The sequence below is a fragment of the Tachypleus tridentatus genome, chromosome 13 (assembly GCF_004210375.1).
Source record: "Tachypleus tridentatus isolate NWPU-2018 chromosome 13, ASM421037v1, whole genome shotgun sequence".
Classification (NCBI taxonomy): Eukaryota; Metazoa; Arthropoda; class Merostomata; order Xiphosura; family Limulidae; genus Tachypleus; species Tachypleus tridentatus.
The window spans coordinates 241,476,785-241,585,961 of record NC_134837.1 but is presented as its reverse complement, the minus strand read 5'-3'; the positions used below and the strand labels follow the sequence as shown (position 1 = coordinate 241,585,961).

The 109,177-nt window shown below is 32.8% G+C and overlaps 1 protein-coding gene across 1 annotated transcript; it reads left to right on the top strand.

The window, feature by feature from the left end:
• Nucleotides 1-8,170: 8,170 nt before the first annotated feature.
• Grp170 (hypoxia up-regulated Grp170 co-chaperone protein) lies at nucleotides 8,171-73,678 on the top strand. Its single transcript, XM_076482567.1, is given in 22 exon segments — nucleotides 8,171-8,190; nucleotides 12,983-13,061; nucleotides 20,374-20,438; nucleotides 20,745-20,776; nucleotides 21,396-21,474; nucleotides 28,360-28,591; nucleotides 31,080-31,208; nucleotides 32,540-32,717; nucleotides 35,364-35,401; nucleotides 35,404-35,549; nucleotides 38,309-38,443; nucleotides 48,071-48,286; nucleotides 49,408-49,595; nucleotides 51,084-51,228; nucleotides 52,657-52,881; nucleotides 59,043-59,087; nucleotides 60,244-60,401; nucleotides 62,030-62,240; nucleotides 63,239-63,457; nucleotides 68,475-68,709; nucleotides 69,929-70,039; nucleotides 73,022-73,678. Coding segments are annotated over 21 exon segments (2,928 nt in total). The 5' UTR covers nucleotides 8,171-8,190; nucleotides 12,983-12,994; the 3' UTR covers nucleotides 73,096-73,678.
• The last annotated feature ends 35,499 nt before the right edge of the window (nucleotides 73,679-109,177 follow it).

Genomic DNA, 109,177 nt, shown 5'->3' with positions numbered 1-109,177 from the left:
CATGTTGTGTAAGGTCATCAATAGCACTATTCGGATGGCATCTAGAGGTTACAGCCTCACATGTAATGGAATGGGAATAACCTGACACGTGAATAATGCTTGTCGTTCTGGAGAAACGCGAATTTTTTACAAACAAAATTTTATTTAAGAAACACCAGTATTCCCATTACTAGGCTTTACATAAACAACAACTCGGTAAATTATAAAATGATAGGAGGTCAAATATTGATTCAAATCTTACAAATGTTTTACAAATAGTCAGTGGCTGTTAGTTATAGTAGGACAAATTCTCTCTTTTTTAACAATGAGAATGAAACTTAGGAAACTCTTACTTAAGCAGAAACAATTCTTTAAAGTCCAGCCAATCATAAATAATCAGGACAAATTCCTTCTTGCACAGCTGCAACCAATGGCACATCAAATTTCACTCTCTTTTTCAACATTTTAAAGAACTTATTTAAAAGAAGATCCCAAATGAGGACGGCAACAACTTCACAAACAAAGCAAAAAATCATCTCAGTAGTCATTTATAGCTCACATTATGAGCGTAAAAAGGTAATAAAATAACAACAAGTATCTCTTAAATTTATAAAGTAATAAATATATATTGATTATGACTGAAATTATCATTTCATTCATTCTTAATGTCCCAAGCATCCATATAAAAAGAAAAGCCAAGACTACGTTTTTCATTATTAAGTAAAGATATGGCCCGGAATGGGCAGGTGGGTTAAGGCGTTCGACTCGTAATCTGAGGGTCGAGGGGTTCGAATCCTAGTCGCACCAAACATGCTCGTTCTTTCGGCCATGGGAGCGTTATAATGTGACAGTCAATCTCACTATTTGTTGGTAAAATAGTAGCCCAAGAGCTGGCGGTGAGTGATGATGACTAGTTGCTTTCCCTCTAATCTTACACTGCTAAATTAGGGATGGCTAGCACAGATAACTCTCGTGTAGCTTTGCGCGGAATTAAAAAAAAATTATCCGTGTGTTTTGAAGGAGGTTAAAGATTAGATATGTGAACCACTTGCTAATGCTTTTAGTGAGTCCTTGGGAAGGTAAGGTACTAAAGGATGAGAAGATGGCAAATGCTTCTGGGAAGTGATAAAAACTGTCCAATAATAATAGTCTTATATCAGTGGTGGGAATTTTTTAACATCATACAAAAGATACATTGCAAAGTCATTTAACAAATTTAATGTTTTTTTTTTCATTGTCAACAAGTTTTTAATTAGACAAAAATCTCCTAATACTTTTGAAGAGGTCATTGTTTGTATTGATAAGTGCAAAAAATGTGTATTTACTATAACTATATTTTCAGAAAACCTTTGAAAAAGCTTGTTAAAAGATTAAATTCACAAACGGGGAACTTCAAAGCTAAGTGTTGGAAATGTTAATTTTTGTTATTTATATCAATGACATAAATAAAATAATGGTCAATAAAATTATTGCATATGAATTTTATTTTACGGTCTCGGGTATTACTAGTTGTAAAGACGATGTTGTTGTCACTTTAAAAATAATATCTAGTAAGTTGGATGCAGGCAAATGATAGGTGGCTTTTAATTATAATAAATAGAGGGCAATACATGTAGAATACCACAATTTGAATTATGGGTATAATTTTGATAGGATTAGTTTGGTTTGAATTTCGAGCAAGGCTTCACGAAGGCTATCTGCGCTTGCCATCCCTGCTTTAGCAGTGTAAGACTAGAGGGAAGGCAGCTAGTCATCATCACCCACCGCCAACTCTTTGGCCACTCCTTTACCAACGAACAGTTGGATTGACCGTTATATTATAACGCTCTCACGGCTGAAAGGGCAAGCATATTTGGTGTGACGGAGATTCGAACCCACGATCGTCAGATTACAAGTCGAGTGCCTTAACCACCTGGCCATGCCGAGCCTTTTTGATGGAAATAACCTTAATAATGTCATGGAATAAAATAATCTTGTGTTTTGGTTGATCAGTCTCTTAAACCATTCAAGCTATGTGACATTGCTTGTGGCAAAACAAATAGAATTTTAGGTTATACCTGCAGAAATATGGAGTACAATTCTAACGAGGCAGCAATATTATTGTATAGGTCATTGGTTAGGCCACAGTTGGAGTATTGTGTCCAGTCTTAGGCTCCTTACCTTAGAAATTGTACTGAATTGTTGGAAAAGTTTCGAAGGATAGCGACTATGATGATACCTCAAATGGAAAGATTGCTCTATATCTGAAATTATTTTGTCTTTGAATAAAAAATAGGTAGAGCAACTATGATTGGGATATACGAGATTATTACGGGAATTGATAGTATCAATACATCATATTTTTTTTTTAATTTAATGATCAGGATGGTAGTATAAATGAACAAATATAAACTCCAGCGGAGTAGCAAAATTCTTCGACTTTACTTTTATAAAATTTGTTTTGAATATGTTGCCTTCAGATATAGTGGATACAGTAAATACGTGATTGATAAGGGGTGAATATAAGCATTATTTATTGAATGGGACAATTTCACGGTGCCATCAGGTTCCTTGTTGCCCCTTAAAGTTTATATTAATATCTTCTTAACCAGTCGCATAAAGGCTTAAAAATCATTGGTCATGATAACGTCATGCTTTCAACTATGTAAAAGAAAGAAAAAAAAGGATATTAATATCATCAAATTTACCGTTTTCAGTCAGCTGAACTATTAGCAGTAAAATAATGCGGTCATTGAATCTTAAAGATATGGTTTTCCTTCAAAACATTGGTCCTCATCTCTGTTTATTATTGTTAAAACAAACATTTGTGCTCTTTGACATATCCAAAATTCAAAAATATCTGCTTTAAGGGGATTTTTTTAATATGCTAGTTAGCCATAATACCGCTATGTATAACAGGGAAATCTTTTTCGTCTTCTTAGCTTTGCAGGAAACAAGAAGAATTTTAATAGATGAAAACGTTAAGAAGGACGACACTGGCTTTTTATAGTCTTGTTTTGTTGAAATAACCCCGAAGAAGGATGGTTATGAGCAAATTCAGACGCTTTTTACACATGTGTTTAGTCATTTGGTTAAATTCATTTTGAAAAACTAGTTACTTTTTAGATGCATTTTCTTTTTTGACAGAAAGCAAAACTTTTTCATAACCAACCAGGTAGTAGAAACATTTATTGTTTTCCGGGCGTAAAAGGTATAAAAGTTCTTTCGATTGTTGCAGTAAGAATTCGAACAGTGAAAGAAACATCCTCCCCCGTGCGTCTCTAACTTAAAACCTGATATTTATATATGTTACTTAATTACAACAGAAATATGTTATGAAGAGGGTTATGCGCTGACTGAAACTACATTAAATTTTCAATTAGTAAAGATAAAAAATAACGTTATATCGAATACATATTTTTGTACTGTAGTATGGGCTAACCAAAGGCAAAATATATTGAACAAATACTGTGTAGAAGAAATATTATGACTAGGAGAACTAAATATGCCAAACGGGCTTAATTTGTCAGAGTCGTCATATCAATGATGTATTTAAAGGGGTCTAGCTATCTAGTAGTTAAAGAAAACTAAATTTTCAGAATAAAATTATTATATTATATAAATATCCCAGGTTTTTCAATATGTTATTTTCCTACTTTTTCATCTTAGTTTTTGTAATCCAGCCTTCCATGTGTACCAAATTTTGAAGACCTTAGGCAGAACAATGTTATTTAAGTAATTTATATAAAAACTGTTTTCCCAAACCGAATTTTAGATGTACATCGATTGCACTTCTGCAGTTCCAATTGATCTTAGCTGGTTTCAATATTTCTTGTGGACAGATCACAGGAAGTCCATTATTTAGTTTTGGGCTTAAGAACAAGAATCTAACGGTATCACATACAGATTGGTAATACAATAATCATAATAATCCAGGTTTAATCTTTCAACTATCATACTATTAAGAATAATGTCAAACGTATCGGACACTGTATGATAATACCAAGAGAGAAAAGATCTTACGGATTTTTGTAAGGCCAGTAGGAGCAATGTTTGCTTTCAACACTCTATTACGTATATATGCGTGTATTTTAAACGAGTTGTTCCGAACTCAGAATAAATGCCAGAAGCATCATTTTTGAAGCGAACCTACAAGTACAAGGTCACAAAATGCTCGGAATTATACCACTGCATCAGTTGTGGATGTGATCACTTGAGGATATCCGTAACTGAAAACGTAAGCCGTAAAAGATGTCGGGAAAGTTTATCTCTAATAAAGATGACAGTGCAAATAAATAACTGAAGCGAAGAAGAAAATCTATGAACCAAACGGGTATTTTCCAGGAGATTCAAATGAAGTCACTAAAAACTTCACGATAAATATAAATAAGGATAACGACAGGAGGGCAATAAACGGTGTTGCCAACCTTCTTAAATTGATGTGTTTGACTTAGTTTGGCTGATGACTGCCAATAAAAGTTGGTAGACTTTGGTACTGTATAATACTTTGTCCATACAGCCTTCAACACTTCCAACTTTAGCAAATTGCTCGTCAAGTCACGCCCTATCAATCCCTGTAATTTAATTAAGCTTTTCTGGATTTCCGAGTTTGGCAACGACCCCACCCATTTAACAAACAACTCGAATTTTCTTTTCACTGGTAGAGTCAGAAATCGCTTGTTAGTTAAAGTTCTAGTGCAGTAACAAAGTTTGACACTGAATTCCATGTAGTTTCTATGTTATATTATTATGATATTAAGCGAAAATGGCCAATTCAGTTCGAGGGCGCAAACATAAGTTTTTCCATGGGGAAAAAGTAGAGTTAAATTGTGAAGTGAATATAAAATTCATATACAGATGTTGATTGAATAAAGAGATAACTATATATCTCACTTTACAGAGGGATAAGTGCCCCCTTGCCTCCCTGTGGATGCCCATGGCTCGATTTGTGAAATTAATTACAATAAATAAAAATTAGCTCACTTTAGGAAAGAAAAGAGGATAATAGAGTCGCGAAGACCCACCGCGTTATTAATGACATTTAGTCGTTGAGTGAGCATTGGTCTGTGCTGAAGGTCGCCCATCTCAGTTAATCGGACGTATGATAATTTTAAAATTTAAAGCTTTCTTCTAGCTGACTTGTATTTCAACACTGAACCCATTTCACATACACCTTGTTCATTTATCATTTTTTACAATTCGTACACAACGTTTTTACTTGTATAGAAGACATTATTATATCTTTTATTTTTGTTTGCTTCTTATTAAGCAAAAAGGGATGTGCCTATCTTTTAGCTTTATAAACTCTCAGATATACCACTAAACTATCAGGAACTAGTATGAATATAGAAAAAAATAATGGTAAATGGTAAAGATCATTATCATCAAATGAAAAAGATGTTCTTAAAATGGTTTCTATAGTTGTTGTTTACTATTAAACACAAAGCTACACAAAGAGCTAGCTTTGTTTTCTCAGCATGGATATCGAAACTCGATTTCTAGTAGTGTAAGTCCGCAGACATGCCGCTGTGTTACTGGGAGGGGGGAGAGATGGTCACTATACAAATGTTGAGTACTATGATTGCTGTGACTTTGAAGAAGTTACAAAAAATCAAGAATATATGACATGATTATTGTTAGAGTACTAAAACAAAAATCTATTATCTACAATTATTCATGGTTTAAAACCTCTTTATTTTCTAGATCAGTGTCAAAAGCAAATCTGAAGACAAATCTTCTGCTACTTCTTTATTAAATAACAAAATGATATTTCCGTTCATAATATATAGCCGACATCTTATTTAATATTTAGTGTTATGTCGTTTTGAGGTCTTTTCTTTGTCGCACGTTGAATCAGCGATAAGTTTACAAACTCATATTACTTAGCTTCGGTGTCCGAATACCTGCTGTAGACACAGTGTAGAGAGTCCACTAAGCAGTTTTGAAATTAATTTTGGACTTAAATAAATAAAACGAGTCTCTTTCTTCATCCATCTTTTTAGTCACAATTTTACTTTGCTCGTAGCTAAAAGTTTTCGTCTAAGGTCTCGATCTTTTCTAGTTGCTTTACATATTTCTGCCCTTTAAAAATGTTTTAAGATTTTTGTTTTTCCATGTTGTAAAGTTTTCAATTGGTTTTTGATTTCCATTAAACATAGATTCTCAGAACATTATTTCAAGATCTTGTACTTATGTTTGTATTAATTATCTGACTGCAGTCCCATGACTTGGCTTGAAAACGAACTTGTTGGTTCTTGGTTGGACACAAATTTTAACATAATTTTGAAACCTGAAACTTTAAGTAATATCCCATTTGTTGTCCAAATAGAATCACAATCTTCCTCATTCACTTATCCTTTCTATTCAGTTATGAAGTCTATAACTTCATGGCGTTTATTTGGTTTGATTGCAGGTAATCTGAATTAGCGCCAGCCAAATAATGTTTTATGATAGTTTTATTTTATTTTTTGCACGAGGTACATATTACTTCCTGAAAAGGGTATTCAATCACTTTATTTAATTTATTTTTGTCATCCATACAGAATTGTATTACATTTTGGATCCTGAACTTCATTGCATCACTGTATTATGTTTCGAGTTTTGCTTTACTATGAGAAAACATTGTTTGTTTGCTTTTTTTAATTTCGTGCAAAGCTATACGAGAGCTGTCTCCGCTAGCCGTCCTTAATTTAGTAGTGAAAAAGTAAAGGAAAGGCAGCTAGTCATCACCACCCACCGCTAAATTTTGGGCTACTCTTTTACCAACGAATAGTAGGATTGACCTTCACAATATAACACCCTCACGGCTGAAATAGCGAGCATGTTTGGTGTGACGGGGATTGGAGCCAGTGACCTTCAGATTACGAGTCGAACATCTTAACCACCTGACCATGCCGGGCCACTGTGGGAAATGAAAGATCGTCTAATGCTGTATGTAACCTCATTGTACAACAATACTGGAATTGAAAATAATTCAATTATCTCTCGTGTTGTTATCATTTCCTGGTATTTCCGATGACCGAAGAAGGTCGAAACGTTGTTTGCTCCTCTACATAAAAACATTTCTCAACCCATATCAGCCTTTTTTACGTATATATTTTTCTCTACAAGTGGGTTTTCTCGTCATCACGGAAAATTTCAATGAACCACATGTATTTTTATGTCAATTCCTGCACAAACTCTAACTGTTTTTACTACCCGTGGCTGTTTTCTTCCTGCTTCTTGTTTTGACGATAGGTGCGACAGTACAGAAATTTCTTTCTTCGATGTACTGAAAGATCGTGCATAAATGCTTTGATAATCATGAATTGGAAAATTTCACGTAGAAAAGTCCGATAACAATACTTTAAAGGAGGGGGCCAAGTAATTACATTTCAATGTATGTTTTTTTTTATAGCAAAGCCACATTGGGCTATCTGTTGAGTCTACCGAGGGGAATCGAGCCCCTGATTTTAACGTTGTAAATCCATCGGCTTACCGTTTTGCCAGCAGGGGACCACACTTCAATTAACTTGCAACAAGAGGGTAGGGTTTTTATTCCGTTTATTTAAAAAACACAGGAATTCACACCAAAAATCTAATATTAGGAGTATTATAATTTTGGCTTTTTAAATTTTACCTCTGAAATTTGCATATAGAATATATATTTGGGAATTACGGCATTTTAAATTATTGTACGTAGTCTGTATTTATTAAAGAAAACACTGTCTGGACCACAGATTTTTAAATTGAAAATTATAAACATATGTGCTTTGTATATAATATATATTTTGGGGTTATATACTCTTGCAATTAATATATTCGAAAGTGTTACATCACTTAGTTAAATATTATATGGTAAATAGAAGTACACGTGTCAGTCCCAAGCGCAAGCGATATTTGTGGACGTCCAATGGTCTTTTGCCACTTCACCGGTTACCCTGTCGTGGAAAATCAAAACTCTCTGTAACTGATAAATACATATTTGTTGATGGTTTTGAATAAAATCTGTAATCATATATTTATGTTCTAGTTCGAAACAAATAATAGAGGTAAGTTTGTGTTTACTATATATTAATCTATCATACCTTTTGTGGTTATGAAAGTCTATGTAATTTAAACGTGCTCTTTTTTATTAATTCAAACTTCAAAATCTGACTTAACGTTGTTAGTAATAGTATTAGCATTAATATTAATAATAATATTACAAATTAGTTATTAACATGTTGCTGTGAATGATGACTGGTATCGAAGGTTTGTTTGGTTTTGTCGTAGAAATGGTGTTGATAAATATGAACCCACATATAAACAAATTCAGCATTCAGGTTCGAATTATAGGTAAAATATTTCAAAGGGATAGATACTAGTTAGGCTTAGTGCAACAGAAGTTATGTTGTAGAAATGTTGATAAACTGAAAAGTTTAACAAGGTTACTCTTCTTCAGCGCTAAATTAGTGAAATGACATAAGATTTAAATAATGAATATGTGATAAATGTACAATAATTGCTTAATAAAGTACTGAAATCTTTTAAAAGGATTATCCAAACAGAAAACGTTATATGATAGAAGTAAAAATGCATCCATATGGATGTGTTTAACTTTTAAATTTAGATACGAAGTGCTATCATGATATCAGTATCACTGTCAGTGAAGTATTAGATAGTAAATATATAAGTAAGGTGTTACAATTATTTCCCTTACTTTCTAATCGTGTAACAGAAGAGCTGATTATGAAACTGGTTATTTAATACGACTATTATGTTTACTTATTTATCAGTAATTATATGAGTAGTAACTCAAATTGGCTCTTTGAACCAGCCTTGTAACTAGATATTAAAATATACTTTTTATTTCTGTAAAAGATGCTCAATCATGCCAGCTAGGTACCCATAAAATGATACATCCTGAAATGCTTATCAGCAGTGAAAACAAACAACAAAAATTTCTTATTAACTTATAACTTTATCATAGTCCTTGGTCATCTACTGCAATAGAGGGATTAATGATCTAGATAGGAGTTAGTTTTAGAAAGTTTGCTGATGAAAATGATAAGTTTCATGGGTGTCTGCTCTTGTACAGTGAAATACATCAAAGTAAAAGCAATTTAATAATAATAATAAAATTGCACATTTTAAAATGTTAAATTTGAAACAGTAAAATCTTATTATTATAATAGAGTTGGTCAAAACAAAGAATTTGCTATAAAGTAAGAATGAAAAATTTGTCCATATAAATGTTTTATTATGAAATTTACTACCAGTGATGAAGTGAGGGGTTGCCACAGTTTTCCTCTATCTTTGACAGAACAACTAGGTAATAACAGACTTGTTCTGAATAACTACCATGTTTACTAATTAATTGGAAATTGGAGTTGGTGCTCAAGATGCACTGTAAAGCAGCAGTATAACAAGCTCAGACAGCTTTTAGCTAATAATTAAAAACTTAGTTATATAAGATGTTTCATATTAGAAACATGCTTAAAATTCTATGAACCTACATTTGAATATATAAGAAATCAACATAATGCTATAATGGAACTCTTGCTTATGATACTGGAAAAATGATTTTATTATGCAATGTGCAATCCCCCCTACTTTGCAAAATTTTATCTTGATTGCATGTACATATGCAATAGGGATCATGATTTTCCCATTTTGCCAAAATTTCCTGTTATGAAAATCTTTCTTTTTCTCCACTATCAAGGTGCAAATATGATGTTAATCAGATCTGATGCACTGGCTTCATCTGTATAAATGAAATAGTACTCTCTGTTATATGTCCATGTAAATACTTTACATGGTGTAGATGGGCCTTCACCAGAAATGGTATGGAGGTTCATTGGGTCCATGAGGAAATACATACAAATTTTCAGTTTTGCATTTTGCATTTTTTATGACTGTTTTATGCATATTTTTGTTTGTTCTTTTTTAACCACTACTTTTCTCTTGTTGGTGGATCTTCAAATTTGGCATGAAGGTTTGTTGGGTTTATGAGGAGATACATGCAATTTTATGGTTTCACATTTTGAGTTTTTTAAAATTATACATAAAGGGAACAATGTTTCATGTCCTAAGATAACCTCTCATTAATCATGAATTTACATAACCTCCATCCAAGATACTAGTACCCAAGCTACTGGGAAGTAATCTGCATTTGGAGTATAGGATCCATTTTGTATGTGCACATGGTGTGAAGGTTTAGTGCTCCCTTGCAACTTCATAGAAATCTACCATTGAATACTACAAAATAAACCATGGTATTTTTAATCATGTCTTCCTGTTTATCTGTGTAAAATATATACAAATAATTAAACTTGATAGCTTAAAATCATATAAAGCAGAGAAAAAACTGAAAGGATTCAAGTCCAAATATATTGGTTTGATAACAGTTCTGTAGGTTGCAAAGAAAAAAAAAAAAGGTAAACAGCTTTTAGGAACTGTTTTGTGCATAAATAACATATGAAAAGTATCACTAAGTAAACCATTGCAATTTACCAAACATTAGTGTAAGAAATATGACTGAAAATTTATTTTTATAACAGAAAAAATAATAAAGGGAGTGAGTTTAGTATAATTCAACCAATTGTAAACCATAAATAAATTAATAATATTATTAGCACAAATTTTGCAAATGAAAAAATTTTGTTTAAGAAGTCATCTGCAAAACTGTATAATCCATACAATTTTCTTAAGCAAAACATAGGTAAGTAATAATTTTACTTTAGTTTAATGGAGAAAGTGATATTTTAATTCCATTATAACCTTTAGGTGTTGCTTTGGTCACTGAAGTTTGAAAGAACTTTGGTAACCGTAATGCCTTTTTGTTCAACTTATTTTCTTCTGTTCGAGTCCTGTTGCTGATGTAAATTTTTAATTGTATTTTGAGAAAATATTTTATGATAATTTTTTTAATCTTGTATATCTTTTTATTGTTTTATCATGCACTGTTCTTCACGTCATTTGCACACTTCTAAAGGAAGGAAGTTTCTGTCGCACTCACTTATATTATTAAATGAGCATTTTATTACTTTATTTCTAGCTTTAGAGAAGCTTTTATTCAAAAGTTGAGCCTCATAAGTTATTTAAAGTAAAACTTTGGAAGTCTCAGTTTCTTCACAGTGAGGGAGCTCTTATAGTTGAACAAAGAATGTTATTTAATCAGAGCTTTAGTATAAGTCCACACTCCTGAGATTAAGTTTGCTTTTAGCTCTTTGTCATTTTCAATCTTGGCTCAGAACCTATTTATAAATGTTATTGGTCAGTTGTAATCCAATAAATTGTTGTTGTGTAAAAAAGAAAAAAAAGACTTAACTGCTACTTACTTAATAAATACTGTTATTTTTAGTGTCTGTTTGTAACCATTTCATACATGTTCAGATAACTCGCCTGTGCGATGAGACATAAGGGATTGAGAAACTGATCTATACCCTCTTTCATACATCACTGTTCATAACTCTTTAGTTTATTTCAATCAAGATGGTAATTACAACTTAAGATATCACACCTACATTATCTTACAAGATGCATAATTACATGCCAATTCAGCATGGCCAGGTGAGTAGGGAGCTCATCTTGCAATCTAAAGGTCGGGTTTCAATTTCCTCTACCACCAAATATGCTCACCCTTTCAGCTGTTGGAGTATTATAATGTGACAGTCAGTCCTTCTATTCATTATTAAGAGTAGCCCAAGAGGTGGCAGGAAGTGGTGATGACTGGCTGCTTTCCATTTAGTCTTTCACTTTTAAATAAGGGATGGCTTGTGCAGATAGTCCTCTCTTAGCTTTGTGCTGAATTTAAAAACAAACAGTTAAATGCTATTTGTCCAATTTTCCAAAATATCTTTCTAAAATAACATTATATTATTCACAACCAATCAACTCAATTTTAAAAATGTTATTTTTACACTTTTTTGTAATTAAAAAAATAATTAAACAGTACTTGGGTAAATGATTCTTATTGTAAACATGACTTAAGATGGCAGCATTATTAGTGAAGTTCCAAGAAAAACTTTTTTACTGGTTATGATCAAATATCATAATTTAAATGAACCAGTGTTTTGTTCAAACTTCTACTGAATTGTTGTTTGCCTTGGAAGTTGTATTGGCTTGTAAAGTTAAAAGAAAAATGCACTAAAAGCTTTCATTGTTTTCAGATCACTAGCCTAAAACATCTTAAATTCTCATATAGGAAATTATATTACACTCTGAAGATAAGAAGCAGTGATTAGTTTTAAATAACTAAAAACTGCACTAAATCTGTGGTTTAAATTAGCATAATATTTTCATAACTATTTCAACTTCCCCTGAGAGTGCTGAGATCAGTATCATATTAAGGGAAGAAAAAAATTTGGGAAATTTACAAATGTACTTTCAATTTGAGCTTGTTGACATCAACTTAAAATTTATCAATTTAAAAACAGTTCTGTATAAAGTTAATTAAACGTTATTCATTGACAAATGTAAACTTTGAATAGTTTCTTCAGTGTGTGGAAGAATGACTAACTACAAGTTTATTTTATCTACTTTTTAAAATTAATGGTTTCAGTTCTGTTTAGGGTGTGATGCATTCAAACAAACACAAGCATAATGAAGCTATGTAATTTTTTGTGGTATTTTAAAACTGTTAATTCTGATTTTATTTTTTTTTAATTTTGAAAGCAACTATAATTTTAAATTATACTTCCAAACATTAAGGTATATACTTCTGAATGTCACTGTTGTGAGGTTTCATGTAACCCTAAAGTAATTTTTTTTTTTAATTAAAGAACCATAACTTTATGTAACTTTTTCTTACTTTCAGAAATAAGATACTTGAGAAAAGGTACTTTCTTTTTGTCATTTAAAATATTTGTATTGCATCATTTTGGTTTTTTCTGCTAAATGTATTATATAATGAATAATTGTAATCAGTTGTTGTTGGGTTAAAGCTATGCTGGTTATAATATTTGTATTTATAATAGTAGCTGTCATGAAATAAAGGACAAAAGTATAAGCTATGTTTTTTGTTGTGTAATTCAAATTTGCCTGCATTGATTTTGTTTTTTAGGTTCTGTTTTTCATGATGTTCTGGTTATCTAGAGCAAGCTTGGTGATTAGCTTTGTTATTCTTTTAAACAGTCAAAATGGTAAGTGTATTTTTTATTTTTTTTACATCTCACTTGCAGTGTATGTATTACATATATTTTTGTTCAGTATTCATAGTTTTCATCTGGGATTAAAATAATGAAATAAAATTACATTCACTTGAGAGAAAGCTACAAGGATGATGACAGTTCCACATTAATTGCTTTTTTTAAAATTCAATCCATGCAGTATGTTTATGTTCATTGATCATAATTAAAGGAATATAGATGTACCATGCATTTCCAGTTGGGAAAACCAACTAAAAAGATGAATCTTCCCAAGGAAAGTTAAATTTCTCAGGAATACAAGAATATGATATTTCGGTCCCTGGTTTTTGCTCAACATTCAAAATGCTGCATGTAAAGAAAAACTTGTTTAATTCAACTTGTAGATGGGATTAAGAGGTATTACAAGTAAGATGTTTCAACTTGCTTCATTAGTCAGTTACATTTTAGGAATTGTTACCCTTTAGTGGTTATTACTTACATTATGTTAGCAACTGTAAGATTAATATTCCATTTGATGATGACCATCTAATAATACTGGGTGAAGTCTTGAAGCATGAGATGACATTTTAGTTGATGTAGATAGGTACCAAATACGAAAATGTCTTGATTATTTTTTAAAACACGAGTGAAAGGAGTAAGAAAGAACTAGAGAAAAACTGCACTGTTATCTCATTCATATCACACCCAAGGGGTCAGGTGATTAAGGCATTAGACTCATAATCTGAGGGTCAGGGGTTCAAATCCCCATCACATCAAACATGCTCAGCCTTTTGGCTGTGGGGCCATTATAATGTGATAGCCAATCCCTCTATTAATTGGTAAAAGAGTAGCCTAAGAGTTGGCAGTGGGTGGTGATGACTACGTACTTCTCTCTCGTCTTGCATTTCTAAATTAGGGATGGCTAGCACATATTGCCCCCACGTAGCTTTGAGTGAAATCTTAAAAAAAACAAGAACAAAAAAAAACATACAGAGGAATAGATGGAAGTAATGAACACCAGCTCAACTTACTTGAAATTACTTGCTATGTCATGATAAAAAACAACAAAAAACAACTGAAGCTAATGTTATTTGGTTCAACAAAACCATTTTAATCTTTATATGTAAGAATGATTTGATTCTGTCCTAATAAATTAATTATATGATAAACATAATTAATAAGACATTTATAAAGTCACTTGTTGGGATAGGTTTCAAGGGCTGCATGTTCCCAATTACAAAAAAAACAAATTTGTATAAATATATGTGCTGTTGGGAGTAATTGTACTTTTGTCTTTTCTGTTGTTCTGAATTTTAATTTATTTAATACCATTCTCTTAGTCTTTAACAGTTATTGATGTGTACATGTTCAGTTTGTCTTTACTCGTCACAAGTACATGCATCTTATGTATGTTGTACTATTTGAAGAATGTGAAGCATTTATGTCAATAATTCATTCTTTTAACAAATTCCTTTTTATTTGGTCTAATACTTCATCTTCTTTTGTGTAGATAATTTATGGCACAGAGAAATAGTTTTAGTCGAACAAAGTTCTTATTTTTAATTTTGGCTAAAAAAAAACTAAGGTATTGCAGTCGTCTCTATTTATGTAGTTTGTGTATTATGGTAGAAAAGAGTTATTGCATCACTGAATTTCGTTTTGTACTTGATTCCTGTAATTTTTTATGATATTGTGTACTGTGGAAGTTTCAAAACTAGTACGAAACTGTTATGGATAGTGTGTGGTGTCATCTGAGTAATTTTTCAGTTGTTAAAACGCATATGAATTTTTATTAACAAACCAATAGTGGTGATTGTATTACAAAAGAGAACCAGCAAAAATGGGTTTAAAGATACTTCCTCTAATGTAGTAGATAAAGTGTTCACAGAACCTTTTTTTCTTGTGTTAATACAGTAAAACCTGTTTAAGGTGGAATTGCATGGGACCAAGTGAAATTTCCAGCTTAAATAAGCTTCCTGGCTTGGACATAATGAATATACATTTCCTTAATTATATATAATTTTTGAGCAGAACGTTATATTTGCTTGACTCGAGGGAAGTAAGACATGTTTGAATAAAGTTATGATAATATTTATGCTATATTTATTTGAATAAGATTAAAAGTAGATATTCAAAATATACACAAGGACACAAAACGTTAATCAAATTTATTTGAAGAAGGTGTTCGTTTTTTTTTTTAATGGGCTTTCTCGTGCGGTTAAAAGAGAACGCCAATTGTATAGCCTTCTCATGAACTTCATTTTCCCCCTTCATTTTTACATATAATTTGATAGCGTCAATATAACTTAACACTTTCGATGAAGTAGTCATTTCTATTTCCTCGCTATCTTTTCCATTTTGTTCATCTTCTGAATCTCTCACATTGTTACCATCTTGCAATTCTATTATAAATTTCAAATCAATTTCATCAGTTTCTGTTAAAACATTCTTGTCAACGTTCACAAACCTTTGTGTTTACAGAATTATCTGCATCAATCTTCTCAGAGTTTGGATTTAACTAGAATTGTCATAACAAACAACTTTAAAAACATGAGGGGATTTAGTAACTTTTTTTTCAAAAAATTAAGGTATTAAGTAACTTTTCCCAAAACCTAAAATTAGGGAAGATAGCAATATATTTTTTGTGAGAGTTATTTAAAGAGTAGAATTTTGCACTTAAAAGACAAATATGATGAAACTATTTCATCATGTATACTTTGCCTAAACAATCTATTAAAGAAAGACAAATTTCTACAAATCGTAAACTAATTTAACTGCAAAAATGATGGTAGAAAAAAAGAACAGAATATTCTTAACGAATACTTACTGTAAAAAAATGTCCAAGAATTTAGTGATATTTAAATTAATTAAATATGAAATTACTATTTAATGAAAAACATTTTTTTTGCTTTACTCAGGTTCTAATACTAATTGTTGATAGATTAAGTAGGTGAAAGATAGTTTTCTGTCCACATTATGCAGGTTCCATGATATAGAGGGCCTTTTATAAGAGAAATCTTAAGATAATGCTGCAAAATTTTGGTATTTCCAAGCTTAGATAGGTTTTACTGTTTTTGGTTGTACCCACTTAGGCCTTGATAACTATCTGACATTTCCATGAAATAAGAGTGCAGGAGGGACTGAATGTAGGCAGGAATGAGTGCATGATGCCAGATGTGGATTTGGGCTTCTTGCAGCTCCAAGAAGCTTCTCAGTTTCTTTTCTTGCCCTTTCTTTATCCATTACCAGGGCTATTGCCTGGTCAGCATAGTGTTTTAGCCTATTCCTTTGGTCATTCACTTGTAGCAATGAAATAAAATTTAAAATGTATTTTCAATACATGTAGATGGAAATTTCCCTTTATTTCACATCTGTTGCATAAAGTACAGGGATATTACTAAACTTTTTACCATGTGGCATAAAGCAGGTTCAGTTCCTCAAAGTGATCACAAATTGTTGACTTTGACTGGAAAATGAGAATTTTGATGCACTTGCCATCATAGATGGTGCCTTTCACTAAATGCAGGCATTCTACATCATGACCAGGGATGCATCCCCATATCAGCTGACCCTACAGATACTTTTAAGTTATATTCATACATGCTAAATTAAACTTTCCCTGCATAGATATTGTACAAAGTGCTTCACATCAGACTCTTACAAGTGGATTTGTAATTCATTTGAGATGTTTTTGCTCCACGTTGTTTCCACTGTTCAGCTTACATTTTCTTTATCTCATTTGAGCCTTATCTTGTGAGTGAGAAAGTTGTATTTTTATTTTTTCTTGGGGTCACATGAACATTGGTAAAAACAAACTGTACATGTGGTAACAGATGACATTTGATGTTTTGTACCTTGCTCTTTCAAAATCTGTGAATATCATTCAATGATTCTGCAGTCTTCCACATTTTAGAACACAATCATTGACTGTTGTGGAAGCTTTCTTCCTACTATTTTCCATCTGCTACTCCTCATAGCTAGGTTTTCTGTTATCTCTGCACCCTGTAGCTCACAATAGGCTTGGTTAAATGTAATTTTTCTATCACTCTGTCTTGTTGAAAGCCCCTCTTTGCTTAAAAGAAACAATTACTGCTTATTTTCCATGGAGTTAACTACCAACCCTTGGCCATGTGAGGATTAAATGCACTTTGTAATAGATAGGCTTCTAAATTAACTTTCAATTAGGACCTCAATTTGTAGCTCACAAATGGCTGATGCAATACCAAAACAGCTTGTGAAGCTGCTTATATAAATAACTAGACAGTATTGCATCATCCATGACATATATTTGAACCTACGTGCATTAGGGCCTCAAAGTAGATGTTGATTTTGAAGGAATGTGCAAGAAAACTGGGTGATAATAAATTTTTTACCACTGTATTTAAAAATATGCTTATTTATTACTCTTCTGCAGAATTATAAATGATAGATGTTTATTTTATACTGTTTATCATCAGTCTTTAGAACTGGTCTATTAAATTTAATTCATCTGGTTTGCTTTCTGGTTCTTTCTTGCACATTATCATCTGTAAAAGTAATGCACTTTTTAATCCCATTACTTTTACTTTACTTGAATAATATTAGCAGTATCTGGATGTGAATATTACTCCTGTTTATGAGATGCTTTGTTTTTAAAGGTTTACTACACAATAATTATTATATTCTTGAGTTTATGTAATGCACAAGAATACAAGAAGTCCATTAAAAAATGCTTGAGCAGAAAAAAAAAGCAAAAACAAAAAGCCAAAATTTTGCTTAAACTTGGAAGGTGGTATCAGATATACAGCAAAATAAAACAACTTGGCATTATTCATATTGCACCATTTTATTTAGGTGATATTAAACTCAATTTGTTCTGTCTGACTTCTGATTCACTTAAGAATCAAAATTGAGGACACAGAAAAAAGGCATTGTGGTTAATATCTTTTTTTATTATTAAAAATTTAATTTCTGTTGGAGTTATTTTCACTCACAATCTTAACTTTAGTGCAAGACAACTTTTGTTTAAAATTATAAGAATACCTTTCTTCATCTAATAGTTTTCATGTTTCATTTGCATAATACCTAGAACCTAAAAGAATATCAGTTTTTTTTCAAGGTAAATATTTGTATTTCATTTTCCATCTTGTCTATCATATCATTAACTCCAGCTATTATCATCAAACACACCTTTTAATTTTTTGTAGAATATCTTTGAAGACTTTTCTGTTCTTAAATTTGTAATTTCAAGTTTGTTTTCTATTTAACATAGTTTTTGTTTTTTTTTAAATTTACCTTTACCACTTTTTATCTCCAACAAGTCAATGGTGCCACTGAGGCATATTAGTGTCTCTGGAAGATGTGCAGCTCTTTGGCAAATTTTTTGTGTACCGCATAATATTGTGAGCCTTGAGAATTGATGCAAAGTGTGATGTATATTTAAAAAAATGTTTTAAATCTTTCAATTATGCATTTTAAAACATTAATACATAATTAACTAATGTAAAATAAGATGTAAATATAATTTAAACTGTATCTCTAACAATAACATATTTAGGTGAGAAGCAAGTGCTGTAGTTGATCAAGCAGCCAACAATACTACAATTAGTTACATGTACTCTGTCACAACAACAGTGTGCCAATTTCAAAATAACCATTATAATATGACTGTTAATCTCGCTGTTCGTTGAAAACAGTAGCCCAAGAGTTAATGATGGGTGCTTCTTACCATTTGCCTTCCTTCTGGTTGGCTGTTTGTAAGTAGGGAACATAAAAAAAAAAAAAAAAAAAAAAAAGAATTATTTAATGTAGCAACTTGTCTTTATTTTCATTAGGGCTCAATTAATTTATTTAGTTGACTCTTCATGAGAATTACATCATTTAGTGTTGCATAAAATAAATGATTAGTCAAAATTATTATTAAATTGGTTAATGTCACAAGAATAACTCTCAAATTGAAATTAGTGTTCATTATTGTAAATTATCAAAGTATTGCCCTTATGATTAACATCATCAATTAAACCATTCACTGCTAGAGGGAAAGGGTTAATATTTTTCAGCTTAGTCAGTGTCTCACTTATGACAATAACTAATTGAAGTTATTGTTTCATATTATTACTTTTGTTGTTACTATCCAAGCCTTGTTGGAATAAATTGATAAGTTAATGAGCCTAATGATTAATTAAGTTACAAATTATACTAATTGACCTTATCTGGTTTTTATTTTATTCAGAATTTTAGTGAATTCTATCACAATTATAAAGTAAACATACATCTGTCTTAGGCAAATATCTGTGACAAGTAAAAGTTACAAATTAAATATCAGTTAATTAATTTTTCTCTTCATGAAACATTTTAAAATATGTCTAACTTTAAGGCCACTTTCTTGTGTTTTTGCCCTAGTATATTACAGTGATCATTGTTTTAACTTGTATTTCAGTCAATCAATTCATGGTGCATGCACTTGAACTTTGTTTTTGTTGACCTATCAACTTCTTAAATCTTTCTTTTATGACTATGATAGTTTAATTGAAATTTCTTTTTCCAGCATTTGAGGTTGGATTTAGACAAAAAATGTCAGTTTTAATCTATTCTTCCATGATATCTAACAGTGCCATTGGCTGTGGTGCTTGTTAACACTGTTCTGCATGGTTCAGTTCTAAAGATTCACAAAGTAATCCTGTTTTCTTGCTCATTAAAAATGACTTTCCAACAAACATTAATGTATAATTTCCAAATTTTGTAAGCAAAGTACTAGACATACTTTAAGCATATCAAACTGTTCTGAATTGATATACTTGGATGTATCTAAAATTTAGTTTTGGACATAAAACAGTTTTTTATAAATGTTATTTGAGGAGTTTAGTTTTACTTGGTATGTATTTAAGTTTTGCAGCTTTTCCACCAGAACAAATTGAAGTAATAAAAATAATATTTGTTTTTTATGTTTCTTTATAATGTAATCAGTTCTGACTATCTTGCTAGTTTTGTTAGATGGTTAATTTGAGTAGTTAATGCCTTTAAATATAATAAGAATTATAAAAAGTGTTTTACAACAATGTAATCTTTAGTTCACTTAATGAAAAAAGAGGCTATTATATTAATAACTGAGCTGACTTTGGTAATAACATTTTTTTGAGTTTTTAAAATGAGTTATGGTTTCTTTATTACAGAATTTTGCTGTACTTCTCTTAATAGTGTGTGTTTTTGAATTTTTGTTATTTATAAATGTATTGTAGCAATACCTAATGTAGTTTGTGTAGACAAATTAAGTAATACATTATTAGAACTTCAATATTTGAGGCATGGTTGTGTGTATATGTATTAAAATGTCATCTGTTTTAAATAGCCGATGCAGTTGCAGTTATGTCAATTGACTTGGGTTCAGAATGGATGAAAGTTGCAATTGTTTCGGTAAGTAGACCTAGATTTATTTTTTATATTTCTTGTTTTTTTGGTTACTCCTGAGATATGAAAACTTATTTGTCAACTAGTACGAGTTAAATTATTGTAACAAATATTTATAGCTAACAATAGATTGTCTGTGTGTGAAGCATGTGTGACACACACACACACACACACACACACACACACACACACACACACACACACACACACACACAGAGTGAGTTTTTTGTTTTCTTTAATATTTTACCTAATTATTGATATTCACATACTTGATTATAACCATATATATAATGGTGTTTTTTTTTCTTTCAGCCTGGTGTACCTATGGAAATAGCTCTTAACAAGTAAGTAGTTTAAATTTGGTTTTGATTTTGAGGATAAATTAGAAGTTGGTTTAAGATATGAGATGGTTTTCAGATGAAATGTGATTTACCATGAAAATGCATAAATGTTACCATTTTTTAATATTAATACTTGTTTTAAACATTTACTCATTTGAGTAGATGAGCTTGTACTTTCTGGCATGTCGGTTTGTCCTGAGGTTTTTCTTAATGTTATCATGATTTTATTAAATTTTGGAAGTGTTATTTTCAACTATTTTAAAACCTAACTAAACACTTAGATGTTTCTAAAATAAGTGCAAGCATTAACAATGAAGTATGGTAACCTAAAAAATGTTTTTATTTATGGAAGAAAAACTGTAAAAATATTACTTATCAAGTCCAATTCATGAGGTACAGGCTACTATTGTATTAGAAACAGCAAAACCAGTGATAATGCATTTTATCACAAAAGGTTATTTATATTTATGTATTTGCTCAAAACCTTATTGTGTAATATGTATATTTTCATTATCTTAATTCATTGTTGTGAAATATCACTATATATACGAAAGTATTAATATAAATGTTAGGATTTTAATACTATAACTTGGTGTTTTGTTTTTTTAATACCGACTTGTAGAGAATCTCAAAGGAAGACGCCTGTGGTTGTTTCTTTCCGAGATGGAGAAAGATTATTTGGTGATCCTGCTGCAGGTGTGGTAAGTACTTGTTTTATAATACAGATTTTGTTTTTAGACACACTTTTATAAAGAGCAATAAGTTTACTGTTGAAACAGACTCTTATTTGAAAATAAATAACTTGCCAAAAATGAGAGAGACAATATTAATGATTAACGCTCTCTCAACAAAGTTGGTTGAATTGATCAACCTCGTAACCACTTTTATACTTGTTATAGTTTCCACACTATAATTTCTAATACACTTTGTGTGTCTTTTTAATAAACATTGAAAGTCTTTTTGTACACAAAATCATATTTTTTTAATGAAGTAGTTTTATGAAAGATTTGTCCATGGATACACACACATGTGTGCCAAATGTTTTCAAAATCCTAGCTTTACTGTATTTAATATGGTAATGAAATACGGAAGCATCTAAGAAAAATATGCAAATATGCATTTCACTAACATTTTAAATGAGACTGCCAAAAATAAAAATAAAAGGGGTAAAAACAAATACTTTTAATGATATTTGTTTGTCTTAGTAAATATGTGGTCAAAACACAGAGGAAAATCTGTAAAATAATAAAATTAGAGATTTTAATCAGATACCACTTTACAAAATTGTAGTTTTATCATAATATTTTTCTGACACAAACAGATATTTATACAATTATCAGGCTGTTTACTGCTAATAGAGGTCTTGCAAGTTTCCATCTTGGTTGTGAGTCATTCAAATTCTGCCTGATGTTGTCAAGGCTGTATGAATTAGCTCCATCAGGTGTTGATTTGTAAGGACTGCATGATGCTTTGACTTCACAGACTTCATTACAGAGTACAATGATTCACAGCAGTATGTTGTGCTGAAAATTGAGATGAATCACACACTTGTTTTCTTCAGTTCAGGATATTTTATTTCTAGAACTTGTTTCCAGAACTCAGTTCATCTTTAGATCCAGGTCCTCCTGTAGTTTTATCAATCCAATTTCCATAGCATATGATTCTGTAACCAGAGGTTTGAGAATTGGACAACAATCGGTGATCACATCAACCATGAACAGGTTTACAAGAAAGGCTAAGCAGGGCTTCAGTTTTTACAAGTCCTCAAACCTATCTAGGAAATTATCAAGCACTTCTTGTAATTTGTCTTTGTATTTTTCCACTTTGAGATTTTTTATTTCAGTATCAGGGAATGTATTTACTCTCCTTTTGAGATTGAAAAAGTAACTGAAGTTTCATGACAATATCTCTTTGAAGAAGCCTTATTTTGCTCTGAAAGCTGAAAATTCTTTTGAGTAAGATCAGAAACAATCTTATTCTTCCCCTGGAGTGCCAAGTTGAGAGTTTGTAGATAATTCATTATATCAGTAAGGAACATTAGATCTTGCATCCATTCATTATTTCCCAGTTGAGGATAGAATCTTTTCTTTTCTTCAAGAAAAGTAATAATAGGCTCCAACAGATCCACGAGCCTATTTAAAACATTGGTGGGTGACAGACACCTCCAAAATGCAGTAGAAAGAGACATCACTGGATTTATCTTCAAGTTCCAGTTCTTCAATAAAAAATTTTGAACTGTTGGTGGGTCTTCCCATTTAAGCGTATGAAATTTAATACCATCTTCATACTTGAAGTATCTGGCTGCCAGGTGTTTACAATGAATAATGCAATGAACAGGGAGAAACTCTGGAAAGCTGGGATAACTTTTTATAAGTACAATTAATCCTGCATTTTCCCCCACCTTTACAGGTGCTCCATCTGTTGCAACACTGAAATATCAGTGGAATATCAGCATTTGTTAAGGCTCTATAAAGTGCATTTTTAATGTCAGCACCACCAGTTGTTTTTTTCAGTACCACTAAGTCCAGCATCTCTTCTTTTACAGTTACATCGGAGGAAACATAACAAACAAATACTGCCAGTTGTGGTTTGTCGTGTAAGTCTGTAGATTCGTCAAGGCCTGAAATGAATGCAAGGGAATTCTTTAAATCATTTTGCATTTTGCCTGCAACATCAGTACTGATCTGGTAGATACATCTGTCTGTAGTGTGGCATGAAGCTGGTGTTTGTGTTATTAGTTACTGAAGTTTTGTGTTACTTGAATCTAACACTACAACAACTTCAGCTATATTCTTCTTAACAAATTCACCATCAGAATATGGACATTTCGCATGAGCAATACTCCATGATATAACAAAACTAGCTACAGTCATTGTATCAATTTCCTTATTGAACGTTGTCAACAGTGTCTGCTGGCTATTTAGTGATGATTTTACCACAGTTAACTTGTTTTTCTGTAATTCTAATTTAGGTGGATAATCAGATGAAAAGTTTTTGTAATTTGTTGCATAGTGGCATTTCAAGTTACTGGCTTTGTAATGACTGAGTAACACATTCCAGATAAGATGCAAAGGTTTACCTCCTTTAATGGTGAATGCAAAATCTTCTTCCCACTCTGGCTTAAAATTTCTGTTTTTATCTTCATACTTTTTACTTCTTACAATTTGATAATGCCATCTTCCTTCATAACATTTTCACAGACACTTCTAAAAAAAATTAAAGTGAAAAGAAACGATAAGCTTCAACGTGTGCAACGCAACCAAACTCTACAGTGCACAGTGCCACACTAACACTCCGCTAATTTTACTGTCAATAACACAGCCACACATGCCACAATCATGCGATCGCAAGCCACATCCACTAAAACTAACATTGATAGTGCCTGCTTATATAATTGCTGTTTTCTCCAGCACAATTCCTCTGTAATCCTTGCTGACCCAAAATTTCTTTAATCTCTGACTCAAATTTAGCATTAAAATTAGGATTTAAATTCTTAAATATATTTACTCACTATGAACATTACACATGTGTTTTTAATCCAGTGAACTCTCAGTTTATATTTGGTAAATAATTATAAAGCTTAAATTCATTATTTACCTTTTATATTAATTGTGATGCAAAAAGGAGCTCAGTCAACATATTTCTGTGAACCACACATTATATGTTAGAGCCACATGTGGTTCACGAGCCATGGTTTGGCCACTCCTGTTCTATATAGTAGTCTGAGTACTAGGTGATCTCTCCATTAAGATTACAAATGCTTTTCTTGACAAAAATCCTAATTTTTTTGTGTAATCTTCTAAATGAATTAAACATTTATTTTTCAGCAGTGCCTTTTATTTTATTATTTTCTATACTATAACTTTGAGTTTCATCAATTTGACTGACCTCATAACAACTTAAAAAAATATAAATTACATTATTTGTTTATTTGTTGAATGACTTAATTGTAAAATGAAGCTACATTTGTTTATCTTAAAAAGCTTTACATTTATAAACAAGTGTTATTGGCTTTTTAAACCTGTTTAACTATGAATTGCACTATTGTAAGCTGTAGATCACTTGCCAACAGCATCTTTCATTATGCTGTTGATTTATGTCGTGCACAAGCTACTTGTCAGCTGCTCATGAGCATATCTCATAAAAATTGATTGTTATTACTTATTTCATCTAGTCTAACACAAGTTTTCTATTTTTACATTTGTTACCTTTGTAATAATAAATAGAGAACACTCGTTAAAAACAAGTAAAAGATTATTCATTCGGGCCTTTTTTATATTGTTGATGAAACTTGACTCTACTTTTTTTAGGGTAATGGTACGGCACCAAATAATGCTTTGTTTAATTAAGTAATGCACCAAAGAATACAAAATAATAATGTATGAAAAGCAGACAATGTCCCATAACTATCACAATTTTTCTAGTTTTTCAAGTATGCAATAAGCCATTAAAAATTCATTTGAGTTAATTGATGTGTTTCCTGTTGAAATTGAGCTTGAACTGAAAGTAAAATTGACTATTGTCTTTACAGAAAACAAAGTATTATGATATGTCATTTGATAGATGAAAATCTTTGTTTTCTATTGGAAATAAAGAACATAGTATTGAATATTGGAGAGAACTATGGTAATTTCTAAAATAGAGGATGTGAAATACTGGCTTGGCAAGTGGAATCTGTCTATTTAATGATTCTGTAACCAAATAAAATTTAAAGGCTATGAAAATTATGCTTTGCATGAATGATGACCATATTACAATGAGTAATATGTCTTAAAATTTATACTTCTTTGAGAAGTTCTAAATAAATTACGCATCCACTCTTCTCTAGATAGCAAGACCTGGCACAGCTTAGTGGTTAAGGCACTCAACTCATAACCTGAGGGTTGTGGGTTTGAATCCCCATCATACCAAACATGCTTGCTCTTTCAGCTGTGGGGGCTTTATAATGTGATGGTCAATCCCAGTAATGTTTATTTGACTTTGTCCAAAGAGAGTAACAAAGCAAATAATCACCTGGCAAGAGCTTATGATACTTAGACTATTAAGTTACAAGAGGGCATCTTGCATACTTTCCTCCAAGAGAGTGATCAAATTAAATTTTTATTAAATCAACTTCATTTACGTTTTTTTTTAAAATCTAGTGTAATAAATATCTAATTTTTACATGCTAGTTAAGTTTGTTAAAGACATTTTACATTAAAAAAAAACCTCTTTTTTTTTTTGAACTTTAAGTGCACTGTTTAATAAGCTTATTGTTTTCTGTCATTATTCTTGTTGTCCAAAACAATACATGTTGTTTCCAAACATGATTTTTTGGACACATAGAATATATTTACTATGAGAGAATTTCCCAAATTTTAATTCATTTGGCTTTTTAATTAACCTATAAATAACTTTTACAAATTCTCTTGCTGCCTGAAACAGTGACTTTATTCTGAACAGATTAATCTCTCCTTGTGAACTGTTGTCCTTGGCAGCTAAAAATAACGGTTACCTGATTTATGTTGTTAAGAATGTTCTTTTTAGTGGTTCTTAACACTTTCACTATGCACTTCTTCTCTGCTGATGCCACAGATGTTTAGTGAGCTACATTCAAAATTTAGTTAAACTACTTTGTTATCATGGTGTATACAAAGAAATGTGGAGTAGAAATGTAGCTACTAATCCAAACATTAATAGTTTATAAGTTTAAAGTTCTTAATTTTGTTATATTTGAATTTTCCCAAGGATGAGAGTTTTGACATTTGCTCTCCAGGCATCCCATCTTCTCTAACGTATTTAGCACCCACTTCCAGAAGTACAAAATGTACTGTAAATTATTCATTATAATGTTGTCATCACTCAGACAAAGCTTAGTTTTTATAACCTTCAATCTTATTTAGGTATGGAGAAAAGTTGGACTCTTGCTGTGCAAGTCACATTCTTTCTTTTAGAAGTTGCCAATAGTTCTCTCTGACATTCAGTGCTATATTATTTATCTCCAATAGAAAGCCACTGTTTTAATGTGTTAAATTATGTTGTTTTCTGTACAGAGAATTGTCTGTTTCATTTACAATTCAAACTTTATTCCTATGAGAAATGCATTGATGAGCTTAGCCTAATTTTTATTGTTGTATTGTTAGAAAGCCAAAAAAACTGTTATAGTTATGAGACATTGTCTACTTTTCATATTTTATTATGTATTCTTTGGTGCATTATTTAATAAAATAAAAAATTAATGCAGTAGTACCATTAGTATTAAAAAAAATTATAGTTAGATATCATCAACAGCTAAATAAAAAGATACTCAGTACTTTAATTCTTGTTTTTCAACTACATTCTCTATTTATTATTATAAAAGTAACTAAAATGTAAAACTTGGAAATATTTTAGATGAAGTTTTATATTAGGTTAAAATAGAGAGTAATAATAAATTTTTGTAAGATATGTTTGCAAGTAACTTAAATAGCCTGTGTTTTATGTAATTCGTTAGGGTTCTGTGAGTTGCATGTTTGCCAAATGATTTATAGTTTGTATGGTGTTAATATAATGTAGACACTGTTCAAAGGACAATAAAACTTCAGTATATATATAAAAAAAATGTTTACTGTTATGAGTGTAAATTTAATTAGGATAAATAAATGTAATTTCATATTATAATGATAAGTTGTTCTAGAAAGAAAGAAAAGGGTAATTTAGATTTTTTCAAATTTTGTTTTTGGTGGTTATGAGGACTGTTAAATTAACCAACATTGTATAGAGTTAGTGTACAGAAAATAACATTACAATATAGTTTTACTGAAAAGAAAAGGTTAATTTATATAAGAGATTTCAGAGATTTAGCAAATAAACTTTGAGATTTTACAGATGATAAATACAATTTTAATCTTAATATGTAAGTAACTTCACTCAGAGCAGTCAATGCTTTTCCTTCACATGCTTGTGGAGAAATTTGTAGTGAAGATATTTTGTTAAAATTCACAAAGTTAATGTTTATTGAAAGAGTTTATTAGAGTTTATGGTATGTAAATTATAAAGGTTGATTTGGGGTTATGAACTTGACCAACTCCATCAAGCTTATAGTGAGAGAGTTAATGTGTCCAATAACAATGTTGAAGAGAATTCAATGCATGTCTTAAAAGACAGGATATCAGAGGATCATTTTGTGGAGGTTGAACAAATATAGTGACAACTCAGTATGGTAAGAACTTAAAAGATTGAAATTGATATCAAAAAGGCAGAATATATGTTTCTAATTGGTTGAAGATTCTGAAGCTTTTTATAAGGGAAGAGAAGTAAAATCTATAAATGAGAAGTCAAGAATACCATCATATCGTGCAACTCAATGTGCAGATTGAGATATTATTAAATACATAATTTCAAAATTAAGAAACTAAACCTCAAGCAACAAAGATTTTAGATATGTATTAGGTTTTGGTACCAATTTTACTAAGTTACATTGATAGTAAAGTAGGTCAAATTTTGACATACGTTTGTAAAAAGTTTGCAACTTGTGTGTGTGTGTGTTGGTTTTCTTGTGTCTGTAAGGTTAAATAATTTAACTTTGTGATGTCTGTGAATAAAAGAAAACAACTTTTATCTTCTAGGGTGTCAGATTTCCAGACAAAGCCTATGCTTACTTTTTAGAGTTATTGGGGAAGAAAGTGGACAACCCCATGGTTCAGTTGTTTCAAAAGCGATTTCCTTATTATACAATTGTACCAGATGAGAGGCGAGGAACAGTTGTATTGAAACATCCTGAAGGCATGTTGTTCACTCCTGAAGAACTTGTAGCTATGGTTTTTAAAAATGCACAAGAAATAGCAGAACATGCTGCAGGTATGATCAGATTTAACTAATATAATCATTTTTTACATTTGTTTAAAATCATGCAGTGTTTTTCTGCTTTTATAAAGGAAATATTTCAGATTCCACGTTGTATATTTAACTCTTAGGTTCCCAAATCACTCGTACATGAGTAATGTGGTTTTACAGTAATGTACCATGTCACTTACATATGAGTGTACAATATATTTTAAATCCATGCCATGCAAACATGATTCACAGTATTTTAAATTTGTTAGGGGCTGTCTGATACTTAAGGCTTATTATGAACCTTTTATTTTGGTTTTAAAATAATGTTTAGGCAGAAAAACACTTGCATAAAGATGTATTACAATACCAAAAGTGATTTGTTTATTTGTGTGTGTGTGTGTGTATTACCAAACAAACATTTGAACAGTAAATCCTCTTTGGAAATAATTTGTATTTTTACTTCTCAACTGGGCTATTTATTACAAAAATAAAAATTCCCTCTTGTTAGAACAAAAATGATCTGAATGACATGGTCCAGGAAGTAAATAGACTTTCACAGAGGGTCTGTGCTGCTAATTTTTGAAATTAACAAAAACTATGTTTTTACCTAATAACTCATCTTGCAAAAAATGAGTATTCAATGTAAAAATTGAAACTGGGCCAAAGTAAAACTCCGTAAGAATGACCTTGGAAGTGAAGGTGTTAACTGTTATTTCCATTTTTCATGGTCGGTTTGGTGGCCTTGCTTATGCATTATTGCTCGTCATAAGACTATGTAATTAGCTCATGTGGAAGGCTATGAGTTCAAATAAGCCTTATATATCCTAATATAGTTTTTACAGACCCTCCATTGTACAGGGACTGTTGGTTTCAAAGACCTCATTGAAGCAAGACAAGTACGTAAAGTTTGAGTGTGCTTTCAGGTGACTTTATAGATATGATGTAGAAAGCAATAGTATGATTACTGGTTTTTCTCTGTATTTCATAAAAATGCAACAGTGCACTTAAACTTTTGATGTGATAGAGCTGTTCATTATAGAAGTTTCATTCATGCTTGATTTATTTCTGTACAGTTTTCTGATTATAGATGAGAATTTGCCTTGTTTTATTTTTTTTAGTTTGTAAAGTTTTATTTCCATTGTATGAAAAATCAGTGGTAATTATAAAGTGCAATGAAACATTTTCCTTACATTATGTTGAAAAGTGTTCATTGCCAAGTGGTCTGTAGCAAATTGCATATTGCTTTTTGTAACCATTCAAGTACATACAGATCTTGCCCAACTTTGCAACAAAAACCAGTGTTTTTTGTAAACTGTTTTTCATAGAAGTTTGTTGTTATTCCTCAGCATTGTTTTTATCAGGGTACCACCTTTGTGCTTGTATGTTTTATTTCTCTGAATGGTAAGATTATGTGCATCTTATTATCAGATAATTTCCTAGTGGTTTCTGAATGACCAGTCTACTAATGTTAGCAACAGTAGTAGCAGTTCTGCATGTGGTAGGATGTTGTTTAAGTGGTATTACATTTCCAAATGAGTGTTCTGGTCTTTTCTTGTAAATTCTGTTTCCAATGTTATAGACAGGTAAGATATTTATACAGGAAAAATAGCAAAAAATCTAAACAAACCAATTTTAAAAATAACTAAGAAAATGCTGTGTTGTACTCTTCCACCCACAAATCTGCCCATGGCAGCATTCCAGTTTTGAATGAGTATGAAGTTCTTGAAATTCAACAGTTGAGAATGAAAACCTTATTGCTGGTTATTGATTTCTTAAGTTTACCAAGATGTGTTGAAGTTGTGTATATTTCAAATAAAACTTCTTTATTTATGTTCATTGTTTGAATTTTTCTCCACCCCTTCCTTGCCATCATTTTCAGAATCATTTTGTAACACCAAGTTAGATTTCTATCTTTGTAATTGTTCTGATAAAGCTATGGTTTTATGAATTTGTGATGTATTAATTTACTAATTACAAAGTAACAATATGTGCTATGCGTCATCGGATCAGAGACCTTAATTGTCATGGCTGACATTTTCCTACCTAACCTTGATTAATAGCAGTAACATTTTTAACAATAGTTATGACCCTTTTGCTAAATAGTTGACTTTATATGCAACATTATCTTCTACAACACAAAGTAAGTAAGTTGGAGAAATAACAAAGTTTAATGTGAAGTGTAGATTTTGCCCTGCATGGTGACATGACTCCCAATTGCAGGGGATATAAAGCAAAATTAACCAAATGTACCTAAAAATACTGTCAGTTGACATTTGTTAATTTGTTATGATACATCACAAAATCTTGTACCTCTAGGTCTATTTACTGACTTGTGATTTAAAGATGACAAGGCAGAAGTGTTTCTTGTAAATACAATTGTGTTGTTAATTGTACTCAAATCTGTCTGAGATGTTGTTTGTAGCAAACCATGTATGACCACTTGCATAGTTTAATTTGATTTAAAACTCCATACATGTACTTCAAAGTATTGTGCTGTTGCATATTTCTTTAGGTCAGACCATTAAAGATGCAGTTATAACAGTACCAGTGTACTTCAACCAAGCTGAGAGAAGAGCAGTACTTCATGCTGCAGATATGGCTGGCTTGAAGGTTTTGCAGTTAATTAATGACAATACAGCAGGTGGGTGATTGCTAGTTTTTCTGTGTTTACACTAGATGTAAAAGATAACAAAACAGTGACACAGGATTGATGTACACCTGAAATTCAATTTGGTGAAAGAGTATCATATGTGATAAATGTGACATAAATGGCACTCGTGAGCAGTGGTTATTGTTGAAGATTGATTTATTACAGATCAGAATTGAGAACAGTAGGAATCCACCATACTAGGAGTGTTTAAGTTTTCATTCAGTACTTTTTGGACTGGAAAGATTACATTAATAGAGATCAGAGTTACATGATGAGGGTTTTTTTTGGTCCTATTAAGATTTGATCAGTCTCCACATAGTTTACAAATTTGACAAGTTTCAGTTTGCACTTATATATTTTCAACTTGTTCTGGAGAGTTGTAGAATTTTAATGAAAACAATAATGTTCATGCATTAATTTTGTTAGATATATATTGGGGTTTCCATTTATTGATGGGACCTACTAATAAGTATGAAATTGTATAAAGTTTTAGTTCTCTTAGAGTTCTGTAAAAAGGAATTTCAAAAAGTGTTCAGTTGGAGTCATGTATTAGTCATACTGTAATCATTCCCTTTTCAAAATTTGACAAATTCTTAGTGACATCACTCATACTAAGGAATAATCAGTGGATGTGACATATGTTACAATAAATTTTACTGAAGAATCTTGTTTCTGAATTGTCATATCTTGTGTATGATTGATACAGCAAGCAACAACATAAACCTTTGTGGTATATAAAAGTAATTGTAATATAAGAGGATTGGAGGAAGAATTCAATCATTGTTAAGTTGAAAACTAAATGTTACTATGTTTTTATAAATGCCTTTATTTTATCAGGAGAGTGATAGTAAGAGTTCAGGAATCTAAAACTAATTGAAACTAGTTTATTTTTTTTATATTCATCAGGTATTGTCATAAATAAATGTAATTATGTATATTTGATGTGTATCTATGTAATTCAACTAGATTTTCAAGTGATTCTTAAGGTGTGTGATTTATAATATCAGTTCATTTGTATCAGACATTGCCATATGTGAATGTGGGTGTTCAGTATTCATCTGTGTATTCCATTGTATATAACCACTGCTTCTGCTGTGTAAGAGTTAAAGAACAAAAATTAGAGGGAAAATTTATATTACTTTCCATGTTGCAAGAAACATGTAATTACAGGTGTGTATGTAGTTCTTTTTAAGTCTTAAATCAAGAACTATTTTCAACAATACTAATTACTTGTGTAGGTCCATGTAGTGCATCATACTGTGTAATTTTGTTTTTTTCTGTTTATACAACACTTTATAGTAATAAATTTACTTTCTTTTCAGTTGCTCTGAACTTTGGTGTATTTAGAAGGAAAGATTTCAATGAATCTATGTTTAATATAATGTTCTATGATATGGGAGCAAGCAGTACAGTTGCAACAATTGTTACTTACCAAGTTATAAAGTCTAAAGAAGGAAGATTTATTGAGACAAACCCACAACTTACTGTTAGAGGAATTGGGTATGTTTTGATATTTTTAACTGAGGTTATTTTTTAGTAAATAGTAAAGAGACTGGAGACAAACTAAAAAGATTGAAACATAGCATATTGAGTTGCTGCAGTGAAATGTCTGTACAGTTCTTTTTTAGAATGCAAATATAGCAAATATTTTGCAATAATAATTTTTAATGTACTGTTGTATTAAAATACAACATATTTATAGGGCATAATTTATCGGGATTGCACTGTGAACTGTAAATTAAAGTATTCTGTTTTGCACAATGTGCTATTTTACATCAAGTGCCAATTTAGTCTAAAGCAGCGAGTTAAAGTCGGATGTATTTCAGAATTTAAACATTGTAAAAGAAAGGATAACTAAGAGATTTTTACAACTATGAGAATATGACTGAAGCTTTTTCAAGTTATTTTGTTATTATACTTGCTTCCAAATAGAAGAAGCTGGATATATGTAAACTAAATATGAAAATTTAAGAGAACCATGCAAGTAAAATCTAATTTGTCTTATAGTTCTTATGCTTACTTGGCTGGGTAGTTTATAGACTTTTTTTCAGGTATTATTGGTCTATGTTTTTAATAGAAATGAATGTTTTTAAACTTTTCACATTTGAAAATTTGAGAGACTATTATGCACCATATGTAATGTATATGATGGACTTTTGTTTTTGCTAGAAATTTTGTTCCCTGGTGGGACAGTGGTAAGTTTATGAACTTACAATGATAAAATCTAATGTTTGATTCCCGTGAGAGACATAATAGACAATCTGATGTGACTCTAGTCTATATTTATATAAAAACAGAAAAAAAAACTTGCAAACATTTGAGGTATTGATTGTATCAATTAATTTAATTAAACTTTCCATTTTTCAGTTTTGTTTTGATTTTCTCTACCCTAAGTTTCAAACCTTATATCAGTTACAGTGGTAATCATTTATTTTCTTAAGTTTGATCATTTTTGTTGCAAGAAGAACTTCTATGGTAAATTAAACATAATTTTATGTTACTTTTGTTGTTTTTTTACGATCTTGCCTCGTTGTTTGTCTCTGTTGTTGAGACTTAATGATTCAAATACTAAGCCTACAGAAAATCTCAAAGTCAAAAAAGAAACTTAAACCCTGTTAAGATGAAGTTAGTTACTGTACTTGATATCCTTTCTTTTCTAATGGTACAGCAGTAAGTTTACAGACTTGCATCACTAAAACACAGGGTTCACTTCTCTCCAGCGGAGACAACATATAGTTCAGTGTGGCTTTACTCTAGGACAAACAAACAAACAAATATGAAAATTAAAAATTGAGTTATATTTAGTCAGCCAATAATTTGAATGAGATTCTTAGCAGATTAACAATTATTCTTCATACTAGAATCCAGCTTTTATAAATTAAAAAAAAAAAAGAAATATTAAATGGATTTTGAAGAGCTTACATGTTACTTTCTTCCAAATATTTGTCACCAATTCGTAAATGTAGGAAATGTGTGAAAACTGTACTATTTGTGTTTTGCTATATTATGTTTCTATAAAAGAAACATTTAAGTGGTCAATGCTGTCATTGTTCTTACCCAAAATTGTTAAGTAATGAGTACATTTTATGATAAATCATTCTGGTGAGATTACTGTATGTTGTGGCCCTATGGACTTAAAATCTTTAGATACAATGTTGATTCCTTGCAGTGGATAGGGTGCAGATATCCCATTGTGTAGTGTTGTGCTAAAACATACTTTCAATTTTGTTTTGCATTACTAGTTATTTTTGTGTAAGTGACAACTGTTATAGAGGGTGAAAACTATTTTCTTATTGTTTGTATGTACATATAGAAGTATGTTTATTTCATGCAATTACACAAATGCTTGTAACATAGTCTTTTTTTATAGGTGAATAGACCTTCATTACAAACAGCATAGGTTTCTCAAACTGTTGCATGAACATTGTGCATCTTTAGACTTTGATACTTTGCATTAAAAAAGAAACCTTTATAAAAGATTTTGCACACTTGGATATTTGTAACTCCAACTTGTGTCACTTTGTTGTTTTCAATTTTGAACATACCAGCACAAAACTAAATACGAATAAGAGAAGACTTAAAATTTATGTGGGTATTTGGTATTTTAACACATGGTGCATGTACTTACTTGTATGTGAAATAAAATAGAATTTGATCAGAGAAGACATAAATAAAAATCATTAACCAAAGAAAAATAAAAACTGGCAAGATATTATATAAACTACAACAGGATAGTCTTTGTAAAACTTTTCCATAGTCACTCGTTTGTGGTCTGAGGAGTCCTTGTAATAATAATAATAATAATAAAAAAATTTATTAGTCAAAATCATTTACTTTTATTACTTAATAAATGAGCAATGAATATTACAGCTTGTTTCTTTTTACCACCTAAATCAATTTAACATAAACTGGCCAATTACTGAAGCTACTGAATGCAACAAACATGTTTTATTTGTTGGTGCTGACATTTACAAAATATTTGAGGTCCATGAGGACTCCAGAAGACTAGTGCAAGGTTAAGTATGTGAAAAGAAAGGGGGGGGATTTAAGAAACTTGTGTTGATGCTATAAAAGGTTTAAGGATTTTTAGGGGTGCAAATACTGTGCAAACATTATTACTCAGTGTCAACTCTTTACTTTTGACAGCTTTGATAGATCTCTTGGGGGGCTGGAAATTCAGCTTCGTCTCGAGACCACTTAGCAAAATTATTTAACGAGCAGAAAAAAACATCAAGTGATGTTTTCCAGAACAACAGAGCACTTTCTAAGTTGTTTAAAGAAGCTGGAAGAGTAAAGAAAGTTTTGAGTGCAAATCCAGATCATTATGCACAGGTGAGTTTTTGTGTGAAAGAAAAAAAAATTACAATGGTTAAAATGTTAATATAGTGGTTCAGGTATAAGCTACTTTTTTAATACATCACTTTAAATTTTGAAGTAAATTTTATAGCTTATTTCTATAAAAACAAAACATTTTGGCATTGATACCTTACCATTTTGTAACATTAAACTTGGTTGTTTAATTCTTGCATTGCTTTTAACTAATATCAACTGCATACCATACACTTATTGATTTAAAGAAAACAAACCTGTCTGTTTAAAAGTATAGGTTTATATCTTCTAATGACCAATCATCTCTTGAGAATATAATTCTTAAGGTTTTGTTTCTTAAGTGATTGATCTTCCTCCTGTATCTCTGATTTTTAAAGTAGGTCATAAACTATTTACATTAAATACAGATCAGTAACATGTTGTAAAAAAGTAATTTTTGGTTTTGTAGGAAAGTGATTAGTTAAGTTCCTATGTAGGAGAAGAGTAGAATTTGTTGGGAAGGTTAGAAGACGTGGGAATGAACCAAAGATCTGAATATCTTTGTGCACTTAGACTTTAATTTTGTTCCTGAAAATGCTTTTCATATTAAGTGATATTTGCTTAACAAGACATCACTTAAACCTTGTTAGGTTTAAAGAATATGGTTGACAATGACAAAATATTTCAATGACTGAAATCCTTACCTGTTGAATATTATTGTTCATTGTATTCACACAGTGTGAATAAATAAAAACTGAGTTTGTTAAAAATAGATTTACATTGATTAGCAAAAACATTATTTAACTTGTCCTGATGTCTGTGTCTATTTTTAGCAAGAAGTAGTAGCTACTGCAGTTTGGTAAATAAAGTACTTAAGAGAAGTGTGTGGATGTAATAAGGCTTATCTGTAGAGGCACATAAGAAAGCACTAAAATATCACTGTTTTATTTTTCTCTTCTTTCTTACTTCTATTATTTTCATGACTTTTGAAGGCCACTTCTTAGAATACAGTTTTAATGAGAATTTTCAACAAATATCATTTTTCAACTAAACCTAAATAACTTAAGTATGCCTATTTTCCACATGCACAAGAAATGTATAATATGCTCTATGTATAAATTAAATACATTAAAAATGTTCAAAAATAAAATTAGTCAATACACTTTCCATTTTAAATTAACATCTTCAAACAGCAGCACATGGAAAATGATTTCATCTGAAATTATGTTACCTACTTATTCAAATTGATCATATAATGCACTGTCAGTTTTACATTTCATAGACTGTTGAGACAGGTTAAAAAAATTAGTAAAATTTTGGAATATAAAAGATATTTTTAATGATAATACTAATGAGATATTCTTACAATTTCGGGTGACAAAATTTTTTTTTTTTTTTTTTCCCGTATGAAACTTTTATCTTAAAATTTGTTTCAGTTGGCTGTTTCTCGTGTTCATACGAGAAACGGTTACTTATTTATATTCCAATGAACACTTCCCATCATGATTAAACAAAAACATTTATATCATTTAGTGTTTCCTTTTGCCTGATTGTTTTTTACTGGTTATTTACTGTAACTTGTGTTCTGTTTTTCTCTTAATAAATATTATAATAACTGTAGAAAATATTTTTTTCTTCCATTCATTTACTTTTATTTTTAATCCATATTTTAATAATCTATACATTTTATATTCTTAGTTTTAGAAGGCAATATAAAAAAAAAAAATTATCTAGTGTAATATTTGCTGTCTAGGTGTTCTCTCTTCTCTAATTTATTTACCACCTCTTTAAGAAGTATGAAATTTTAAACATAAATCAATCATTATAATATCATCATTATTCATGAAAATCATAATTTTTATAGCCTTTAATTTTATTTGGTTACAGACCCATGAAATAGAAAATCAGAACCTTATTGTCATGCCTGTATTTTGCATCCTCTGTTTTAGAAATTGCCAATAGTTCTTTCTGACATTCAATACTGTATTATTTATAAACAATAGAAAACCAGTGTCTGCCTATCAATTGATACATTATATTAAATTGTTTGCTGTAAAGAGAACAGCCAATTTTACTTTCAGTTCAAGCTTGATTTCCATGAAAAACACATTGAACTTAAATGAAGTTTTATCAGTTTTGGTTGCATACTTAGAAAGCTAGAAAGATTGTGATAGTTAATGGAAATTGTCTGCTTTTTGCATTTTATAATTCTTTGTTCTCTAGTGCATTATTTAGCACAGTGCATTTGTGCATGTGTTTATATAGAAGTGGGATTAAGTTTTATCAACAGCAAACAAAATAAAATACTGAGGTAAATACTTTTTCTTGATTTTTCATGTGTATTCTTTACTTGTAAAAGTAACTAAAATGTAAACATTAGAAACCTATGTTAGATTAAATAAAATAAAGCATAATAATTTCTTAACAAAGTATGCTTGTGAGTGACTGCTGTTTGCTAATTGATTTAAAAATCTTAATATAGGAATACCATTTAGTCATGATTCATGGGGCAATGAAGCAATAAAATTTAAGTATAAACATCTTTAGTATACAAATATATTGGCTTACAAATGCTCCTTTGTGGAGGCAACCATAAGTGTCTCTTTATATAGGTAGTTTTCACCTTTTTCACAGTCAGTTCAAGTTTTACTTTGAGTATAAAGCTACTGTGTAACACTATTTACTTTACGGGGCAAACAGTTTTTTTTCAACTTTCAGTTGTATATTAACCAAAAGATGTTTGCCTGAAAAAGTATGTTTAACTATATATAATATATTTCCAGGTGGAAAGCCTGTTGGATGATCAAGACTTCAGAGCTTCGGTTTCAAGAGAAGATTTAGAGAGACTCTGTGATGATGTTTTTGAAAGAGTTGCAAACCCTGTTAAGATGGCTTTGGAAGCTGCTGGCATGACAATAGTATGTTGAACTATTTGTTTAGGATCTTTTTTTTTCTGTTCTAAAAAAAACGTTGTAAGCTACATTTGTAGATAATTTTGAGCATAGACATTTTTAGTTTATTTGCTGTTCTTTGATCACTTCTAATTAATTGTAGAATTTGATCACAAATATTTAAATGAATATGTATTAAACAAAGAAATTTAAGGACACCATGTGAAATTTTGACATAAGGTTCTTTTAAACTATTTTTATTTTTATGGTGAACTTTAATAAAATTTACCATTGCATAAGGTATTCTTAGCAAAGATCATAAATGGTAACAACATCATATACATTGATTTTTATGGGATGTAACATGTTCAGTGCAGCAGAAATATATCTCAGACTAGTGGACAAAAGAGAGAAACTTCTACTTTGTTTTGTAACTTCAGTGTTTTATGTAAGTGCTTGAAAGTCCCCAAAATTGTTCAGGTTTTAAAATAGCAAGTGAAAAAATCTTTGAAAAATTCCTTTTTAGAATTTCTTAAATATTCAGTAAAATCAAGTTCTTATGCGAGAAGCCATAAACAATAAGTATTTGGAAGAACTGTAGCTTGGTCTGTGTGATAGCATTAATTAATTTCCTCTAACTTCCAGTGTAATCTACAGTGATGAATGTGTTATTACAGTGAAATAAACTCCATTAATAGGCTTTTTTGTTAAATAGGATCAACCTGATATTCTTGGGACTTTTCTTACTACATTTCATGAAATTGAGGTTGAAAGCATATGCAAGAACTAGCAAGAAATTTTGATAGGTTATGCTTTTGCACTATGATGATGTATATTCCTTCAGTGAAGATCCCCTGTAACCTGCTTCCATTATAATTGCTCCCCAGTTTTATAGCTGTATGTTTGTAGACTCATGCTACTAAAAATTGGGTTATGATACCCAGATATTCCATTGGATACCTTTTGTGCTTGATTCTAAACAAACTAAACAAAACAAACCATTATTAATACATATACACCATTCTGACTGAATGACTTTTATTTTAATTGTTGAACATTTTGAATAGATATTTACTGATATGCCCCAAAAGTGTAACACCAGTTAAAATTAATTTGTAAAAGAAGAGCCTCTTGGTGTGTATTCCTGTATGTGGTGAGGGGACCTCTCAGGGGAAGGTTCTTTTCTTTCTGGTTACCTTCTCTGGGATCTAAACATCCACCCATGTGTTTGCTGTGCCTGGCGACCCGTGAAGGGGAGGAGAGGATCCTGGTGGTTGAGGGGTCCAACCCTAACACACCACTTTGGCCTTGAATTCCTGTAGATGGGTGGCCTTTGGGTGGCCCCCCTTGGGTCAGTCGGCTGGTCCACTTGAGCTAGAGTCAACCAAGTACCAGTGTTGGAAGTTCTCAATGACTGTTGTGGACATTTTGTCTGATGCTGGTGTTTGGGTGTAGTGCTCATGAAACCCTAGCATTGCTGCAATGTCCTTGCATGACATTGTAGTGCATCCCCTCATAGGGCTCCATGGTGGGTGGGGTCAATGGGTACCGAAATTTTCTTTTTTTAATGGATCCTCCTACAAAAAATTTAAATAAAATAGTGAAAAAATAGTCAATAGGTAAACCATCACGTCTTGAAGACTCCGAGCAGCAATCTTCAACATCTGTAACACACGTACCTCATTTTCTTATTACATTCTCTTTCAGAAAACCTTTAGGGCGTATGTTCCCCTTTTTATTCAGAAGGGACTAGAGGGACTTGCTGGCTTTCCAAAGAAAGTAAAGAAGCTTCAATCTGGAGACATATTGGTTGAAACATCCACATCCCAACACAGTGATCTCTTGAATTCAAAGGCAATTGGGGATGTACCTATTGAGGTTACTCCTCATGCTACCTTGAATTCATCATGAGGAGTTATTGTTGAGAGGGACTTGAAGAACATCCCCAAGTCAGAGATTCTTGCTGGTCTCTCCACTCAAGGAGTTTCTGCAGTGAGGCGTATCTCCACTCGCAAAGATGGAGTTACACTGCCAACAAATACCCTCGTTTTGACATTTACTTCATCACATACACCTGCCACCATCAAGGCAGGTTATTTAAATTGCAGGGTATGGCCATACATTCCAAACCCTCTCCTGATTTTTCCAATGTCAGAGGTTCGGCCACTCAAAGACATCATGTTGTGGTTCCCTAATGTGCTTGTTGTGGTGGCAAGGACCACGATGCCTATGAGTGTGACATGGACCAACGTTGTGTCAATTGCAATGGTTCTCACCCTTCCTACTTTCGTTCTGGCCCTAAATGGTTGAAGGAAAAAGAGGTGCAGCATTTGGAAACGACTCATAACATTAGTTATCCTGAGGCTCGGAAATTGCTGTCTGCCACTTCATCTCGGACATGTCCTGTGCACTTCGTTCCACAACTACAGTGGGAGTGCAGACAGATCTCTGTGCCTTCAAGAGAATCGTTTTCAAAACAAATGAAAAGCCTTTTGACCTCCATGGTTAAAAAGGTTGATGAATCAACTTCTACACCTATCTCTGTTCCTCCCATACATTCCAACAAACCCCAAGAACCACTACTTTGGTTTCAAATAAACATTTCTTCAGATACATCTTTTTTTTCTCCCACCCCAAGATGCAATCATTCGTACGCATCCTCAGTCACTGGAATCCCCTTCCAACAACAAAGACCTGCCCAGTTGACCCAGGGTAGGATCCATGGAGGTCGATAAACCTCCTCCGAATAAGGACAAAAGACATGGTCGTAAACAGAAGGGTTCTCCAGCCACTTCATCTACCTGTCATTAAAAATGGCTACCTTGATACAATGGAACTGTCGAAGTTTACGTTATAATCTGGATGACATCAAAACACTAATTGCTTCATACCATCCTGTATGTCTTTCCTTACAAGAAACATGTCTGAAACCTGCCGATACAGTCACCTTTTGGCAGTTTTCTCTGTGCAGATATGACAGGCTGTGTGATGGACGAGTACATGGAGGGGTGCCACTGTTGGTTAATCAGTATGTGCCCACCCTGTCTTTGTCACTCAACACACCCTTGGAGGCCGTAGCCATCTGTGTTTCCTTGGGTCATACCATCACTGTTTGTTCTTTACCTGTCACCTGGAGAGATATATAATCAATCAGACCTTGATGCTCTTGTTGAACAGTTGCTGTCATCTCCCTTTCTAATCCTGGGGGACTTTAATGGACATTATCCTCTCTGGGGAAGTGCTGTTATTCATAGGAGGGGTTGCTCTGTAGAGCATATGCTCTCTGATCACAACCTTTCTCTTTTCAATACAGGTTCTTTCACTTATTTTCATGCACCTAGTCTGTCCTTTAATGCTATTGATCTCTCGGTTTGCTCTCCTTCATTATTCTTCCATCTTTCATGGAAGGTTGACAGTAATCCACCAGGCAGTGATCATTTTCCTGTACTTTTGAGAGAGACTGGCCATGATTGGTACTACCCTACCTGCGTGCCCAGGTGGAAGCTGGATCAGGCAGACTGGTCTACTTTCACTGTTCTCGCAGAACTTAATCCTGCTATCATTAGTCAGCCATCACTAGACAACTGTGTGGCTGCGGTAACTGACTGTATTATACAAGCAGCTGCTCAGTGTATTCCTAAAACTTCAACACATTTTCCACGATATCCTCGTCTGTGGTGGAATCCTGCCTGCCACATTGCACAGAAGGCTCAAAAACGGGCCTGGGATACTTTCCGTAGATATCCCACACTTTCAAACCGCATCGCTTTTCAGGTGGGTAAGATGTCAAAGCCAGAAGGAATCTTGGATTAAGTTCACAATTAGCATATTTTCTACCACCAGTTACAAAGTCTTATGGGACAGGGTTGGAAAGGTCAGTGGGCACTACAATTCTGTTCCCCTCTCAATCTTACCTCTCTGATGGCCAAGAAGTAGCTGATGTCTGGAGCATCGCTGATACTCTAGGTGAAAGCTTTTGCCAGGTATCTGGCACTTCTGCTTATTCCTCCACCTTCTTGGCCATCAAGACTCAGGCAGAACATTCACCTCTTGTCTTTTCAAACTGACTCTTTTTTTACTGTAATCGTCCCTTTACATTGGTGGAATTGAAAATGGCTCTTCATTTGTCTGGCAGTACATCTGTTGGACCTGATGATGAACACTATGACATGCTACACTATCTCTCTCCTGCTTCTATTGATATTCTTCTAATTGTTTTTAACCAGGTTTGGCAGGAGAATGTTTTTCCTAATGCCTGGTGCCAGGCAATTATCTTGCCTTTCTCTAAGCCTGGGAAAGATCTCAAGATTCCTTCAAACTACCATCCAGTTGGTTTGGCGAGCTGTCTCTGTAAGTCCTTAGAGAGTCTTGTTTGGTTCCTCTAATCGAAAAACCTCTTCTCGACCACCCAGTGTGGGTTCCAATGACAGCACTCCACCACGGACCACCTAATTCGACTTGAAACATCAATCAGAGAAGCCTTTCTCAAATGACAACATCTTGTATCAATATTCTTTGACATTGAGAAGGCTTATGACACAATATGGAGGTATGGCATTTTGCGAGACCTCCATATATATATATATGGGTTACATGGCCATTTACCCATGCTTATTAAAATGTTTTTAATGGAGAGGAGATTCAAAGTTTTTGTGGGTTCGACACTTTTCCGTCCTTTTCTACAGGAAGTAGGGGTCCCTCAGGGCTGTGTTTTGAGTGTCACACTTTTCAGTATAAAGATTAATGCCATCACTGAACAACTCCCTCTCACTGTTGCAAACTGGCTCTATGTTGACAACTTTCACATCTCGTGTCAGTTGTCGAACATGAGATATATTGAGCAGCAATTACAAACTGTCCTCAATCGTGTACTGAAGTGGACCATGGCGAATGGCTTTAATTTCTCTCTCTCTAAAACTGTTTGCATGTTCTTGGGGCTTATTTTTGACTGTAAGCTGACCTTTATACCACACTTAAAGCAGCTACGGGTCAAATGTACAAGAGCACTGAACATCCTCCGTGTCCTCTCTACCACCACTTGGGGAGCAGATTGATGTTCTATGTTAAAGATATATCGTGCTCTTATTCAATCAAAACTTGACTATGGTTCAATGGTTTATGGCTCTGCTAGACCCTCGGCCTTACAGATGCTGGACCCCATTCATAATCAAAGACTTCGACTCTGCACTGGGGCTTTCTGCACTTCCCCAGTTCAGAGCTTATACATAGAATCTCATGAATTTTCTCTGCACCTTTGCGGTTTGCAACTGTCTTTACTATATTCTTTGAAACTTCGTTCCTTACCAAAGCATCCCACCTGGGGATGTGTTTTCCTTCCTCGGTGGGCCATACTTTTTCAGAACAAATGATCTGCCATTGCTCCGTTTGGCCTTTGCATTCAGGCACAATGGGATGAATTGGGTCTGTCCTTGGATAACATTGCAGAATCCACTGGTCAGCCCATCCCACCATGGCTTATTACAGTCCCCAAATGTGACCTTTCTTTAAGTCATCTGAGAAAGGCAGATACTTCCGATTGGAAATACGGTCTTTTATTTACTGAACATCTTTCGAATAATCATTCCATTCCAATTTATACGGATGGTTCCAAATCAGGTAACTCTGTGGGCTCTGCCATGGTTTGATGCAGTTCTGTGGTTGTGCGCAGAATCCCCTCTACAGCTTCTGTGTTCACTGCTGAACTGTACACCATCTCTCTTGCCCCGGGTCATATTGAAGCTAAGCTGTACTCCAACTGCTCTATTTATACTGACTCACTTAGTTCTCTACTGGCCCTGGAATTGCTACACGTTGGCTCACACCCTGTTCTCGCTGATATTCAAAACCGACTGGCCCATTTCTCATTAATATCTACTTCTATCCAGTTTTTCTGGATACCAGGCCACATTGGTATTTGCGGGAACGAGCTTACAGACACGGCAGCTAAATCTATCTGCTCTGGTACTATCACCACTGTGCCTATTGCATACATGGACTATGGTCCAGTATTCAAGACTCGGCTCCGTGCCAGCTGGCAGTCAACTTGGAGTGAGCAATGTGACAACAAGTTTTTCCAAATAAAACCCTATATTGGACTTTGGCCATCTAGCTTCTGTAAGATTTGGAAGGAGGAAGTTGTTCTTACAGTTGTCACAGTTTTTAACTCATTGTTTTCTTTTATCTGGAACTGATGCACCAGTGTGTAGTTTGTGTAACACTCAAATCACTGTAAGCCACATTTTACTTTCTTGCCATTGTTACGACTCTCAACGACTGCATTATTTTAAACATGTTCTGGCCCAAAGTTTGTCCATAATATGAGACGGTGTTATTGGTGATGGTGACACTGTCCACCTTGATAAAGCTTTTAGTTTTTTAGTGGCCATTAATCTTTTTAATGTCATTTATGTGTTTGATATTTATTCATTACACCATTTAATTGTGGTTCCCTTTTAAGAGTCTCAATCTCTCTAGTTTGATTTGAAATTGGAAAATGGCCATGACATTAAATAACTCGACACCAGGACTGGAAAGGCAAACTTCAGGTGACTAAAGCTGCTGTTTGAGCTATCCGTTTGAACTACCTGTTAGTCGTCCTGGCGAGTTATTAATACAATTTTGCTGCATGACTTTTAACATTTTTATTATTTTACTTTTTTATACTGGCTATAATGACACATAACCTCGAACCAGGACTGGAAAGGCTAACTTCAGGTGACTGACGGTGGTTCTTGTTCTAACCTGCTAGTCTTCCTGGTGGGTTATGATCATTACCATTATGCTACAGAAAGTCCTTTACAACTTCTATTACTGTAGTTTCTCTCTTAACATTGTAGACTGGATGTCAACATTGATTTTATGCCATTTATGTTTTTTAATTGCTGTTTTGTTTTTACCTTAATTTCCTTTTATGAATTTTAATACATTTACTTTACTTTTACCTTTTTACTGGACGTTTGGCACAGATAGCCTAGCTGCTTTGTGCCATAAAACACTAAATCAATCAATCAATCATTGTAAAAGAAGAGTACCATGACTTGTTGAAAACAGCAGTTTAAAACTAGAGTTTTGTATTGACAGCATTGAGAAATCTCTGCCTTGAAAAACTAAGGAAAATTTCTAAGCATATCCCATGTAAACAATTTATTGCCATTTGATTTGTTATTTTTAGCAGTTTGAAAATGCAAATTACAAATAATAATTTATGTGGAAAATATGTCATCTGAATATGATGATTATTAAGTTAATATTTAGTTGTGTTACACTTGCTTAACTGGCCTAAAAGTGTTAAACTGGTCTAAAGTTCACCCATTTGGCTTTTTTAAATATCTTTTATTGCCTCAAACCCTCTTGATGACATTAAAAAAAGTTTTTATTTGTTTGACATTATTTAGTTTTGTTTGTCAAAATAAAATAATTCTTGAGCTATTTCATTTAAATGCTTAAATACACAATTATTATGAATGTTAGCAATATTAAATATATAATTTTCCTTGCATATGAAACTGTGTAAATGGCACGAACGCACACCACACACACCTTTCATTTCAAATTATAGTTAGCTAAATCATTTCTTGTCATATTTATAATTATTTAACCGTTTACCTATTACATTTAGTGCATGCTAAATGGCAGTGAAAATGCTGTTTGTGCTGTTTTGTAATGAATAGATTCTGAATTATGTATTATAAGCACTAGAGAAAAGTAGTCTTATTCTTTACTGTAGTTTTTATAGAAATAAAATATGTATACATCCTGATATGTAACATTTATTTATCAAGTATTATTTTATGCTGAAACATAGATTGTAAAATAACTTTATTTTTTTTAATCTAACTTTTAGATGGTTATGCTTTTTTATATATTAATAAAACAAGTTATATCTGAACTTTTTTTATTAGATAACAAAAAAAATATGTAAAACCATGTTTTTAGAATTCACTAATTGAGATCTATTCAGATGTGATATCAAATCTTAATTTTAACACTGGCTTTTGTAAACACCCAAACTTTTTATGATCTTAGATGCATTTTTTTGTAAATTTTGTGCACCTGCTGTAGTTTCTTAGATCTTCTTCCAATTAGCCTACAAAATGATCAAACAAGTTTATGATTGATTTGATAAAAAATTTTTGGGTTTGTTTAAACTTTGTATTTTCCATTAATTAATATATCAACATAATATTGCTTGAAAGTAAAGGATGTCTTATTGTCTTTTATGAATTATCATTATTTGATGCATCTAATGTGTCGCCTAAACTGTTTTGTTTTACTCTTTCAATTTTAATCAGAAGTTTTCAATTTAATGTTGAAACATCGATATGAACTCTTTCATGTTTTTATGACAACAAAACATTTATAAGTATGACTTTTAAATACGTTTCAGTATGATACTTATGAATTAAAAAGTACGTGCTCTTGTAGTTGACTTCAAATTGCATACTTGTCATAAACTGCATGTTAGTTTTGAGAAGACAGTTGTCAAAATTAAACGAATTAGAAAGGAAAACTGAAACTTGCATAGAACCTGTGTAGATAATTTAGCTGAGTTCAGCAGAGTTTGCTAAATGACCATTAGCTGTATGAAGGTATTTTGTATGTTTAGCAAAGTATAATTTGGCAACTTTCTTATTACGATATTTGAAAATGTGGCTTGACTTGTAAATTAAGCTTGGGGACTTGGTAGGCCTCTGTATAAAATTTATATAGAGTAGGCATTTTATTAAGTAAACATGTTATCTTCAGCTTAATACTGGGTACATTATATTAATATTTACATATGTGAGAATAAATTTGACTTTAAGTAAAAATTGTGTCTTTTAAATTCTACTGGTATTTATTTAGCAATTTGAACAAGTTAAGTTTCCTAACTATTCTTACAATATAAAAATAATAATAATAATCTACAAATTTAAAATAGGGTTCACAAAAATGTTTTGACAGTCAAAATGAAAAATATAACACTTGTTAGTCATTAATAATATGCAAAAAAGCTATTTTGTTTTGTTAGTATTTTTGGTGGATTAACTGCTTTATTTTTTTAAATCATTAAATAAACTGGCTTTGTATGAGCTGCCTTTTGACACTACTCAGACGCATACTTTTTCTGCTGTTGTTATTATTATTATTATTATCAATTATTAAAAGGCAGGTTGTATTAGGCCAAGGTTATTTAAAGCCACATGTTCTACCCTTCTAAAATGGTCTCACAATGTATCATATCAACATCCTCATCATTCTTCAGTACTTTGATACCTGCATGGAAGCTGGTAACCCCACAAACCTTGATCTTCAATGGCATATTTTAAGAAATATCCTGTGAGATTTCACATGCTCATTATGTTCCAACCTTGGTCTGTTTCTTTAATATTCAAGGATTTTACTGAATTTCAAATGAATATGAAAATAAAATTAATCTCCCCCAGTAGTTATATTAGATAGATTGTTGATCAGATGATGCAAAAGATTGTTTTCTTTGTATTCGCAGACATTGGTCAGGCTATGTTAAATTATTTCATAGTGTGTAGGCAGAAAGCAGTTGAATTATGCCATTCATTATTATACAGCTACAAAAACTAGTTAGGTTGTTTTAAACTATTTTCTGTATTTTACCAGATTAGGCTGTTCAGAAGATTTGTTTTTATATATTTACAGGACGAAATTGATCAAGTTGTATTAAAGGGAGCTGGAACCAGAGTACCCAAAGTACAACAGAAGCTGCTAGAAGTTGTTGGAAAATCTGAATTGGGGAAAAGTATTAACACTGATGAAGCTGCTGCTTTAGGTGCAGCTTATCAAGCTGCTCATCTTAGTAAAGGGTTTAAAGTGAAACCATTTAACATTAAGGATGCAAACATATATCCCATTCAAGTAAGATCTTTTTCCACATATAACATATTTACTTACATATTTAATAATAGGAAATTTGCAACTTCACATTGGAGAAAATTGTGGTACTCGGTTACCTAATAGTTGCTAGAAGCACTAAAATGTATTGCCTATATTTGGAATAACTAGGATGTTCATTTAAAAAAAAAAAAGTATTTAATTCCTGTATTACTTTGTTTGGGATATTTTTGCTTTGACACCCACCCTTGTATTGATTAACAAATGTATGTAAGCTGTCATTTCTTTCTTCTTTGCTTATCAGTTTTTAGAAGAAAATACCTATTTGATAAAATGAAGTAAAAAGAACCCCAAATGAGACAAGATAAAAACTTTTACTTTGTGCTGTATGGACTTTTATTAGGCCAGTTGTAGGAAGTTTTACTAACTGAAAGAAAATCTATAACTTTTATAAAATTAGATTGTCAGTGATAATATTTTTGTGTTACCATTAGAACTTGGCAATTAAATTAATTGATTTAATCACTGTGTGTAAAATTAGTTACATTTGAAATTAGTGTTTCCCTTCATTACCATTTTTGATTGATTATTCCAATAATCCAGTTCTCACCTGTAAAAACTTGATTAAATGGATGCTTTTGGTTAATCAGCTTGAAAATTAATCAATTATCAGATTCCACTAATCATCCAGTTGTAATTGTTAGTCACTGAAAATCTATCTGAAGGTGTTGACAAAATCATAGTACCTTAAAAATGTTATTGGCGAAGTTAAATGTAAAAATATATTTTTGTGTAGTTGCTTTTCTGAAGTAAGATTTGTAGTCATAGTACTGCTATATATTTGCAGTAGTTGTAATAGCTGTACTTGTATAGTTGTGATAGCATTTGTGTAGATGTAGAATATATAAAAAAATGTTAATATGTAGTAATCTTGCACATTTGAAAAATTACAATTTTATTGAACTGGTGTGAAATTTGTTGACTTTAGGTATAGGTTTTTATTACTTAGTTGAGATATGAAATGTATAATGCTAAGATATTCTCAGTTTCTAATTCTTGTTTAGATGTAATTGTGTAGAAGTGTATATTTTGCTGGAACTTTAGATACATAGGCTTAAATTTTTTTCTAATTTTGTTCTCCACAGGTAGAGTTTCAAAGAGAGTTTGAGCGAGACGATGGTTCATTGGGCGTAAAGATTGTTAGTCGTATTTTGTTTAGCCGTAACAACCCTTTTCCTCAGAAAAAGCTTATGACTTTCAGTCGTCACGTAAAAGATTTTGAGATTTCTGTTAAATATGCAGAACTAAATTTCCTTCCTGGACAAGAGCTTGGGTATGTGGTGATATTGTAAACATTTTCAACATACCGATCAACTATTTGTATTATAGCTATTCAATGTATACAGTTAATGTAGGAGGAAGTTTTCTTTTTGGAAATATGATATTGAGAATAAAAGTTTTGAACAAACAATCCAATCTAGAAATTTTAAGCCAAGCCATTGTTAACTTGAAATAAATAAGTATTTAGCAATAAAATTATTTGTAGTAAAAACAAATGAGGTATTAGTCAATGAACATGCTATGTGTTGAGCTGTCTTGTTCTTTGTAAAACCCAAAAAATATATCAATAAAGGTAATCATATCTTTATGAAATGTTTTCTACTATTAGCGTAATATGTAAGTAGGAATGAAACACAAATGTTTTGATACTTTTGTAAAAAAAACATGTTTTTAAGAAAATAGGTAAATATTGGTAATTTCTTTAACTCAAAGTTTTGCTTTGCTCTGCACAAAACTTTTGTTTAAAATAAACTTTCATGTGTCCAATTGGTTGCAGTAGAGGATATTGCGTTATTCTACAGATCGTATGTTCTACAAACTGTATCAAGAGATATTAAAGTAAATGTGTTAAGATATATACAAGAGCAGGAAATATTAAGAATCATCCAAAAATGTTCTCTAATGTACTATGGAAACATAAAACTATCTTCTGTATGTGGCAAAAAGCATGTTATTTATGTGAATTTATGATTATATATGGTATGATATATTTGGAGTTGTTGCTGATGTACCATGGTGTATTTAGGTAGGGGCTAGAAGGGGCTCAGCATCATGGCCCATGATCTTAATAGGGGCCCACTGATAATTTTATTCTGTGTAAAATTATGTGGGATGTAGGGCTCATGTATATTAGCCCCTGGACCCACACAACCTTAAATCTGCCACTGATCATATAGTACCTATGTTATTACACCTGCTATCCCAGTTTTGGACTGTTTGGTGCAGTGGTTGTGTTGAAGTGTATTATGATGATCATTGTTTGTTTACATGTGTCATAATGATTTTTACTTGTGCATCAAACACTAATAAAGTTTTTATTTTTTGTTTTTAAATGAAAAGTGTGAGCAGTTTTTATCTAAAATGTTTCAAAATTGGAGATTCTACAAGTTGTTACAAATAAGTGCAATAAGTAATGATTAAACTTAACATAAGAACTGATTGATATACACAAGTTAACTATTTACTAATTGACCTTGTGGAAATGATTTTATTAATATTATAAATGTTATTGCATCTTAATTCACCAAAACATTATGAACTGTTTTATTACTATTTTTGTAAAAGTGTTGAAGGAATCTTAATATTGGCAAAACTATAGATTAGGGTCTGATAAAAATTCCAAGTCACCATAAAGTTTTGAAACATTAAAAATTGGTTTATTTATCTTTATATGTGTATTCTTATATATGCACACACAAGGAACTTTTTTATGCAACTGTAAAGGAAAATATTTTAAAAGTATATATTTTATTTATTGTAGGAGCTTGGGTGATACAAATCTGTCTCGGGTGAGCTTGAGTGGTGTATCGAATGCTCTTAACAAACACAGAGAAGATGGCTCTGAATACAAAGGAATAAAAGCTCACTTTAGGATGGATGAGAGTGGATTGCTACATTTAGATCAGGCATGGTCATTTTGAAATGTTGTTACATCATATGAAGTTTGATAATCAAAGCATTGGAAGGATACTTTTTAATTTTTAAGCAAAATCCACAAAACCCTGAATCTTTTGGAAATCATTTTCATAATACTTTATACCCTTAAAGTACTACTTTTAATACAAATATTTTTAATATAAAGAATAATGTAGTTAATTAGAAGTTGAATGAAAATATTGTGCAAGATTTTTGAACTTTTTATTTAGAAAATCTGTATGTTTGTGACCAGGAAAGCCTCTTTAGACATTAAAAATAAGATTATGCAATATCAGTCTTTTATGTCTGTTGTCTTATCAATTTTTTTTCCTTTCTTTTCTGTAATGATATGATGATCTTTATAAATGAAGGTAGTAAATCATATGCTGAGCAGGCAGTATTTTGTACTACAATTTGATAATTAGTTTATTAGTGTTTTCTAAGAATTAGATAGTAAAATCAATAAATACCCGAAAGTAGTTTGTGATTTTGAGAATTTTTAAAAATATAATTACATCTAAAATACATGTAGTTTTTTAGGTATTTAAAATGTAGTTTGGCAGTTGTATTCTCTGTCATATAGAATACAATAGTTTCTGAACTGTATTTTAATAATGCATGTTTACTGAAAATAGATAAAAATGTCTGTTAAAAGGTTAAAAGGCCTTTAATGATCAAATGGTCAGACTTCTGCATTGTTGATAAATTATGATAGAAAATGCAATTTTTCAAGAAAAGAAACTGAAATTGAACATACAGATGGATTCAAATGTGATATTTGAAAAGTGCATAAGATTGTAAAATTTCTAAATCTCTAAGTTTAAGAAGGAAGGAGTAAAAAAATTAATTAGTTACAAGGGTTAAGGAAATATAGTTATGTTACTGTTAATGATATAGGGAAGGCTGCTGAAAGTATTGAGTATAGCACTTTTGATTTTATTAATCTCTTGATTACATATTTGTAAATTTGTATGTGATTGGCTGAAGGTACGTCTTAAACGTTATTTCAGTCCAAAATGGCTTGACATACTTAAGTGGCTAGCTTGACTTGTAATCTGAGGGTTGCAGGTTCAAATCTCCATCACACCACACATGCTTGTCCTTTCTGCCATGAGGGCATTATAATGTGACAGTCAGTTATACTTTTTGTTGGTAAGGGAATAGCTCAAGAATTGGAGGTAGGCAGTGATGATTATTTGACTTTTGTAACTCTAGTCTTGCACTGCTAAATTATAAGTGACTAGCATAGGTAGCCTTTGTGTAACTGTGGATGAAATTTAAAAAAAAAAAAAGGACCAATCAAAACAACATATTGTAAACATAGTATTATACAACTTGTGAGAAGGTAGAAATTTGTGAATATGTGGTAAAATGGTTGTTTTATTTTAAGTTGAGTCACTTTTTTTCTTTTTTAATAGGCAGAAGCTGTGTTTGAAAAGAAGGTTTTGGAAACTGAGGAAAACAAAGAACAGGAGTTTGAATCAACTCTCTCAAGATTGGGAAGTACAATTGGAAAGCTATTTTCTGGGTCTAGTGGAAGGGACGAACCACCTGAAGAAAAAGATCAGCAGGAATCACCTAAGAATGAATCAGAAGAGAAGCCAAAGTCAGAACAACCAGATCAGCAAGAGAAAACAGAGAAGGTAAAAACATTCAACTTAATGTTGTGGTAATTTTGTTGACAAGATTTAATTTAAGATTCTTTGCTTGTTTGTAAATTTGAAACTAAATGTAATATTTTTTGTTGCAATTCAAAATGTGAAATATTAAGTAATTTTAAAGCTTAGTAATTTAAAATGTAAATGTTATTCATTCTCATCTATTAGAGCTTAATATGATTGCCAGAACCTTTACAGAATTTTTAATGAACCTGTGTCTAATTATCTTGAATTAGTAGAATTATTGAGATGTAAATGTATTTTAACACTTGCCAGTGAAGCTCCTCCCACCTTCTTAATGGTATGAAGAAATTTGTCTATATCACATGTTCTTATTTAATAGTTATGTTTATGGCCACTACAAAGTTCAGTTTTATGGTTTACATGTTTTTTTTTTTGTAGTTATTTCAGTGGTGATTGTCTTTAGTTCAGCTTTGAGCAACTATTGGGATTTCTCTAACTTATTTATATTAAAAAGCCAGTTAAGTTATAGCACTTTTCAACTTTCTGTTTTAGTACTAATACAATTTTTGTATCATAAAATGTATATCTGGAAGCTACTTGAGTTATTATTTGAAGAAGCAGAGCAACTCGGCAAAAATTATGAGCATATTACAATTGGTGGATTCTTCAGGGAACTCATTTTATACCTTTCCATTGTATTAGTTTGGGTTGCTTTATTTAACTATCTGTTTTACTTACCTTTTTCAGTGCTTTTATTCAAAATAGGCCTTTTTTAATTTTTATTTTATTGTTTGGTCTTAGAAGCTTTTGATAGAAGAATAGTAAATGTAAGTTTTATGATTGAAATAGTTTTAACCTCAGCATTGATTTCTTTGTATCGTATAGTGAGTTCTTAGGCTTTTTTTTATATGAGTTATGATTTTTTGTTTTTTTTGTAGGTCTTAGACTAAATAGTTTTGTGTATTTTTATATTTTGATTTATGATGTCATGTATATACTCTTTCTGTGTACACTGGGGTTGCAGCTAAGGGGTGCATCAATTGTTCTGACACCAGTATAAAGGAAAGTTACCTTATTGACAACCAGCTGTGGTAGTTGTAACTGATAATGTACATCAACATTTTTGTATGTGGTTGCACATGATATTGTGATGCTTGCTGCTCTTTTTTTTTTTTTTTTCACATGATAACGTAAGTGACAATTGATACGTAACTCTCACCATGGCCATAAACTATATTTTGAAAGGGCCATCAGTTTTAATGCTCTCAAACATTCCAGGTTCTAGTTTTCATAATATTATACTTATTAAAATAATACAGTATTGTACAGTAAAACATGTCTCGGATGGAATTGCACAGGACTGAGTAAAATTTATGGCTTAGACAGCGAACATGCATTTCCTTGATTATCTGTAGCTTTTGAGTGGAATGTTGTGCTTGCTTGACTCAAGGGAAGTAAGACATTTGTGAATAAAGTTATTATACTGTGTATATTATATTTATTAGAATAAGAACAAAAATAGACATTCAAAATACAAGTACACAATACCTTAATCAAATTTATTTGAAGAAGGTGTTCGTTTTTTTTAATGGGCTTTCTCATATGGTTAAGAGAATGCCAATTCTACAACCTTTTCATGAAGTTCATTTTCCCCCTTCATTTTTACATACAATTTGATAGCGTTAATATAACTTAACACTTGCTATGAAGTGGGAATTTCAGATTCCTCACTATCTTTTCCATTTTGTTTATCTTCTGAATCTCTCACATTGTTACCATCCTGCAATTCTACTACAGATTTTAAATCATTTTCATTAGTTTCTGTTAAAACATTCTTGTCAACGTTCACAAAACTTTCTGCATTCGCAGAATCATCTACATATATCTTCTCAATAAGGAGTTTGGATTTCACTAGAATTGCCATAACAAACAACTTCTCCACAATCCTACCATTAATCAAGAATAAATCCATAGTTTTGAAAGTACTTTATTATGCATTTATTTTTTATGTATTTGACTTGACTTAAAAATGCAATTACATCTAACATGTCAGTTTTCTTAGTCATTTCAGATGCTCTTACAGTCGTTCATGTTTGCAATAATATGCTGAAGCATCAGTTTTCTGTATAATTCCATTATCTAGTGGTTGTAAAACTAATGTTGTACATGTAGGTAGAAAGACTAAATGAACATTTAAAAGTTGCATTATCTAGGAAAAGTAGAATATTTGTTTTCTTTTTCCATTCTTTTGTTTAATTTGTTCAAAAATTCCTCAAATATAGCACTTATCATCCATGCTTTATTATTTGCTTTCCATTCCACAGGAAGTTGATTCTTCCTTAAATTTTTGAAACTGCACAGATTTTCACTTTTACCTATTATCTATGGTTTCTCTAATTTTCCTTCAGCAAGTATGGCCAAATGTACAGTCTCTTCGAAAGAACGATTGACCACTGGAGTAATGATGGCAGGAAAATGAACAGAATATATTTAACCAATACTTACTGTAACAAAATGTCTGGTAACTTATTAATATTTAAATAAGTTATTAATTAAATAAGAAATTAATATTTAATCAAAAACATTTTTTCCCATCTTGCTGAGGTTTTAATTCTACTTGTTGATAGATGAGGTAGGTGAAAGATAGTTTTCTCTCTGCATTTCACAGGTTCTGCCATATAGAGGGCCTTTTTTATTAGAAAAATCTTAAGATAATGCTGCAAAATTTTGGTGTTTCTGGCTTGTACAGGTTTCTGCCCTATGCAGTTTCCAGCTTGGACAGGTTTTACTGTATTTGTATTAGTTTCATAAAATTATGAGCATTTATTTAATAATTAACAGCAACTCTTTTAATGATAATATTATTTGCATGTACACCAAATTTTAATTTTTTTGTTTTGTGAAACATTTCAAAGTGAAACTGACTTGAATGATACTACACTTCTAGTTTAATATCTTTCTCTATCAAACATTGCCCAGAAGACTGTGGCTGATGTGTGCATGGGGCCTGGGGTTACATCATTATCTTGGAATTACTTCCCTTGTATTTATGCTGTTTTTAGAAGCTGAAAGATATTTTTCATTTTGTGAAGTGGCAGATTTTTTAGGCTAAATTTTCTAAAATAAGATGAATAGGTTTAACTTTTTTGTATTGATGGTAATTATGTTTACATGTATAAAGTTTCTGCTATAAACTTACAAAAGTTACATTACAGTTCAGAAGTTTACGTATATGCATGAATATGTTTTGGCTCACTAAATGTTTCTAGAAACCTTAATGGAAGTTAATATTTATTACTTTTCTTCACTACTGCACCAAGTAAATATTTATTGTAAATACAACCAGAAAAAATTTACCTATAGGTTGAATTTTAATTTGTTTTACAAATTTTTAAAGTACCCTATGTGCACTAATATTAGTTCCAGCATTGGTCAATATGATAGGGTTAGGTTGGCTGTTGGTATTGATATAAAAGATTTAAATATGGTGCACTCATCTAATTGAACTCTTTATATTATACTATGTTTTCTCCCTTTTGAGAATGATATATAAGATTAAGCCCAATAGTCCAAACTACTGGGAGATACATATTTTATTAGATAATAGGATGTTGAAAATGTTTACCACCAACCAGCTTAGAATTTTTTGAGATAATTTGATAAAGCTTCTATAATAAGTTAGATCTGAATAGATTAATAAAATAAAAACCTAACTGTAATTAGTATTTTTTTGTGTAATTTTAATTTGTCTTTAAAAATAGAAATTCTGCTCTGTATACTCAGATAATGATAGAGTAACATCACAATTATCTGATCTGATTGACAAATAATTTATTGTTTTTTTAACAATTAAAAAATGAAATTGCACTTAATACTTTTGTTCCATATATCATAACCTCCAAAAGCAAAGTGCAAATGACTGAAATCATGATGTGTAGTTTTTTTGTTCTTTTCCTGGTGAGTTTTTGGTATATTTTTGGATGTAGTTATAATACTTTGAGCTTGATTCTTCATGGTATACAGAGTGCAATGTGTATTTGTCTAAAATCATCAATAACCATTTTTTTAAGGTTCTTGAAATAGTTTTGAGATGTTTTTAATAATATTAAACCTTTTGTTTAATTTGTATGTTTGACTACCATTAAGAGAGTCTACTTTGTATACTTAGTAAAACAAATTATATATTTTACTGTTTTTTTTTCATAAATGCAAGCAATAATAATATTTCTATTTATCTTTGTTTTTACTGGCAGTATCTTTTAATTTTCACTCCTGAGTATCACCTGTACTTAATTATTTTACCAGTTTTAATTTATCTACTGCCTTTCTGAGAGTGCAGTTTGTTGTGTAGTAAGAGATTTAATGACTTATGTTTTGAAAAAAAATAATTCGACTTTGGAAAACAATGTACATATCTTTTGGCCTTTTTCAGGTATCAGTTCTGCATAAGTAGCTAATGAATTGATAAAATATAAGTTAGATACTCAAATGGAATTTATGAAGAGATAACAGTACAGTAATAGTAGATGAGTGAGCACTATTAAAATCAGAGGTTAATACTGATCAACCATCTCATCCATTTCAGTAGATCAACTTTTAAGAATGGCTAGGCATGGCCATGTGGTTAGAGAGCTTAAAATCTTAGAATTGTGGGTTGGAATCCCCACACAACCGAACATGCTTGCCCTTTCAGCATTGGGGATCATTATAATATAATGATCAATCTAACTATTAATTGTTAAAAGAGTAGCCCATGCACTGCAGTGGGTAGAGTTGAGTAATTGCTTTTCCTCTTTGTCTGTCATTGCTGAATTATGGACTAACACACAATTCAACCCAAGTCAACTTTGAAGAACAAGCTTGTACATTGTCTTTAAAATTTCTGTCATAACCTATGCCCACCTCATACTTGGCTTCAGATGTGTAAGTGTAGATTTTAAAAGCATTAAATGTATATTTGTAATTTTATTAATCACTGCCATTATTAATTTAGATGTATTTTTTTTTTTACCCATTCACGAAAAAAAGTTTTGATATTACTACATACTGATCATTCCTTTTAATGCCATTTCAATTCATAACTTGTATTTCATCACTTCATTTTTTGTTGAGTTAGCACCTGAAGAAGGCTTTATACATGCTTGTAAAAATAAATAAAGAAATGAAAATCTGTTGTACATTTTGAAAAGTTGAGATCGTTGTTGAAATATGAAATGACCAATTTAAGTTATTGAGGTAAAATATTATGGTGTTCTGCATTTTATATTTGTAAATTATTAAAAAAAAAAGAAGAAAAAAAGAGATTCTGTATTTGCTATTCTGTTTTATTTTTAATGCATAAAAGCTTGTACTTGGATTCTTATTTGTTCTTCAGCTCTTAAGTTCTGTAATCCTCAGTTCTGCTCTTGAGGATCAACAGTTTTTACACTTTCAAAACATGTTATGTGTTAGCTATAAAGTAAAGCATCTTGTATTTTCATGCCTGCATTTAGATTCCTTCTCCAGAATTTCATTATAATATTTTATTAATACCTTGAATGAGTTTTGTTTTGTCATGCTGCAATAGCTAATAAAGGCTCTATGCATCTTGCACTGTGGATTAAAACAAATTCATAATATTTGTAGTTTCTAAATAATTACAAAGTAAGAGAAAAAAAAATTGGCTTATAGAAGTGTCTTTTATGTTGTTATTTTTGGCATTTAAGGAGAAATTGAAATAAAAATGTATTTTTTTTTCTTCAATGTTCTGTAAATATATTTTAATCATGCAGCCTTGTGTATGGTAATGGTGATATGAAGCTTAATAAGAATGGGTTAATAGTTTAAAACTATAGAATATCTTAAATTGGTCTTTAGACAGAAGTTAAGCATATGTATATGAAGTGTATTTGTATTGTAAAAATAAAATTTTGAAAAACAAATTAAAAATATCTATTGGTAGTGTTAATTCTTTGTAATACTTTTACTATTGGAACATGTGTTCAAAGCACTGTTGTTGGTGTTAAGATTTTTCATAATAGTTTTATTATTGGAATATATGTTTTTGTTTTTGTCAAGATGTAATTTGTCTTAAATATTCCAAAATTTCATAGGTATGTCTAGTTGTGTAGATATTTATTGTAAATAATTAATTCTAATATATATCAAAACCTCTAACATTATTTTTTGAACTTGTAATACAGCAAGATAAGGAAGAGTCAGCAAAAGTGGACAAGCAGTCAAAAGAGGTAATGTTAACGTTATTTGTTGTTATCTAAACGTACGTTGAACTAGTGACATTTTATGTAACGATATAATCAACAGATTATTTTTAAAGCATTTGTCAACATATTTACTAAAATTCTATTATGTAATATTATTGGCATTGTAGAACCTGAAGTGTGTGTAATGAGAATGGTAATGAATATTTGCTTGCCCATCATATATATATATATTAAAAAAAAAAAAAAAAAAAAAAAAAAAAAAAAAGTGTGATCTATTTTAGGGCTACAGGTAATAACATTTCATAAAGTTCTAATACATAACTAGCATCAGACAAATGTAGGTGTAAAAAACTTGTTTCGTGCAAGGTATTTTTCTTTTGCTTATTTTCAGAAGTAACAAAATCCTTGGAAATAACTTAATTGGAAGAAAATTTGACAAATACTGTTACTTTCAGAATATGTTTATGTACACACCAGAGATTAAATAACATAACTTTAAACTGACTAAACATTTTCTTGTACTTGTATGCTGTTCATGAAATATAAAAGAAGGTGCTAAATGCTAAGTTTTTTTGTCAATTGTGAATCAAGACTTTAAAAAGAGTTTGTTAGTTTTGGCTCTTTGTTAACTGAAAACAGTTTCCTTAATTTCTTCTTCAATAACTGTTTAAGCCTAGTGGTTAGTATGAAATTTCATAAATTAAAGTAATTAATATTAGGCTAGAAGTGTTTTTTTCTGAAACGGTAACACATACATGATTTCACAGAAATAGCACTTTTTTTTGGAGTATTGTAAGTTAAGTCAAACTGCCTCAAACAAGACTGATAAAATTAAGAAGAGCTTATTAGTTTCACTGTTTTCCTTGGATTGGATGGTTTGAGCTGTGACGTGCTGCTTGATATGCCATGTACTTTGAACTGTTGCATATGTAGCTACTCATGTTGACTTATTTTAGGTCAACAGTTCTAAATATATACATTAGGAGTCTGGCTATTTAACCAGTGTCTCATAAAATGCATTACAGATTGAAAATACATGTGCCATTCCATAAAAGTTTTTGTCATTTAAACCAAATAAGAAAAATGCAAAATAAGAAATGCTACTATGATGAATGCAACTTCCCTGAATTTTGCTGTATTATTATGAAATCTTGAGTATCTGTTTATTATTTTGGCTTAGAACAAAACTGAAGAGTCCAAAGCTACAGAGAACAAAACAACTGAGGAACAGAAGACAGTGCCCAAGGTTAATGTTGTGAAAGAACACATCACTATCCAGGAGCTTAAATTAGATCTTAGTAATCTGTCAGAAGATGAATCGAGAGCCAGTAGAGACAAGTTAGTATGATCCTTTTGTTAGTAATTTAGTCTTTTGAAGCTGGAATGACAGATACTGATCAAAGTATAAGATTTGTGGTTTATGATTACGTTTTCATATTTTTGTTTTTGTAAGGTGTATTTTTTAAAGTGTACATGCTTAGTTCTTTTCAGTTTTATGGACATTCTAGGAAAATGGTACATTTTCATTCATAATATTTAATGTATGCCACCATATTTAAAACTTGGTATGTTTTATTGTTGCGTAATATGCCCATGTTGTTGTAACCCACTTTTCTTAGATACTTGTTCAACAGTGCTGGGTGATTGCAACTTGCTGATCAATTAGTTATTGGACTTATTTGATTACATTAAACTAATTAATTATTGTCATGAGTTTGTTAAATAATAATAATAGAAAAAATTATAATGCTAAATATCAGGTTTAGATTGCTATGGTGAGCAGAGCACAGGTACTCCATTATGTTGCTTTGTGTTTAAATACAAATGTAATGATAATATTTCAGTTATTCTGGAATAATAAGAAACCTGAATTTCAATAAATTATTTTTTAATTTTTGACACTAATCAATTAAACTGAACAAACTTTAATTAATTAAAAATAATATAGAATCTTAATTGCAGTTATTTGATAATTGGAGTAATTGGACGTGATTATTTTGAGAAGTTGATTAATTCTTGAGATTTAATTGTGGTTTTTAATTGCTTGATGAAATTGAAAACTCTTCATTGGAAACACAGTCACAGTTTGTTATTTTTGTGACCTTAGTCAACTTAATCATGATTTTGATTATTGATTAGGTAGGAAGGTTGAAATTCCAACAGTCAGAAACACTAGGGGGAGTAATTGACACTGATAGGCAACAAGTTAATTTCAAGTTATACTACAGACTACATTTAGGTTAATGATATTTTTCATCCTCTTTGAATCTCACAAATATCAATTTCTCATAAAACATTTTTTATATCAGGAAGACACACTATAGTTGTAATTAAATTACCTAGGTAAAATAAACATGACCAGGGAAACCATTGGCATGTAACTTAAGAACAGGTTATAATTCTATGGTAGGGAAACTGTTACAATTGGATTATTTAATGTAACCAGGTAGAGCCATCTGATATACTAAATCAAGAATAACAAACAATCCATATAAGGAGAAAAGGAACTTGAAGATAATGAAGTTTGTCTTGAAGAAATATTTAAATTTTGGAGCGTAAGGTCAAAATTTGAAGACTTAATTTTCGTGTGTGTGTGTGTGTGTGTGTGTGTGTATATATGCCATTTTATCCAAAGTAAAAGAAATTATACTGAAATTTTATTGCTGTTTTTAAGTCGTTTGAGATGGGAAGTTAAGGTTAAAGTTAGTTTATTTTTTGATATATTGAAGATGAAAAGTGAAAGTCTTTTTAAAATGCCACCTATTCAACCAAATTTCACTAGTGCATAGTAGTTTTATAGAAAGTATTACTATTATAGATAAGTATACTTATTCTGATAGTTCTTGTATTATCACCTCAGATTAAAGTTAAATTAACTGTTGAGGTTTTATGTTTTATAGAGGTTCAAAATCAAGAAATAAAATAAAATCATGTAAGAGAACACTTGCCATTTTTTATTTGTGTAGGTTGCTTGAACTAGATGAAAAAGATCGTGACAAACTTCAACGAGATCAGGCTAAAAACAACCTAGAATCTTTCATTCATGAAACAAAACATAAACTTTATATGGAAGAGTATGAAAAGGCATCAACAGAAGAAGAAAGGAATGGTTATTTTGTAAAATTAAATGAAGCATCTGAATGGTTTGAATATGAATCTGATAATGCTGAAACAAAGGTTTGTCTAATTTTTTCAAAGTTTGTTTGTGATAATACATTAAAAAATGAACTGAGTAGTAAATATCACTTTTTCTTTAATAATGACCTTGTATGAGTTTTTCATTTGTTATTTTAAATGTAAGAAGGAAATTAACAAGTGAAATCACAACTTGTATGCTAATTAAATGTACATAATAGATGGAAAATTTTTAAATTCTATAAGGTTGAATGTTTGCAAATCGCCCTTCAGTGGCACAGTAGTATGTCTGCTTACTCGTACCACTAGAAATTGGGTTTTGATATCTGTGGTGGGCAGAGCACAGATAGCCCATTGTATAGCTTTGTACTTAATTTCAAGCAAACAAACTTCTCAGAGTTGTCTCCTGTTTACAGTCTGATTTTTAAAATTGAATTTGATAAAATGCTACAAATCTGCTCCTCCCCCTTCCAAAAAAAGGCAAAATAATTTTCATGTACCCAAGCTACTTTAGACTGAAGAGCTTACTCATTCGCTCATAAAAGTGAGTGTGTGTGTGTTTATATATAAGATATAAAATGTTACACTAACTTGTAATCAATCAATCAAACTCTAAAAAATTATGAGGCCTGTTATAAGTAGAGGAATTTAACAATTAATTAGAATGAACATTTACATTTAGAAAATACATTAAATATTGATGAAACTTTGTAGAATGGACAGCAACTGCGTGCTGTGGAGAGAGACATAAGTGTAGAGGGCAATGTTTCGAAAGTCTTCTGTCTTTTGTCCTCAAGAGTTGAAGACAATAGGTGGAAGACTTTCAAAATGTTCTCTACACTTGTCTTCACAACAGGCAGTTGCTGTCCATTCTGCAAAGTTTCATCATGAATACTCTGCCTAAACAATCTATCAAAGGATATGTTAAATATTGCTTAGAACTGAGTATAAGTGTGTCATATAATGCCATATAATAATACATTTGTAGAATTTCTGTTTTTCTGTAATATGTGATCCATAGAAATTTTTTTATTGCTTAGTTATTTAAAGACAAATTGTCAGAGCTGAAAGACACAGTGAAAGAGCTATTTGACAGAGTAAGAGAACACAAGGAACGCCCAGAGGCACTTAACTCTCTGAAAGAAATGTTAAACATTAGCAGAGTATTTTATGAAGGAGCCAAGAACTTGAGTGAAGAAGACCAAATGTTTACAGAAGTCGAACTTAGTACCCTTGAAACCTTAATAAAGGAAACTGAAGTAAGTATTTAACATTTGTTTTTATAACACTCTTGTTATACAAGTAGAAAATAATTACTAATAACAGTGCTTCTGTTACTCAAAGGTTACACAAAATCTTCTTTAATGGTTTGAATTTCTGCTGATACTTCCCCTCCTGTCTTAAATACACTAAACAATCTGTAACTGACTGGCTTCTTGTACTTTTGAATTCTATTTCTTGACTAGGGTTATTCTTTAAGCTATATGGAATCTGTAGTAGGTAGTTGTTATCTTTTACCTGCTTTTTTCTTTTCTTTTCTTGGGCCTCCTACTTACAACGTGTATATGGCAGTCTAGGTATTTCTTTACTGTACAGTACCCTTGTTATCCTTTACCCAGGTGTTTGGGGTTAAAAAATCATTTGCTGGTTTCTTGTTGAGTGAACACTAGAGAAGGAGAGATAAACTGTTCTTGTATTCTATAAATTGTAGTGCAGTTAATCTAATAACTGTCTAATTATAAAATTTTATCCACTAAAGATTTGATTTTGGAAACTAAATAAACTTGTCCATTTATAATGAATCATTCTGTCATTTAAATCTCTTTTTCTAAGATAGATAGTAAATAGTCTAAGTAATACTGACTTTTGTAATTGTTATTGTTACATATTCAATGAATTATAGTAGTTATAGTAGTAGTAATAATAATGAAAACAGTAGAGAGTTGCATGACACTTGGGAAAAATAAAAAACAAAACAAAACAAACAAAATACATACAAAGACAGGTAACATGCTGCACTCTTCATTTCTTAAACATCCATTTGAAAATCTCAAGTTATATGTGAACAATAAATAGTGCACTCTTTAATTATAGTCATTTTCTCTAGAACCAGTAAATAAGCTGAACATACTCAGCCCAGTATGGTCAAGTAATAACAGTCTGGAAGATTGAAACCTTGTGCATTACAACTCCATGCTCAGATGGAACACAGAGCCTTCAGAAGTTTTTTTTTTTTTTGTCACCATACATACATACATACATACTTCTGATAATGTAGAAAGTACTGTTAAAATGCATTTTTTCACTGCACAAAAAGTATTTTTGCCATACCTGGCTTTAAAAATAAGCAATTGATTGCTTTTGACCCAGAAGAATTTCAGTTAAACACATTGAAACTTGTAATTATTCTGAACTGTTTGTGACAATGTTTCACTAATTTTCTATGATCATTAGGATAGTTTGATATATAGTAGATATTTAATGGTCAGAAATGGAACTTCAGCCATTCCAAATATAAGTGTTAGATGGAACCAGATTTCTCTTCAAAACCTAAATAATATTTAAAAGACAAAAGCAGTATTGAGAGTTTTTTTTTTTTCTCCAAACTCCTGACAAAAGTTTGATAACAAAATGTTAAAAGTATAATTTCAAGATATCTTTGTTTCCTCTGCACCATAAATCTTTGTTTATTGTGTCTGTTGCTGATATGTTAAATTATTAACATTACAAAATTTCATCTACATAGATCTGAATGATAAAGCTGTAGTACAAAATAGCAAGATATGATTTGGCTTTTGTGAACCAATACTACTAGCCATTTTTTATTGGATTACTCTTGACGAAGGTGTTTAAAAGTGATCTCTTAAAATTTACTGCAATAAAAACAGAAAAAAATTAAGTAAAAACCTTGTAAAAAATCTAGTAAAGAAAAAAATCTGTAATTAAAGCTAAGTTATGAAAAATAAGACTAAAACTTGACTGATGTTTCAGGTATAGTGTTATTTTTTATTATAAATAACAATAAAAAACAAACAAACAAACTTGTCAAATCTTGCCCAAACATGCAGTATTTCAAAATGTTCTTATGCAATACATTAGTATTTTATCTTAACAGTTTTATTAATTTATCAAATACATTACTTTTTATCCTGGAATTTGGCAAATTGAGTGCATTGTTTGTGTGTATAAATAAACGTACTTTTAACTGTTAAAATTTGTAGTAAAACAATAGCTAGCATTTTTAACCTTTTAGTTTCTAATATTATGTAAGGGATTTTTAGTATGTTATACCTTGAACAAATTTTATAAACAACCTTTTATTTCCTAGAGCTGTATTTATAATGACTAATATTTTATTTAAAAAAAACACCTGTGCTTTCCTAATTTATCATTTGTTACAACTTCTATCCACCAAGTGTAGATTTTTTAAACTTGTAAAATTACAAACATTGTGAATGACTTAATGTTCAGAGTACTTAATTATTTCTGTACACAAAATATCAATATATGTGATAGCAATTTAGAGGATTTTGTAGCTACAGTCAAAGGTAGTTTCCATAACAATGTTAAGCACTTCTAGTTTTCAAGTGATAAACCTAGTGAAATTGTTATATGTGCTTAGCTGTATTATAAATAAAGCCAATGGAAGATATTTGGAAACTACTTTTTTTTTTTTTTTCTACCTTATCGTTTTGTATATTCATCTAGTGGAGTTTCAGTGAATTTTTTCATGTATTCTTGTTCTTATTTTCTGTATTTATAAGTTTCTGCTCATCTCCCTAAAATTTTAATGGAGGGCTTCATATACTTTATTTTATTGGTTTGTTTATTAGTTTCAGGGCTTAAACTTCAGTACTGTGCAAAAGTGTTAGGACAAGAGAATATTTTGTTATTTAAGCTCCATAAAATGGAAAGATTTTACCATGCCATTACAGAATGTAAATTTTAACACTGGTAATGCTTCATTGATCCTTTTTGACAACTAAATGAGCCAGGGTAAGAATACTTATCATTTTTTAGAAATCTCGTATATTTGCACCAAGGGCATGCCATAAGGGTTTTGCTTGAATGAACATACTGATCAAGTTTAAGGTCTGAAATAACTGTCATTGTATTGCATGCAGCATCATAAGTGTATTGTAAGAAACTAGCATTCTACAAATAAACCTTGATTAAAAACAATGGTTAACACTATATATTAAGAGTTGTTATGCCACAGCCCAAAAAAACGGAGAGAATTGTCAGTTTATATAGTATAGAGTTTGCATACAAGCTTTACATGAAGCTGGTTATATCACCCCTGAAAAGTAGCTGCAGACTTTAAATGGTCATCAAACAGTTATTTACATCCTAAATTTCAAAACAATATTGATTTTAAGTATTCTTTGTTTATATGGCCTTCACAACAGAATGAAGAATTCCACTAGTCTTGAACATGAGATAAACAACCATGTACCAAATGACAGAAAAGTGTCCAGATATACAGTATGAAGAAGACTGAATGTAATGTTTATTTGCATAGCAATTAAAAAAACAAACAATTTTTAGTTGAATCTCCAAGTATTGTCAAGAGACTGAAATTTGTTAAAAAATGCAAAATCTGAACTGTTGATGATTCAAAAAGGGTGTTATGGATGGATGAATTCAAGCTTGAAATATTTGGTTTGAAGTATAGATTGTATGCCTGACAGAAGAAAAGTGAAAAATATCTCGAGTAATAGCACCTGCCATGAAGTGTAGAGGATGCAGTGTGGTCGTTTTGAGATTTTTTTTTTCTACTGAGGCAACAGGAGGTGTTTTCAAAATAGATGAAATAATGGAGCAGCACAAGTACCATCAGATCTGTTATGGTATACCCATTAGTTTGTATACAATTGGTAAAGGAGTTCCACTGGCAAGATGATAATGATCCAAAATACTCTGCTAACCCATGCAGAAATTACTTAGCTAAGAAGAAAGAAGTTGCTGGAGGCATTCAGATGATGCAATGGTCCCCCACAGAGTACCGATCTCAACCCAGTTGAACAGACCTAGGATTTGATAGATCAAAAACATTACAAATCAAAGGTTACTTCCAAAGAAAATTTATGGGAGTGCATTAGAGACATTTGGAGTAAAATCCCAAAGGACACTTATTTAAATATGTTGCAACAGTGCCTAAAACACTGCCTGGAGTTATTAAAGCAAAATGGGTGGGGGACAGAAAATTTTAACTGTTTGCTAAACTCAAGCACTTCCACAGAGTTTCTGTTGTATTAAATATGAAGATTAATAAATTTTGATGTTTCACCTGTGATGTATCTTTCATTCTTTTTTGAAAGTAGTCTGAAAACTCATTTTTAGGTCTGTTTTAAAACTTTTGCTCAGTACTGTAAATTTCAATAATCTGAAACTATGAATAGATTTGGAACACTTTCCTTAGCTGGTATGTTCTGAAGCTACTTGCAGTTGTTCCAAAGTCATTGTCATGTAATTATTATGCAATATTTGCGTGAAGTAAATGCAAATAAATTTGTGTAGTCTGGTGTGAAATATCCTGTGCAGTTAGTATGGTTAGTATGATACTGTATCAATAAAAACCTGTCTAGATAATAGGGAGGAAACTTGTTTTAAATTAAGCTTTTTTTTTCAATGTTCCAAAGAGAAACATTAAACAGCTGTTGTAATTTAAAACAAAATATCACAAAAGGATGAAATTGCATGGATCCTTTTTATTTCAGACAAGTTCAACTACATTGTTTGGCATGAGTCACAATATCAGGCAGAACAAAAGGACTCTCTAATTGGCTGGGAAACTGGGAATTTAAAATCTAGCTAAGATCACTGTAATCCTATGATTAGTGTGGTGTCAGTGCATAACAATGCAATATTGTGTCTATTCATATTATTATATTGTGCAAATGAAATATTGCACAACAAATGTAAACAGTCTTGACATGCATGCACACACCAACCAACCAACAAACCAAATTAAAAGATGGAGTGAAAGTACAAATACATATTTCAGTTAAAGTATACTTATATGTTAGAGTATAATTAGTAACTTTTAAATAGTTCCAGTTATTGGTCATTTTCCGATATTGTTTACTAATGTATGGATGTTTGACGATATAACCAACTTGTATTTTAAAATGTATTTCGTATTAAATATGCTTGAGTGAACAGTTATTTTTAGTTAATTACTATCCTGATTAGTGTAATAATGGAGAAAAATTCAATTTCCTGTTGGCCTAATTTAACTTGGTATATTTAACCAAAACATGTATACTTTGATAGGAGTGGAAGAAGAACAGTGAAAAAGAACAAGCAACACTACCATTATATGAGAGACCTAAATTAACTGCAAGAGCCATAGCAGAAAAACTTGCATCTCTTGATCGGGAAGTAAAGTACTTACTTAATAAAGCTCGCATTGCTACACCAAAGAAAAAGAAAGAGACAGAGAAGGCAGATTCCAAAGAGAGTACTGAGAAACAACAAGAAGAGAAGGAAACTCAGGCAGAAACACCAGGTAATCTGACTCTACTTTGTTTAATTGTCAAAATTATGGTTTTTCATATTTGATCAAATTAAATTAATTATCTTTTTTTCTGATTTATTATGATATTCTTGAACTGTTTTCATGGTAGGTGCAAAGTCATTTCTCTACTATATTTCATGAGACCTCTTGGCAAACCTGGAAAGTTAAAAAAAACAACAATGACAACAACCAAGTCAGTTGATTTAAAAAATATTTTTTTTTTTTTTTGTAGAAATAATGTATGCAACAGTTTTTCTTGTATTTAAGATTTCTTGAAAGAAAAGGAATATGAAATTTGTATGCTTCAACATTTGTATACTGGTAATTAATCATTTAATTGTGAAAAAGATTATATATAAAAAACCTTGGATATACGATTTGCTTATCTTTTCATCCATTTTGTTCCTGAATAATTGAATCTGTTTAGTAGCATTTATCTTGAGCTTTTCTTTAAACATTTTACTCCAGAAACTTGTCATCTTGTATTATTTAGAGTAACCTATGTACTGCAGTTTATAACGAATTTATTAAATTAAAGTTTTGACTTGTATCCTAACAGAAACATCACTGTTCTAAAATAAGGTCATTGTTTTGATGAAGAGTATTTTTGAAACATTTTTGGTATATCTGTGAAATAAGCATTTGGGGTTTATGAATGGACTCAAATATTAGGTCTTTTTTAATTTGTAGGTCAAAATTTTCCAAATTTCTTTTACGCTGTATAATTGTAAATATTTATACTTTGTAACAAATTGTTGAACATCAGTGACATTATCAGAGGTGTTGAAACTGTAAGACATATAAAGTTTTATGATCACAAGACAACCTGGGGCTGTCAGAGTGTGCAAAATTGTTGTCAAAGTAGTGTTATAATTCATCCTCTATACCATTATTTTCATTTCCAGTTGGATAGATTTGAGCATGAAAAAGCCTGTGGATTTACATTTATTCTGATGAAAATTTATTCTAGTTTAGATTTATTGATTATCTAGGCTGTACTTCTGTCAACAGTAACATATAATGATTGATTTGTACAGACAAATTGATATTTAATATTTAGTCACTAAAAGCATTGAGAGTCGAATAGTGAATGTAAGTGAAAATACTGTATTGCTTCTCACAACGAAAAGTTTTTTTTTTTTTTTAAATACTTACTGTAATTATAATGATTTGGTATTCATATGTAATAATTGTTTGTTCTTGTGCACAGATTCAGCAAAAGAGGAGAAAGAAGATGAAACGCAAGAAAATGAAGATAAATTAACTTCCTCAGATTTTGAAGAGAAATTACAATTGGATTATGGCACTGACAGGGTAAAAGGTTGGTAGATTTTAATGTTTTGAGTGGATCTCGAGGATAATTTTCAGCATGTTTAACCAGTAGGGGGTTAATCACATCTTACATGAATTTGTGCACTTGCATCACCATGCAGGTGTAAACCATGCTACCAAGATGACATCTCTAGCATTTATGTACCTGGTTTACAGTGAATTCATGACCATTTCAGCAGTGCAGTGGTGCAGTTAGTACACCTATCAGTTGTTAATATTGTAAAATGTTAACAGAGTAACAAAAAAAAGTACTCATAAGATTTCAGCCATACCTCAGGATCATAAACTGCTTTCATAAGAAAAATGGCTGAAGAAACTGAACCACACACTAAGCTCCTTGATGTAGCCTCAAGAGACTTCTATGTCTTTGACCTGCTTATTAATGATTGTAGCAGTATTAGAATACTTAGGCATGTAAGCTGATTTTTGTAAGCCTGTTTGCTCTAGACTCTTCATCTCCTAAAAACTATGCTACTAACATTGTGCATACAGCATTCTACTGCTTTTGCTCATGTGCAGCATGACCACTGTCTAACTAGTATAGTTGGGTAACATTGACTGTTTGGCTGAAATGTACCAGGACTAAGTTTTAATACCGAAAGGACAATCTTTTACTATTGACTTGCATGTAACTCATTATCCTTCAACGAGTATTTTTTGTGTTCTACTGCCTGCTTTGGCTGGCATACATCTAGTATCGGAGACTCCTAAAAGTCTTCAACAAGCTTTAAAATTCCATAAAATTCTTTTTTTTTTTCCAGTTTTTTTTCTCTCCATTGTCATCTTTATTACTAAACTCTTTTATTCTGTTACGGTGTGGTGGTGTTTGAGCACTCTTGAGTATGACCAGTAATTTCTTCCATCATCAAAGGATGTTCATGACAGACCTTAAAACATTGGATTTCTCTCTGGGATGCTGGTTAGGCCTCTTTGGCAAAAAGTTTGGAGTCTGGGTTTTTGCACTCAGCTCATGTAGGAGATTTAAAGTATCACTGATTTTTATTTGATCATTTTATTTGCATCAGCCACGTTGTGCTTGTGTGTTCAGGTATGAATGTTGTATACATAATTTTGGAATAATGACAAAAGTTCTACATTATCATTTATGTATTAAGCTATTTCTGTTTATTTATTTGATATTTGTTTCATTAATTTCATATTTTGTATCTTATGCATTATATATCTGCTATAAGTATTCTGAATTATTTAGGTTTACCTGTGGTTGGGCTTTTTTACATGTGTGCATTTCTGGGCATTACTTTTCATAATTAGCTGCAGACAGTGATGAATATGTAGTTTGGTTCAGGATATTATAGGTTCAAGCACCTGAATTAAGCCCTCTAATAATTTCCAAGTTAATTAAATAGTTTTATAAACATTGAACGTAATTTTAATAAGTTTTTAGTATTATCATCACAAGTTGGAGGTAAGTAAATGTCACACAAAAAGAAATATGTCATCAGTTGTTAGTTAAAATGTTTTTTGCTAGGGGGAGTTGGAATATTAGGGTCTCCTGATAATTTATGCATATTAACTTTAAGTTTTTTTATGCTTTCATAAAATGGTAATTAGTCTTTTCTGTTACATGGTAAAATGCACTTGTGTAGGATTTTAACTTCTAAATAATCAAATTATATTTTAGTTGCTTTTTTTAATGAGGTTAACATGTACTTTAGAATTAGAAAAATATTTGAGGTAGTGTACAAGTAACTCTGAGACATCGCTGTTAGGTAAACAATTATTTATTTTATATTTAGCTCTAGTTTAGTACCTCAAGGCTAATTCGAGCTTTCAGAGTAAATCGAGTTCATTATGGATTATTTTTAATAATTTTAAGTCCAAAGTGTGAAACAAAATGTGCACATTACAATATGGTTGTTAAAAGGAAAAGCATTGATTAAAAGTACAGATGTATAAGTTTGTCTTAAAAGTGTGAAACATAGTGTATATCTTACAGTACAGTAGTTAAAAAGGAAATATTTAATAACAAATACATGTACTTATAGCTTGGCAGTGGTAAAACAGGGTATTTGTTAAGTACAGTTGTTAAAAAGGGAGGGTTAGACTGTATGTTAGACTATAGGGTTAGTCATATTTATTCCAGTTTAATGCTTGATAAGATGCAAAATTCATATTTGCTTAGAAAATTAAATGTAAGTTTGTTCTAAGGAATTTTTATTAGGTGAATAGATAAATAACTGAAAATAAAGTGTGTGTGTGTGTGTTTTTATATAGAATCTCATATTTAAATACAAGTCTTTCTACTTATTTTTTCCTTTATATTTTCTTTGATATTATGTTAATTTTTTTGCTAGTAGGCATTTTGTATTTTCTGTAAACAAGAAATATTGGAAGATTTGATGAAAAATCAAAGTTTTACATTTAGTAGATGTTTCTGTTTTATTGAGGAATGGCTGGCTTTTCAAACAAAACACTATTCACTTTAAGTACAGCAGCATTCAAAATATTACTGTCAGTAATAGCAGTAAATAAATTTGACACACACAAAAACACAGACAGACTGGGGGAGAGAGAGAGAGAGAGAGAGACAAATCATTGTGAGCACAGGGGTAAGGCATTGTTACTCTGTTGGCTCGTGTTTGGGAAAGTCAATGAAACGAGACATTTAACAATAATCATGTACATCTCAAATATGGGTGTAAATGCATTGAGGAAAAGGCAGAATCCTGTTTTTAGATTTTATTTATTAATAAGTACTGAATACAAATTTGTTATAAACTATAAACAACAGAGTTAAGAATTCTGTCTATAGTCAGTGCTTGTTTGTATATTGAGAAGCCCACTAAACAAATCCTTGTAAATGTTCCTTTAATCAGCCTTGGTTTATGAGTTGTCAGTACTCTTAGTTTCTGTAAATTTGTAATGTGTGTTAGGTAGAAGTAACTTGATTACATTTTAAACATTATTAGAATCTGTTGTGCATTTTGTTGTTTTTGTCTTTTTCCTCTAGAAGATCCTAGTGATGGTGACTCGGAAAGTCAAATACCTGTCGCTGATGACCAGACCCCACGTCCTGAGCTTTGAGTTAGGTTATTTAATAGAAAAAATTGTCGTAATTTAACATAATCCATTCTAGTGCATTTCATGTTCAAAGCTTACCATATGAATATAATAAAAAAAACAAACAAACAACAAAACAAAACCAAAAACAATTGCAAAGTCCCAGTGTGTTTGTGGAAATAAGTTGTGAGAATCTGTAAGCAGTTTATGACATCTGGTTTCATGTGTATATTTGGGATTAGACAAAAGCATGCAGTGTAGGTTGATTTTAAGCATGCCTTTCATTGATATATATGACAACAGTAAACCCTTACATTCCTTATAGTATTATGTATGAAAAATTTTAATTTTTCTGTTTAAAAATAAGGCATCAGTTGTTAATAAAGGAGTTATTAGTTATAAACCATAGAATATCAAACCACACTCCTTTTTTTTTCAATAATAACTGCAGATAGTTTCGTATATATTTTTGTGCTAAAAGACTTGCATAATGATCAATATATCATTATTTATGTTTCTAATGTATTTCAGTATATTTATTGGTAACAGATGCTAAAGAACTGTTTTAGAACATAAAACTTGGTCAATAAAAATTTCATATTGAACACTTAGGATATCAAATTCATATTTTTTTTTTTTTTTTTTTCCTAGATATGTTTCCAAAGTTCATTTGATCCCAAATAATTGTTTACTTGTAGGGTCAAATTAGTATCTTTTGAGGAGATGTTTCAAATAATCTGTTAACATACCACCAAAAATATTTTCAAATGTAATTGTTTTAAAAACAAATGGATTTCTGCACTAGCTGATAAACATTAAAATCTTAACTTCTAACTTCAGGTGAAAAAAAAAAAAAGTGTGAACCTTGTAAGTTTTGAAGTACAATATTTGGTAATTCGTGATGGTGAGAAACCTGCTTGAAGTGAAAATGTATTCTCAAGACAGCTGGTATGGATATTAAATCTTTTAAAATAAAGTACAGAACAATGTTTCAAAATGTTGTTGTGTACTTTATTTTAAAGTTTTAATACCCATACCAGCCATCTTGAGAATACAACATTTGGAAATTTAATGTGTGTAGTAAACTTAATTTATGAGAGAATGTATTGAATGAAAGCAGTTTGTACACATACATAATGGAAGGAACACTCAGATTTATAAAGTAAGTTTTTGCCAGGCAGTTTGGACTTGATAACACCCTTTTTTTATTTTCTTTCTTTGAACCAGTTCCAAAGAATTTAAATTATTTTATTGAGCTAACTACTTTATGTAACATCATTTTCTAGTTCAGTCAGTGACACATTAAGTTGAACAGTGAAATTCGTCATATTAAAACATGCTGTGTTGTGAGGAAAAATATTTTCTGATGCTAAGAACTATAAACACATTTTACATTTGAATTGTTTGCATGAAAACATCTGCAAGACGTCACCTTTGAATCAGTTGCACTATCTATCGTTTTTTTCATTTTATCATCGTGTAAGGTCAAATAAAAGATGTTGTCCAAGAAGTGTGTGTTTTGAATACACAAGTTACATAAAGCAAACAAATATTCAGTTTGAAAATTTATTTAATAATTATAATTATTAATTATAACCAATAACATTCATCAGACTTAACACTGCTCTAATTAATGTTAAGAAATCAGAATATTTTTGGATTTAACTTGAAGAATAAACTAAATTTTTTAGGGTGTTTCATTAAAAATATAAAGTGAATTTTCCAGAACCGTTAAAGTTCTGAAATATTGAAGTTGAAAATAAGATGCACAGTTTTTTAGAGAAACTTCATTAAATTTGAACGTCTCTGCCTTGGTTATGTAAAGACTTTGCAGTTTTGCTTGTGAAAGTTATTTTATCTCTCGTGTGTCCATCTTATTAGACTATCCTTCCAACATTTTTAACATGTTAATTAAATTTATGGAGACACATATTGAACTTTACTTGTAAACTGTTTTACTGTAGTACCATAAATATCTTTAGATATTTCGTATGAGTTACGATATTCCTCAGTAAAAACAAAAATTACATGGTGTTAAGTGACAACTGCAGTAACCAGAAGAACTATCTATAACATTGTGGGTAGTGTATTAGTTACTGATGCTTGAAGAGTGGAGACCAAATTTTCACTTTAGGAAATGGTGTTGTTGGAGGTGTTTTTGAAGATGTGAAAAAAAACGCAAAAAACAACAAAAGTGTGTAACTAGGTAAAACAATGTATACTGCAAACACCATCACGATTAAAATAGAAATAATATTGTTTATTTTTCCATCTTGTTTTTGTATTAGTTAATTCAACAGTAGATGAAGTGAGGTGTTACTTGGTGAAAATGAATTTTCTGATGACTGAGATAAAACTGATGTAAATCGCATGCAGGCAAAGAGAGAGAGAGATTCCTTTTGCCATTCAAACACAGTACTGCAAAATAATCACTGTATTCTAATAGGAAAGCTGAGCTAGCAACATGTGACGCTTAGTCATAAATTAGTGGAGGATGACCGATACCATAAGAACATAGAGGTAATTCAAGGTTGTTGCTTTCTTGTGAAGTATTGCATTTTCAAGGTAAAAGTATACAGCAGTCAAGACTCAACAGTTATTGACAACAATGTCTGAAAATATTACACAAACTATGTGGTGTTATAGAAAGGCTATCAGATATAACTATGGTCATCACACTCAGTATATGTAATTTAGATGAATTATTTTCAACTATAGCTTAGTCTTGGCCATATGCTGTGAATGTGTTTTTTGTTGATTAAACGTGCAGTGTTAATATTGGATAAATATTCATTAGAATAATTAGATACATTAACTTACTGATTACATTGACACACATGTACATTCTTTTAAGTATTACAGAAAAGTGATTATTATAATGTACACCTGAAGTATGAGCGGGAAGTGTGTATATTATCAAACTGTTTAGTACACAACTCGCCTATCGATCTCTTTGTAACTACTTGAATGTAATTTCAGTTCCACCACTCTCAAATGTTAATATACTGAGCCAAGGTAGTACAACTGTTAGTAATTACCAGGCATGGCAAATGTACGATATTCTATAACGGCTGAAAGCTATTGTAATGAATAACAGTTCGGATCGATTAAGTGTTATGAAAGTACGAATCATCCAGTTAGCAGCTCAACCAAGAGGTTACGTTACTCATTTCAACTTTGAACCGATTGCTACCTCCTCAGGAATGTTTTAGTTCTGAGAATTCACGATTTTTACGTGTATTCAATTTTGGCAAGTAAAATAAACACGTAATTAGCAAACAAAACCAAGATTTTTTTACTTTTCTTGTGCTATTTGTTTTCGTCGATAATGTTTGAGTTTGAACTAACATTGTCTCTCGAAACAATAGTTTTATTGTATACTTGTCATTAACCGATATTTTTGAAAACAATTTGTGTTGTACTATGTGCAAAGAAATTAAACATCAAGTGTTTACGATAAAAGTGTATATATATAAATAAAAGATTAACCAGTGCCGATTTATCCCAGTAGCAAAAATAGCATATGCTATGGGTTCCGAACTTTCAAAGATTCGCGCTAAATGCTCTCAAGCTATCAACATGAGTTGGTCATTCTCAAATTCTATGTTGATAAAAACGGATTGTTCATTTCGTTATGCACTTTACGCGAAAGACGAAAGTCCATACATCGTTTCTCAATAAACAAAATATAGCTCGAACGCTTTATAAGTGGATTTTGAAGGCTTTAAAATTTATAGGCTGAGAGTGCAGTAATTGCGTACTTGTATTCGTGGCGGAAACTAGTTCGCCACAGAAAATTTACAGCAAAGTTGCTGGCAACACGTGAAGATTGGTAGGGCATTATAGTTTGTTTGTTTTGGAATTTCGCGCAAAGCTACACGAGGGCTATCTGCGCTAGCCGTCCCTAATTTAGCAGTGTAAGACTAGAGGGAAGGCAGCTAGTCATCACCTCCCACTGCCAACTCTTTGGCTACTCTTTTACCAACGAATAACGGGATTGACCGTCACGTTGTAACCCACTCACGGCTGAAAGGGAGAGCATGTTTGGTGTGACTGGGATTCGACTCCACGACCCTCAGATTACGAGTCGAACGCCTTAACCCACTTGACCATGCCGAGTCAGGATATTATACTAAGATAATATACATATAGATACCACACTCGCATGCAAAAAATGGTCCCAACAGAAGGTAAAAATATGTCGTTTTTCTAATTTGCTACAATAACGCTGAGCAGAAAAGCCTACGCAACCAAAGTTAGAGAAGGTTATATTTTATTTTAAAGTTTTTAGTATGAAAGCGAAAAAAGTTAAATAATCGTGAAACACAAAGTTCGTATAAGCCCGCTCATTTCTAAGCTGTTTTGGATACAACTGAATTTTATTTCATCGTAATAATTGGTTGGACATGAAACTACGACAAGCACATAATCGATAAGCACTTTTTTCTGTGTACCTCATCGCATTGCTGATCCGCGAAAAATGAACTAACCTTTTACTTGAAGTTTTAATTTTATTTTAACGCGTATTACAATGATTTTACATAGCTCAGTCATATAAGGGTCATATTTTTATGATTTATGTATGCATATTTTGTTATGGCCTGAGAAAATGCAAGTTACCTGCTTTGAGTTGAGACCGCCAAATTTGTTTTGTACTTGGTCTAAATACCTTTTGCTAGATCTACAGCAAAATCCTGTATCGTCTTCAATTGGGGTTAATATTTTAACACGGTAGTTAATGGGAGCGTGGTATCTTTGTGTATATAATGTTAGGACATGTACGACACATGAATTACGTTGCTTAAGACGCACAGCAGTGGTTCTGAGGTAAGTGTACGCCCATTTTCTGTTTTCTTGAGTGTTTTTGTCTGGCCAGAAAGTTCATCAAAGGGTGAATGGTATATTTGGATCCATTCATCAGTTATAGTCGTTTACATCCGAAGAGATTGTAAAAAAGAGGTAATCAAATCTTATTAGGAAGATCTAGTGCAGTTTACTAAACTGTTGAAAACTGATTTTGCTTCTCATATTGGCACCAAACAAGACCTTGTAGAATTAGTTTTACCGTTTGATAATTGACAATCCTTTGGAGTCTTATTTTCCAAATGTAGAAACTGCCTTGTATTTGCTATTCACGGTGACCAACTGCATTGGAGAACGCTCACTTTCAAAACTGAAAAGGATTAAAAATGCACTACGGAGCACCATGGGTCAAAACAGATTGAAGAATCTCACTCTAAAGAGCATTAAACATGAACTTCTGTGTGAAAGCGACATTTCCAGTATCATCATCAAATTTGCTCATGCTGAATCAAGAATATGTAACTTTTAACTTCTAGTGTTGTTACTTTTGATGTTTGAAACTGATACCTACATGTAAGTAATACTATTATTAAAATGTCAGATATATTTGTCGTATTATCTGGCTGTATAGCAAATGAAAAAATACAATTACTTTACTATGTAAGCTAAAAATGTATGTATTTCAATATTTGTTTTTTTTTTTTTTTAATTTAGAGCCCCTTTATAACATGCTACAGGGTCCGCACTAGCTTAATCCAGCGTTGAGTTTAACACTTCGTTGCCGAACTTGTGCGTTGCAATATCACTAGGATGTAATGTTTTTGTAAGGAAATGATTTGTTTGTTATTTAAAACAAACAAACAAAAACTTGTTCTTTTCCTAATTTCTTTTGTAGTAATACACATTTGAATGTCAATATAACCATGACTTAGAGAGATGCACTGTCATACTTTGTGTGTGCGTGAGTGTATGTATTTAAAACCAAAAACTTCTTACAGTAACGTGTAAAGCCTGCTAAGTTCCACGACCAAATGAGAGCCATATTGGTCCAACTTTAGGCATCTTCGTAACATTTTTATATTAGTGATGTGGTACAAGAATAACATTGATATCTTCCCATAAGCCACAGTATGGCCAAGTGGTTACGGCACTGGAGTCATAATCCAAGGATCGCAGGTTCGAATCTCGGTCACATCAAACATGCTTGCCCTTTCAGCTGTGGGGGCATTATAATGTGACGGTGGATCCCACTATTTGTTGGTAAAAGAGTAGCCCAAGTAGATGGTAATGACTAGCTGCCTTCTCTCTAGTCTAAAACTGCTAAGTTAAGGACGGCTAGCGCAGATAGCCTTTGTGTAGCTTTGCGCGAACTTCAAGACAAACCAAACCAATCTTCCCGTAACAGCCATTCACTAGTAGCAACCAATATAATCGTATGTGTGAAGCCTTCATAATGTTTAGAAAAAGAAGACTACAGAGAACGTAGACGGTGAGAAGCACGATAATATATTTGAAAAGTGACCAACACAAGGTTGTTCACAGATATTGGGTTGGAAAATTGTGCTTTACAAACTTAGTGTTTATGTTTGTCTAATCATAAAAGTATCCAAGTATATCTGCTGCCTAGTGTTAGTATTTTGTAATAATATTGAGTTTTATGTAGTTTTGAGCTTCAATGGAAAAGAATACAACAATATACTTTTTGACAAATTGTATTATTTTCTGAAAAAAAAACTAAAACTTTAGGACTTATGCAAAACCCTGATTATACCTTGGTAACTAAGGAAACGTCAACTAGAAACTGATGTCCAGAAACATAAGTTACATCACAATTATTACGTATACCAGTTCAATAACACTGGGAACACTCATTTTGTTGCATTTAAAAAAGACCTTTCTATAGTCAATTTGAGTGTGTTGATTTCAAATCTGAAGTCAGTTTTTGTCTGCAATCTACAGATTTTATGCAATTTGACATTTTCATTTATTTTTTAATTTTTCGTTATTATAGGAAATTATAGGAATAGCTTATCAATTTGTTTGTGTATTTTATTCAGGTAGGAATTTGCGTTTGTACACTTCATCTGGACAATCTCGTTTAATGTTCCAGCAGTAGTCAGCCATCATACTTTTGTCCCAGCGCCCTTGGTAGCGTTCTTCCATGACCTTTAGGTCTTGGTGGAATCGTTCTCCTTGTTCGTCACTCACAGCCCCCAGGTTGTCAGGGAACTAACTTATCAAGGTGGCTGTTCAAAAAATGAAGCTTGATGCTCATGTTGCACCCGAGATCACGAAAAGCGAGGAGCATTCTGTTCACAAGTTCACTGTAGTTCTCCGCCTTATTGTTTCCAAGGAAGTTCTGAACGACTGCCACAAAGGATAACCATGCTGCCTTTTCTAAAGCGGTCATCTTAGCAACAAACTGATCATCACGAATTAGGGTTCGAATCTGTGGGCCATCAAACACGCCTGCTTTGATCTTCTCAAATGATAACCCTGGTAAAGCTGTGATGATGTGTTGGAAACATTCACCTTCGGTTTTCAGTGCCTTGACAAATTGCTTCATCAAACCTAATTTGATGTGAAGAGGAGGAAAGATGATCTTATCTCTGCTTACAATTGGGTCTTGTATGATATTTGGCATGCCTGCTTCAAGGGTGTCACGAATAGGCCAGTCCTTCTGGACCCAATGTCTGTCTCGTGCTCGGCTGTCCCACATATAGAGGAAACATGGAAACTTGGTGAAACCTTTCTGTTGTCCAAGAAGAAAGTTGACCATCTTTAAGTCTACAGAAATGATCCAATTGTGCTCATGATATTTTAATAAATCCATGACCATTCTCATATCATCATAGTCTTCCCGCAAATGCACTGAGTGACCGACAGGTACTGCTCCATAAACATTCCCATTATGTAAAAGAACACACTTTAGACTGCGTTTTGAACTGTCTAAAAAGAGTCTCCATTCAGCAGGACTATAGTAAGGTACACCCAGTTCTTTGAGAAGCCCTTGGATGTCATGGCAGTAAACAAACTGTCTGTCTTCTGAAAAGAAGGTCACTAAAAGCTGGTCACGCTTTCTGAAATATGATACTTTAACAGAGTGATCAACAAGATTTCTGCCTTGTAATCTTGATGCCAAAAGCTCTGCTGCTTTCTTTGAAAGACCTGTAGCCCGCACTAAATCATTCAGTTCAGCCTGGGGAAGAGGCTTGGGGACGGGGAAAGGTTCAGTGTCTGAAGAACAGTTCTCCGATTGTGTACACTTTTCTGACAATTCACTGTCGCAACTGTCTTGTTCGCTTGTATCATGCCCAATGTCTTTATCGTCCAATGAAGGCAAGCCTTTGAAAACTGGAACAGGAACTTCTTCAGAGTGCGGAGCAGGCCGAATAGCTGAGGGAATGTTCGGATACGTAATCTTATGTCGGTTTTTCTTCCCAACACCCGTTGTGTTTACCATGCAGAAATAACAGTCAGTTACATGGTTGGCGGGTTCGCGCCAAATCATTGGAACACCAAAAGGCAAACCATTGCGTTTTCCTTTGGTCCAGTCTCGAAGCATTTCCTCACAATTGTGGCACACAACATGAGGAGCCCATTGCTTGTCTTGATCACCAAGATGAACTTCAAAATATGCCTTGTAAGCACGCTTGACGAACGAGGATATGTTACGTCTCTGACGATTGAGTGTGTAGCATCCACATATGTAGCAGAAGGCATCAGGCTTGTTTCTGCAATGATATCTATTTTTGGAAGCCATGTTTGATCTGAAACAAAAGAAGAATGATCAAAATATTAGAAGCTATCTATATATATGGACGTGAAAATGCTTATACATGGTTTACGCAAGTTCACATTTGTACAATTACATTAACCTCAAATTGCATACAAACTAGAGCTTGTAGAGAAAAACTAATTTCAGATTTGAAATCAGCGCCTAAAACTCCTTCAGAATCAGTTAAAATATCCAATGCAACTCAAAGTTACTGAAAAAGTGTTCCCCAGTGTAATCATCACTAAAACTTTACAACTCAAGTTAGCTTTTGTAATTAACATCTAAAAGATAGCCCACTTCTGTGAAATAACGAGCTACCCAAATGTTATCGTTATAATTTCTGAAACTCGTTAGTTACTAACAAAGAAATGCATAATGTTGAAACTTGTTTTTATTGAAAAAATAAGAACACTTTTTAGTTCTTTATTTAAGAAAATGAAGAAAAACCAATTCTCGAAATATGCTAATTAATTTTACCAAATGATCGTTGGAGGTAATTTAGGAAGTTTCAGGACTTTATACTTTCTAATTTTATCAGTCATAATCATAGTTAATTTAACACCACTGGGCTTTAATTTTTATGAACGGATAAATACATTTCTATATTTCTTATACGATGGTAAGATATACAATGTGATAACTTATTCGAGTAAAAGCAGTTGGAGTAAACTACGTGTATCACTTTGAAACGTACGAGGACCGCGTATTTACATGTTAACATCTATATACGTGGGACTGAAGTCAGAACGGATCGCTATGACTGTTATCATATATTTAAAATAAATGTTCAAAGTTCATTACTAATACTGTGATATGGGTAGCCTTGAAATGGCTATATCAAGTGATTATACATCTAAATTACGTTCAAGAAAAACAACGTTGTAGTTGACAATTTGTTTTAAATATTCAGATAACACAATTGATGAATATTAACACCTAATTTTCTATTATAAATTATGTACTAGTTAACAGTACAGTCGTTGACAGTGTGTTTTTTTTACTGAGTGTGTGAAAGATTTCTTTAAATCTGTTTTATCCACTTATATTGTCTTAAAAGCAATATAAGACTATTCTTCTGGTGTGAGCTAGTACGAAGATCAAGCTAGATATTGAAAACTATGTTGACATATGACCTGAAACAGTCTCATTCACGTGGAATATTTTTATAACTTTATACACAAACCTTCAACGCTTAGAACCTTGACCTACATACTAGTCAATACAGATCGACGATAGACGGATCGTTAAAAAAAGAAAAACACCACGAACAGACAGTTGAGCTTGCATGCTTAAATCACTTTATTAACAACTTTTAACTCTGTAAAATTTTGGCTTCAATGGTCTGCTTAAGCTCATTTTGTGCACTGCATAAAATATTTTCGAAAGAAAATTTTTAACTCGCTTTACCCTGACCTTTATATAGATTTGTCTTGTCACTTCTAGTAAGAACAAACTAAAATTGTTCTGAAATGTACGTTATAAACTGTGCATTATCATTTATTTCCTGTTGAACATATCGTATAAGCGAGATAAATAAAAACCAAGAAACATTTTAAAAGGAAAAGAATGACGAAGTATTTGTTTTTTTGTTTGTTTTTGAATTTCGCTCAACCCTACTCGAGGGTTATCTGCGTTAGCTGTCCCTAATTTAGCAGTGCAAAACTAGAGGGAAGGCAGCTAATCATCATCACCCGCCGCCAACTCTTGGGCTACTCTTTTACCAAGGAATAGTGGGATTGATTGACACATTGTAACGCCCCCACGGCTGAAAGGGGCGAGCATGTTTGGTGCGACCGGGAGTCGAACGCCTTAACATGCTTGGCCAGGCCGGGCCCATAACGAACTAAAAGTGATTTCAAGTTACTTGTCATATAATCCCTCTATGTCGAATAAAGTAAATCTTTTTCAGAACTTTTATGCCCAACTTTGGTATAAAACAATCCGATCTTAAAATATCCAAGACAATTTGAAGTGTACATGAAAAGTGATTAAGGATAAATAACATTGATTTTTGGCGTCAATGTGTCGAGAAGATTACAAGCGAGCTGTTATTTTCAAATTAGTCATATTTAATGCTCAAGAAATTGATGTCGCATTTCCTTTTGTTCGATGTTGCGTTATAATAAAATATTCAAAAAATTCATCGATGTTCGACGTCGACAAATAACCAAAGTAAGTTTGTCAACCTATCGTATTTTTAAATAACAGATTTTTATCTATTCTCTTGTTGATTTACAGTAATTAGAAGAGTGTGTAAATAATATCGAGTTGGTTTGAATATAACAACAGACACAGTATTAGTCAGAGTATTGTTTATATAAGCCATTTGTTAGAATAACTATTTTTATTATATGAACGTCATTTCTAGTTGATGAAGCATAATTATAATTAATGCTGTTCATAAGTTATTAGTCAGAAGAATAGATCTGGATTCAGCAAAGCGCTTCGTCGACAATGGATATGGAGAATATAAGTCCGGTTGGAATACTATAATTTTCCTTTCTTTTTTTTGAAAGCCTATAAAGGGCGAGATAAAAAATGTAGTAGTGAGAAATATAATAGGCGTTATACTAATGTTTTATGTCAACTGTAATTATAACGAAACCTCACCAGAAGGTTGACCATCAAAAGGTTGTCAACGTTTTTGGAACCGTTAACTCATTGTTTCGAAAAAAAGATGTGTTACAAAAAGTGCTTCAGTGGACTCAACAGATAGCCTGATGTGGCTTTGCTATAAGAAAAAACACACACACAAACAAAGGGCTACGTGGAAATATCGCAAAGATAACGGAATTAGTCTGTTGCAAAAATGAAGATGTGTTTTCACGTAGATTTAAAGTAGGATATTACAAAAATATAAATATCGAACTTTATGATGTAAAAAATCATTTATAAAAAAAATGGCTTGTTTTTTGCTATGCACAAAGCTATACAATGGGCTATTTGTGCTTTGCCACTCGAGGGCAACGATTGTTTGGTTTTGAATTTCGCGCAAAGCTACTCGAGGGCTATCTGCGCTAGCCGTCCCTAATTTAGCAGTGCAAGACTAGAGGGAAGGCAGCTAGTCATCACCACCCACCCCCAACTCTTGGGCTACTCTTTTACCAATGAATAGTGGGATTGACCGTCACATTATAACGCCCTCACGACTAAAAGGGCGAGCATGTTTGGTGCGACAGGGATTCGAACACGCGACCCTCGGATTACGAGTCAAACGCCTTAACACACTTGGCCACGCCGGGCCCGAGGGCAACGAAAAATGTAAGTTGAATGAGTTATTGCTTTTTCCCATAGCGCTGCTTTTTAGACACTCTTAAACACTTAAGAACATTAAAGTTGCATTGGTTAGCAAAAACCACCCTATTAGTATCAATGTTTGTAACTAATGAGTCAAAAACTCGCATAATTCATAACAAAAAAAGAGAAAAAGTGTGTAATAAACAGTCAAACTTTTTACCCACTGATGTAGTAGTAAAATTGTTTGTTCGGGAACATCAACGGTACTCTAATCAATTTCCGGCCCTTGAAATATATATGCGAATGTGGGCCACATTTCAAACATTTCATTTGTTTATGAATAACAGCAACATACAAATGAAGTTCATATAATAAACTAGCAAAATTTATATTATCTATAAATTAGGTGTATTTTATGTGGTAATTCTACATCGTAACATATATTATTTTTGCATATTTTATTTTCAAGTTATCATTTTGAAAGACAAACTTTATTTTCAAATACAGCATTTTAAATATGCAAATTTAATACTATAATATCTACAATTTAAGTTTAATTTACAAACACGTGTACTTATTTTAATTAAATACATACAAAGTGCAGGAGTGTCGTTCGGTTCCACTGCACCTCTGATTTTTATCGCACTAAATGTCTCGAGATCCAATTTCATTAAGACAAAGAACTTTTGACTGACGTTAAAATTACATTATAAATATCATGTATCGATTAGAAAAGGTGAAGCGACCTAGAAACAGACTGATGACAATATTAAGAAGAACTTGCAGTCTATGGATCTCATAGTGTAAAATCGTATTTGCATTTAAAAAAAAAAAGTAACATCAGTGGTTCATTTTTGCGACTAAAACATTTTTAACATTTTTCGAATATTCTCGCCAGCATTAAATAGTTTTGCATAGATACTAGAATGTATATTTGAAGGAAAAATGATATTTTATCAACAATAATTTGAAGAAACAAGAAATAATTCTGAACTAGGCAGATCTCGCCCACTAATTACCTCATCCACTTTCATTCGTGTCTCACCTCACAGTGCTAAAATAAATGTACAGTTTAGTCAAATTTGTATTTCTTTCACGTTATTAATATTGTTTGACCATCATCCTATTGTTATCATTATTTTGAGCTTGTTGTTTCAGGAGTACAGATTTCAACAGTTTCTTTAGATTAACTGTTCAGTGTGAGAGTATATCATACATCCAGTAATTCAATTATCGGATACTTGTCGCATTATTATTTTTTATTATTGTTATCTTCGGCACTCTTTTTCTTTTCTCTGCAATCGATATTCAGTTTTGGTGATAAATTATGCGTCATCAAATGGAATATCAGCAAATTCATTAAAAATACTCGTGGATCTAAAGTGACGTTAGTAACCAACATTTTACCCAAGACTTAACAAAAGAGACACCAGGGTAAAACATGAATAGTCCTGAGTCGTATCCATGCCAGGAAAGCGAGATACGACCATACGCTACCCAAATGGGGATTAAATACACACCCTCGTATGTTTGTGGTCGTCTACCTTAAATATTTGACGACATAATCAATTCATGCCCTGAACCTAGCTTTTCCTGGAAGGCCCGGCATGACCAGGTGGGTTAAGGCGTTCTACACGTAATCTTAGGGTCGCGGGTTCGAATCCCCATCACACCAAACATACTCGCCCTTTCAGCCGTGAGGGCTTTATAATGTGACAGTCAATCGAACTATTCGTTGGTAAAAAGAGTAGCCCAAGAGTGGGCTGTGGGTGGTGATGACTATCTGCCTTCCCTTTGTCTTACACTGCTAAATTAGGGACGGCTACCGCAGATAGCCTTCGTGTAATTTTGCGCGAAATCAAAACAAACCAGACTTTTCGGAAGGTATCGGTGAATTCCATGCGGCAACACTCGATGCCATCAAATAAACTTTAGACCTTGATGTTCAACTCTAATTTTCTTATCTAACGCCCACACAAAGAAGAAAATATCAGGAAATAAAGTGTAATAAATATTGTCTACGACCTAAATCTATGACTTAGCTTGTATATATTGGCGTGACTTAACTCTGAAATGGATTATTGGAGCTTCATTATGACTAAATGGTAAGTTTGAGGGTTTGTATCGCTAAAAATCTAGTTATGATACCTGTAGTGGGAAGAATAAAAGATAGCTTATTGCGTAATTTTGTGCTTGCTTAGAAACAAATGATAATCGGATAAAAACTGGTGTTTTCGGTGTATATTTACAGTAATACAATGTAATAAATTTTTTACAGAGAAAAGAAAAAAAAAACTGTTCAGGGAGAGACGTATATTCTCATAAAGTTATAATTTATAAATATCGAACCGTTATAATAAATCCAATCGATAAAGCTCACAAGCTAAAACTTACACGAGTGTCAAGATGCATTTAGAAATTAACGGCTGTTCTGATGACAAAGATGATCGAAGAAACTAAAATCAAAGTTGCCCCTTTCGGTTAAATACGTATAAATCCATCGATATAACTTGTTTTTGTACCTTTTGTCCGCTTTGATGTAATCGTAGAATGCAGATCTGTAGTTTTTTTAAATAGAAGTGCACGTATACGAAAGACTGGGGAAATATATTGGTATAGTTATTTTTTGGAGAGTTATAATGTCTTGAAAATTCCGTAGCAAAATTATTGTTAGAAATAACTAGATCACAATCGCTATGGAAAACACAGTCTTCGGTGTTAGTAATACGGTTTAATTGCTGTTTCTGAAAGTAGTAAGAATAGGTTATGGGAATCGGGAGTGTTTGGGAGCCTAAACACAACGGTGTATGGGCGCTATATTTCTATTTATTATGTAATTATTAACTGAAAGCCTAAAACATTCAAACTGTAAACTATTTACAACGAAAGCTTATAAAATGTGTCACGAGTTCTATATTGTAGAGGAGTGAAACGTTGTTCGCTCCTCTACATATTGCCTTCTCTATCCACACCTGCCGTTTTTAACAAATAAATTTTGTATTTGTTATGTTAAATTATAGGAGCAACTGTGTCTTTGCACATTATTTTGAATTCAAACTTTTTTTGTCGATTAAGTCTTCTCCTACTAAAACGCTGATTTGAGCCTGTTAAAAAAATAGTGAAGATGTCTTATTACAAAAAGACATAGCATGGCCAAGTGGTTAAGGCGTTCGACTTGTAATCTGAGGGTCTCAGGTTTGAATTCCTGTCTTACCTCATGCTTTGCACTGCCAAATTAGGGACAGCTACGGCAAGTAACCTTGCGCGAAATTCAAAAAACAAACCTATTAAGAAATAGAATAAAAATAAACAAAACAACGAACAAGGGATTTCACTTAAGCATTGGCGCTTAGGCTGATAGGCTTAAGAATGTGAATCAAATAGTTGATAATATTAAATCTTCACAGTGAAATTGTTTTGGTTTTTTTTAATTTCGCGCAAAGTTACGCGAGGGATATCCGCGCCAACTGTTCATAGTTTAACAGTCTAAGACTAGAAGGAAGGCAACTAGTCATCGCCACCCACAGCCAATTCTTGGACTACTCTTCTACCAACGAATAGTGGGATGGACCGTCACATTATGACGTCCCCACGGCTGAAATGGCTAGCATGTTTTGTTGTGACTGGGACTCAAATCCGCGAACATCAGCTTACGAGTGGAGCGCTCTGACCACTTGGCCATGCCGGGCTCGACAGTGAAATACGACCAGTTAAAAGAATCTTAATATATTCTCTAGTTTGTGGTAAGTTATGATGCTTTTAAGGATTATTATGTTATTGGAACGAAGTAAGCGTACGCAGGAATGTTTGTTATGTTCTTGGGTAGTTTGTGTTGTGTGTTTTGTTCTTATAGCAAAGCCAAATCGGGCTATCTGCTGACCCCACTGAGGTGAATCGAACCTCCGTAGACGTACCGCTCTATTAGCGGATGGCACGTGGGTAGCAGACGAAATCTGTGAAAACACTAGTTTATGTGATTTCTATATTTGTGTTGTAAACAAAGAGATAAGTTTTATGTAAGATTTATATTCAACTGACATATATATCTATGGTTTGAAATTGGGTTTGTCAAAGAACCTTTTGAGCTATTTAGATGAAATCGAGTAGTGTTACACATTATATAGCAATCATAAGAACGGTTGCATTGCTTCCTAATGATTATTTCGAAACGTTGTTCATGTATTAACAGCTTATAACCAAAACTGCGCTACTTGATATGCGTGTAAAGCTCACTGTTACTGTGTTTATTTTACGTAGATCAATACAAGGGACATTTCAAAATTAGGGCCCATCTGACTGCATTATTATGTCATTTTAATGTCAACACGGTTAGTGAAATCTATGCAAAAGTGTTACTTATTATGTACATTTGTTGATTTTCAAAGAGTATTTTAAAAGAAATGCTGGCTAATCATATAGAATGTGCGTGAGATTAAATGGTTTTATTAGCCAACTGTTTTTGTTAGACTTTTTTATTGCACAGTGGATTCTTTATTCTTAACATTTTATATTTCTCAATGTTCTTTAGAACTATCAACCCTTCCAAACAAGTTATTTCGCTTTTAACAGTGATTTAATCTGTTTTTTTTTTTTAATTTCGCGAAAAGCCACACTAGGGCTATCTACACTAGCCGTCCCTAATTTAGCAATGTAAGACTAGAGGGAGGCAGCTAATCATCACCACCCACCGCCAACCCTTGAGCTACTCTTTTACCAACGAATAGCGGGATTGATCGTCACATTATAACGCCCCACAGCTGAAAGGACAAGCATATTTGGTGTGACGTGGATTCGAACCCACGACCCTCAGATTATGAGTCGAGTGCCTTAACCACATGGCCATGCTGGGCCGTAAATTGTGTAAAGAAATAACATTGAATAAAGGTAAGCTATTTTGTCTGTCTATGATACTCTTTGGCATGGCCAGGTGATTAGGACGCTCGACTCGTAATCTGAGAGTGGCGGGTTTGATTCTCGATCCCGCCAAACAGGCTTATCTTTTAGCCATGGGGACGTTATAATGTGATGATCCATCCCACTATTCGTTGACGAAAGAGTAGCCCAAGAAGTGGTGGTGGGTGGTGATGACTAGCTGACTTCCCTCTAGTCATACACTGCTAAATTAGGAACGGTTAATACAGATAGTGCTTTGTAGCTTTGCACGAAATTCACAAAATCAAACCTTTCTATTATAACATTTACTGGTTTTTTTATGAGTATTGGATAAACTTAACGATATTTATCAACTAACAAACTTAAAATAAAACAGAAGGTTTTTGCAGTTGTGTAGGTTTAATTTTCTGTCCTCTTTATCATTTTTGATGAAAGATATTGAGTTTTAGATATATGCCAGAATACTAACTTCATTTGTTTAATGGAATATCATTCATCTTCGAGCCTCTTACATTTTGAAATATATACTAGATGAAATTTTGACTTGCTCTACGTATCTTAATTTCCATTCTTCTAGGTCATTCATTGTTTTGTTTGTTTTAGAATTTCGCACAAAGCTACTCGAGGGCTATCTGTGCTAGCCGTCCCTAATTTAGCAGTGTAAGACTAAAGGGAAGGCAGCTAGTCATCACCACCCACCGCCAACTCTTTGGCTACTCTTTTACCAACGAATAGCGGGATTGACCGTCACATTATAACGCCCCCACGGCTGAAAGGGCAAGCATGTTTGGCGCGACGGGGATGCGAACCCGCGACCCTCAGATTACGAGTCGCACGCCTTAACACGCTTGGCCACGCCGGGCCCAGGCCATTCATCCATTTCTAAGGACATTGTCTGATGTAAAAGAGATACCATTAATTGAACACGTCACAATAATGCTGATACTGAATGTCCCAGCGACAAGATAACAACAAAGTTTAACTAATTGTAACTTGAGTGTTACGCTACTCAAATACTGTCAGGTTACTCCATTGGAAGAGGAAATATTGAGTCAAAATATCATATCAAAGTGAATCTTTATCAAGACATCTTTCTTCTTGTGATTACTGTACAAACAAGCTAATCATTGATGTTAAGTTAGATATGAAAAGTTAGTTGAGCCATTTCTGTTCCCAAATTACTCTCCAGCTGCAATGAATTTTTGCCTTGGTAGCAAGTTTTAAATCCATTGATGAAATATGCATAGGATTGATCTTATCAGTGGATGAAAATTTGGTTGTGAAGTCAAATAATTTCTTTCATTTGAATACCATCGAGATTAAGAATTTAGAAAAACAACTGGAATAACGCAGCAATAGAAAGAAATGGAATATTCGTTTATGTACAATAAAGATAACTGTGTAAGACAGATAATAAACAATTTCATAAACATATATCTGTCGCTAAGAAGTGGAAAGAAGTCAAGATGAATAATCAGTATCCTGTACGATTGACTTTGACAAAAATCTATTTTTATTCCACACCTGATGTACCTCAAACAGAAATACTGAAACGTGGTCTCTGCTATCAAGGATATGCGTGCATGTTTAAGATGTAACTGTGATCAAAGTGTAATTCACATTGACAACAAAAATACATGTAAATAGGTTCAGGTATGATATGTAAAAACATTTTACTTGGTCCATTCACAAAGTGTAGTTTTATTCTGCTACTCATAATACGATATATTTAATGAGCGATAGGAAACTTGAAACTCGTCAGCATAAAGGTTGTTCGCCACTATTGGAAAAAACATAATATTGAGGCACTTCAAACATCTGCAAAAAGAATTGGGATTATCGTAAACCCATCCAGATTAAGAATGATCTTTCTCTTAAAAACGTTTATGAATAAAATGAGCAAATGATCACGAAACACATGGTACTGGAGGTTCCAAAAAACATGAGAACTCTCTGAGCTGTTATAAACCTTTTCAGTCAAGAATTAGAAAAACAAAATGATTATTCTTGAGAAAATTTTCCGTGATTGAGATTTAAATTACAATAAAGTGCCCTATGATATACTGTTTACTGCAAAATACACACTGGGTGTTGTACAGATGTCTTTTAAGTTTGAGGTGGCTCATAAAGCCACGAGTGAGGTGAATGTCTGAAATACGGAAACAAGAAACGTAAATAATAAATTGTGGTATTGAACAAATAATCTTCTACTTTTGGCTAATGTACCGTAACAGCAAAATATATTTGAAGTGCTATTCTTATAAACACACGAACTGAAATCTGTCAGATAATGAAAAATAACGCTTAAAAACTACAAAAACAGAAATCTACAGTTTAGCGGGATTTGTGTTTGGAGAATTATGAACTATTGGTTGTCGTATATTAGCCTGATCTGTGTTTTACAAGCGAAACTGTAAACTTTCAGTAGCTTTTCAAATACACTTTTGATGTCATAATTCAGCTTAGCTGGTGAGTTCTTATATAAAAGAAATGCCCTCATAGCCAGTGACTTATGACATTTAAAAGCTCTGAAATATCATAATTTGCACACACATTTCATTTGAAATTCGTTGGGCAAGTTATAGAAATTATTTAAGTAAAAAGTTTGAATTCTTTTGTGGTTTTTGTCACGATCATTACGGTTAATAGTTCTTACTACTTCACAAGATTTGGCTAACTCTGTCATTTTAAACACCTATTTCCCAAAGTTGGCCTTCTGTAAAGATCCGATGTTTCTTCTATTAGAGATTTTAAGACGACTGACTTAGTCAGTATTAAAGATCCTTGATAAAACTATGAAGTAAAGTGTTAGATAAAAAAACGGAAAAAAACACAACAACAAACACAGGCATACACAAAAAATAGAACTATATGACCTTTTTGCTGGTTGAAACATTTCTTCTACACTATTCACCAAAATTTTTTTCAGATAATTGTTTTGATATTCTAAAAATAAACTAAATATAGGGGTAAAAAGGTAACTATGTTAGAGGGTTTGGAGTGCCTTTAGCTACCTTAATTTGCGTATTTTTGTAGCAGATGCTATATAGTATATAAATTATTGCACAATGTATATTATTTTCACTTGGATTATATATACATATGCTGAAAAATAACAATAAAAATGAATTTATTTAAGAAGTTTGAGGGAATATACGCTTCGGCAATTATATAAACCACTATATATTTCTGGCACTATACGAGGGCTGTTCAAAAAATACGCGGACTGCTTGAATTGCGCGGCTCCAGTTGGTTCCAGGGGAATCCGCTTGGTGTCGCTAGGTTTGCACAACTCAGCTGATCGCGACGCCATTTCCCGATTGCAGATATCTTCATTTGTGTATTAGCTACGCGGTTTTAAGTGAAGTGCGATTTTTTCGTTTGGCGGATTTCAGAATGAATGACCTGAAGGAGCAACGACTTGCTGTGAAATTTAGTGTTAAACTTGGAAAATCTGCGACTGAAACTTTTGCTATGATTAACACGGCTTACGGTGATGTTGCTATGAAGCGTACGGCATGTTTCAAGTGCCATGAACGTTTTAAGGATGGTCGAAAGTCCATTGAAGATGATGAGCGTCCTGGACGTCCTTCCACGTCAACTGACGACCCACACGTCGACAAAATCAACACCTTGGTGCGGGCAAATCGACGTCTAACTGTCAGGGGAGCTTGCTGAAGAGTGTGGGATATCAGTTGGATCTTGTTACGAGATTTTGATCGAAAAATTGAAGATGCACCGCGTTGCTGCGAAATTCAGCCCTCAGAGCTCGTGAGTTTTTAGCCAAACACTCGATCACTGTTCTTCCCCACCCCCCCTACTCACCTGACCTTACTCCTTGCGATTTTTTCATGTTCCCCAAACTCAAAAGACCCTTGAAAGGAAGAAGATTTGAGACGATTCCCGAGATTAAGGCAAATGCGACGAAGGAGCTGGAGGACATTACAAAAGAAGCGTACCAGGACTGTTTCAACAAGTGGAAACACCGTTGGGATAAGTGTGTGCGTTGGTGAGGAGAGTACTTTGAAGGGGTTCCAAACCTATAACTTCTAAATAAAGTACATTTTGTTTTATGACATCAGTCCGCGTATTTTTTGAACAGACCTCGTATAACAACATAAACTCATGTTTTCGTTAATGAAAAGGAAAGGGCTATTATATAGATTTTATATGTGCGTGCAGTCAGGCACGTTAATTAGGAAACGTATATTTTGGTTCTGGATGACCGTCAGAACATTTGCAGCCAAAATGTTGGTTTTAAAGCCGGTTGCAAAAAAATCTTTCAGTGAGTTAAAAATTATTTTCCCTTTTTATTTTATAATGAAAATTATAATTTTCATTATCCAGTAGCCAATACCACATCTTTTGAATGAACATTTGTTTTCCAAAAAAAATTTCACATGTATTGTTGACATATTAGAAAAATTTACCCTGAGAAATTTTTATGCATAAATATAAAATTGGGACGTTTACATGCATGTAACATTCGTGGCTTTTTCCTGATTTCATAATGCATTTAGTAGATATACATACACAAATTTTGAGTACTCACATACATACGTATGTAGAAACACTTAAAAAAACGATGTTACAGCATACGATATTACAACATAGTTTCAGAACACTTTACTGATTTTTAAGTGCTAAACTGTTCCTGTTATTAATTTCAGGCGCAAATCTTTTAAAACAGAGACAAGTTATATTTGAATTTCAGGGTACAGGGTAGCTCTTTTAATTAATACTTTTGATAATGCTAATTATTAGTATTTTGACTGTGTTTTTTGTACTATCGTCACTTTATAATTTTTCCGTTGGTTGGAAATGAAAAAAATTTGTCACAATTAAGGCCCTAGAAGATACATATTTGACTCAAAATATATTATTCTAAAGATTAATTTTCACTTTTATAAACAAATCAAGGCTATTATGAACAAAATACATTTTATTACGTTTGATATAAAATCAAGATATCAAGTTTATTATTAATTAATTTTAAATTTTCTTGATTTTGTATGTAAGAAAACAGATTTCGAGTCATGGTTGCACCTTATTTATATGACCTTAAGTACAACACTTTTTCTTCACTTTTCTGTGTAATCGGGTTATCCGTACTGTGTCCACCACGGTATCTGTTTGTTTTGTTTTTTTGAATTTCGTACAAAGCTACTCGAGGGCTATCTGTGCTAGCCGTCCCTAATTTAGCAGTGTAAGACTAGAGAGAAGGCAGCTAGTCATCACCACCCACCGCCAACTCTTGGGCTACTCTTTTACCAACGAATAGTGGGATTGACCGTCACATTATAACGTCCCCACGGCTGAAAGGGCGAGCATGTTTGGCGCGACCGGGATCCACGGTATCTAAAGCTGCTGTGAAGCGTTATAAGCTTTCAGGTTTTCCGCTGAATCGCCCGGCATGGCCAGGTGGTTAAGGCACTGGACACGTAATCCGAGAGTCACGAATTCGAATCTCCGTCACACTGGACATGCTCACTCTTTCAGCCGTGGGGCGTTATAATGTAACGGTCAATCCCACTATTCGTTGGTGAAAGAGTAGCCCAAGAGTTGGCGGGGGTGGTGATGACTAGCTGTCTTCCCTCTAGTCTCACACTGCTAAATTAGGGACGGCTAGCGCAGATAGCTCTCGTGTAGCTTTGCGCGTAATACAAAACAAACCAATTCCCGCTGAGTCACTTGGGAATTCACTTTTTCAAAAATGAAAACAGTACAAAATAATTACTAACCACTGGCATAATAAGGAATATTAATTCAATTTTTTTTTGGTGAGGGTTGGTGAACAGCCTGATCTCCTAAGTAAAAACTAAAATGAATAAGAGATCAAATTAATGATAACACTATGTAACACAAATTTTGTTCCTGGATAGTATGTGTTACTTCTTAATTGCTTATGTTGTAAATGTACAGAAAATAGACATTATTCCCTTCAAACTTTGCCTTTCTGACCTGGATAATGAAATTTAGAAAATAGCCTGTTTTCTATGTAAAATCGGGCAAATTTGCACATTTTCATTTGCATCAGGTTTCAATAAAACAACATATGGATCAAGATTTACATGCATTTATACAAAAGTTGTACAAAAATGTTTAAGAAGTGAGTAGTTTTTTGAGATTTGCGATTGTAATGTAAATCACTTTCACGTATCAGCCTCCAAATATAGTCTCCCATCATGTTTTCGTTATACGATCCTTCGTAGTGGCATTCAAAATCCAGTATATCTTGGTGGAAGCGTTCGCCTTGCTCCTTTGACTATGCTCCCATGTTCTTGAATATATCAAGATGAGCTTCAAAGGTATGGACTTTCATGGACATCCTGCAGCCCATTTTGTCGTAAATTCTTCACCATAGCGTCATCCAATTCCACATAATTTTCGGCCTTGTGATTGCTCAAGAAGCCCTGAACCACTGCGACAAAGCTGCCCAAAGACTTTTTTCCTTCCTATTGAGCTTCTTGGAAAATTCTGTGCACTCCAGGATCTTCTTTATTTGTAGTCCAACGAAGACACCAGCTTTGACCTTTGCCTCAGACAGCTTAGGGATGAAATCTCGAAGGCTGCAGACTCCTTATCAAGAGCTGCGACAAATTGTTTCATAAGACCCAATTTTATGTGCAATAATGGGAACAACACCTTCTGGAGGTCCACTAGTGGCTCACACTTGACATTGTGCCTCCCCACAGAGAACTTGGTCCGTTGTGGCCAGTGCTTCCTGTTGTAGTGCTCTGCGTTGTCTCAAAGGCAAATATGACACGGAAACTTAGTAAATCCTCCTTGGAGACCCATCAGAAATGCCACCATTTTGAAATTTCCGATAATCTCCCAGCCATACTCATTATACATCAAGGCTTCCAGCAAGGTCTTGACGCTGTTGTATTCCTCTTTGAGGTGCACCGAATGAGCCAGGGAAGAGACAGATACTTATTCCCGTTATGAAGAAGCACAGTCCTGAGGTTTCTGGATGAGCTATCAATGAAGAGACGCCACTCGTAATGGTTACAGGCAATTTCAATTGCCTCGCACAGATTGGATACATTGTGGCAGAAGCAGCGCCTATCTTGACGAGTGAAGAAGCTTGAAAAATGTCGGTGACGCTTCCTCTGACTTGCGACTTGCACCCTTTCATCTATCAAATCCCACTCCTTGAGCCTAGATGTCAAACGTCGGCATTCGAATTTGTTAGACCAAGATATCTAATCAAGTCATTGAGGTCTCTTTGGTTGGGGTAGGATGGGTTTCTCTCACCAGCTACACCTCTGAAATTGTAATCTGGATCTACATTGTCTACCTATTATTCTGATTTGCTGCTCTCTTTTGAGGATAGCCGCTGTTTGCTAGCGGAGTGGGTACAGGGAGCTCAGGACAGTGTGACACTGGGGCGTTGGATGATGGAAGGTCCGGATACATGATAGCAGATGCATTCTTGCCAGCCCGACGTTTGGAAGGGTCCACCATGCAGAAGTAGCAATTGCTTGAGTGGTCAGTGGGTTTACGCCAATTTCTTGGAATAGCGAACTTCATGGCTCACTTTTCCCTTCCGTATCATCTTGCAAAAGAGCAAAATAAAACTGTTATTATGAAGAATAAATTTATTTCATCCACAACTAATGTGTAAGAGGTTCATGCAAAATATTTTATATGCGATATTTTCCTATACTATCGGAAATAAAAATAAATAAATTGAAAAATATTTAAATCTTAAAAGGTCTAAAATTTGTATAATATAAAATCTTACTATTCAAGCATGCAAAAATTGCCCGTCTTACCTTCTAGAGTTTTTTTTGTAGTACTCGCAGGTAAAATCAGGTGTCCAGGGTTTGTCTTGATCCCCGCCAAGCATGCCGAAATATGCCTTGTAGGTTTCATACATTTTAGCAGATGCTGTCACAGAGTACTTTTTCGCTCTTGTCTTGATAAATTGGCCACATACATAGCAGAATGAGTCTGGAGAATGCTTGCAGCTTCTTGATGCATCTGATAAAATCAGATAGGTCTATGTGTTCACTTAGGCAGCTAGAAGTGAGTGGTGAGCAACTGTATATATATACATAAATACGAAAAGTTCTAAAAAATTATAAAATGTTCTTGAAAACTATCATAAGTTTTACAACATTCTAGAAAATTCTTGTAAGTTCTACAACATTCGAAAAAGTTCGAGAAAATTCTCTGTTAGTTACTCAACACTGAATCCACCTGGAATGTTCTGGAAAATGGGTATTTTTGAAAATGTCATTACCTAGGTCACAAAAGCAAAGTTTGAAGAGAAAAATAGGTCTTTTCCATTTACTTCAGGCATAATTTCGAAATAACTCTTTCTGCCCAAAAACAAGAAAAAGTAATCATTTTGTTACGTAGTGTAATAGATACAAGGATTGACGAGTTAGCATGTTGTGTAAACTTGTACTTACCTTGAAGGAAAACAATGTCACAGAAATAACTGGAGAATAAAATTCACTTTTACTTCATGCTAAAGAGGCTGAGATATATTGAGATGATTTTGGAGAATCACTATGCCATTACAGTATATGTTGTCACGTCTGATGATCTCTATCTGACGATCGTGCATATTGTTAATAGTCATGTAATAGAAGGCTTCGTCCAAAGGACACGATGTCTCAAACACACTACACTTCCCTGTTTGCCTTCCACAATACATCTGATGTACGAAGTCGATTATTTCCGAGCACCCATTTCAACGGTACGATCGCAAAGAGGCAGAAGACTTCATATCGTATATTTTCATATAGAATAGAATAAATATCCGTTTCATTTTACATCTGCTTGAGGTATGCAACAGCTGATCAGATATGTCATGGAACAACTTGTGTACACATGGCTGTGGTGCTTTCACACACACAGAGTGGGATCATTTATAATTATGTTGTGTACTGTTGCTTAGGTTACGTAGACAGTTTTTGGCACTGAACATTGTGTTTCTACATTCTAAGATGTTACAAAAAACTGCACAGATGAGGAACGACTTCTTGCAGGTCTCTTTCTAGATGATCTTGTTGTCCCAAATTGATCAATATTCTTTTTTTTTTTTTGTTTTTCAATACCGTTAAGCTCCAGAGGTAACCCCTTCGTCCCCATACTTATGACCTAAGCGTATAATTTTTTTTCAGAATAATTGCCTGTAGCATCATACTACTTGTAATGCGTCCAAATGTAGTTGTTATACATTCTGCAGCTTTGTATTGGCTATTGGTGTCACGTGATTTTCTGACTTGATTATTTAATTTCGTTTTATCATAACAGTATGTATTATCTTATGCATCTTAGATTGTACTATACTGCTTATAGAGGTAAGAAGAATATAGTCTTTTAAGCATATTATGCAATTTTTTGACGTATGCCATGCCCATTTCAATGTAAATATTATATTCTAGCAATTAGTAGCAAAGAATTTGCTTTGAAAGTTTTGGCGAGTTGTCTGAATTATGATGTAATATATCATTATAAATAAAACCAATTAAAAACGATAGTTGGCTAACGCTGTGGTCATGGTCGTTGAAATGTTTAGCCACAGGTTTGAGTGTACCACAATTATTAATGTTACAGATCTATTCACGTTCTCATTAAGACAGCATTTGACTTGTTTTTTTACTTATATGGTTTAACATATACGCATGTGGTCCATACTAAACTTCTAATGTTAACTCTTAAGTTCGGTGACTGGGTGTTTCTTACAGTTAATACTCTTAATCCTGGGTGCAGAAATAACGTGAACTTACAAAGATTAAAGTAGTTTTTGTTTCAAGGAAATGTCTTGGAAAGCTAATGTAGATTAATAACACGAAACAAATAAAGAAAATTGTTGCATGATGAAAATAATGCAAGTTATGCTTGTCATGTTGTTACACGTTACTAGAAGCAAACATAAAAAACAATGCTTTAATAAATTATGTCACCCATAAGTTAGTGGTTTAAAGTAAAGTTATTTCCGTGCCAAATATATTCGCTTGAGAAGTACGGTTTTAATCCTTTTTTAATCGGCTATCGAAACCCGATTTTTAGCAGTATAACGCTTTGCCACTGGGGGGGGGGAATTTATTCGTGTGACAGCTTACAATTATAATTTATACTTTCTGGCTTTGTCGGTGTTAGTGAAGCTATTAAAAAATACAAAAGCAACAATAATGAAAAATTAAAGAAAGTAATGAATCCACTAAAAGGAGAGGTTTAGTTACGTTGCTGTTCGTTATGTGTTCGTACTCTGTATTTAAAATATGTTAATAACTAAGATAGATAACATGGATGAAAGTTTGGTTAAAGATCGCTGTGATATGGTTAAATCGAAAACTAATTGTTTTGGGCTCTTAAAGTTATATGAAACACATTGTTAATATTGACATATGTACATAAAGGTTTATATGAGGGAAAATACCTGTAAGGAGCTTATGCACAAGTATGTATGTTTTACTGCACACACACAAATACAAATTTACGAAAAAGAAGATTATTTATTCTCTTCAAGTGAAATATACTTAAATCTTTTTCGTATTTTCCTTCTTACTATCAATGAGAGATGGAGAACCAGCATTCTGAAGTGATTAATACAATGGTCCTAATCGTTGAGATGTTCAGCCACAAGTTTGTGTGGGTCACAATTATGGATGTTACAGATATGTTCACATGCTTATTAAGACAGCATTTGACCTGCTTCTTCCGCTTATAGTTTTCTACAATCTAAGCAAATTATGCAATAAACTAAGCACTTGGATGTACAGGTGAACAAGCGTTTGACTATGTACGTGGAGTAGGGTCTAAGTACAGAAGCACTGGTGTTGATGTAACGTCATGGGTTTCGTTAAGAAACATGAACAGCAACACGTACCACATTGACAGTAAGTAAATTTTTATATGTCCTCAATCGTGCGCGAAGAAAATAAATGTAAAGTTTTCTACAACTTTGTGCGTGTTCACGCATGTGCATATACGAGCATATAAATAAATATACATATATTTTCACTAACTCACAAGTATCTTTTGTTTGTATATGCGCGCGCACACACACAGCTCTTAGAACATTATGAAATGATGTACTCATTTATTATTACTGACATTTTTCAAAAGCTTTTAAATATAACTGAAACTTTAACTTGTAATTATTATTTATAAACATAATTTTATATATATTGATGTTTTTCTAATCTTAAAACAATAATGAATTGCCAGTGATTCACTTTAAGTCTGTTGTTATAATGCTCGTTCCGAACGTTCTATGTTTGATAATTGGCCTGGCATGACCAGGTGGTTAGGGTGCTCTGCTCGCAATCTGAGGGTAGCTGGTTCAAATTCCTGTCACATTAAACATGTTCGTCCTATCAGGTGTGAGGGTATTATAAAGTCACTGTAAATCCCATCCCACCAATCGTTGGTAAAAGAGTAGCCCAAGGGTTGACAGTAGGTGGTGATGACTACCTGTCTTCCCTCTAGTCTTTCACTAATCAATTAGGGACGGCTAGGGCAGGTAGCCCTCGTGTAGCTCTGGGCAAAATTCCAAATAAACTAAATCAAAATAAATAAAAGTTTGATAATGCTTGTGGTATCAAACCTTTCGTTCCATTAAAGTTAAAATCACCAGATGAGGGGCGTCTTAGCTCGAAACACTGTGAACATTAAAACACATATTCATCGCTAGCCACTGTTCCCGGTTTTGGTTTTTGATCTAAAATATATAACAAGCTTAGCAACAATCAACTTGTTTGATCATATGTCTAGCCTACTTGATAGAAAGAGAAAAGCTTTGAGCAATAAACATCTGCTAAACATAAACATTTCTATCACCATCTGTACCACCTGTAAAATGGTGAAGAAATTACATTTCATTTCATTTCTTATCTGCTTGTACATGAGTTTGTTTTTCCAACGTGTGCATTTAGAAAAGATGTACAAGAAATGCGCAGCCATATGTTTTGGCGCTCTAATTTAATGTGAGTACGTTTTACATGAATAATTTATTGTTCCATTAGGATAGACAACTACATATATTTTTCCACACATTAATATAGATTTTGTGTGGTATTTAAATGAGAACAGAATATAGTTCCTGTTTACTATATAGTTTTATATTTAAGCGTATGATTTATGACTACAAAATTCTTTTAACGTATTTTGACATTTTAATACTTTCAGTTTTATACATATAAACTGAGCTGTAACGAAATACTCTTTCTTTATTTGCAGTGTTAAATAATCAGTGTATTTACTGTCCTCAAATGTAATACACAATTACAAGTGTTATCCTAATCTGAACTAGCTATGAATAATGTAATGTGGATAATATTTTCCGCAAAAAGAGATAAATGAAAGCCTCTAAAAGGCTCAACAGTAAGCTTTAGGGCTTCTAACAGCAAAATACGGTATTCGATCTCTGCCGTAAGCACGGTACAGATAACCTATTCAGCAGCTTTTCGAAAATAAAATGACATGATTTCGTCCAGAAATTCGCAACATTCGGTCTTACACTTATTATTAACAAAAACAAAGATAAATTTCAAGTTTTAATGCCCCCCGCTAGTACAGCGGTATGTCTCCGAATTTACAACGCTAAAATCAGGGGTTGGATTCCCCTCGGTGGGCTGAGCAGATAGCCCTTTGTGGCTTTGCTATAAGAAAAACACACAAAATCAAGTTTTAATTTTCAATTACGATGACAAAATTGTTTTAGCGTTATTTGATATGCTTGAAAACTGTTTTCTTCAGCAACAACAAATTTCTTTTAAACTTATCGATGCGTATAAAGCACAAACATTTCTGTGTCTGTCTGTTTGCCCCTTATCTAACTACTCCTAAGTCACTGGGATAATCTCAACCAAAATTTGTGGGATGATAATCTTGAACAAGAGACATGTTAATGAAGATTTTAACCCGTTTCATCTCCATTATTGCTGTTTTTGAGCATTTATTATCTTTGACGTAAGTTAAGGTTAATTACATTCATGCTCACCCTTTCAGTCGTGGGGGCGTTGTAATGTTACGGTCAATTCCCAGTGGTAAAAGAGTAGCCCAAAAGGTAACGATGGGTAGTGATGACTGGCTGCCTTCCCTCTAGTCTTACACTGCTAAATTAGGGACGGCTAGCGCAGGTAGCCTTCGAGTAGCTTTGTGCGAAATTCAAAACAAACCAAAACTATATTCAAAGATCACGCGGTCCGTTATGGCCAGGTGGTTAGGACGATCAACTCGTCATCTGAGGGTCGCGAGTTTAAATTCCTTTCACGATAAACATGCTCGCCCTTTCAGCCGTGGGGGCGTTATAATGTTTCGGTCCATCTTACTATTTGCTGGTGAGAATAATCTATGAGTTGGCGATGGGTGGTGATGCCTAGCTACCTTCCTCTAGCCTTACACTACTAAATCATGGACGGCTAGCGCAGATAGCTCTCGTATAGCTTTGGGCGAAATTCAGAACCAAACCACAGATCACACTACGTGCTTAAACACGCACTGAACAGCTTTATTAAATTTTCTATAGCACAACATACATATAGTGTGAGGAGAAGCCACACAAACGTTTATATATCTAAGACAATGCGCTAGCATTCTCAATGGAAGGATGTAATACAAAAAACGGCCGCCACTATTGCAATAATACATAAACTCAGATGAAGCTTCTACCTCAACAGCCACCATAAGACTGATATGAAGAGCCATTTATTGAATTATACCAACTTCATATTTTGACCCGTGCCCTTTCAACTTCGATTCGTAAGATGCTTCTGTGGCCATTGACTGTCAATTAATCAATTACTTGAAACACTGTGGAAGAACACTTAGAAAATGAGTAACAGAAAGCACTTTAAATACCATTACTTTTTCCGGTACCTCTTACTACAAAGTCACCCACGCAGTCGAAATGTTTCAATTATATTCATAGTGAGTTCTTAAAATTTATACAAAACTTTGTTGAGATAATAATGAATATGTTATGTTATAAACAAAGTGTTTGAAAGTTAAGATTTTTATGTTATTCATCATAGCATCCACACCACACGTTTTTAGTTCGTAACCATTAAAGGATGGGTACCTCAACTTGTATAACATAAAATGAATGGCAAGTTAATCACGTTGATTTAGCTTCATTGCCATACTTCGATAACAGAAAATGGATGGCAAGTTAATCATGTTGATTTAGCTTCATTGCCATACTTCGATTTAATGTCTGCTGTTTCTGAAGAAGAAAAGAGATATGCTCGTTGCTGAAAAAAATTACGCAGTGTAAAAATAACAGTCATATGGGTAACATATAAAATGTAATATGAACCGTAACTCAAGTAAATAACAACAACAAAACGACAAGTAATATCCACCGTAAAATTACGGTTCAAAAGCTCGAGACAAGATATTAAAGTCAAGTTAAAGTGTAACTTAAAGCGAAAACAATTAAGCTTTTATTTTTAGAAAAAATTGGATTGTCAGACTGTAGTCGTGCCGAAAGTAACAAAAGATGTCTGTATAATAATGTGTCTTTTTGTTTTCCAAGAAAAAATCACCTAATATTATGTAGGTGTCAATATACGTCAATCGTATAACATCCATATAATTAACTTCAGACAACAGTTTAACACCAATAGAACCGTCATTACTCTGTCAACGGTTTCACTCCTCTTGAATTGGTGTATTTCAACGCTTTAACCCAATAGATTTAATAGCCTTTGACAACGTATTACTGTAAAATTAATATGCGTTAACAATTTAATATGGGTGGAGTTGGTTTATGTCGATGGAGACGATTTAACGTCCGTCAAATTGGTATATGTCGACAATTCAACTTTAGTAAAATTGGTATATATTGATGGTTTAACAGTCGTAAAGTTGGTTCACTTGTTAGCGTGTACTGGCGCAGAGTTAATAGGTTATCTGCGCTAAGCAACCAACCAACGAATAGAGGGATTTACTGGACATTATAACAGTCCTACAGCTGAAAGGAATTCGAACACGCAATCCTCCCTAACCACCTGACCATGCCGGGTCTACCAAGCAACAGGTAATAAAATAAAAGTAAAATCATTATAACAGGTAAATAATTTGCCAAAATTCTAATAAAAGATTTAAACAGCATTACAAAGGCCAATGGTTCTTAAAATTTAAAAGTACAAGTAAGGTGAACCGTGTCACCATCGCCAATGACACTGTCCAGCGTCAAGTGTATACCCGTGGAAAAAATATGTCTAAAATGGTGTCGTCGCTACGATTCTGAATGACGGCATGACAGTAAAACGTGGTCTTTTGTGATTCAAATATCATCTAGGCTGCACATCGGTGCATCTGTCGTAGATAAAAGAAAATGATGAGTTAAAAAAAACTGTGACCAATGCGTAGCCTTGCCAGGACAACTTCCTCCTTCCGATCGTTACGGAAGCAAGAGGCCCAAAAAACAACAGAAGGTTTGATCTGGAAAAGCTTGTTATCACGTTTATCGACTGATAACTGGCGCGGAGCCGAGTCTTAAATGTAGGACTATAGTCCGTATATGGAACAGGCACGACAGTGATAGCACCAAAGCAGACAAACATAGCTGTGGTGTCAGCGAGTTCGTAACTGTGAATATCGACTTGACCCGATATCCAAAAAAACTGGATAAAAACGGAATATAAAGAAGAATGGGCCAGTCTGTTTTGAAACTCGGCGACAACAAGGTGAGAACTAACGTGAAGCGATTTCAGGGCCAGTAGAGAACTAAAAGAGTTACTATAAATAGTTGGTGTATTGCATAGTTTCTACGTGATCCAGGACAAGACAAATGGCTTACAACTTGGCAGTGAACAAAGAAACTAGAGAGGATATTGTTTGCAACCACTGAACCACGACAAACTATAATAAAGCCATCAGAGTCACCTAATTTCGAACCATTCATATAAATGGGAATAGAAGAATGATTCGAAAAATGTTCGGTAAATAGAAGACGACATTTCCAATCGGGAGTATCAGCCTTCCTCAGGTGACTCAAAGAAAGGTTACAAGGGAGTATGGTAATAAGCCATGGTGAGATCAGCTGAGACATAGCCCTGAGGGACTCCATGTTCCTGTAGAAAAGAATGGGAAAGCATAGAGCCCATAGGGACTTGAAATTGCCAATCCATTAAAAAGCTCGGGATAAAACTGGGTAAATGGCCACACAACACACAACCTATATGAGTGAAGGTCTCACAAAAGGCCATACCTCCACTTAGTATCACAAGCCTTCTCAAGGTCAAATAATATGGAAACAAGATGTTGTCATTTGAGAATTTTGTCACGTTTTAAGTGGAATTAGGTGGTCCAAAGTGGAGCTCTGTCGTCGGAACTCACACTAGATGGGCGAGAGGAGGTTGTATGATTCGCAGAACCAAACGAGACGAGTATTAACCATCCTCTCTAAGACCTTACAGAGATAGCTCGCCTAAGCAATTGTATAATAATTAGAAGGAATCTTAGAACCCTTCCCAGGCTTAGATATAGGGAGGACAATAGTTCAGCACCAAGCATTAGGAAAAATATTATCATGCTGGATCTGGTTACAAACAACCAGAAGAATAGCAAGAGATGCAGGAAAAAGATAATGCACCATTTTGTAGTGAATATCATCAGGTCCAACTGATGTGTTGCCAGATGGTATTGGTCTAATTGCCAGACCAATGAAGAGAAAGCTTGAGTTCCATCAGTGTAAAGTGGCATATTAGTCATAGAGACGATCAGCCCAAAAGGAAAGAGATATTTGCTCTGCCCAAGACTTGATGGTGATGAAACAAAAATGCTAGATGCACGAGAAAAACTTTCGCCAAAAGTATCGACAATGTTCTAGGCATCAGCAACTTCCTAACCATTGAAGAAAAAGATGGAAATGGGATGGGAAATATACTACCCATTGATGTTTGGAGTCTTGTTCCATATGTTTTTTTAATTGGTATTAGAAGAGATACTAGCTGTAATCTTAATTCAAGATCCCTTCTGGCTTTGACATCTCACCTGCCGAGCATGTGTACGGGTCTGTTGGAAAGCAATGCAGTTTTAAAGTGTGGGATATTTACTGACCTGTCTGGGAGCCTTCTGTGGCCATTTGGCAAGCAGAACTGCATCATGGACGAGGTTATCATGGAAAACGTGTAGATATTTCAGAAATAGACTGAGCAGCTGCCTGGATGATACAGTCAGAGTCGGTCACTGCTACTGTACAGTTGTCTATTGATGGCATACAGACGATGGCAGGTTCAAGTTCCAAGAGAGCAGTAAAAGAGGGCTAGTTGGTCTGGTCAGATTTCCATTAAGGCACTTGGGTCGGGTGGCATTGACCATGGTCAGTTTTCCTCATTGTGATAAGAAAATGATCACTACCTCGTGGGATACTGCCAACTCTCCAAGAGAGGTGAGAGAAGAGTGAAAGGGAGCAGACAGACAAATCAACAGCAGAAAAAGACACAAAGAAAGGTTGTGATCCGAGAGCATACACTCTAGAGAACGACGCCTCCCATCAATATTAGCACCTTTTTAACCTTTGGAGACTGTAATAAACACAATCTCCTCTATTACTATTTCCAAGGGTTAAAAAGGGAGACGACAACTGTTCAATGACAGCATCAAAACTTGATTGATCATAAGTCTCTCTGGGAGACATGTAGAGAGAATAAACAGTGATAGTGCGACCCAAGGAAACACGAATGGTGACAGCCTCTGAGGGCGTATCGAACTGCAAAGACAGAGTAGGCAGATGTTGGGTAACCAGTAGTGCGACCCCTCCATGCACTCGTCCATCACACAACCTGTCACTGTGATATAATGAAAACTACCAAGAGGTGACTGTATTAACAGGTTTCAGAACTTATACGATAAGTATCTGGATATTGCTACCTCAGTACAATGCGTATGAAAACAGAAACGTTTTACCAACGGTTTGTTACAAAGTATGGCAGTGTTGACAACAATATTTAATTAGAAACAGGTGTATAATATTAAAAACGTTAAGTTGTGTGAGCAAACGTAGTTTCCTGATTAGTTTTGAAATAATTCTAGAAAGAGAAAAAGATAATTCTGATTTAAATGTTTTTTTATTTTATTTATTTATTAAATGGTGGTTATAAGGCTGATAAAATTGACCGACTTTAGATACATTTAAGGTAGTATTTGTTTGTTGAATTTCCTACAAAACTACAAGATGGCTATCTGTCCCTAATTTAGGGACTCTTGGGATATTCTCTTACTAACAAATAGGGGGATTTACTGTACATTATAACACCCCTACGGCTGGAAGGGATTCGAACCTGCGATCCTTTGACTACGCGTCAAGCCCCAACCATTTGGCTTGCCGGGCCTTTGGGTAGTGAATGTAGCAGAAAAAGTTGGAAACTTATTTCGGAACTTATTAATTTTTACACTGAACAGTGACTACTTTTATTCCATATATTAAAACATTAATTATTTTAAAAATACTTTATTAGAAATTCTGATTTTTTCTGTACAAAATACTTATAATGTTTACTGAAAGTTTGCCAAATTTCGTGGAGATACATGAATCGTATCGTATCAGACGATGTATCGACACAATGGGATCACGACTTGGTTTGGTTTGTTTTGAACTTCGGCCAAAGCTACTCGAGGGCGATCTGCGCTAGCCGTCCCTAATTTAGCAGTATAAAACTAGAAGGAAGACAGCTAATCATTACCACCCACCGCCAACTCTTCGGGTATTCTTTTATCAACGAATAGTAGGATTGACCGTCACATTATAACGCCCCTACGGCTTTAAGGACGAGCATGTTTGGTGTGACGGGGATCCAAACTAGCGACCTTCAGATTACGAGTCGAGTATCTTAACCACCTGGCCATGCCGGGCCGTATCACGACTTTACTATACGATATTCGTACCGTATGTCTCTATTGCCACAACCCTAGTGAATGCTACAGTTTATATGTTTTTACTGTTCAATTTTAAAGTTGTATATACGAGTCTACGGCTTGACATCCTTTAAGTTTACATACGCCTAGTTTATCTCCTTTAAAGTTGATATATATGTAGATAAAACTCACACGCATTTAATACTGTTAACTGTACACATTTTAAACATCAAAACTTATATATTCTAAAAAAAACGTCATAATTTTAGACACGTCACTTTCGCGGATGTTAAACCGCATCTAAAATTTATATATGTACATATTTCAGTTAAAAAGCTGCTGAGCAATAAATATACAGATCAAATATGTGATTAAGCTGTAGCAACTACAGTTGATATATGATTAAAGCGGGTATTAAAATATCCTTTTATAGTCATGTACAGTTGAAGTATATTTATATAAAACATAAATGTAAATATTCATCATAAAATATTCGACTCATTTCGTGCAAAAACAATCGCATAGTGCAGTTTTTGTTTGTATACGTTCAGAAAATTAAAATAATTC